The sequence below is a fragment of the Pimephales promelas genome, chromosome 10, assembly GCF_988280905.1.
Source record: "Pimephales promelas chromosome 10, fPimPro1.hap1.1, whole genome shotgun sequence".
Taxonomy (NCBI): Eukaryota; Metazoa; Chordata; class Actinopteri; order Cypriniformes; family Leuciscidae; genus Pimephales; species Pimephales promelas.
In genome coordinates, this window is record NC_142778.1 from 31,371,914 (window position 1) to 31,515,137 (window position 143,224).

General features: G+C 38.6%; 3 protein-coding genes and 1 long non-coding RNA gene across 7 annotated transcripts; 2 read left to right on the forward strand and 2 right to left on the reverse strand.

Moving 5' to 3' along the window:
* Nucleotides 1-1,782: 1,782 nt before the first annotated feature.
* Nucleotides 1,783-17,589, forward strand: st8sia2 (ST8 alpha-N-acetyl-neuraminide alpha-2,8-sialyltransferase 2). Its single transcript, XM_039684102.2, has 6 exons — nt 1,783-2,510; nt 5,943-5,999; nt 6,359-6,511; nt 6,643-6,900; nt 10,877-11,170; nt 16,283-17,589. Exons 1-6 carry the CDS (start codon nt 2,413-2,415, stop codon nt 16,566-16,568), a joined length of 1,146 nt encoding a protein of 381 aa, XP_039540036.1. The 5' UTR covers nt 1,783-2,412; the 3' UTR covers nt 16,569-17,589.
* Nucleotides 17,590-21,278: 3,689 nt separating this feature from the next.
* Nucleotides 21,279-25,666, reverse strand: fam174b (family with sequence similarity 174 member B). The gene is made up of 3 exons (XM_039684115.2): nt 25,037-25,666; nt 23,691-23,822; nt 21,279-22,944 (listed from the first exon to the last, which is right to left on the reverse strand). The coding sequence occupies exons 1-3, from the start codon at nt 25,309-25,311 to the stop codon at nt 22,941-22,943; spliced, it is 411 nt and encodes a 136-aa protein (XP_039540049.2). The 5' UTR covers nt 25,312-25,666; the 3' UTR covers nt 21,279-22,940.
* Nucleotides 25,667-38,759: 13,093 nt separating this feature from the next.
* On the forward strand, nt 38,760-67,682 carry chd2 (chromodomain helicase DNA binding protein 2). Of its 4 annotated transcripts, none has more exons than XM_039684073.2 (38): nt 38,760-39,805; nt 40,109-40,232; nt 44,384-44,618; nt 44,737-44,823; nt 45,139-45,200; nt 47,331-47,447; nt 47,844-48,020; nt 49,200-49,333; nt 49,439-49,664; nt 49,805-49,905; nt 50,642-50,683; nt 50,775-50,944; nt 51,041-51,165; nt 52,243-52,459; nt 52,546-52,635; nt 52,742-52,932; nt 54,476-54,664; nt 54,860-55,022; nt 55,104-55,256; nt 56,046-56,117; nt 57,401-57,550; nt 57,649-57,797; nt 57,913-58,102; nt 58,390-58,560; nt 60,101-60,270; nt 60,343-60,384; nt 60,466-60,605; nt 60,692-60,830; nt 61,588-61,738; nt 61,829-61,951; nt 62,141-62,257; nt 62,379-62,516; nt 62,842-62,958; nt 63,090-63,268; nt 63,359-63,458; nt 63,533-63,719; nt 63,924-64,170; nt 65,862-67,682. In XM_039684073.2, exons 2-38 carry the CDS (start codon nt 40,174-40,176, stop codon nt 66,160-66,162), a joined length of 5,421 nt encoding a protein of 1,806 aa, XP_039540007.2. In that variant the 5' UTR covers nt 38,760-39,805; nt 40,109-40,173; the 3' UTR covers nt 66,163-67,682. The 4 variants fall into 4 exon arrangements, with proteins under 4 accessions (XP_039540007.2, XP_039540008.2, XP_039540006.2 ...); XM_039684072.2 differs by having other exon boundaries at nt 38,761-39,805; nt 40,126-40,232; XM_039684075.2 differs by lacking the exon at nt 38,760-39,805 and adding an exon at nt 42,121-42,206.
* Nucleotides 67,683-70,662: 2,980 nt separating this feature from the next.
* LOC148977443 (uncharacterized) lies at nt 70,663-75,657 on the reverse strand. Its single transcript, XR_016145395.1, has 4 exons — nt 75,429-75,657; nt 75,098-75,344; nt 71,156-71,249; nt 70,663-71,071 (listed from the first exon to the last, which is right to left on the reverse strand). It is a non-coding gene; the product is annotated as an uncharacterized LOC148977443 (long non-coding RNA).
* Between the last annotated feature and the right edge of the window lie 67,567 nt (nt 75,658-143,224).

Genomic DNA, 143,224 nt, shown 5'->3' on the forward strand with positions numbered 1-143,224 from the left:
TCAGTTAATAGACTGAATACAGCCTTTTCAGTTTACTCTTCCATCATTATGTGTAAAAACGGTATTAGGTTCACCCTAAATATACATTGGATGACAGTGATGTATGATGCATTTTCGAATCATAAATGAATGCATATTTGAATCATGCATCATAATAAATAGAATATACATCCCACAGTGTCTCACTTTACTGTTATATCAGTATTACCTAATACTAACACTGGCCTACACAAGAAGCATATTTTCATAAGCATTGAGGGAGTTAGACCTGGCAGGAAACAGTGATACAAACATAAACCTTTCACAGTGCTAGAAGCTTCATTGTTTGTGGGTTTAGAAATGATGCGTCAGTGTATTCCTGAGAATGGAAGATGGTGAAAACTGTCATCCACGTTCTTCTCATAAGTAAACTTTAGTCCGTTTTTTTATATCTTCTGGGTGCACATTCAGTTTGAATACTTCCTGTAAAATCTTAGCTATAAAACAATTATGCTGCCTAATTGTGTTAGGGTTGTAGATCACTGAAATATCCAGCTGGCAAAAAAAAAAAAAAAAAATTACAACCTTCCAATTAAATCAGACGATCTAAATCTGGGATGAAAGGACTGTTGGCTGAAGCAGCAGGTGCTTTTGTCAGTGTGTGTGTGTGTGTGTGCTGTAGTCGGGGTTAAATGACCAAATGGCCTCACAATGAAAGCAAAACCGCATTAGCACAGTGACATTGTGACCTCCAGTAAGTAAATTAGTTTTCTAACCAGCTATGACAGGCGATGCTCAGATATTGCTCTTACTGTGTCCATATAAATATACAGCAAAATCCACCATATTTTTTTTAATGGATACGGTTAAAGAGGTCTCAGAGGCTTTATGCAAAACTGTTAGAATGTGGTCACATTAGCAAAAACGGTAGAATTTCGCTGGTCTATTTTCAATTGCGCGGTAGGCCTACCCGTAAATGTCGGTTACATGACGATCCCGGGCCGCCATGTAGGCTAATCACGATCCCGGGCCATACAACTGACGCTTTACCTTTAACGACGGTTAGGTTAGGTTTAGGGGTAGGTTTAGGTCTGGGGTAGGGTTAGGAATCCGATAACGTCATATAACCGACGTTTAAGGGTTCCCTAAAAAGGCGGATGTTGACGTATGGTCAAAAGACCATGTGTGTGCCGCTGTGCCGCTGGCCCACATGAAATTCTCATTGGACCAAATTACCGCTCTAGACAGCATGAAACAGAATAGTCTTTTGATAGACTTTTCTTCCCTATTTTGACATATATGAGAGTGGAATTATTTTCCATATAGGCTATGTCTCACAATAATTTGTGAGACAATAATTTTGGGCAGGACTTGGTTTTTGGATTGGATCGTTAGATCATTGTCGTTTTCTAGGCAATTGCTGTGATTGACAGGTTATTCCGCCATCACATCTGTAAACACATCAGTGAAGAAAAGAGATGTTTTTTTTTTTTGCAAGAAGGAGGGGAAGCTATTTTGATTGAACATTAAGAGGGCACATAAATTAAAAATAATAATATGATCTTCACAGATAGCCTACCGCAATATCCCATGCCTAAGATTTCATGGTGACTTTAAAACTCAAACACGAATAAGATAATTAGGCTGTTGAGAAATATTGTATATTATATTTGACAAAGTTCCAAAAAGTAAACCATAAAATGAAAGTCGTTGATGTTGTGCCGCGTGAGAGAGCGTTCAAACGGAGAGAACGTTTCTGATTGGCTGTGATTGTGATTGATTATGTCGCGTCGTGCAGCTGTATCGGGTTCATTGTGGACAGGCAAATACCTTAACCCTGTCGCGTCGCACCTGGTTAGGAGGACACGCTTGTAGTATTAGATGTTGTTATAATATAACCATAACCATTATAATACCAATGAGTCAATAGAAAGTCCTCACCGTAGAAAACCAAACGCGTGTCTTTGTCAAATAGAAACAAAGAGAGCAAGACAGAGAGCTGGATTCAAATTTCATATTCAATTTTAAATACACGCCTCTGCCTCTATAGCCTACCAAGAACGCAGTTGATCTGAATGCATAACATAATATGTGAGTTTATGCACCTTGCAGGCAAAGTTTCAAGGGAACTGCCACCAGCCAGATCTCCGAGTAGCGGTAGGAGTAGAAGAGAAGAAAGGACGTTCACGTTTGCCGTATTACTTTCGTAGGTGGAAGAATTTGATGGACGTGATAGCCGATTTAATGCAGACAACTGTTCGTTAACCTGCACGGACTATCAGAAATGGGTCCAGCTTTGTCGAGGACAGGAGACGGAGAGACGGAGGAACATTACATGTGTTGCCCTGCTTAAGAACCCAGTGTGGAAGAAGAACAGATTTCTATTGCGCCTTATAGTTCAACGCATTTGTAGAATCGCACGCCGGTCGAGTCATGTCTTTTGAATTCCGAATACTGATGTTTGGAATCGGGACAGCCCTGGTTATATTTGTTATTATATCTGATATATCGGAAGTGGAGGAAGAAATCGCGTAAGTAGCCTTAAATTTGATTAACCTACAATACAGTTAGCCTTAATATAACATTCTCTTTTTTCTGTCTTTCTACATTTTTTATAATGCACAGCTGTACTCTGTCTATGTTTACCCTATAATGTGATGTTTTTGTTTAGGACCCATGTCCACCGTGCTTTGATTCTCTCACGAGAGACTTTGTAGAAGCCCAAACAATGGACAGTCCATTTAGGACTTCGGGCTTGGCTTGGTCTATAAACGAGAAAATAGAAAATAACTGTGTATTTTATCTACCTAATTATTTTGCGTAGCCTATTTGTTTGGGAAAAATCAGGGTTTGTTTTTGTTTTTTGGAAAAGAATGGTTTAGTTGGTCATTAGGTAGTCTATGCCAGGTTTTCCCCTCCTCAAGGCTACTCGCTATATTGTCCTCATATTTGTGTGTATTTAAACAAACATTTGTATTTATTTTAATAATTTTGTATTTATTGAAATCACGTTTTTAATTTATTTTAATTCAAAAGAATTAATAAATATGTACTTTTTGTACTTGTACTTTTTCTATTATTTTTTTTTAACATATCCAAAGAACCCCTAGCTAGCACTGTCTTGTGTCCCCCGGAGGGTCCCTGGACCCCAGTTTGAAAACCCTAGTAATCTGACCAGCCACCGTATTCCAAAAACCAGCCATGACCACCCTACAAGAGCTGATTTGTTGCTAGTCTGAGATGATTTGCACATCGGGCCAACTTAATGACCACCTTGGACCTGCTAATGATTGGCTTGGACCAGTTAATAACCACTTTGGCCCAGCAAACAACCAGCTTAGACCAGCTGGAACGTTCCAAAACACAAACTATACATTTTAAACTGTATTTTCCAGCAGGATTGGCTTGGTCTTTCATCCAACAGTGTAATACTGTGTTTAAGTCAAAGGAGGGAGACAATGTGTTGTCCCGACGACTATTGTTTGCAAAGCCACAGTCTGCGCATGTGGGACTTTAATTTGAGGGAACACCTCACGTGTTTGATATCACATCGATTTGATAGAAGATTCTGCACATTCTGGAGGGAATGTTTGATATTTTAAAGCCTTTAAATGGTTAGTTCACCCAAAATAAGATGTTCAACCTCCCATTGTTGTTCCAAACTCATAAGATACGGGTGTCCAATCCTGCTCCTGGAAAACCACTGTCCTTCACACAACTGAAGTAGTTAATTAAGCTAGAAACTTTCAGGTGAGTTGGACCGTGGCCCTCCAGGACGGAGTTTGGACACAAGACGTTCGTTCATATTTGGAATGCAAATGAAGATATATTCTTGGCTGATCTCCAAAATGTGTCGTTCAGACTTTTGCTGAGTGTGAAAGCTTGTATGAGAGTCATAAGATAAATGCAGCTGACCCTGCTGCTCTGTGACGGATGGCTGTTGGTCTGTGGTTTTGTTCTACTCTTGAGTGTGTTCTGTTTGCACCCATTCATGCAAGTGAAAAGACGGTCTGATCTGTGGTTTGTGGCATCTAGAGGATTACTGTTTGATTTGTGCCTTTGAAGCTACAGTTTAGGTTTGGAGACAAAAATGAACAGTATGCCCTTCCTCCGCTGTGATTGAACCCTGTGGCAGAAATCCTCAGGCTTACATAATTGCAAATCTTGCTGTCTCGGGACATACACTTTAAAGCTCTTGAGTGAGAAGAATGTTTGTGCATTGATGGATTAATTACAAGAATAATTGCACGAGAAAACAAGAAGTGTGTGCTGCCAAGACATGCATTTAGTCATTCATTTTTAAATAGATACTTTGAGTTGCTATTTGGCGTTTTATGCAAAGCATTTGGCTCGTTTGCTCTGTATGATATTTTATTTCATGTTTCTGCCGCACTAATTACAGTTTATCCATTAAGCATGCAAAGGGTATATTTTCTCCCTCATATTTGCTAACCCACTATATCCCTGAGACAAATCCCAATTTGGAAATTTCACACCTCGTTTACTAGCTGTCAGATGGCATTAAATGACACGTATGATCTATTTTTTGCTTAAGTTATTGGTATTGATAATTTATGGAATTATATTCTGAATTGCAGTGTCATGCAAGGGATCTGAGGGCTATCTCTCAGAACAATTATAAGTGCTTTGATGCAACACCACCATTAAATCTGCATTTGAAGCTGCTCCCCAGAATTTTAAGAGATCGGTGCTCTGTCTGCTTAATAATGCACGTAGCCATGACTTTGGGGGAAAGATGGAGAACATTGCAGTGAATGGTAGACAAATCTGATTTGCTCAAAGATACAATGCAATCCTGCCCTAAATGTTTTCAATTGTCACCCAGTAGGTATGTGAATGGCTATTGTCCTTGCCGTTATGTTAATGTGATTTCTCCAAGAATGAGTTCACAATGACCAACATATTTGTTTACATGTATCTGACCACCTCAAACAGTTTCAAGAAATTCCTTTTGGTTGTAGTAAATCTTCCTTCTAAACATCCTCTGTGCCAGTAATGGCTGAAATAATTGTTGTAATGAGTTGATGAAATGATTAATAAATAATATGGGTTAAAGGAGTTGTTCACTTTTAAAAAAAACTTTTGCTGATAATTTACTCACCCCCATGTCATCCAAAATGTCCACGTCTTTCTTCAGTCGAAAAGAAATTAAAGTTTTTGATGAAAACATTCCAGGATTTTCTCCATATAATGGACTTCATTGGGAACCAAACGGTTCAAGGTCCAAATGAGAGTTTCAGTGCAGCTTCAAAGGGCTTTAAACGACACCAGACGATGAATCTTATCTAGGACCCTTCGTGTCATGACTCAAAAAAAGATTTGTTCATTTTGATGAACGAGTTTGAACAGGAAAGTCAGAACGCTCTCACAGAACAGAGCAAGGCAAGCATTTGTGCTTATAAAAGTTAAACTTTGTTATTTATTTTTTAAATGACGTCTCGTTTCGCTAGATAAGACCCTTATTCATCGTCTGGTGTCGTTTAAAGCCCTTTGAAGCTGCACTGAAACTCTCATTTGGACCTTGAACCATTTGGTTCCCATTGAAGTCCATTATATTGAGAAAATCCTGGAATGTTTTCATCGAAAACCTTAATTTCTTTTCGACTGAAGAAAGACAGACATGGACATCTTGGATGACATGGGGGTGAGTAAATTATCAGCAAAGGTTTTTTTTAAAGTGAACTACTCATTTAAAACATACTAGCCATGTCCTTGGATTTGCACCATGAAAATATTCTAAAGAGTTGATATAAGTGGAATGGCTCGCATAAAGGTGCTAAATAATAATGATCATCATCCCAATTGAATTTTGCGTATTTGTTCCAGTCTGATGTCTAATTGCCTCCATCTCAATTATCTACTCACTGATGTGATTTCAGAGCTTTATTAATGGTCATATTACTGGATAAAGAAGATGAATATTTTCTGCCTTCTGCTTTTAGGAACATTGAGGATTCACAGAGATTTCACTTAAAAAGCTTTGTCTTTCAGTCCGACAGGTTTGTAATCTGATTTGTTATATCGTTTATGATTTATGTTTCCAGAGAAAATGTCATTGTTGCTTCCAACCGAATATTTACGTCTGCTTTGTTTTAGCCCTCTAAAACTAATGCATGACATTTAAGACATTTCTGTTTCTTTAAATCTTACTTATGTCTACTATATTAAATTACTAAAACTATCAGTTCTCAAGATCTGTTTGTTTGTTCTGCATTACTGTTTCATCTTGGTTTTGAGAATTCATTTCATGGTTTACCAAAACACATCAGATGTTATATTTGTGGCCTTGTCTAAATTGCTAATTCTGATTTATGGTAAGTGCATGTAAACACACTGTTATGATCTTTCTTTTCTTCAGAAATTCAGTCCTGAGTGCTGTCCCTACTTCTCTAGTTACCTATAGAAAGAGCAAAGTCTCCTCTCCAATTCCACTGCCAGGAATAAAAAGCAAAACCCGCAATTCATCATCACCTGAATGGACTTTCAACAGAACCCTGTCTAACCTCATCAGGTAAGGCTCGATGTTTTTCAAATGCCCGGTATGGCGCTTCTGAAGAATGTATAAAGTGTTTCCATTAAAACTTCTATAGTCTTTTCCTCAGCACTCATAAAGCTTTATGATTTTTTTCACTTTCCCTCCAGGAAAAACATTTTGAGGTTCCTGGATGCTGAGAGGGACATCTCAATTCTTAAGAGCACCTTTAAACCGGGAGATGTAATTCACTATATATTTGACCGCCAGAGCACCACAAACATCTCTGAGAACCTCTACCAACTGTTGCCGACCGTGTCCCCCATGAAGAACCAGCATTACAAACAATGTGCCATCGTAGGGAACTCTGGGATATTACTGAATAGCAGCTGCGGCAGAGAGATTGATTCACATGACTTTGTCATTAGGTAAACATCTGTTTTCTGTCACATTCAACATCTGTTGACAACCTGTGATTTAACTTAGCTAGTTAGTAAGTGTTTTCATCCGGAATCAAACAACAAACCAACCTTAAACTAGCTGTAAAGAATAATTATGTCATAACTAGCATTAGCAATATAGAGCTTTTTTATAAAAGAAGTAATTACTCCATTTTGAGGCACACAACACACTGTGATCTTTCTTTATTATCTGTTGTACTGGTAAATCCGAGGGTGAGATATGCCTCATCATATTTTCTTGCCTTGGAGTACGTCAGAAATGGACCGAGGCAACCTTTTACTGTCGGAATTTCCAAATTCAGTGTAGACAGCAATACTGTTTATAATGGGTCTGGTGAAGATGTGTAGTTGTGATGTTTAAAGTAGATTCATCTAGAGCCCGACCGATAAAGGATTTTGAAGGCCGATACCGACAAATATTTGTTGGTTTTAAAATCCGATATTCCGATATATCGGCCGATATATATTTATTTATTTCAGAAACGCGCAACAAACATTAACAGATTTCCCTAACATTAGTTATTTGAAGCTATGTATGAGTTTTAACTAAAATAATATGATAATGCATTTTAAAAAGAAACTTGTTTCTTTTATTGTCACAACAGAACAGACTGATGATGAGCCATAATTTTGCAATGGATAACGTCATACTGCAAATTGTAAAACATATATTTTCAATAAAACAGGCCAGCGAGAGATGATGCGTCTCATTGCTATAACTGTCACGCCCTATTAAAGAAATACTTGAGTCACATTGTCAAAAGTTAAAAGGACAGTCAGTCAACTATACTGTAACAACGTAACGTAACTATTACTAGCTAATTCTGCTTCACTCTCGGCTTATTTAACAGCAGCAATACTGGACAGGATAGTCACAAATTTTGTCATGCTTATTTTAGTTAAGAGAACTGATGGGAATGTTCTTTTAATTGTTATTCAAGTAATGTATGTCTCGTGACCAATTCAACGAGTGTTGCCAACAGGGACGGTGTAGAGTGCCCTCTGGTGGACAAACTATACAACTCCAACACTCATGACATGGTTCAAGCGTGTTTCGTCCGTTTTATTTTATTTTTGAAAGATTTATCGGCCATTATAAGTGCCGATACCGATAGTTTGGAAAATGCCTAATATTGGCCGACAATATCGGCCTGCCGATATATCGGCCTGGCTCTAAGTAAATTTATCATTGCTTTACGTTTACCTGGCACTGGCAGTCCTTTCACAAACTTGAAATGAATCATTATTTTTTGCACGTCTCCCTGCAATAATCAATTCTGATTCTTCAATCGTGCCCTTTAGCGGTCTGTTATTCCACAACAACAACTGCTTCAAGCGGGTGTCTCAAGTAATCTTGAGGTAATAAAATGTCAAATTAATATTTTGCTCAATTATTTACTTGTTACAGGTAGCCACACAACATAATAAGCGGGATAATTTAGCAACGTGGTCTTCAATCACCTTGAAGAGGTTTCTTTTGCATAACAATGCTGCTGTGCTGACTGTACACTATCCCCCTCCACATTTGAGAACCAATGCTGTTTGGATTTAAAACAGCTTGTGGATCTGTATATAATTAAATGCACTTTTGAAATATCTTGATTCCAGGCTTGACTTACAATGTCTGAAGGCTTTCAGAACGGATGTGTGGTGCATACTGCAATTTGTGACCAGCTGAGCAAATATGACATTTCTACAAGTCATACTAAGCCATAGCCTTGGAAACGTAATTAGGCTGTCTTCTGAAAGTGACTAAAGTTCACTTGTCTGTAAAATGTTCTGCTTATGGCCAAAAGCTGCTTGCTTAAAATACCAGCAAGTGTGCTTCATGTGATGCCTACAGTAGTGTAATACTGTGACATTTTCAATCCTAAGTGAGTCTCATCAGCCCAGATGTGCTCGTATGACATTAATGTCATTCAGCCACAGTCCAGGCACATATAGAGCCTCGAAGATTAGGTAATGTAGGAACTTAAATCCTTCTTGTGTGGTTGGCATGGCTGTTCCACTGGGCAAGGACAAAGCTGTGTGGGAGTGTGACTGTGCAGCTAAGCCTCAGCAGTCGGCATGGTGCCAGTGCTGAAAGGTTTTTCCAGGTATTGTGGCAAGATGATAATGCCAGCACCCTGCTTGGTATTTGCTTTAAAGTCACCTCTGTGTGTTTTTGTTTTTTTTTTAAAGTTAAATGATAGGATGAGCTCTAAAAGGTGCTTGCTTGGTCTTTTGGAGGATTCTGCATGTATGACTAATGCAGAGTGTAATATAATGCTGTATTTTATAGTAAGATACTGTAAATTACTTGTTTTAAAATGAAGTAAGTCTGGAGTGAAGGTAATTTACTCTTGCTTAGATTTTTGCTCTTTATATGTCAATTTGTTAAGTGTCACTCTTGATACTGTGGCACATTGTTTTGCAGAGTTTGCTGCTTCACTTGTTGAGGTGATAATTCAAACTGTTTCTAGATTATTATTTCTACATTATAATCAGATGCATTATAAATAATTGCAAAAAGCTGTTTTTTGTTTTTTTACTTAATCACAAATTTTATTGTTTTTTTTTTTGTTCCTGGCAGAAAAATACTTGCTAACATCATTTCACTAATATCAACTGCACATGGGAAAAGTGTTTTTTGGCACTGGCACAAAATGACTCTCTATCATTTCACAAATCTCATCAGCACATGGGAAAGTGTGGAAAAAGTACTAATGAGGTGAAATCGCTGCATTGTTCTGATCAGCTGACTGCTTTCAGTCATTGTGTTCTTGTGGTTGCCTCCAAAGAAATACATGCAGTCGTCATCTCTGCATCAAAATGGCCTCACATGCAAGGGAATTGAATGTTGCACACAGCAAAAATAGCCATTTACCAGATCATCAAGAACTTCGAGGAGAGCTATGGTACCGTGTCACCACAAATGCAGGGCTGCTCAATGTCAGCTGCAGGTGTGTGTCATGCTTCTGCACACACAGAGAGGCCAAGACTTTTGGACAATGACCTGGTGTCAAGTCACTTTTTTTCCGTGAAAAACATCAAGGACAGACTGAAATTCTACTGTAGGTACATGGGTTAGAAAGCAGAAAATATAATGGTGCATCATGAAAATCAATGGTCCGGAGAAGACAAGGTGAATGCTACCACGAGACCTGTGTCGTGCATCCTGAGACCATCCACGTGTGGGTCTGCCCAATCACACTATCATGAATAAAGAATGGTATCAACTTCTAATGACCCAGGAGCCATTTGGTGATGATCCGTGCATTTTCCAGTATGATGGAGCACTGTGCCTCAGGGCAAGAGTGAAAATGAAGTGGTTCAGATAATTAACTAGAAATTTTCCTATAATTCCCAGATATGTGGGTGCACTGTGGATAATTATATATATATATATATATATATATATATATATATATATATATATATATATATATATATATATATATAATACATGCAATATATAATACATATATATACATGCTTGTATATATTTAAGAAATATTTTCATTATATACTGTATATAGATTTATATATAATTTATATTATAAATATAAATATTTTTTATATATAAATAATATTTTTTTTCGTAAATATACATGCATGTGTGTGTGTATATATACATATATATATATATATATACAGTGCACCCACATATATTATGTAAACACAAACTTTTATTTTGGATGCGATTAATCGTTTGACAGCCCTACTATAAACACTGAAGCAGCAAACACGATCTTTGTCACTGCCAAATTGCCAATAGATTCATACAGCCATGGGTGTTGATTCTTGTTATTTATTCTAATATGTTTGTAACATAACATGTTATACACTGTTTAAATATTGAACTTTTAGGGGTTGTAATGTGCAGGTCCATGCATGGTGACCAGCCTAACCTGAGATTGTGACTTAACCATATGTATACTGTATGTGTGTGTCCATTTCCAAGGTGCAACCTGGCTCCTGTGGAGGAGTATTCTGCTGATGTGGGCTTGCGCACCAGTCTGGTGACCATGAACCCTTCTGTGGTCCAGCGTGCCTTTCAGGACCTGAACAGTGAGGAGTGGGTGCAGCGCTTCGTCCACAGGCTGCAGAGCCTCAATGGGAGTGTGCTGTGGATCCCTGCCTTCATGGCTAAAGGAGGAGAGGAGCGAGTGCAGTGGGTCATCCGCCTCATTCTTCTGCACACCATGAACGTCCGCACCGCCTTCCCCTCCCTGCGCCTGCTCCATGCTGTCAGAGGGTACGTGCACTTGCATTTAAAGGGTTGGTTCATCCAGAAATTTAAATTCTGTCATTAATTTCTCACTCTAATGTCATTGAAAACCCATAAGATTGTGAAGATTTTTTTGATGAGATCTGAGAACTTTCTTTCCCTCGAAGGACAGCTGCACAACAACCAGTTTGATGCTTTAAAAAGTACATTAAGAGTTTTCAAAACTAATCTATATGCATAGATAGGTTGAGTCCAAATTTTCTGAAGAGACTCGATCACTTTATTGTAAACCGATTGAATTTAGCCTTTTATTCACAAATAAACATTGATAATTGTAACGTCAAGCAAACATGCTTGAACTTCCGTTTACCACAACTGATGTGTGAGTTGATGAATATTTATGTGAATAAAAGCCTAAATTAAATCTGTTCATCATATAAAGCGAACAAGACTCTTGAGAATATTTGGACTAAACCGCTCAATTCATATGGATTAGTTTTACACAATATTCAAAGCAGGAAGTTTAGATAGTATGTAGCAATTATCAGCCTATATCCATTTTGCCTGTTTTATCAAAAAGTACTTGAGAAAGTAGTAGCTACATAATTGATTGACTGCTTGGAAACCAATCAGCTGTTTGGTTTTAGACTAGGTTATTCAACCGAAATTGCAAACGGCTGTTTGATTGAAAATCTAAAACAGTCCATGGACAGGAGTCAGGTGGTAGGAGCTGTGTTTTTAGATCTAAAAAAGGCTTTCGAAACAGTCAATTATAGCCTACTACTATCCAAGATGACATCCTTTAACTTCTCTGTTGAGACAGTTAGCTGGTTTACATCTTATCTTCAGGACAGACAACAGTGTGTTAAAGCTGGTCAGGACAAGTCACCACTCTTATCCATTCAAAGGGGTATACCACAGGGCTCTATGCTGGGACCTTTGATGTTTAGTCTTTTTATGAATGATTTGCCACAAATATGTCCAGATATAAACTGCCAACTTTATGCGGATGATGCTGTTTTTATTCACCCGCTAAGTCAGCGGAGGTTTTGACCACTATGGCGGAGGTCAGTAAATGGTTCATTCAAAATCAGTTGGTACTAAATTCAACTAAAACTGTTGCAATGTATTTTTCTATTAAAAGACAAGATGTGGAACAAAATTTTTTACATTAGTGTCAAATAAATGAATAAATAAATCAACACTTTTTGAGAGGCCCAGTGGTAGTTGCGTGGGTGTCAATGGAGGAACAGAAATCTCTCAGATTTCATCAAAAAGATCTTCATTTGTGTTCTAAACATGAACTAAAGTCTTATGGGACTATTGAGAGAACTATCCCTTTAAGACTACTCCAATCCATGCTGGCTAAAGCAGGTGCATCAAGTCTCTCGCTATTTATAGTTCAGACATCAATACTTCACATCTTGCTCCACGACCACAGACTGTTTCTGTAAATGGATGAGGATGCACACTAAGTGCACACAGGCATCTATATATCTAACAGGCATCTATATATTACAGAAGGTCTTTTGTTAGTTCGCTCAACAAATTCTAGCCCCTCTGGGCTCAATTGTAGTCGGTTGTTTTTAAATAGCTCAACCTTTGCCTCCTCCATTGACCTCTGCATATTTCGAGACTGTCATTCAGCCCTCCCTGAGAGTAGTGTCTGAACCCACCATCGTGGCTACCACCGAGCCGAGGAGGTCTTCTTAGAGATCCATCTGTGGGCCAGATTAAAGGTCAAGTAAGAGACAGCTGTTAAGTGGGTGGTGTATTGAGGAAAACATGCCATAAACAATATGTTGTAGTTGTTCAAACGATTAAAAAAAGAAGTGTATTTGTAAAGGAATAGTTCTTCCAAAAACAAAAATTCCATCATTTACTCGCCCTCATGTCATTTTGAATTAGAATCTAGTTTATACGACCAAGTTTTCAGTGAAAGTTCTCAGGCTTTTTCAGCATGTTACTTTTTGATGGTGTCGATATTGTCCCCACCACTTTTTGAAACATCTCACGGCACGGATGTACCTAATACAAAGGAAACATCTTCTGTTGATTATAGCAGAGTGTTCATTTCATTCGTTTGGGGTAAATAAGAGCCGATCAGGTGCTGGAATTTTTTATTTTTTTTAAAATCATGTTTGTTGCCGCTGTTATCTGGAGTTATTGAATTGAAATTTAGTGTATGTTTACATGACAGTAATGTGTACAGTTTTACGTGTACAGATGACAATGTTGTGAAAATGATCATGCACATGACGTCACCATTTTCACACATTCGTGTTTTTGTAGCTCGCATGGAGATAACGGTATTGTTTTCAAAACTTGCGCAAGTTTGTTTCAAAAGTTTGTGTTTTTTCAGGCCCTCAAAATGCTGCTATGTAAATGAGTGGCCAAATCTCAAAGTTTTTCGTTTCTAGTCAAAAAATAGTGTTTTGTAAACTGCTCTTAAAGGGATACTCTTTTTTTAATATTAAACTGGTATTCCCTTAACTAAGACGAGTTGATGCATTCCTCTCTCGTCTCTGGCACGCGAGACACTTTGATAGCACTTAACTAGCCCAGTTCATTCAATATGGGCCAAGCAGAGAAGCGACCAAACACCTCCACGGGACGGGAGGTGCAAACGTAGCAAAAGGTCTCCCTTTTTTAAAGAGCCCCTATCATAGCATTTGAAATGTTCCTATTTTTGAGTTAACATGTTTAACGTGCATGCAAGGATAAAAAAACACTTTATTTGTCTTGTAATATGCATTTATTTTTAACTGATTTGCTCAACGACTCCCAAATGATTCATTCGACGATTCATTTTTCCAAACACCTCCTTTGAGTGACACGAATCTGTGGCGATTGGTCATATGAGCCAGTCAGTTGTTATTGGTAAACCGTAGGCAGAGACTATCGGCAACGGAACGCCCATAACCAGGATTATGGCTTGTCAAGTGTTGAAAATTGTATATAGAGTATGAACAAACGTGTCAGAAAAAAAGTGCACTTTCCACACGGTCCCTTACTCACGTCTCCGTCAAGAGCAAGCTTTCCCGGCAAATCTCACATTGCGGCGGCTTTTGAAGGGCAGTGCTTATTATATAGAGCGAAGTCGTTTTGGAGGTAATTGCCATTTTTCAATGAATGTCTGGGGAATATCAAAAACAAAACTAACTTTACCCCGCTTAGAAGCTGCGTGGAGTGTACACAGCACACACAACACAATATAACTATATTGTGCATGCTACAGAAAACATAACAGCAAACATTATTAATAATACTTACAGATTGTGATTCGACGAACCTGATCCATATACACTGGATACTGAGCCCTCCTTCAGGAACCAGCTTGCGAATCCACATTTGAATTCATTTAGGTTTTTGAATTTTGAATGATTCGTCATTACAATGATGAGAACACAAGGTTCGGGCGTTGCAAATATGAACTCTGACCACTGATTCTTCACATGCTCGTCCCTGGCCAATGGAAACAAGGGGCTGAACTGTCTTTGCAATGTCTTCTCGACATGATGCGATTCAGCTGAAGTATTTGAATGTGTTCTAGACGTCACTTCAAGTCTGCGCGCGCAGTTGTTGGGAGCGGCCAATGACCTCTCTACGTCACGACGTAACAGCTAATGACTCGTTTCAAAAACAATTCATTTCATAGACTCAGAGTCGACTCTCACATTTGAAAGACAGTAACTTTATATACGGTGCACTTTCAGATCTAAATCTTTGCAGGATGTTTTCATTCCCTTAGAGCTATATTCCACACTACATGAAGTCATTTTCAAAAATCCATGATAGGTGCTCTTTAAACGAAAACGCAGTAGTGTGGATGGGGCCTGAGAGGTATGCATCAACTCGTCTTAGTTAAGGGAATAACATTTAATATGAAAAAACGGTGGAGTATCCTTTCAAATCCAGATGAATGAAAACAAAGGCATTTGTACTCAGCCCTAAAGTACAAAGTCCGAAGGTAGCTTTAAAAAGGGGATCCCAAACCCCTTTGTTATTTGAAACTCCTTTTCTCCAGACTCCCCTTTTCTACAGCCGTCCTGAATGAATGGCACTTCACAGATGCACAGAGTGAGCCCTATTCAGGGTTATTCAGGGGTGAGTGGACTGGAGAGGGTTCAGTGCGTCTTAATGGACATTGTTCAATTGTCTGATCTCCTGCTTTTAAACGTGGAAGAGCTGCACCCTCAGGTTTGGATGTGGGTGGGGCATGAGTTTTTAAAAAAGGGGGATTTAGCTTAAATGCAGCTGAGGTGTTCCTGTTTTTTTTGCGGTACAAGTGACGTTTACACACACAATTTTCCATTTTTAGTTGAAAACAGTGTTGTTTTGGCTGCGACAACAGCGGTTTTGGGGCCTGAAAATGCAAACTTACGAAAACGATACTGTTATCGTCTCAGCGTAAACAACAAAAATGCGAATTTGTGAAAGCGGTGAAGTCATGCACATCATGCATATTAAATGTTCAGTCTGTTGGCGTGTAGTGCTTCTTTACAAAGTGGCACCAACCACCACTCGCCTGGCATCAGAATACAGCGTTTTTAGTCGTTTTCACGGATTCTTGTGAACGGGGATCGTTTTTACAACATTTGTATGTGGAAAAGGTTTTCTGTTTTTAGTACATCATTGTCATGTAAATGTACCCTCTTTTAAAACTACTGTAAAGTACTACTGTTCAAAAGTTTTAAATAATGATTATTCTCGCAGGACAAATTTAATTGATAGTGACAGGGAAGTCTCGAATAATATTAGCTCGAATAATATTTCAAATTTCGACAAAAATATTACACAACTGTTTTCAACATTGATAATAATAAATGTTTCTTGGACAGCTAAACAGCATATCAGAATGATTTCTGAAGGACCATGTGACACTGAAAACTGGAGTAATGCTAGAATTTCAACTTTGCCATCACAGGGATAAATTATATTCTAAAATATATTAAAATGTGTTTTTATTGAAATAATATTTCACACTATTACTGTATTAGCTGTATTTTTGATCAGTAGTGTCTGATTTTCTTGGTTTTCTGAAGATTTTAACAATGTAATTGATCTACGAGTATAACAGAGAATATTGTAAAAAAGAATAAACTTCATAAAGTTTATTATCCACTGACTTTCTTGCAGGTACTGGTTGACCAATCACGTCCAGATCAAAAGGCCCACCACCGGACTCCTGATGTACACCATGGCCACACGCTTTTGTGATGAGATCCACCTGTACGGCTTCTGGCCTTTCGCTCATGGCCCTGACGGCAAACCGGTCAAGTATCACTACTACGACACTCTAACTTACCACTACACATCTAGAGCCAGTCCGCACACAATGCCTTTGGAATTTCGAACCTTAAGTGCTCTTCACAGACAGGGGGCGCTGCGGCTGCACACGGGACCATGTGAACTGCCAACATGAGTTTTTACAGTCCCTGTCAAAATGGTTTTATACTCTGGACCTGCTTGGAGAAAGAAATGCTGTGAAAAAATCTGGATTACCTGAATACTCCAGGTAAATCTCTGACCAAATTTGAGAATGCAATATATGAACGGACTCGGAGCAAGGGTTTCTTGCGTGTTTAACCTTAAGAAGGTTTTTAATCCCCAAGTAAGGCTCTTTTATGTATGTTAAGGGTGTTTTATTTTTTCATATCCCATGTTTTTTTTTTTATTTACATAATTCATTTAGATTTCAGATTTAGTTGTATACCATATTTGGCCACAAGATGGGAGCATAGTTATAAAATGGGTCTACAGCCTTAGTCTTTTGGGACAATTTGTGTAAAAAAGGAAAGGAAATTCTAAATTAGGAATGTCATTTATTTGTTGCCTTTACAGTCTATGTGTCTGTTAAGCCCACAGACGGCGTGGCTGAATGTAGAAAGTTTTTGCAGTTTAGAGTTAGAATTAACATTTAAACCGTATAAAGGGGTTTTACCACTATGTTGCTACAGTACATACGTTCTTTTAGACAGTACTTTGGACAATAATTTAGTGCCTGAAGTAGGACAAAATGTTATGCTGATAAAGTTGCCTTAGAAAGACATAGCGAGTAGTGTTGTGACCTTCAGCGTTTGCATTAATGAGCTGTAATACTTGAGGAACATGTGCACTGCAAGCGCCTGAACATGTTTGCACAGTGAGGCAGCTATCAGAGCCTGTGGAGCCACACACTGAGATACTAGAGCCAAATCCAGCACACACCCAGCTGTTCACACACTCGTGTGTACTCAAGAACGTTCAGCCGTGAAGGGACGTTGAGTATGTAAACTTTTGAATTTGCTAAAGCCACATAGTATCTGTTTTAGGATCTCAAACAGTGTTTCTGTACAAAGGAGGGTTTTGAGAGGGTGTTTTGGATTTCTTTTGTATGTGACACATATTACATGTTTAAGTGAATGTATTTGTGATAACTTATAAGTAAAGAAAATACTGCTGTACTTATCTGGCCACTGTAATAATGACTGTGTGTGAGTACATTACCATTACCAAGTCACAAACAAACAAACAGTATTTATATCGTTTTTACCTTTTGTAACCACAGCCGCGGGCGCTTTGTGGCTAAAACGATAGGTAAAAACGATATAAATACAGTTCGTTTTCTCACACAAACCGCTCGTTTCGTGTCTTAGGCCATCAATGTGTACTTACATTTACGAGTCATTAAATCATGTTTAATTTGGACTTCTCTGTGCATGCTCTTTAAGGTGGTGACCATAGACCTCCATTATATGACTGATAGACATAAACGTAAACGGTTTGACCTAAAAATATCAAAATTGAAACTACTGCGGAAACAAAGACATGCCCTTTAGGTAAGCTGAAACATACCAAAAATTTATTTCAAAGTGAACTATCCCTTTAATAGAACATGGAAAACTTTTGTCCATCAAGTTGACAATTAATGTGGTGCAAAAACTTGTAGAAACGTACAAAAGAAAACAGGAAATGATGTCACAGGAAAAACTCCTGCAGCCCCTCATGATTATAAAGGTCAACAAGTCTCATAAAATTTCTAATTTGACCATTTTATGACAATGCAAGGTTAGTTACTTCCGGTTGTAAAATCTCATGTGATGCGAGATACTTTTAACTTTTTAATTAATGGTATCAAATGGCATTCGTTTAGACTTTTTAAATTAAATTAATACCTATTCCCCTGGTCTCACAGACAAGGATTGAGTCTAGTCCCAGACTAAAATACTTGTTTAAGCTGTTTTAACTGAAAGCAACTTGCACTAGCATATCTTAATATATATCAGTGCCATTGTTTCGTCTCAAGATGTAACATTTTTTAGGAATATATATGAAACGCACCTAAACTTAAGGCGTAATCCTGGCAAATTGTTCAAAAGTTGTTTCACAACTATATTAAACCAACATGAGAGAATTTTTAAAAGATTTTATTTTGGACACTTGTTTATTGACTCAAAAAAAAGAATTTTTCCAAAAACAAGCTGACAAATTGAATTAGGCTACATGTGCTTTGAGGCCTGATAAAGGCTGAGAGGACGGTTTCATAAAAGTAAACATTTTTTCATGAGGGAGTCAATTAAAATGAGTGAAATATTATATATCCCCCAACCCAGAGAGGGGCTTCTCGTGTCTTCTGAACCATGTGATCTGTCGTGTTTTTGACATGAAGCATTCACTGCACTACATGTTGCTCTTATTATGTCTCCATTTAAGTTAAAAATAGATAATTGTGTCACTGCGGACGTCAGCAGGTTATCCGGCATAATGAAGACATTTATCCGTAAAAGCACCCCTGTGTTTAAAAAAAAAGAGAGAGAGAAAGAGAAACGGTCTGTAACCAATATGACTAAACTTAATTACACTGCGACTGACTGCGGGCCACAGCTGGGAGGACGAGGGGAAGAGATGTCCATGTTTCCTGCTTTCATGTGTTAATGATTACCACAGTGTCTGGTTTTGAGGAAAAAGGGGGATCCTTTTGTTTCTGTTTTTATTGAATGACCTGTGTGGTTAAGGACCTTATTAACTCTACACCAAAAATAGCTCTGATGCTTACGGGGAGGAGAGCTGCTTTGTCTTCATTGGTAAAACCCAGACAGGTTGTGGTTGTGTAGTCAAATGCATATTAGGTTTGATGCTGGATCTCTGAGCCGAGGCTACTTACAAGAGAGTGATTCAGTTAATAAAGCGTCCTAGACTTAAAAGAAAAAGAAAGACAGGAACTGAGTTGAAAACAACTTTAGCACAGGATGCCACAAGATGAATTCGGTCTGGTAAAAATGAAACAATTTATGATCTGTGAGCCACATAACAGTATTTCAGCCAATATTTTATGAGAAATATGTGGAGTTATGTCTTGTTAGGCTTATTTCTGGAAATGTGGTGTGTTTAAGGTCTTGTGGGTAACCAACGCGCGAGGAGTAGCTGTACCCGTAGAATGATTCGTTTGTTTTTGCAAAAGTTTATCACGGGGAAAAGGCCCTTTTATGTCCGTCAAAAGGGGACTTTACAATATTCTGTTAAGTTAATTTAGAAGGGAACAGCCACAAAGGATGAAAGGCTCATTTACACTAAAGTTCCACATAAACCTTCAAATGAATTTTTAAAGCCAGAATTGTGTTGTGTGTGGAACAAAATGTGTTTGCCTCCTGGTTAGCCTTTTTATTTACGCATTTCTAATTACTGTAAACATTCTGACAAGTTGAATTGAATAATCCTTATATTATTCATAATATGAGTTTTAAAATGAGTAAAAAAAAAATCTTACTTAAATTTAAACAAACTTTTTTTAATTTATGAATACAAATCACATAAACTAAATGGTGGTCCATTCTCTTGTTCTATTATGATTTATTTATGTTTTTATTAAAATTCTTTTTTTAAATATTATGTTTTACTATGATTTGAAATGCATCTTGAAGTTTTTCTTTCTTGTGTGAATGAAGTGACAAAAACTAAGAGAGCTAGCTGCTAGGTATCAACATGTGTAAAGGGCCATTATTATAAAAATAGATGCAGACATCTTGTTTTATTATTAGAGTTAGGCTTGTTTACTTCATGACAACTATAACGATAACCGGTTACTGGTTATGGTGTATTACCTCGGTTCCCTCTCTGTCCACATCTTGTTTTACAGTCTATGGTCCACACCAGTTCTGTTTACTTCGTCTGTCGATTTAAATGCGCGAGCTCTTTAAAGCAGAATGGATTCTGATTGGCTGTCAATATTTTTATCGTTCATCCGCTGGAAAAATCGTTCTGACAGCTAATCCAGCGATTTGTGACTCTCCTGTTCGAACTCGTTCATCAAAATATACAAATCTTTTTCCGAGTCAAGTCGTTCGTTTCGTTCGTTGAATGAACCCAATGACACTATTATACCAACATGAAATGATTTTTAAAAGATTTTATTTTGGACACTTGTCTTGGTCTGGTCTGTTCTGTGAAAGCACGTTTGTGACTCTCCTGTTTGAACTCGTTCATCAAAATGAACAATTTTTTTTTCCGAGTTCGAACAGGAGAGTCACAAACGTGCGTCACAGAACAGAGCAAGGCAAGCATTTGAGCTTTTAAAACTTAAACTTTGTTATTTATTTATTAAATGAGCGATCGTTTCGCTTGATAAGACCCTTATTCATCGTCTGGAGTCGTTTAAAGCCCTTTGAACAGTTTGCAGTTTGTAGCCTACTGAAAGTGTCATTTGGACCTTGAACCGTTTGGTTCCCACTGAAGTGCAAAAATGCTGAAATGTTTTCATCAAAAACCTTCATTTCTTTTCGACTGAAGAAAGAATGACATCTTGGATGACATGGGGGTGAGTAAATTATCAGCAAATTTTTTTTTCAAAAGTGAACTACTTTAAATTTACTATACTAATACTTACTAGTCACTATCAAAATAAGTACTGGTTTCTAATGAACAAGTAATAGGTACTGGTATCTATTGAATAAGTACTAGGCTAATAATGAACAAGTAGCCTATCTAAAAAAAATTTGTATCGATATTGTCTTTTTAAAAAGGTACTAGCACTAGTAGCTTGTATAATGAATGAATGAATGAAAAAGTACTTTTACCTAATGGAGTATGTAGGTCTACTGGTACGTTTAAACGGCTTGCCATAAACCCACATTTTAAACAACACATTTGACAAACCTTGTTTTTAATTAGGATTTTTATTGCATTTTGGATTTATTTTACTCATGAATGAAAAAAAAGTACATTTATGATTTGATATTCTTCATAAACAAACATTTACAATTCAGCTTAGACATAAAAATTGTTTTGAAAAGATTGTTGATAAAACAACTTTTGTGTCCAGTGTTTAGACTAACAAACAAAACCAGGAGAATATTAAAGCATGTTTTTTAAGACGTGTTGAATTTATAATGAATGCTAAGGGGGAAAACACATTACACAGTGCAGAAAAAACACTTTATCTCAATTATTTTGCAGTCACTTCAGCAATTATTTAGGTTTAAAACTTTAAGCATCCTATTTCTTTCCTTCACTTCAAAGTATGAATATTCAGATTTGGATGAAATTGGGGCAATTGGAAACAATTTGAACAAACACAGAATAGAAAGCGAGAGAGAGAATCATATACTTGACTTTGGTTTTAGACAAGTCAGAAAAAAAAACCAGCTTCTTATTGGTCCTTAGATGCTGGACAATAGTCATTCACATTAACATCTTAATAGGAGCTTCAAAATAAGATAAAGTCACACTGAAGTTAAAGAAAAGTCACATAATACATCACTGTAGCCTTAAGATATTTTAAAGACATAAATCTGGCATAGTACTATAACAGCTTAATATGTTTAAACCCTTCGTGATGTGTGGCACTGCAGTGTTCCACTGTAAAAACCAGTTCAATAAAAAAAGTAGGTGTGCATGTGACTATAAAAAACACTCCTCAACCTCAGAGAGCAGCATCATGGAAACAGTATTCTCCCAACTCAACAAGACGCGTCCCCTCTCAGACATACATTCAACCCTTATACAGTAAATATGCACGATTAGTGGTTAGTACATTAATAAATCTCTAAATATAGGGATGTTTGAAACATGTTACTCTTATTAAATCAAAATATCTTTCTAAAAATAAACTATTTCAGATGAATACTTTGCATACAATATATACAGATATTAGTATACAATCTGTATTGGAGCATAAACAAACTATGACATCGCATTTCTTGTTTATTTCATTTAAAAACTTTGGGTTTATTCAAGCTCAGCTAAATCACTTAAAAGTAAACAACTTTAATTAACCTAACATTTGAGCTCCATGTGTAGGGTTTTTAAATTAATAATTGCAATTATTTATTATTATGTATATGATCACATTCCCCCCCGAAAAATGACTTAAAATAGCTTTAATGTGATATACTGTGATGGTAATGTTCAAGCTGCCTCATACTTTCAAGAGCAATTATGCATATTGAATTACAGACTTTCTACCAAACATGAATGTTTTTGGGGGGGTAAAGGAAAAATGTGCAATAATTAAGAGCAATAACTGATTTGTTGGGGATTAACTTTAGTGCCTCCTTCATTAGGAGCAAAGAAAACTTTCTTTATCAATCTATTGATTATCTTTATGTACTTCCAACAGAAAAGTTCCTTGCAAAAAACTTCATTTTTTGTTGGTTTGGAATGTCAGAACGGATACAAACACCAAGAAACATTTGATATAATTTGTCGCCATGTTCCATTGAAGTTTCAAGACTCTGAGGAAATTAAATCAAAGGTCCCTGTAGAGATGTGTTCACACGCAGGGGTATACGGGACTCTTCAACAGTGTGCACCTCTTCATTCACCTATAAGTAAGCAAAGAATTTAAATAAGAGGATTAGGTAAATTAAAAAGCATATTAAGTTTCAAGCATGAGAAATAAAAGTTGTCAAACTGGTTGGCCTCACACATTTGCCAATAAAAAGCTTATAAACAGGGAGCCATGCCCAGCAAAAAGGAAACATGTTCTCAGTCAAAGAACAATTGGACGGAAGGGAGAAGTCCACTCTTGATGCTCACTAACCCTCCAAATAACAAAACTGTTTCCATTGTGACCCGTGAGGTCACTCACCAAGACCATTCACAGTTAATAAACAACTATTGGGTTTTAAAACACTGGTCTTATTTAATGAGAATATAGGAGTGTGCCATGTTAGTTAAAGCACAGCTTATGAATACCTTTTCCGCTAATAGTCTACTTTATTCTAATAAGACAAAAGTCCTATTTTTCAGCACCATTCCCCTGTCGTTCTCACTGCAGACAGCATTGTCAGCCATCAGGAAAGAAACAGTCTTGTTTTCCTGGTAAGACTGATTGTAATTGATAGACAGACTTGAACAGAAATCCAATATAAGCCAGCCAAACCCACATTCCACTAGTTGAACTATTATTCCCCTTCCCTTGAATTTGTTTTTAAAAATGCCAATTTCATCAACAAGCAAGCAAAGGTAAGGCACTACAAATTAAATCACTAAAAGAGTACAAATGTTAAATACAAGAGACCTAATTTCATGTCATTGCACATAATGCAAGTTGTGGTAAAGCACTCGCCTGTATTTGACATCGAACAGGGTCGAGTCGTCGTCTTCGTCGTTTTCTTCATTTAAAGGTGCCATCTCCACGCGCTCGGCAGGAGTTGTGATAATGTCATACTTTCGTGTTTTTCTGATCTTCTTTGCCGATCTATTCAAACCAGGGTTAGAGAGAACATGGTGAGTGAGGTTATTAAATACATTCAATAGCTTATTTGAATTTTCCAGCAGCAATTCTGATTCATCTAAATTATTCTAATTCCTTAAAGTCACCATTATATCAATGTTTTATGGAATATTGCAGTATTTATTATAAATAATTTATCAGAGCTTATTTTTGTTTACTGGCACAAGGACGGGACAACCTGTCACTCACGTGAGATCACAACAATAGCAAACCACAACCATCCAATTAAATCAATTCCCAATGACTAATCGCACCACTCCCGCCCTAAATTGTTTTCTTGTTCGAGAAGCAGTCACTGGAAGTTTCATGCTGACTTTAACAGTTAATGGTGGAAATGGCCATTCTTTCCCCTCCAAAATCTGTTGCAAAAATGAGTTCATTTTCAAACCGATAGAATATAAATCAGAAAGTATACAATTGTTTTGGAAGGTGTGTTAAAAAGGGACAGACTTTTTAGAGGTGACAAAATGATCCTGGCTATAAATAAAAATACAACAACATGTAGGTCATTCATCATATCACAACAAAACTAATATATAGGATAAAGATATAAAAAATAATGTATAGGCTAACTTTAATTACATGTTGTGGTATTGAAATCAGTGACTGCACTGTTTTAAAGTCTAGCGAGCTTTTAGGTAGCCTACGTTGTACAATACACAAACGTTATGGTTAGTGTTTTGATTCGCTACAAAGAGAACCGACTCATAAGAGTCATTTGTTCGAAAGTCAGACTGCACTTTATTTGCTATATAAAAAAGCTGGAGACTGTCAGAGTATTTTAGTTTCATTCGCATTTGCAGTTTCGAAGTCCGACCAAACGTCGTGAAAATCATCAGATTTCGAATAAGATTCTGAATAAAAATCGGTTCGGTTTCCAACCAACAGGCAAACCATCTGCTTCCAAAGAGGATTAAGTCAGGGAAAACGAATCGGCGTCAACAGAAAATCCAGCATGTTCTGAAATTGACAAATTCTGCATAGCCTAAATGGTGTGTGTGTGTGTTCATTTCTATCTTTAAGCAAGCCAACCCGAAATCTAAAGAGACATTTAGCCTACCAATGAATCGAAAAGGACTCCATTTTCAATTAAAAGTAAAGTGGCATTTTCTTAAAACCAACAGATTAACTGTAATACACAATAATACACCAGTTAAATATATAGCAACTTATATTACCTGAATATTTTTATGACAAGGCACGTAATAAGCAAGGTTGTTAACACGCAGATAAAAATCGAAATATTTTTGATGGTAGGAAGATCCCTTAAAATGGTAGAAATGCGAGATCCAACTGCTGCATCTGTTGTATTATGTGATAAAGAATCTTCTTGCGGCGGTAATGTTGAATTCAACTGCATCGCTGAGGGACGCGTATCGTGTGGTTCTCCGTTCAGCTCCTGGGCAATGGTGACAATAAGAGCAAAAACAAAATAAGATGGCATTGGCCACATTTTGTTTCCCGATTTAATCCGTTTACTTGATGTTTTGTATATTGAAAAGAGTCAATATAAAGAAGCTCGGCGCTCTATAACTCGAAATACGAACAACAGCTGTCTGACGGATGATGGGAAATGATGCTCTGAGTCTGACATCTCAAATATTCCACAGTTCTCACAATCGCTCTTCAAACACAATCTTGCGAGTATCTGTTCATAATCTGTCTTCAATCTCAAGTGCCCTGTCTCATTCGTTGGTTTGCACTGTCTTGCACGCAGCTCGGTCCGTTCAGGATGTTTTCTTGGGAATGCGTGTCGGCAGGAGGAAATGTGTATTATCCACACCCGGAAGAGCTCCGGGAGGGTCCAGACGGACGAGGAACCAATGTGCATCACGGTTTGGCACCAACGTGCTTTAATAAAACAAGAGCGCCTGTTGATAGTTGTTGGCGAAATATTGTTTTTTTTTTTTTTTTTTCACGAGAGTATACAAATCAGACAATCAACCATTTTTAATTTGAATTGACAAATGCAGGCTATGTGTTATGTTATTGCATATTAGCCTACAATATTGCATTTATCCCTAAAAAAGGAACTAATTGATTTCGTTACTTACGTTAGGCCTACTTTTCCCCATCTGGGCTGGGCTTTCCTGTTTGTTTTTCAAATGTAGGGCCCTTTCACACCAAAAGTAAAACTAATAGCATCAGGCTTAATGAAATGCACATTCAGACCTGTAGGCTGCAGCTCAAACAAAAAGTAACTCAGATATTTTCTTGTAGGTAAAATTTAGTATGCATTACTTAAAACTTGTAATCTAATTACGTACCTCGTGACACACTTGTAATGTGTTGCCCCCAACAGTCTGTCTGTCTGTCTGTCTGTCTGTCTGTCTATCTATCTATCTATCTATCTATCTATCTATCTATCTATCTATCTATCTATCTATCTATCTATCTATCTATCGATCTATCGATCTATCGATCTATCTATCTAAGTACACCTAAGACACGAAACGAGCGGTTTGTGTGAGAAAATGAACAGTATTTGTTTATACCTCTTGTAACCACAGCCAAGTCCAAGTGATCTGAGGGCGCGGTTGCTTTGTGGCTGTGGTTACAAAAGGTAAAAATGATATAAATACTGTTTGTTTTCTCACACAAACCGCTCGTTTCGTGTCTTAGGCCGTCAATGTGTACTTACGAGTCAGTTTAATCTGGACTTCTCTGTGCATGCTCTTTAAGGTGGACCACATATTCCTGCATTATATGACTGACAGACAAGAACGGTTTGACCTAAAAATATCAAAATTGAAAATACTGTGGAAACAAAGACACCTACATCTTGGATGCCCTCGAGTTAAGCTAAAACATATCAAAAATTAATTTCAAAATGAACTATCCCTTTAAGAAGGAACCAATGAAGTTGGAAATAGCCTAATGTTTATGTGGTGTGTGGTACTTTTCTACATGATGGGTATAGTGCTTTGCAAGAGGCTGTTGTTGAAGAAAATCTCAAAAGGGCCATTAAAAAACCTTTACTAACCATAGTGGATCTCAGCAGAATACATGCATGATTTGATCTCTTCAGGTCATAAGAGAAGGAAATGGGTTATTGTTGGATTAGGCTTGGCTTCCCTGTGCTTCATCCTGTTATTTAACACTATTTAACAGAGGATTCCCAGTCCATATTCTCCTGGATAGAAATGCATATATTATTACATTAATAATACACATTAAAACCAAACATGTATAATGCATTGTTTGTTGTTAATAATAATAATAATACATGCATAACCTAAACGAAGATAAAGCTTTGAAATATTTTAATAACTGTAAAAGTTATAAGCAGACGCAGTCCTTGGTGTTTCAGACTGCTAAATTGTAGTTATGGGACCATGGTTATGATTTTTGGGGGAGTTATTCAATTATTCTCAAAGTGGAGAAACGTATAAACAGTAAAATAAATACATTGTTCATATTAGCCACATGGTGGCGCAATCTACACAGATGCAGTCAGTTGACCTTTCTGTCAGTGCATGCAGGAAAATAAGGGGCAGTTGCAGAAAGACTAGTAAGTCATCACATTTATTTTCCTTAAGACCGTTCATAACTGCTTTAAGTCAGTAACATAAAAACATAGACTGGTCTAATTTGAAGGCAAAAAGTAAGACTGATTGCCCTTTGGCTTGTCTCCATTATTTTAAGACAGTGTCTATGACCAAGTTAGTCAAGGAGTAGTCAGTATTTCTTTTCGGTATCAAATTAGGCCTGATTGAAAAAAGTTATTAACAGTCTTAAATTGATGACTAACTTGTAAGACTAGTCATAGCGGTTTATGCAACCGGCCCCAGATTGTTATTGTAAAAAGCTCATTTTAAAGTCAAACTTTTCTATTTGCATGATGGCCCTCAAACCAAAAATTCATTGGGCGCTGCTGATTGCTCCACAGTCCAAACAACCCCAAAAAAAGTCATACAAGACCACAAGAGGGCTCTTACATTGTTTTATTTTTCAGTCCAAATTAATTTCACATCTTTGTTTTATTATACTACACAAAAACATTTCCATTTCCATTTGTGTGCAGATATAAAGGGTCAATATATGGTGTCATTTATTATACAGTATTTTTAGTATTAAAGGAAAATATAATTTAGTCTGGTTTTGGCATCTGGTTTTAACACCTCTTTCTATCTGTATTTTAATTTTTGTTTTTGAAATGCCATAGCTTGTACACAAATAATTGATAGAGTTTAGCTCGCTTCCTTAGCGAACCTAACCATGGTAGGTTTAGCTATCTAAACCTAAAGGTTTAGCTACCTTGCATGAAAAGTCCACCTGCTGCATTTTCCATTGCCTACGTGGCATGACTGTAGAGGAGAGGGGGAGGGAGCCGAGGCTCATACAATTACAGTTGCTAAGAAACCAACTGAGGTATGCAGAGTGCAGACTAGCTGTTGGAGAGAAATGAGCCATTGACAAGAGCTGAGGTTCTGGTGCACCATTCGCAAAAAAGAACTGTCATATTCATAGTGGTTATAAATATTTATACAAACTTCATATGAGTTTTCGATCATTATATTATTTATATTGCAAAAGTGTTTTATATAAACCATGGAGGTTTGACTTGGGCTGTTGCAACCTGTAGGCTACCTTTTGTCATACCAACACTGTAAATTCAATCGCTCAATTAGGTTTAAATATCAAAGATGTCTGAATGACTTGATAATGACCCCATGAATTACAATAAGTAGCCTTTTAAATAAATAAACAAATAAATATTAACACTGGTAACATTTCACTCGGCGGCTGCACCTGGTTCAAAATAAAAACTAACTATATTCTTAATCCACAAATATAAAACATTAATGTCTCCACAAACCCCTCGTAAACAAATAACTTTGATATTCAACAATGTCACAGATTACTTTTTTAGAAGTAACAACTTTCAATTTTTTAACAACTTTCTTTTTTTCCAATTTATTTTTTCTTTAAAATTAACTTGAGGTCAATATGTGTCATTTTTCTGTAATAAAAGTTGATTTATATAGGCCTAGCTAATTCCCTTGGTTTTAGGATTATAATCTGAACAGATTTGTTGCTTTGTTATATAAAGTTATGGCTTTATACAGTACCAGTCAAAAGCTTGGAAAAAATCACATTTTTTTTTTAAAGAAGTTCCTCCTAATCAAACCACCATTTATTTGATAAAAAAAATACAGAAAGAATATTTATATAGTGAAATATTATTACAATGTAAAATAACGGTTTTCTGCTTATATATACTAAAATGTAATTTATTTCTGTGATGCGAAGATGAATTTTCAGCATAATTTCTCCAGACTTCAGTGCTGATCTGCTTTTATTCAGCAAGGGAAAATGTGTTAAAAAATGACAAGTAAAGATTTATATTGTGCATAAATGCTGCTCTTTTTAACTATGTATTCATCAATGAATTCATGAAAAAAGTATCACAGCTTCCAAAAAAAAATAAAAATTAAGCAGCACAACTGTGTCTAACTTTGATAAAAATTTTGAGAATAAATTATAATTATTTCTGAAAGGATCGTGTGCCACTGAAGACTGTAATAATAATGCTGAAAATCAGCTTTGCATCACACAGGCTAAATAAATTATATTTTAAAGCATATTAATAGAAAACCATTATTTTCAATTATAATGATATTTCACAATTTTACTGTTTTTTTTTCTGTACTAGTGATCAAATAAATGCAGGCTTGATGACTCTAACCTTCTTTAAACATAAAAAGTTCTGAAAATAATTGAAAAGTAATGTTTACAAACTTTTGACCGGTAATCTACTGTAAGAATGTACTTTACATCATGTAAGTCAACAACACAATAGCAGGCTAAGCGAAGTGGTTATTTTATCAGTTTTTTAATTATTATTATTGAAATAGGAATGCTTTGCTGTCGTATGGATATTTGTCGTTAAATTGCAGCGTTGTCAGAATGCCAGTGTAAAAGAATGAGCTTTTATTCGGTCGCTGAATTCCAAAGTTAGTTTCCATACACCATCATGGATGCTGCGTTTCTTCTACCCAGAATGCTGCAGTGAGAGGAAGTTGTCTGTGCTTACGCTGAAGCTCAGGGCTGTCCGTCCACTTGATCAGTATAACAGCACCGAGAGGACGAGGAGCGCGCGCACACGGAGAGAAGACACAGCTGTGACGGGTGAAGATGGCGATGCGGCGCGGTCTGAGAGAGAAGAACTCGTTAAAAGCAAGAATACCAACGAAGAGAATGGCGTCGACCTGTTCAGTTAAAAGAGCAGATCGCAACGGTGGGAACATGGTAAGATTTCATTACAAATTTAACTTCTAAACGTGTTTGAGCGAGTGGTAAAGACGCACCAATATGGTGGAAAAGGAGAGGGTTCGACGAGGTGTTGTAAAATGGCCATGATGGGGCCATTGCCAAGTACTGAAAAAGGGCATTCCGTCGATTTAATCGACAATTTTAAGGTAAAAACATCGTGAAATTGTTAGGAAAACAATGCATGGATATGATGCAGGAAGACCGTGAAGATTTCAACTGGCAGCAACGAAGAGAAACAAGGATTTAACTGTCTACGCATTTTAAATTCGCTTTGTCCTTGAGAGGACAAAATGTCCTTGTAACATTCGAGAACGGAAAAAAATAATTTATATTGAAATATTGTTGTAATAATGCAATAGGGGACGTATCGTTTCCTGTGTCAACATTTTAAATGTCTTTTTTGTTGATTTCAACTGTTTTCATTGAATAAACAATTTTATTGAACATTTTAATGCATTTATTGTGTTAATTACTGAAAAAAATAATATCTTCCCTTCCAGATGTATATGGTTTTGAACTTGGTCAAAGAACATTGTGGATGTCAACTTGCCTTTGGATTTAGTACATTTTGATGTTTTACTTTATTTTAAGATTGAATTGTTTTTTGTATAAAATGTAACAGTTAAACATTTCATTTTATGGTTCTTTTCCACTTGAGAATGAACTTAAATAAACGTATTCACTTTTATTTCTTGTGCTTTGAAAACATTTATGCTGTATTTTCGACGTTAAATAATAGGGTGTTGGCTTTTAACCCATTGTAGTCCACAAGAAAAAAAATATGTTCTTTAAAAAAAATGTAGAAACATGTTTCTTTATTTCAGTTTTTCAATTTTTGAACAGAGATGAATGTAAAGTACATTTTCACCTGATTAGTACTGTTTTAGAGTTTTAAATGCCCTACATTTATACAACAATTATTAATAAATATAAAAAAAGTCAAATTAAATCTGTAAAATCTTTTTATTGCTCTAGTTGCCACAATGTCATAGAAACATATAACCTAGAAAGTAATACTGTTAAAGTTGTCTTTATTTCAAGTGTAAAATGTTAGCTTTAATATATTATGAGGTCTATCCTGTAAAATAATGAACACTTCACTGCTGTTTAGAAACAAATGTTACTACTAATGTTGGATGTAAGAGAATAAATTAAAAATAAAACATGAGCCTTAAGTGATGATTCTATATCAAAGGTTGCTTATTTATGTATAATCTTCAGCGTTTGAAGTATTGTCAAATTACGTACTTTAAGAATTTATCAACAATAGGACTTGCAGATTACCTCAACGTTAACTAAAGAATTTGTATTTCATGTATAGAAACCGCATGACGGAAATAGTTTCTTTTGAACATTTTGACTCCGAAGTGAGCATTACTATGTAAGATATACAACATAACACTAATTGTCCGAAATGTTTTTTTTGTGTACAGGAATCGAAACAACTGGATAAAAGATGATGGAGTTTTGTTCAGTCTCATGGCATATAAATGTAAGTGCCATTAATGTATTTCCTAACTGAACTATACACTATACATTTGCGCAATCCGTTATAACCTTATCAACCACCACTAGGTGTGCTCTAACTCAAATCGTAGGATGTATCCTCAATCTAACGAAAACTCTTTTTTTTGTCGTTAAGGGTTCCTGATCTCCTAAATGTCAAAAGAAAGACGAGGAAACGGATTTTTGACGTAAGTATTGCAATTTAAGGAATCCTGTATGACGTACATTATTTTAGCTTCCATATAGTTAAGTAACCACTAAGTGGTTCATTCACTAATGTTTTTAAAACACTAACTTGATGAAGTATAGTTAACAATGCAATTTTTATACAAATTGAGCAAATGCATAATAATAATACAAATTATTGTTTTTAATAAATCCAGAACATTTTCTTAATTCTAAAAAATTTCAACAAATTCTGCACTGCCCAAGATATTTAAACGGTTGTAGAATATAACAAATAAAAAAATAACATTAATCTTGGTACTAGCTATGAACTCTTCACTCGCATCGATGTTTAGCGAAATATAACCTAAATAATGTTACAAACATCAATTTTAATAAATAAAAAAAAAAATCCAATTTTGTCTCAGACTATACCTAAAATTCGGGTTATGATGACGATAGTATTGTATATCGATGGTAGTCATTTTGGCAATGGCTGATGCCTTTGACGTTATCAAGGCGATTATTGGCTCGCTTCCCATTAATGTATGAAATTTTCAATTCTATTATTGAGCTGGTATTATCAAGTATATTGGGTCCTACCTGTCCACTTGCCTTCCCTAATTTCATAATGACATCACCACATGACCACTCTTGCAACACATGTACAGTTGTTGTTTAAGGTGACATCGTTTTTCGTAAGCCTTTACATAGCACATAAATAAAACATTTAATGACACTAGTAATACCAATAACAACACAATTACACATTATTAGTTATTATTATTAATAACAATATTATTACTAAATTATATAGGCTTAATAACAGGCTTTAGGCCTGAACACGGCACAATAATCTTAAAACAACAAAAGAAGAAATATTGATTCTTCTGAGTTTTTTCACCCTCATTAATGTATGTTCCACAAGAGGAAAATATTAAGCTAATAAATTCTATTGTATATACCGTTATCAGCATTGAGGTAGATTCAGCTCTCTGAAAGAAATAATTCGCCGTGCAGCATCGGACGCCGAATGCTCGGTCAGTTTTTGCTTTCACTTTCATGGATTAACTTGAGACTCCTTAACCAGCATAACTCTCATGCAAAGTTTGCATAGTGCTTGTGTGATATCCACAGGCTCGCCTTTTGGGTGAAATATCTCATTGCAAGTGACATTTTTCTACATCACCAATTCCATCTTTGCATGCAAAATGATAGAAAAAGACTCTCATTTCAAGTAAATTATTGATCAAATAAGTAAACTATTGCATCCCCGCCAACGATAATACTTCGTATCAGCGGCTGACTTTAAGCGATATGACTATTCTGCATTTCCGCAACTCCACTTAAAGGCCAACGCAACCCCTGGTCAAAGCCTGACCTCACCCAATGGCAATATCTGAAAAATGCTGGAAAAGTGGGCAGAGCCCAGTGGAGGGAGGCGTGCACCTGAGGGTGTGGTGAGCTGGTACATGTTTATGTAACGCAGTACCACAACATCCAATAGGAAAATTCAACTGCAGTAGCCACCGTTCAACCTGAAGAGGGCAGCATTTTTACACTTTATACCCAAATGTCAAAAAAATTTACTCGAAACAATGAACAGCAGTCTTACTGATAATTAACTAAAAAAAAGTTGTTTAGGGTTTAGTTACACAAAAAAATTTTTTTTTATTATTATTGCATAACCATTAAGAGCATTTAGATTTTTCTAACTGAATTTACTAACTATCCATTCATTTAAAACAATTTTCTCTTATTTCAACCCTGATAACATGTCGGTGTCCCTAGTGTGACAGTGATAGTACAAACTTCATTCACTTTTTTTATGCAGTAAATAAACAAAATCAATAAAGTACATTCACCCTGCAACAATTTTTAATCCGCAATAAAAGTTCACTAAATAATAATCTCTCGTCTAAAGAGTTTTTCGCTCAAGTTGGATTTGGGTTTAGTGTTGTTACACATGCCAACACTATTTCATTTTATCCAGCATGCCTCGATTCCTGCTCACTGTGGTGTCCACTACTACGGCCACGTCCACACTACTGCGTTTTCGTTAAAAAACGGAGAATTAAAACGAATACGATCTCCATCCACACCTGCGTTTTATCTGCGTATTAGAAATGATCTCCGTCCACATTAAAACGACTGGGCATGCGCGTGCCGGTGTAAACAGTGATTGACGAATCATGGAAGGATGCGTCATGACTGATAACACCCAATCATGGAGCCAAGCGTGAGCCCCTGCATCAGCGTTTCTGAAGTCCTACGTTTTGTCTCGTCCACACAAAAACGCCCTCCAGAGATTCAAAACGGAGCTGCAGCGTTTCTAAACTTCTCCGTTTTAGGTCTTCGTTTTTCCCGTTTTAGTCTGGACGGGAGGTGCAAACATAGCAAAGGGTCTCAGTTTTTAAACTAAAATGCGGTAGTGTGGACGGGGCCTAAGTTAGTCACCTCATTGCCCCCAAAGTTATAGTTATAGAGCCTAATTAGTGATAACTTTTTTGTCTGATTGCCAAATCAAGCATCTCTACAGTTATGGCTCATATTGAGTATTACATTTCAGTGAGTAACTCGCACTGTAATGTTCATCATATGAAGCAAGGGTAACTGTAATTACCTTCTAAATGATCAGACTTATTTTCACTTGGACAAATTTAAAACACAAAAGATTGATGCATATACATAGATGCCTCGTCTGTTTCCTTGGGCTGCTATATGTAAGCTGTCCACCATATTGTAACGGTCAAAACCAGTCTGCGAACACTCGAGGGCAAGTTGACTCCGTGTCTGCAACTGTAGTTAGACGCATGTCTAAGCCTGAATATCTATATCTGCTGATGATTTTGCTAAACACAATACAAGACGGCGTCAGCTTACACGACATTAAAAAGTTACCATAGTAAAAACCTGTAATATAGAGTTAATAATAATAATAATAATTCATTTTTTTAATTTTATATAGCTTTTCCCAAGACTCAAAGCGCTTTACATGGAAGGGGGAATCTCCTTAACCACAATTTAAATAGCCACCACAGTAGCACCTGTTTTAAAACTACTTGTTTAACTTTCATTAAAGAAGAAAAACTTCCAAAAAAGAAATCATGGTCAGTGGACGAAGTGCGGATGTTCTGATTCTGATGTGCAGATAAACTATAACGATCAGTCTATAATCCCACCCCCTTTAAAGCGGTACTAACTGCAGTCGAAAAGCGAACCGAGCTGTGCTGAGTTGTACCACGCAGTGGAAAAGTGAAGCGAGCCGATGCAGTGGAAAAGCGTCATTGGTGGAGAGGAGATGGAGTGATGAAGCCAATGAGTATATATAGGGATAAGGAGGCCATGATGAACAGCGGCCACTGGGCAAATTTGGCCAGGATGCATGGGTTACACCCCTACTCCTTTCAAAAGACATCCTGGGATTTTTATGACCACAGAGAGTCAGGACCTTGGTTTAGCTTCTCATCTGAAGGATGGTGCTCAACACGTTCTCACCTCTGAAAGGCTATCACATTGCTATCACAGTTCCAAGATGGCACGTCGACATATACACAAAAAGTTAACAACTGCATAGCTATACTAACAACCACTCAAACACCATAGAATCATGGTAGGGACTTTAACTTAAACGTAGACGCTATTTGGAAGATAAATTAAAATAGAAAATCTTTTGAAGGCAATGTAGGGTTCAGGCTTAATTATTTACACTACTAAATGGATGACAATGTCTTGCTTGAATTAATCATAGGGCAATGTGACACTTCCTCGAGCAGCTAATGTAGTTCTCAACTGACCGTGTTTGGTTTTCTACCTCTGATCTCACGATTGTCCTTCTCCCTGCAGATGACGTTTGCCTGAAGAGGGAACTGCGGCAAAATCAAGGAAATGAAGACTACTCTGTAAGTCCTTAGTGTTATTTGTATTGTTAAGGTATTACTCCATATGTCTGTCATTTAGCTGAATCTAGGCTCTCAGCTCTAGGAAAGCATTTTTGCCAAGGTAAATGTAGAAGGATAAAGGACAGAAAATGGATGTTTCATCAAATGTATTTACAATTGCAGCAGTCTATATAAAAGGTAAAGAAAAAATTCAAAGCTCAAATGAATGGTACCAAGGATGTTTTTTTTGGGGGGGTGAAGGGCTTCCTGTCACAGTTAGGAAAATTTTTTATTTTTTTTTTCCTCACTTTTCTTTGACAGTACACATCATTTCCTTGTCTTCAGTACCTGAGCATGCTTGGGTGCTCTCTTCACTTGATCTTGTTTTCAGTGGAAAACTTTCTTGAGTTCATCGGCTATGTTTTCATTCGACGTTTAATCCATTTTGTCCACAAAATTGGAGTATCGCTTGCATTTGCCAATAAAGCAGCGATTCCATCCCATGTGTCCGAGAACAAAAATAGTCACTTCCTGGGCAATTGGTGCAATCGGGGAAGCCACTGTGGCTCTTTTATCCTATGTCATAAATGACTTGCGAGAGAAGTCATGATATCTTGCGTTCAGATTCCTGATGTTTGGGAACACAGTCATGTGAGGACATTCTGGAGGTCATTATACCAAATGATTCAGATGACGGACTTTGGCTCGGGCATTTCAAAATGACCAAACCAACTTTTGAGATGTGCGATGAAACTGATCTCCTGGTTATTTCAGTTATCCAATCACATCATCTATTAATTTATTTATTTTTGCATAGAGGGATTTATTTGTTAAATATGTTTCCATTGAAGTTAATGCGCATGTCGTCTTAACGAATAAAAAAAAATCCTCAAATTTTATTCATTTTTTTCCATTCAGCGTGACTCTTTTCTTGTGGAGTCTATTCTGCTTTTGTGTAACTTGTTTTACACATCTTTCTTCATTCTGTTCTACATTTGGCCTCCTTTTTCACTGGCTGTACTTGTGCCACATAAATACTGGAATACACTACAACATTTCCATTTTACTTGTGACATTTAGAATGATGGATGGATAAAACATTTTCTGCTTTTGATTTTGGGATGGGTATCCAGACAGGACTGACTAAACATGCACATTAAGTGTGCATTGGCCCATGTCCTTTACATTTAAATCTCGTTTAATTTAATAGTATAAGGAAACAATTCTCAACTTGTGGATAAGGCTACTGACATTTTCAGTAAGCAAATGCCATACGTCCGTTGAGAAGGAAGCTTGTGACTACAAATCTTTTTCATAATTTTTCTAAAGCCTGACTTTTATTAAATGTACTTCATACCTTCTCTTTTTTTTTTTTTTTTTTTTTTTTTTGAAATTTGGGATTTTCTTTCTTTATAACATTTGGGACAACTCGTGTCCTTTTTGTTAAAATTCTCTTATTTCGACTTATACATATCAGTATCCGTATGCAAATTTCACCTTTTGTTGTGAACAGACAATTTGCAGTGTTGCTTCTCATTTTGGTGGTTAAGCCACACTTTTCATAGTACTTTCATTTTAAATTATTACATTTATTCTAGAAAAAAAAACCCGTCTCCGCAGCCTAAACATCCTTAATGACTGGAACAACTTTTCAGTTCGATTAGTCCCTCTAATACACTTACTTTATTGAACACACTTGAATAAGTTCTCACATGTTTTTCACCTATTCATTTAAATGGTTTTCAGCTTCGTAGTCTCATTACTTGGATACAACTTTGTTCTTGTATCGTTTAACGATAATGGTCATAGTTAAAACTATTAAACAAAAACATGATTATTGGAAGAAATTTACCTTTTGTAAAGCACATCCACATAAATGATAGCTAATGACAGACATATGTTGTGTAATATATGTTGTGATTTTTAAACTGTTGGTCTATCGTAAAGCTACTGTCTGAGTATCAATGCAATTGGTGAACTGATACGTGAGCCAAATCCAGATACTAGTCAAGCCACATTTATTTATATAGCGCTTTTTGCAATACAGATTGTATCAAAGCAGCTTCACAGTGATATTAGCCTATAGATTTTCTGATAGTTGAAAGTAAAGGTTTTTGTAGTGTTTTGTGATTAACACTTGCCGAATTTTGTGTGAAATAGTTTCTTGCACTTGTACATTACATTTGTAGATGAATATAAAGAAATCATACAAACGCATATGTGGCAAGGCAACTACATAGCAGTCTTCTGTTAGCATTTTATCATCAATAAATGAATAACAATGCATTTTGTTGTTGTTATGCTGCTATTATTATATGGACAAGTTGTGCATGTTCATGTTGAGGTTGTCCTAATTGACCATTTGAAGCTACCTTGTTGAGATTGACCATTGTCGCTAGTTAGAGAACCATTTAAAACAGGATTCTGATTTCATGTTCATAGCTACACCATAGCTGTACGTTACCGTTTTTATGAAAAGCTGTCATCGCTTTAAAAAAAAACATTTGGGGTTTACATTTTTTTCCTTCTCCTTTTTTATTTTATTAAGAACCAATTCTGGACAGTCAAGTGGAGACTACAGCTTAATGAAGATGGCGGCTCATATTTTGCTTTTGGATTTGGAAAAAAAGAGACATTTTGTTTTGTGATTTGCTATGTTTTAATTAATTCGCAAATGTGCTTTACAAATGTATGTATTATGTCATTTTACTGCATTGTTGTTTTGATGAAATGCTTGTATTTCAAAATTTAATTATGCTTTTTTTTTTTGCCTTTTTACAATATAAATAAAAAAGTTTCGTGATTGAACAGTATCGAGTTGCTCTTATTGGATGGAAAATAAGAATGACGTTTCGCAAAATATTTGTTTTGTGGTTTACGTCCAAGCGTCCAACACAGCTTTTTCAGGTTCAACTTTTCTTAAAAAAAAAGAAAAGAAAAGAAAAATGTTATTTACTTACGAACTATGATTTGTTTACTAACAAGCTAGGTGATCTCTTCAATTTTTAAAGAGTTATGTCTTTAACTGCCCTCAATTTTTTTTGGGGCTTGTTTTTTATTTTTTTTATTTTTTGCTACATTAATTTAGTTGCATTCCATAATTTTCGCAAATAATTTTCAAGTTTTATCTATTCCATTCAAGGATACACCCTCAAATTTCCTGTTGAATTAAAATCACGCACTTGCCAGCCTGCGAGCTTGATTCACGCAACCACCCTCTTACAAATATCACTTTTGCAAAGTACATTACAAATACACAGCAGGTGTAAAAGGGTTAAAATGAAATTGTCTAAAATGGTGTCCAGTGTAGTCCAGCACTCACTGCAAAATGGCAGTCTCTTGTCTCATTTCCTGTCTATGCAGGAAGTGAAGCCTTACAGAAATAAAACTATTAACATCAAGATATGTCCTGCCATTTGTAACAACTGATAAGTCGTTCCACTACTGTACTTTTAGGTTAGCACTAACTTGAGGTTTTAATTAATCTGTAAAACAGATAGTTTTTATTTAAAATAAAAAGGGGTGGGTCTTTCGTGCATCACCTGAGCCCTGTGTAAATGGAGAGAACGTCAATCAAAGGCTAAGCTCTCAGAGCTGGGAAGGAGCGTTAGATGGCGGATGAACCTTGGGAAGGGGAGAGCGTTGAGCCTCGTAGGGCTCTCGATAGCACTTGTATCTCAACTTTGGTGAACTTTGAGTGCCTCTAGGGGCACCGCAATCGCTCGAATTCCTTCGTTTTAGTACGTTTTGGACCTTAAAGACGTTAAGGCGTACGTTTTGTGACTTTGTTTCGTCGAAAAACGCTGTGGTGTGTGCGTAGAGTGGCCAGTCGTTGTTTTCCCTGCCTTGCACTGGCAGCCATGGCGGTCCTCCATTTTTAGTGCGCTCTGCTGGGCTCTTCTCATACTCTCTCTCTCCCTCTCTCTCTCTCTCTCCATTCAAATAGCCATCGGTGGATTACTGCTATTATTTTTCTTTTCGAATATCTTTCCGATTATTTTAATCTCAATCCTGGACTCTTTTTGATTTTTTTTTTTATTGTTATGGCCGAAGTAACAAATCGGATATTTTGTCAGATGTGAATGTACTACTACAATCCTCCTCCTGTCAATGCAATAGGTATGTTTACATCGTTTCTTTTCTATTAATGAATTTATTTGCTTTCATCGCTGTTTTAATCGTCCTTTGTCTGATGACGCAGTAAGAATTTATGCATGTGGCTCTGTGAATGTATTGCCTTGAAATGCCATCGACACATGGATATTTGACATCGAATAGAGTCGAGCAGGTGTCATTTCAATTCCGATGCCTTTTAACTTTAGAAATAGTATAAATATTTATTTATTTTCAATTTCCCGAGTCCAACTTTTTCCATGTATCGCAACAGACTTTTTTTTTTTTTCCGTTTGATGGTTCATCCAGCTTTAAACTTTTGACAGTTAATACCTGGACAAAAGATCATCATTAACAAATCCCAAGACAAAATCATGATGAAGAGTAAGAGTAAAAAGCAGGATGAAGGCTCAACTCAAAGCAATGCTTCCAGGTACGATCTTTTCATATTTTTCCTCTCTTTTCTTAACATGTCTTGATTGTTTACCTTTACAAGCATGGTTGATCACCTGTGCAAAAGTCTAAACCACAATGTATGTAGATTTAAATGTGTTTCATATCATTGACCTTGGGATAGATGTATTGCCACACCCTGATTTTGCTAGTATTTCTAAAAGTGAATTCAAGGCCTATGGGCCTTTAGCAAAATTTATACTCAAGATGCAGTGTTTTGTACAGTCTTGAGCAGTGATTAAAGTGATAATGTTTTCATTTTTAAAGTGATATTGTTAAATGACCTTGTCTGATTTGTAGTACGTGCTGCATTGCACCATTATGTAAGGTTAATGACATTTTAAAACATTTTTAACTTAACATTACATGGCAGTTTAGGATTTGATTTGATAGATGCAAATTGATGTTGCAGTTATTGTATGCAGAACCTGTTCAATCGGATTTCCTGAAATATTTTAATGAAATTAATTTCACACAAATACATTGTTTGAAGCAATTTAATTTTGTTCAAAGGGAAGAGTATTATTTTACATTTGTATGTTCATAATTTGAATTATTGTCTTTGTTTCATTATTAATAGCAACACAACTATTGTTTTTGTTTATTTAATGTACAAGTGTTTTTTGTTGCTTAATACAGAAATTTATAATCACTTTAATGTGTTTAAATGTTTTATTAAAGAAAATAGTGGTTTCTGATTTTAAATGAGACGTATTTGGGGGTCAGACGTGTGAATTAAAATCTGTGTCCTATGCTTTAAGGGTCTTAATTGTTTGACAAACATTTATAATTTCCTAATGACATGGGGTATATTACCTCAATACAGTATATATTAATACAGTATTGGCTCAGCACTCAATTATGTATTTCAAAACTCACACTTCTTGAAAATGTATTTCATTTTTATATATTTTTTTAACTTGTGTTTTCCACATGTTCCATTTAGTGCTGTCAAATCAATTAATCACATCTAAAATAAGTTTTTGTTTACATAATGTGTGTGTGTATAGTGTGTGTGTATATATATATATATATATATATATATATATATATGTATTATTAATAAAATGTATACACACATATATTATTTAATGTTAGAATTGTATACACGTGTACAAATGTATACACACATATATTATTTAATGTTTCTGCATTTAATTATTTAACTAAATGCAGAAATTTTAATGTTAGATGCAATTAGTCGATTTGACCGCACTAGTTCCATTATAACATCTATCCAACAAACCAAGATTGGAAAATGCAAAGCAAATTATTATGGTTATTTAATTCACTCAGTTACTTCTATTTCCATATGAAAACTGGAACTAATGAGTTGCAAATGTTATTGGGTTCATATCCGTATATTCGTTCATATTCGTTTATTTTTATTTTTTCAAAAGTGTACCTATTGTATAATTTCGGCTAACAATTCCTTAAAATATTACAAAATGATTGGGGGACATTGAAAGGACATAGCCATTTTTCAAATGTTCATGGTTTGTTTATCCAGGGAAATATCAAGGAAAACAATTGAACACAACATGGAAGATTTAATGATCACTATTCAGTTTCAAAGCCTCACAAAATGTGTAGACATTGTAATCAATATTTGACATTCACATTGCTTTAATATCAATTGTCATTAAAAGTATATTGTTGAACATGGCCCACACAGCTTTAATGTAGTTTTAAAGTACCCTATATATTTTCACTTTTAGCAGGACATCAACAGTGGGGCTTTTACCCTGTTAAAAAGTGGTCATCATATCAGCCTTAAAAAACAAACAAATCAATAGCACATGATGTGTTGATGTTGTGTTTAGTGTTTATGACTGGGTCTGTCATTATTTTCGTGGTTGTTTGTCAAGAATTTCCCTCTGAATTGATGAGACGGCTTTGAAGCCCCTGCATATGTTCCAGACACCAGTGTCTAAATCGAAAACCCCTCTCAAATGTATGTTATCATTTTACAATTACACACAGCAGTTTCATGTAATATTGTATATGTGATCATGAATTTGCAAATGAACATGTATGCTAACTTTTACAGGTTACAAATAATTTCAGATGCTCGTGAGAGACTAAATCGAGTCATTATCTTCAATAACATGTCTTCACTGTTGTTTAGCTGTGGCAGCCATTTTCTAAATATTGCTAAAGAAGCAAGAGCTGAAAAGGATACCAATTGTGATATTTTTTCCTATATTATAGTCAATATACTTTATTTGAGGTGTTCATATGGCTCAGTGCCGCATAAAAAGCACTGTTTTGTTTCATCACAGTATGAGACAGGTTTCATTAAATGGCTGAAAGCCCTCAAAGTCACAAAATGGCTCTTGCTTTGTGCTGCATAGCTTGTATTAGTTGCTGCATTACATAAAAGCGTCTGGGAACTACAGGAAGCGGAAGCAGGAAGTCTTGTGGAGGTCGTGATTTCATGCTGAGTTTTCATTGGTCCTTCACTTGGCTAGCAATAGGCAACCAATGAGAATTCAGTTGAGAGGTTAGGTCCGCCCAGATATGACGTCATTAGCCATATAAGGACAGTCTGGCTGGTAAGGCTGCTTGTCAGCAGCTGTTTCGCTCCTCGAGCACATGACATGATGGGGGTTGTTGTTTCTAGCAGCGCATTCCATCAAAGCACTCAATGTAGTGCTCGCGTTCAGATCTGCATTATAGTTTCCCATAAAAGCCATCGTGGCAAATTAAATAAGTATTATTGTGACACTTTCACATGAGGTTTCACTTTGTTAAGGCAGAATAAAGTAGATTTCACATTATAGTGTCTTTAGATGATATTTAACCTTGTAAGGAAGATGTAAATGCTCTATTTTGAGAAGTACTTTCATAGTAAGAGGGGATGGGCTTATTTCAGGCAGAACTCGTTGCGTTTAATTTTAGACTCAAAGGAGAGCAGAAGTGGTCAGACACAAAATGACCTGCAAGATGATGCAATATATACTTTCACATTTCATAAAGGTTATTTTGAAATGGCGATTTTAATTTATTTAAAATTTAGTATACCCGTTTGTATGCAAATGCCTCATCACACTTGAAAAATTAAACGAATCTTTAAATTCTACAGGTGTTGTCTGCTCTGTTTGTCATTAAAAAAGCTTCTATGGTAAAACTTTACAATAAGGTTTCATTAGTTACCATTAACCATGAACAATATTTCTACAGTATTAACATTTACCAATACAATTTTAAAATCAAAAGTCGGATTGGTAAACATTAATGCATGAACAAATAATTTAACAACAAACATTAACAGAATAAACTGACAAATATATTGGTCATTGTTAATTCATGCTCTAATGCTAATGTGTAAAATGATAACTTTTTTGTAAAGTGTTGCTGCATACATATATTTTAAAAAACAAGTGATGTTAATTCCAGCTAATTACAGAAATGGTTCCCATGCTTCTTTTCCCCAGTTTCCAAATCCAATTCCAAAAAACATTATTTACAAAGACAGATGGTTTAAGATGTTTCAGTTAGGCCTACAGGACTTGGCTTTTCGTTGTTGGACTGAAATAATTGGATTACACTTCAATTTTTTTTTTTGTGAAAAGCCAGATGTTTAAGTAAGATAATTAAGCGATTTAGAAATAGGAAATAAGTTGAAATGAGGTTAAAATAAAAACTAGAAAAGGTTTGTCGAGACAAACTTTAATTGACTTAAAGTTTGTAGAAGTTTAAATTAGTTTGAAATTTAAAATAGTTTAAATTAGTTTGAATTTTAAAGTAATTTGAAGTTTAAATTAGTTTGTATTTTAAAGTAGTTTTAAGTTTAAATTAGCTTGAGGTAGTTTAAAGTTTGAATTAGTCTAAAGTTTAAATTAGTTTGAAATTTAAAGTAGTTTAAATTAGTCTAAAGTTTAAATTACTTTGAATTTTAAAGTGGTTTGAAGTTTAAATTAGTTTGAAGTAGTGTAAAGTTCAAATTAGTCACAAGCCAACTTAACTATTTGCAAACTTATTGACAATTCATGAAATGAGATTTTGTTGTTGCAATAATTATGTTTTGAGATTCCAGATTAAATCTATGAATATGATTTCTGCTGTACTGTTCAGAACCACTTGATATGTTTTCATTGTTTCTCAACATGAACATCTTTAATGTTATAGCAATTCAGCATCAGAGGAATCTAACCGCTCTGGATCAGAGTCTGGGAGTCAGTCGGAGAGCGAGCAGGGAAGCGATAGAGCTCGTTCCCGGCGTTCCGAGTCCAACAGCACCTCCGATTCCGAGAGCCACTTTGAGTCAGGGAGTGAATCCACTGGGTCCAAATCCCGCCAGAACTCAACACAGGTCAAAGACAAACCAGTCAGGAAAAAAGACAACCTGGCCGACGTGAAGAAGGTACAAAAATAGGCCAGTCTGAACATTAAGGAATCCTGAATTATTCCCATTTGATTTAATTTAGCTGGTGATTAATTACTTAATCATTTAAAATGAACTGTATTCCTAATTATCATAGATGTGGGAGGAACATCCAGATATTTACGGTGTTAGAAGATCCAGTCGCAGCAGACAAGAGCCTGCGCGCCTCAACATTGGAGCTGAGGTAGGCTGGCTGTGCACGAAAAACTAATTCAACACTGACCCCTAGTGGTCACATGCATTCTGTCACATTCTCAGTTGACATTTGCAACGTGTTCTGCTTCTTGGACCAAAGTAATCATCGACATAGATACTTACTAAAGCATAAATATTTATGTCTGGCCTTGGACTCAGAACTGATCAGGCTTGGCAGCCCAAGTAGTGTAAACATGCCCTGTGTGTTGAAAGGTTTGTTACCTTGATGAATCTGAAACATGACATTTTCATGCTTTTTTAATCTAGTGTCATATATTCAAAGTGGATTTTCATGGGTTTCTAGGGCAGCAGTGATTCAGAGGGGGAAAGTCCCAAAAGAAAAAGCCCACGGCAGAAAAAGAAAGAGTAAGTGTACTAAAAGTATTAAATTAGGTCTCCCATTCACCTTTTTCCATAATTTACTTAAAAATATATGATTTGCTGTTTTTTTCTGTTCTCATATTTGTTTCCATATTAAGCATACAGTATGCAGCATTTAGATTCATCCATAGTTATGCATGTAAATGTATTTTAAGCTCAATGTTTATATTCATTTTGCGTTGTTCATATTCGAAAGCATTTGAGATTATTATTAAGAGATTTTGTTATATAGTGCAATGCCACTCATACATTTTAAGCTTGGCTAATAACAAGTATATAAATTACAAAAGACCTGTAAATATAAACTTTTAATAATAATAAAAAGTTTATTAAAAAATGCAACACATTAGTTCTGAGTACGGTACCATTCAAAATAGTTTTTTTTACTTTAATACTTTCATTCATGCATTAAATTGATCAGAAATGACAGTGAAGATGTTGTAATGTTACAAAATTTATATTTCAAATAAATTCATTATATGCATCAAAGAATCATGAGAGCGAAAAAAAGCACACCTGTTTTCAACTTTAATACTAAAGCACCAAAGCAGCTTATTAAAATAATTGATAAAGTATCATGTAACACTGAATTAATACAGTAATACAGGTTTTTCATCACCGAAATTACAATTAAAAAAAGATTAAAATAAAAAAGTTATTTTAAATTGTAATATTTTTCACAATTTTGCTGTATTTTTGACCAAACAAATGCAGTATTGGTTAGGGCTGTCAAACAATTAATCGCGATTAATCGCATCCAAAATAAAAGTTTGTGTTTACATAATGTATGTGGGTGCACTGTGTATAATTATTTTGTATATATGAATACACACATATGTTTGTATATATTTAAGAAATATTTTCAAGAATATACTGTATAGATTTATATATAAATATTTTATATATAAATAATATTTTTTCTTAAATATACATGCATGTGTGTGCATATATATATATATATACACACACACGTACAAAATAATTATACACAGTGCATCCACATATATTATGAAAACACAAACTTTTATTTTGGATACGATTACATTGATAGCCCTAGTATTGGTGAGCATTGGAGATTTCAAAAGCATAACCAAATCTTTTAAATGCTAGTGTATATGGACTGAAGAATCCCTCCTAGCATGTTAACTTGCCTGTGCGGTGGGTTATCAGTGGAACTAATAGAGGGTTTTCACCAACGTCACGTTCTGGGCGGTAACCCGGATGCACGGCCATTATGGAGGCACTCGGATGTAAACAACAGCATGGATTGCACTGTTTATGTACTACTGAAAAAAAAAAAACAGAAAAACATGTGGTAGGTGTGAAATCATATAGAGAAGGACTTAGTAAGCAGGAGAGAGCGCAAAATTTTGACTAAATAAAGTTAATATGTGGTTAATGTCCGAACGAGCTTGCTTCTCTAGCCCGTACTACAATTCTTCCTTCTATTTCTTATCCCGACATAGGCTACATTCAGATTGTCAGTCCAAAAAAGCACATTTCAAGCCACATCCATATGTGTTTTGAAATCCTATTCACATATCAGGACATCGGATTCAGTCTGAATGATCGTATTTTGGGTGGTATGTGACTCTCACGCCATGTAAAATGTAAACGCCAGATGTTGTAAGAGGAAACATGCTGTAATTCGCTACCGAAACAATGCTGTTGTTGCAAAGTGCCAGACGAGCATAAAAGTATTATTTCTGAAACATATTTTGAAATCAGATTCCAATCGGATACAAAGAAAATTGGATTTGGACTGACAGTGTGAATGTAGCCATAGTTAATACCACAAACATTTATTTCATTGTTTTTTTGCCCTCCTCTCTTAAAATTTTGTCAGTCTATAGAACAGGAAACGTTTTTTTCCCGATGTGACCGCTTAGTACAGACCAAAACTCAATCATTTTTCAGCAGAAATAATCAGCCAAATTTGCGAGTCCGTTCAGTTGAATGGCATTGTTTATCTTCAGTGCCTCCAAAATGGTCGACTTCCGGATTGATGACGCGTCGCGAAAACCCTCTATAAGTGGCTTGCAGCTTTACATTCGGGTAGCAGTTGAAGCTATTAGAGGTCCGATAGATGAACCTGTGGTATTTCTGTGTTGAAAGAAATACCTGGAAAGATGATGACTCAAATGACGAAGAGGATGTTGAGGAAGAGGCCAGCAGTTCAGAGAGTGAGCAGGAAGAGAAAAAAGTTAGATCCAGACGACTCCCTGCTAGAAGGTAAGAGTGTAGCGAAGCCTGGCCTTCAGACAGCGCATCGTGAATTATCAACTGAGCTGTCTTTATTAAATAAAAATGATGATACATGGGCTCATTTATAACTATGTTTGCACTGATATGATTGTTGCTCTAACAATTTAGGATACTTAAAGCTTGTATCCTATGCCTGGGATGAGGAGTAATATAATTGATTAATGCGTATAATATATGAGCCTTAAGAACTGCTTATATTGTCGGACAGCTGTCTCAAGGCTATTGGCTCATGAGTCAGGCTGGTAGGCGTGAAAATGAATCGCTACACTAGCAAACACACCAGGGATGCAGAACGAAAGGCAAAAAGCCTAGTAATGCTGAATGTTTATGTAAGTGTGTGTGTGTGTGCTCTTCCCTTCCCAGACCACAGACCAAATCATCTTCTGGCAAGCAACAGTCGCAAAAGGGACGGAAACAGAGGAAGCAGGAATCCTCAGAGGAGGATGATGATGATGACGACGATGATGACGATGATGATGATGACGAAGAGGAGGATACCCCAAAAAGACAAACAAGGCGGCGAGCAGCAACTAAAGTCAGGTATGGAGTGTTCTTGTCAAGGAGCATATGTCAGTCCCTCCAGGATTTCACGATTTTTTTGTGTGATTTTTGCGATCAAAATGACTGATTTTGTGGCGGTAATTTCCCAAAATTTGTGAAAAAATTTGCGATTTATATATAACATTTACCATAATAATATCGCATGGATGGGAGATGCCATCATTTTGTCAGATTTAATAAAAAATACATTTAAAACGCATATACAGTATATTTGTATTTTTTGAGGTAGTGGGGGTAAAAATACTTTTCCATATTTTTTCCCCTTTATAAATATTTTTGAAAATAATAATTAAGATGTAAGCACTCATGTAAAGCCTTCTGTATCATATTTCTAAGGCCGTCAAATTTTTACTGATTTTTACACAGTAAATGTAAGAATATATTTTTAGCCACATTTAAAGATGAACAGGCACTGGACTGAAGCAACATGGATTTACCCGATTATACATGCATACATTGTTTTTTTTTTTTTGGGAAAAGTCATGTCAAAATGAATCAAATATGATTCATCAGGCTTTTGAGGAACTTTTATGTTTACATCTCTCAATCATCACACAATAAAAACTTCAGAGCTTTGATCAGAAAACTAGTTTTTAAATATCAGCTTTCTAACACAGAGTGAAATGCATTTTATTTATGAAATATTTTGAATAAAATTGAGTAATATTGAATAAATTTGAATAAAATTTTTTTGAGTATGAGCTCCATATTCTCCCGTATCATATACTAAATAGAGCATAAAAGCCTGATGTATTAAATATGATATTTAACAGAAACCTAACTTTTACCTCACAAAATATTTTGAATAAAATGTAGCTTTTTTTTCTTGAGTATGAGCTCCATATTCTCCTGTATCATATACTAAATGGAGCATAAAAGCCTGATGTATTAAATATGATTTTTAACAGAAACCTAACTTTTACCTCACATTACCTCAGTTCCTCATCAAGTGGAAAGGCTGGTCCTACATCCACAACAATTACAAATAGGAATATCAAGGGGAAAAATTCATGGTAGTTTAAAAAAAAAAATTCAACTACCATGAATTTTTCCCCTTGATATTCATATTTGTAATTGTCATTATCAATTACGTTTTAATTTCGAATAACTTGTTTAAAATGACGTAGTCAAATACTAATGATGAAGCATATGTCGCAGTTACAAGGAGGACCAGAATGATTTCGAGACGGACTCTGATGACCTTATCGAAATGGATGGAGCCGAGGAGCAACAGGATGACGACAGTGAGACCATCGAGAAGGTCCTTGAAACCAGGATTGGCAAGAAAGGAGGTAAAGACCTTAGGGTTTTCTCTTCCCACTTAATATTCAGTGATATGCACAGCAGTTGTGCTTATTTATTAAAGCCCTTTACTCTTTTCTCATCCTCGGTAACAGCCACTGGAGCTTGCACAACCCTCTATGCCATTGAGGAAAATGGGAACCCTGGAGCAGACTTTGACCCTGAGAAAGAGGAAGGGGAAACTCAGTTCCTCATCAAGTGGAAAGGCTGGTCCTACATCCACAACACCTGGGAGAGCGTGGACTCCCTCACTCAGCAGAAAGTCAAAGGGATCAAGAAGCTGGAAAACTTCAAGAAGAAAAACGATGAGCTTAACGCTTGGTTAGTTCTCACACAGATGACATCTTTCCATTTTTATATCATCTCTAGAAGAAACTGGCATTTTAAAGCATGAGTGCCATTTTTACACACAAGATTCTGACAGCAAATGTGTATATTACAATATTATGTTTTTTTTTTAGGTTGAACAAAGCATCACTGGAAGATTTAGAATATTACAATTGCCAGCAAGAGCTAACCAATGACCTGAGCAAGCAATTCCAGATATTAGAGAGAGTGATCGGTAAGTCAAAATGGCCAATTCTGTGGAATATTGCATAATAGTGTTTCTTATTAATAATTTATCTATGCACATGTGGTCATTATTATTTTTAAATTCATGTGCCCCCATAATATTAAATAAAAATAACTTGATGAAAAATGGTTTACAAAAAATGTTTACTGGTGGAAAGGCTGTCAATCACATGAAATCACAGCAGTAATAAACCACCATCCAATCAATTCACAATGGACACAATCAAGTCCTGTCCTATATTTTTTTTTCTTCTTCGTTTTACTCGGATGTGTCAAAATAGGGAAGAAAAAAACATTGCAACTTCTGTCAATGCCAACTATAATGAGACAAGTCTCTGATTCTCACCATGGATGTATTTAGTTGATTAAAAATGCAGTTAAAACTGTATGTTTAGCAAATTTATTCAAATTTTATTAATTTTAAAAACGTAATTTATTCCTGTGATCAAAGCTGAATTTTCAGCTTCATTACTCCAGTCTTCAGTGTCACGTGATTCTTCAGAAATCATTCTAATATGCTGATTTGCTGCTCAAGAAACATTATAATTATTTTATTTGATATATTTTAGGATTCTTTGAATAGAAAGTTTAAAAGAATAGCAAAATCTGTAACATTAATTTATTTAATATTGCTTTTGATCATTTTAATGTAAGTTTTGACTGATAGTGGTTGCTTTTTGCCTGTTATGATCTCTGACTCATTTTCTTTTTCTCTTTTTAATCAGCAACAAGAACAGGGAAATCACAAGCTCATTCAGATTTACCTTGTAAGTTCACTGCTTTTGTGTGCACTATTTCTTATTTACTTGGCCAAAGGAGATGTTTACTACTCATATAATTTCTTATATTTTGCAACAGCCCATAAAACCTCTTCCACTGAGCCAGAGTACCTGTGTAAGTGGATGGGGCTGCCGTATGCAGAGTGCACATGGGAGGATGGCGGATTAATCAAAAAGAAATTCGAAGCCTGTGTTGATAGTTTCCTACACAGAAATGCTTGCAAGACAATCCCTTCCAAAGACTGCAAGGTGAGAATGAGAGTGTGTTTAGGAAAAAGGGTGATGCATCGCCACGCTGTGTTATAGTTATGTGAACCCTGTCATCTTTGTTTGCTCAAATGGAAGGTGTTGAAACAGAGGCCAAGATTTCAGCCCTTGAAGAAGCAGCCTTCTTATATTGGAAATGAGACCCTTGAACTCAGAGATTACCAGTTAGATGGAGTGAACTGGCTCGCCCACTCCTGGTGCAGGTATGTAACATACATGTGGAGTTTTTAGACTGGAGCATTTAATACTTTGCATTAGGGATGTCAAAGTACAGCTGGTTGCTTTATATTTGTGTCACAATGATATTTTTAGTATAAACCAGTGGTTCTTAAATGGTTGGGCCATGGTCATTAAGCTGCGATCCAAATGTTTAGGATTTCTGAAAAATGCTTGACGGACACAAGTACCATCCCACTTAACACACACATAAATTGTAAGAATATCACTAACACTGATGAATACCAGTATAAAGCCCTATTCAGATGGGACAGTTTTTTTTTGTTGTTGTTTCTTTGACCACACACTCAGTGACTCACTTTTGGTTCGCAACCTATCAGTTGAGAAACATTACTGTAAATGAATCCTAATAAATGTTGTGTTTTATTAATTATTAATTAAACAACAGTGTTGACGAGAAGTGCTTTTTTATGACTGTTTACTCATTGAAATAACAAGTTATATTAACACTGTAGAAATACTTGAAGCTAACCGTAATGTTTTTGTGGTTCATTTAATTAAAATGTAATTGGTTAATATTGATATTTGTATTAATTGATTAAAGAAATGAATTGTTGAAAAGAGAATAATCGTGACAACCCTACTGGTTATTATCACTGTTTTTAGGACTATTGATATGTTTATAATTTAGATATTAGTATACTATAATGTATTTATTTATACTATTATAGTGCTTATTTTTAATTGGCTTTTATTTTTTTTATATTTTCTGTTTTACTTTTACTTAAATATTTAGTAATTATTATTATATATTTTTTTCTAAATATTTCCCTTTAGCTTCATTGATTTTTAGTTCAGTGTTGGCAATTATAGTACTTAGTTACAACATTTCCAATTTGTTTAACGTTTTCATCTGATATTTTATTTTATTTGAGCTTTATTTCAATTAAAATTTCAATTTTTAATTTATAGTTCAAGTTTAGTTTAAAATAACAAGAGTACATGGTTCTCTTGCTTTCATTTTAGTTTGTGATCATTTAAGGATAGTTGAGTCCTTGTACATTTGTGTTGTCTTCATCTCTGGTTTCTGTTTTGTTTTGTAGGTGTAACAGTGTTATCTTGGCTGATGAAATGGGCCTGGGAAAGACCATTCAGACTATCTCCTTCCTGTCCTACCTATTTCATCAGCACCAGCTTTATGGTCCCTTCATCGTGGTGGTGCCTCTGTCAACCCTTACCTCCTGGCAGAGGGAGTTTGAGACTTGGGCTCCAGATATGAACGTAGTGGTGTACTTAGGAGACGTTACAAGTAGAAAGACGGTAAGCTAGCACACATGCTGAGACAATTCAAGTGCACGGAGAAAAAAAAGAACTATTTTGACGTGTAACGCTCTGTTTTTGACCAGATCCGGGACTACGAATGGATCCACCAGCAGACAAAAAGGATCAAGTTCAATGCACTTTTGACCACATATGAAATTCTACTGAAGGACAAGGTATAGGAATCTTTGATTTAATCTTTTGAACCGACTCTGTCTCATGGAAATGAGTTGTTCTTCATTATTTACACGTTACTGAGTCAAGGATTGTTTGTGTGTGCAGGGAGTGCTGGGGAATATAAACTGGGCTTTCCTCGGAGTTGATGAAGCTCACCGGCTTAAGAATGACGACTCGCTGCTATATAAAACTCTGATCGACTTTCGGTCCAATCACAGGCTGCTCATTACTGGGACCCCACTTCAGAACTCACTCAAAGAGCTGTGGTCCCTTCTGCACTTTCTTATGCCTGACAAGTAGGTACTCACAGTCAGGGTTTGAAAATACAAAGTCATTTTTGCCATTTGAAGTCCACCAGAAAATAATTACATAGATAAATATATTAGAGCTGTCAAACGATTAATCGCGATTAATCACATCCAAAATAAAGTTTGTGCTTACATAATATGTGGGTGCACTGTGTATAATATAAATACACACACATGCTTGTATATATTTAAGAAATATTTTCATGTGTATATACTGTATAGAGATTTATATACAATATATATTATATATAAATATGAATATTTTATATTTAAATAATTTTCCTAAATATACATGTGTAATTATACACAGTGCACCCAGATATATATGTAAACACAAACTCTTATTTTGGATGTGATTAATCACGATATATATGTAACGGCTATCAAAAAGTTAAAATATTAACTTAAAAGTTTTTAAAATATTAATATTAATTCTTTTTAACACAATGCTTTAGAATGAATTTTTATTGTGAAAGCACTGTACAAATATATGTGTATTTATTTAGATATTAGGGTTGAAAAAATGATATAAGAATATTAAATTGACTAAAAATATTTTCTAAAAATACACTACAGTACTGAAAAACATAATTTTTTTATGGCCATCAAAATGTTCATTTTTTTTTTTAAAATAAATTTATTAGTCTTTTTTAACATATTGTTTTAGAATTATATTTGTTGAGAGAGCGCTAAAATAAAAGATAAAAGAAAAATATTTTTACAAAAATGTATGTACCGAAAAAAATTTTTTGTCGTCAGTGTTAAAATGTTCATCTAACATTTTATTTTTTATAAATATATTTGTCTTTTTAACCCGTTTTAAAAGGATATTGTGAAAGCGCAGTACAAATAAATTTGACTTTGAATACGTTTCTGTTTACTTAGCTTAGACATGTAAAATTAATATTCGGTAGAAAAAAACAAACGAAAAAATATTTTCAGTATTTTATATATAATATAATATTAACTAAATTTAATATTAACACTACCATTCAAAAGTCTGGGGACTGTATGCTTTTCAAGAAATTAATTATTTCAGTGTTCTGTTCAGCAAGGATGCATTTAATTGATCAAAAGTGACAAAAGATTTCTTTTTCAAATAAATGCAGTTCTTTTAAACTTTGTCATACATTTTCCCCTCTTCTTTTATGAACATTTTCCTCATCTGCATATTAGAATGATTTCTGAAGGATCATGCGACACGTCTGCATGATGCTGAAAATGTTGAGGGATAAATTATATTTTTTAGAGATTTTAAATCATCAGTAATCATTTCAAAATATTACTGTTTTTACTATATTAATGATCAAAGAAATATAGCCTTAGTGAGCATAAGAGACTTCTTTAAAAAAAAACATGAAAAAATCTTACTTTAAGAATTCAAGAATTCATTCTTCAATTTAAGAAGCTCACAGAGTATAAATTGCTTATTAAATATATACTTATGTAGCTGTCTTTATATTTAAGGAAGGGGGTCATAATATTTGGCATCAACTTTAAAACCCTTGATTTTGACTTTGCCTCCACTTAGGTTTGAGTCCTGGGAGGATTTTGAGGATGAGCATGGTAAAGGCAGGGATAATGGTTATCAGAGCCTACATAAAGTTCTGGAACCTTTCCTACTGCGTCGTGTCAAGAAAGACGTGGAGAAATCCTTGCCGGCTAAAGTGGAGCAAATCCTCAGAGTCGACATGTCTGCCCAGCAAAAACAGTACTACAAGTAAGCGCTGTTTTATCCCATTTAATGCCTCTTTCCAAGGCTGTGCGCTTTCTCTAAATCGAGTAACTCTTTGATTGAGCCAAAGTTTGGTTCCAGTCTCAGACGGCACGCAGTTGGAATGCAAGTGTTTAGAGAACGTCTGCTCATCTCATCATTGTTCACTTGTAGTCTTAATGTAATGTTTGACTTTTTTAGATGGATACTAACAAGAAACTTCAAAGCCTTGTCCAAAGGCACCAGAGGCAGCTCTTCTGGCTTTCTCAACATCGTCATGGAGCTGAAGAAGTGTTGTAATCATGGTTTCCTCATCAAACAACCAGAGGATGGTGAGAATGATAAAGTAGAAGAGCACCTACAGGTATGACTGTCCTAGATTGGAATTCAATGGGATTTTTCATAGGAGAATGTCATTTTCAGGATGTTTTTGATATTTGTTCAGTCCTTGGTGCGTGGCAGCGGGAAACTGGTTCTCCTGGACAAGCTTCTCACACGACTGAGGGAGAGAGGCAACCGCGTGCTCATCTTCTCTCAGATGGTCCGCATGTTGGACATCCTTGCTGATTACCTGGCTATGAAACGATATCCGTTCCAGGTATGAACTGAATGAAAGTGTTTATCTGTTACAGCTTCAAAGTAAAGACGTGGACCCTTATTAGAAGGATGTGTACTAGTAAAAAGCTGTGTGCAAATTGGTGTCTGAAAAAATTATTTTCCATATCAACCCACGTGCCTAAATCTTGTTCTGATTGCAAATCTGTGCCAATGAGGTGATAAGAGACCGTTTTGGTTTCAAACCATTTTCAGTGGTTTCAAATTTCACATACGCATTTAATTTTACTTTTACTTTTTTAAATAAAATGTGCCTAAAAAACACAGATGCGACTTATCTGGGTTATTGTTTTTCTCTCAACAATGCAATTTTTGTGGGGAAAGTATGGTACCTGTTTTTGTGCGTTACAGAGTACTCAATTACATTGAATAATACGAATACCCTTCCCTAGTGTCCTTATTCAGATGAGAATGTGCAGGTTTCCATCTAATGTTTTTGTAAACTATGAAGACGATTGACATTCAGTGTTGTGTGTATGGCCCTGGTGACTTTAGGAATCATGTGTCAGGGTTGCAGTATGTTTGCCTTGACAGCAAGTTCCCCAAGCCTATTTTTACCCCCCAGTTATTTTTTGATCGGTGCAGCTTTGAGCATTAGCACAGCTTGCACCTCAATGTTGTTTTGGTCTTGCAAATCTGTCGTCATAATTTCGTGGTGACTCGGGGCGTTTTTAGGATTTTATGGGAACTTATCTAGCTGAGGTGCCCAAGTTTGGTCAAAGTGCCATGCTTGACATTCATTAAGCGTATCTTTGTTTTCTCTAATGTTCAGCGTTTGGACGGCTCCATCAAGGGAGAAATCCGAAAACAAGCACTGGACCACTTTAATGCAGAAGGCTCTGAGGTAAGAATATAAAATGTGGCATGCCTGTTTGTTATGTTTGGGCAGAGCTTCACTGTCTGGATACATTTGCTAGGGTTGTGATGTTCCAGTCAGAGCTCACTTGACATTGCACTTTTCTTGTTCTGGGAATGCTTGATCCATGGGAAGTACTGGCCTTATGTGATTATTAGGGCTGTCAATTTACGTTCGAAAACCGATTGCACAATCGATCGGACCAACCAACACACATTTCGAAAACTAAAATAGGGAATTGATTTTAACAGCCTTCACTAGGTGTGCGTCCAGCTCGTCACGATACGCCAGCAGCGAACTCGCGTCACACAGCAACTGCTGACTCGGATTTTCGAATGGGATGAGTCGGATTTTCGAATAGTCGAACTGCGTTCGAAATTTGATCATAAAATTGCTTTTTCAAATGTCGTATATTTTCGCAGAATTCCAATGTAACATAATTGACGGCGTGCCTACTGTGACAGATCGTGCAGCAGTGTATTTTTCTGTATTTTCCTGAGACACAAGGTCTCTAACATGAATGAAACCCCCTACTGCGCGATCTAAGACAAACAACAAAAAAAGTGCATTGTTGTGACCACTAACAGAGGTGGGTAGTAACCTTTTTTGTCTATGGTTGTAACCATCTATAGTAGTAACAAAGTAGGCTACATTTACTTTCTTACGTAGGGCGACGTTCTTCTCGTTACTTTATTTTAATGCAATACATGCAACTCTATCTTTTTATGGGCATGAACGATGCTCGGTTTACAAATGAATCACTCTTTTGAGTCGATTCTGTTCAAAGACTTATTAAAAAAGTTGGCAGATCTGTCTAAATCGGTTCGTAAATCAGTTTGAATGATCAGAGAACAATGAACAATGTTCTCTTTCTTTGTGTTATCTGCACCTAGATACAGTATATCCCTTTTATTAGTCTACAAAAGACTTTTGACTGCTTGAAACTACTTGTTCTTTTGCTTTTTTGTATCCCTGCTTATTGACAGTCGGATCAAGCGCAGTGCGTTATGGGTGTAGAAGTTTTTCTATATTTTTGGCAAAAGAGAACACCACTGTTTTTTTTTTTTTTTTGGATGTTTTCTCTAGTCATGGAGCACTGATTTTAAAAAAAGAAAAGAAAAATCACCTTTCTACTGCATAGACAGCCAAAGGTTGTTTAGATGCCCATCAGTGAATTCCCCCTACTTAGAATAGGAGGTATATATACGTATTAAATATAAAGAGACAAGCATTTGGCACTTGTTCTCACTGCCCATCTGTGTCGTCTTCAGGACTTTTGTTTCCTGCTGTCCACCCGAGCTGGAGGGCTTGGGATTAACCTGGCCTCTGCCGACACAGTGGTTATCTTTGACTCGGACTGGAACCCACAGAATGATCTTCAAGCCCAGGCCAGAGCCCACAGGATTGGCCAGAAAAAGCAAGTAAGTAGAGCTCAAACCTTTGACTTAATGTGTAACTTCCCTTATTGCTGAATGAGCGAAGTAGCAGTAATTGAAATGTATTTGGCTTTTTTGCATAGGTAAATATCTATCGTCTGGTCACAAAAGGCACTGTGGAGGAAGACATTATTGAAAGAGCGAAAAAGAAGATGGTTCTAGACCATCTTGTCATTCAGAGAATGGACACAACTGGGCGAACCGTACTGGATAACAACTCTGCAAATTCAAAGTGAGAACCGCAAAAATTAAATCTAATTTCTCTGGTCAAAATGTTTTAAGCATTCCTTGAAATGACTAAACATTTATTACATAATAATTAATACCTGTTTGTTGGCCATTTTCAGTTCAAACCCCTTCAATAAAGAAGAACTGACAGCAATCTTGAAGTTTGGAGCAGAGGATCTGTTCAAGGAACCTGAGGGAGAGGAATCAGAACCACAGGAAATGGACATTGATGAGATCCTGCGGCTTGCTGAAACCAGAGAGAGTGATCAGGGATCTAGTGCCACCGATGAGCTTCTGTCACAGTTTAAGGTACTCGGGAGTCTATTAAATCTTTTAATCTTAATAGGGTTTCTTGAGGGTTTTTGAAAGTCTTAATCGTCCTTTCACCCACAAATTAAGGCCTTAAAGTGTCCATTTAAAAAGAAGAAACAATTTTACATATTATGATTGCATGGATTACAACATGAATAGTTATAACAAAAAAAAATATGTTGCTTATTTTTTCTCTAACAGTGTAGAGGTAGTGATTTATTTTGAAAGTCAGTTGCCCCTTTTGACACAGCCCAGCATGAACTGTGTGCTTTATTTTCTGGCAGGTGGCTAACTTTACCATGGATGAAAGCGCACCAGATCTTGAGGAGAGGGCTGTGCGTGACTGGGATGATATAATTCCAGAGGATCAGCGGAAAAAGGTGGAGGAAGAACAGAAGCAGAAGGAGATGGAAGACATCTACATGCTGCCCAGAAGCAGAAGCTCCAACAAGAGGGTGAGGAGGTGCTTCTAGGTTACCTGAGCTGGTTATTGTCTGTTTTGGGTAATGTTGGTTGAACACTGTAATCTGCTGTCATTGGAGCTCTTCTGTTGGGAGAAATCACATATCAATAGTAGAGGCTTGAATGTCCATGGCTCACATCATGTGAGAGGAATTACGAGCTGAGCCAAACACCTCCCGAGCTCCCGATAATTTTTAATCATTTAAAGAGATTTGTGGTTCGGCCTGAATTTGACCAGTGTATAGACTCCCTTATTCCCAAATCATACAACATACATACATAGGTACATCATACACAACCACATCACGCTACTAGCAACTGTGTACACAGCAATAGAGGTGCAGGGATGATGTCAGAAACCAGAAGACTAATTTGTCCCTAGTTCCTTTGAGATTTTCCTTTGGGATTTTTCAAATTATGAGTAAAAAAAGCCCAAGATACTTGGACATTTTGTTCTACAACATAAATTACACACACCCATACCAAAAACTCAAAAAAAGCATTTTTAAAATGCACTTTTTTTGAAAACGGTACCGTTATCGTCTCTGTGTAAACTACAAAATGCGAATTTGTGAAAAGGTGACCTCATGCGTATTACATGTTCAGTCTATAGGCGCGCAGGTCTGCGTGAATGGGGATTGTTTTACCGCTGTCATCTTAACGTGAAAAAACATTTACATTGTTGTGTTGTAAACTTGCCCTTGGATACTGAAAGCGCTCTGTTTATTGCTGTTTCGTTGTTCCTCTTTATTATTTAGGATTTGCTTGTATGTTTTGAAACTATATTTGAAAATTCATAACATACAATGTTTTAATTTTCAATTTGTAATTTTTAAAACATAGCTACTTATACTTACATGAGTAATTACACATTTGTTTTTGTTTTTTTTTACAAATAAATGTAAGATTTAAAGTCAGAAAACTAATTAATTAATAAGAAAAAAAATGTAAGAATCTAATCAATATTCTATTTGGAATCAGATCATATCTCCCAGAATCGATATTGAATCAGATCATGAGGTGACTAAAGATTATCACCCGTTATTTCTGCATTTTACATGTGTGTGTGAGTGAACATTCTAAATGTATGTACATAGCAGACAGTTGTGTGAAGTGCTCCCTGTGGCTTTTCCGTGCTTTTATCCTCTCCTGTGAGCCGGATCTGTAATATCTTGCCCAGACTGTAATGACTCATTAGATTTTATAGCCACGCGCTGCATTCCCATGTGGTGGCAGCATATGTTGAAGTATGCGGTGTCGTAGCTTTTGGAAATGAGTCATTAAGTTTTACAGCGCAGTGGACTCCCCGGCGATAAGGCCGTGTGTATTTGCAGCCACATGCTCATTACTCTACGCCAGAGATGATTTAATCCAGAGCAGATCAAGAGGCGTCCACAAAAAAATTCACGTGAAACCACTTTTTCAATATTCCTAACACTTTTTTTGTTTTTCTATGCAGAGAGGACGGATAAACACAGTCTGCATTGATACGTCATGGCACATTGAGTAAAAGCAGTATTATTATGTTTTTAGGCGCAGGCTAATGACAGCGACAGTGACGTGGGATCTAAACTGAAGCACAGGTCCTCGGGTTCAGATAGTGAAACGGATGACAGCGAGGATGACAAACGACCAAAGCGGAGAGGCAGGCCGAGAGCTCGCAAAAACAACGTGGAGGGATTTACTGACGCAGAGATCCGCAGGTAATATAACAGAACAATCAAATGAGTCTTTGCTGTAAACATTGCAATTACTTAATGGTCTATTTATTATAGGTTCATTAAGGCATACAAGAAGTTTGGAGCTCCGCTTGAGAGGTAAGAAATGCACCGCTATGAATAAAATATGTAGTCCATTTAGAAGCAGTAGTGCTGAAATGGTTATGGCGTTTTCTACAGGTTGGAGGCGATTGCCCGTGACTCTGAGCTGGTGGATAAGTCCATCGCAGACCTGAAGCGACTGGGGGAACTGGTACACAACAGCTGTGTGACTGCAGTGCAGGAGCATGAGGAGCACTTGAAAGAAAACCCTGTGGAAGGTTTGTATGTGAATGCTAATATGCTGAGTAAAAATACTGATTTAATTATGTTTGGTCTTTTAATTTGTTTCATTTCTTTGTTGCAGCTAAAGGGCCGGGAAAAAGACGAGGCATTAACATAAAGATCTCTGGGGTTCAGGTCAATGCGAAGTCCATTATCCAGCACGAAGAGGAGTTTGAACCGCTGCATAAATCTGTGCCTCCAAATCCTGCTGAAAGGAACAAGTGAGTCAAGATTTGAAACACAATTTTTTTTTCATAGTAAAGTACATAGTGTTTGCAACGCACGGTTAGACACACTGCACTCAGTAACTCTGTAAGTGGAGACTTAATTAAACCACTTGAATTTGATTTGATAAGTTTCAGAGTCGGAATAAAGATCCATTCCAGAGTCAAAATTTATTTGAGAATGCCTTTTATATAACAATTCAATTAAGGCTATTAATGTAGCAAAGCGAATCTAGAATACTTTTGTTTTCAGGATTATAATTATCTGACTCATTTAGTGTAAAATACATACAACATATAGGATGATTTTTATAATGTTTGAATTACCACCACTTTATTTTACAGAATTATTAAAGTTACTAAAAATATTATTTAATCAATAGATTGCCTCTAAAGTTATATTTGTCTGCTAGAATTTATAAAAATTATAGAAAGTTGTCTGGACACAATGTAGTATATTTTGACTGTATTAAACTAATTTTGGAAAAAGATATATTTCCAAACAGTCCAAATAGCCTTAATTAGTCAAAATTAACTAATGATAACGTATGGACTAATGGAATTCCTCTGTGTGACTAGATTTTATTGTGCAATTTTAATTTTATTTTTTTTCTCGGTGCATGGCCAATTCAATTCTAATTCCAGCTAATGAAGGGTTTGTTTCAGATTTTTTGTACACCCTGATCCATTCCCTTAAGAATGAATAGAATGCAACCGAAGAGAGTGAGTAACGTTTTCTTTCTTTGTTGGCCAGATTTCAGCTGACCTGTCGGGTCAAGACTCCACACTTTGACGTAGACTGGGATATTCATGATGACACACAGCTGTTATTGGGTATCTATGAGCATGGCTACGGCAACTGGGACCTGATCAAGACCGACCCTGATCTCAAACTTTCTGAGAAGGTACATTGAGTCAAATGAATGCTTCCTCGCAGTCAAAAGACTGACAATAACCTAACCTGACCTCAAATGCCTTGTTGTCTTCATTTGTAGATTCTCCTAGATGACCCTGATAAGAAGCCTCAAGGAAAGCAGTTGCAGATGCGAGCAGACTACTTGCTTAAGATGCTGAAGAAGGAGCAAGAAAGCCAAGATGCTGTTAAAGCAGGAGATGAGGTAGAGATCATAGGCATCTAGGCCATTTTAAACTACTAAATTTGCACTTTTGTTTGACATGCAGGTTTTTATTCTTAGGATTGGGGTAAGAGTTAGATTGCCACATGGCCAAAAAAGTAATCTAGTAGAGTTCAGTTTCATGTTCATGTTTTATGACATTTTCATTCTTTGTATCTTCCCACTTCCCAGATCAAAACCAAAAAGAGGAAACCTCGAAAGAAGAACAAGGCCCCTAACAATGATCTGGTCAATGAAAACGCCTCTCCTCGTCTCTCCGACAACCCATCAGAAGAGGGAGAGGTGAAGGTAAATGCATCTTTTCACCTATATAACAAACTCTACTTGTTAATATAGGGATTTACCGACGCATAATCCACAGCACTAACCAGTTAGGCGGCTTTTTTTTTGTAATTCTCTGATTTTCCAGGATGATGGAGCTGAAAAATCACCCACAAAGAAGAAACAGAAAAAGGATAACAAAGAAAACAAAGAAAAAACAGGAACTACTAAAAAAGAAAAGGAGGCGGACAAAGACAAAAAGCGCTCCAAGTCCAAAAAAGAGAAGGTACTTTATATGTTGGCAGTCAGTGGTGTTGCGTTTCATCATGAGAACGTTTCGTTTAGTAGCCTGAACTTAGGTATGATGTTTCACTGTCCTGTGCATAGTGGTTGTTAGTTTCTTAGACAACAAGTTGACTCAAACTTAGATTTAAACTATACTGGTATTAGAATGAAATTCTCTGTTTTATAAATATATTATTTTCTTTTTTTTTGAAGCTCCAGATAGTTTTATTTTTTATATACATCCAGGTTTGGTCAGTCTAAATCTGTGCTTAAGTTATATCTTGTGTGAATATGTCTCTCATCAGCTCACCTTGTCCATTTTTTAGGCCAAACCAGGAGGAAAAGGAAAGAAAGCTCAGGGCCCCGTGCACATTACTGCAGGAAGTGATCCTGTACCAATTGGAGAGGAAGATGATGAGCTGGACCAGGAAACATTTAGCATTGTGAGTGTTAAAATTCCCCTTTCTTCACGTCATTCATTACTTTAGCAGGCAATGATCTCTGATGGGAATGTATGAAGTACTTGCAATGTCCTGAGTTGAAAATTGATTCGTGGTGTAATGTGTGTGCGCAGTGCAAAGAGAGAATGAGGCCGGTAAAGAAGGCTCTGAAGCAGTTGGATAAGCCAGACGAAGGGCTGTCTGTACAGGAGCAGTTACAGCACACTCGTACCTGCCTATTGAAGATCGGAGACCGCATCACAGAGTGCCTTAAAACGTACAATGACCCTGAGCACGTCAAGATCTGGCGCAGGTATCTCAAATGGGCATTATACATCCAATTCCAGGGGTTCTAGTTATATTTAGATATAATATTCAACCCCAGTTTTGTTTAATTTTTCAGAAACCTCTGGATTTTTGTGTCCAAATTTACTGAGTTTGGCGCCCGGAAACTGCACAAGCTGTATAAGATGGCTCAGAAGAAGCGCTCGCAGGAGGAAGAGGTAAATCCATCGTTCTCAATGTCTTTCTTCTCCTCGTGTACAACTTACTCACCTGCTCCTCGTATTTCACACAGAAAGAGCAAAAGAAGAAGGATGATCCTTCCAGGAAAAAACCCTTCAGACCTGAACCGTCTGGATCTAGTCGAGACTCTACAGGTGCCCAGCCCACAACAAAACCCCATCCTCAGCCTGGACCTCCCCCTCACTCCCACCACAGAGATCAATACAACCATCCCAATAAAAGGCACTTTCCTAATGATGGTGAGAGATGCAACATCTGCTTGTTTGACGTCCGATGTTACTGTTCTTCGGGTCCGAATGCTCTATCAGATCTAAAAATCAAACAATAAGTGTAGCAGGTTGTGCTGTAGTACTGTGCTTTTTGAACAGCCATAAATTATGTAATTTATGATTCCAGTTGTCATTTTTATGATCTCATTTGGTACCTTGTTCATCTATTAACAGATAGGGGAGATTGGCAAAGAGACCGTAAATACAACTACCCAGGGAACAGCAGTCAGCCCTGGCAAGGGGATCGGCATCACCCATATGAGAGTCACAGGTACAAGGACCACCACTATGGCGACCGTCGCCCTCATGGTGACTACCGCAGCTCAGGAGGTTACCGTAACAGCAGTTCCCCTCGCAAACGAGCCTACGACCAGTATGGCAACGATAGAGATCATCGCGGCCATCGAGACTATTATGACAGGTAAGAAAGGGGGGCTTTTTATTAAAGCTACATTATGTAACTTTTTTTTTAATAACAAAATTTAATAAGGAGCGATTATATGATAAAACCTTTCTCCAAACGTGTTTTTGCCTTAACCTAAATGACTATGGTAAGCCTATAATAATTTATTTATATTTTATTACACTTTATACTTTCATCGTTCATCCGCAGTTTACCTGTACAAGTGATGCTACAATTTTGCGTTACTCCCTAAAAAGTAACTAATTGCGTTACTTGGTTACTTAATCGAAAATAATGCATCGTTACTTCTTTCTTACCTAGGCTAGGCTTGCTTATTGTAAAAATAGTTCTATTTTTTGCATATATTAAAGGAGTAGTTCACTTTTGAAAAACTTTTGCTGATAATTTACTCACCCCCATGTCATCCAAGATGTCCATGTCGTTCTTTCTTCGGTGGAAAAGAAATTAAGGTTTTTGATGAAAACATTCCAGCATTTTTCTTCATATAATGGACTTCAGTGGGAACCAAACAGTTCAAAGGTCCAAAAGACACTTTCATTACAAACTGCAAACTGTTCAAAGGGCTTTAAACGATTCCAGACGATGAATAAGGGTCTTATCAAGTCAAACGATCTCTCATTTAATAAAAAAATAACAAAGTTTAAGTTTTATAAGCTCAAATTGCTCGTCTTGCTCTGTTCTGTGACGCACGTTTGTGACTCTCCTGTTCAAACTCGTTCATCAAACTGAACAAATCTTTTTCCGATTCATTTGGTTCATTCAACTAACTAAACGAACGAATTGACTTGGAAAAATTTTTGTTCATTTTGATGAACGAGTTCGAACAGGAGAGTCACAAACGTGCATCACAGAACAGAGCAAGACGACCATTTGAGCTTATACAACTTTAAAAAAAAAGCGATCGTTTCGTTTGATAAGACCCTTATTCATCGTCTAGAATCGTTTAAAGCCCTTTGAACAGTTTGCAGTTTGTACTGAAAGTGTCATTTGGACCTTGAACCGTTTGGTTCCCACTGAAGTGCATTATATGGAGAAAAATGCTGGAATGTTTTCATCAAAAACCTTAATTTCTTTTCGACTAAAGAAAGAAAGACATGGACATTTTGGATGACATGGGGGTGAGTAAATTATCAGCAAAAGTTTTTGGAAAAGTGAACTTCTCCTTTAAGGCCCTTTCACACCAAAAGTGAAATGAATAAGCCTCAGGCTGAAGGAAATGCAAAATCAGTCCTGTACAGTAGAGGGCAAACAAACCTTTCAGATGTGCTGCCTTTCTGAATTGCAGGAGAAGAAACACTTTTACTTCGGGAATAAAAAAAATGTAAAGTCACTTTTGCTTATTAGTGTGGTTGACTTGGTTTACTCATTACTTGGAAAAAGTAATCTTATTACCCCAATGTTTTCATCAAGTCAAAACAAGCTACTTCCTCACAAGATTATATTTTTTAGGAATCTGTCTTTTGGAGGAGTTTGGATGTTGTTAGTGAAATTCACTCTGAAAAGGCGTTCACCACCACTCACATAATGACCAAAACATTGCAACTGTAGCTGTGCTTCAACCAAAGGCCAAAAGTTACATCGTGTAGCTATATATTTGTTAACGGCAACATGACAAATGTCTGTTCTCATGTACAAAACTGTTTTGTTGCATGTAGAGCTGTAGCATCAAAATGTATCTTTGTTTTCAGACATCCTGACCCTAAGAGGAGGCGTTCGGATGAGTACCGCTCCCCGAACTACCACCAAGGGGGGGGAGGGCATCCACAGGACTTCAGAAGGATGCCTGACCACAGAAGCCCCCCTGGAAACCATGGCCCCATGGGGCCTGATCACTACCGCCCCTTCCACCCAGACAAACCCCCACCCCTGATTGACCCCCGTTCCCCTCAGTCTCAGAAATCCCCCCTTGAGCCGATCTCGCCTGCTTTGGAAAGAACTGCAGAGCAGAAACCTGTGACGGACTTTAATTGGAACAACAGGAAGACGTGAAGTGAATATGTAGTGCAGAGATGGTCTGTACTGCCAAAGGAAGTGGCAGAAAGGCAATAAGTGGAGGAGACGTAACCAGCCACCACCAAACTCCTCTTAATCGCCACTGTGTCCTCCGCTCTCTTCTAGGTTTCATGACGAGGTTAAGTCTGGCATTTTGGACTGAGGAGAAAGAACAAGGCATGGTTAGTCCTGTGGACTATGCTGTTGAAGCACGCCTGAGTTAGAAAGTGCCTCATGTATTTGGTCTTTGTTGAGAGTCATTAGGAGAAAGGGACTATCTGCAAAGCAAACTTTACTTTGACGTTCATGTCTTTTTGTTATTTTGGTTTGTGCAAAAAAGGATTATTTCATGAAAGTAGCCTTTGCGGGAGGAATCATTTTAATTGCACCTTCAATGTTCTGTTGAGCTATTCGGTTTGGTTTTGCTCTCTACAATGCAGACCCCTGTGAATGTACGTCATTTTGAGGGGGAATTACATGTAGGCCTACGTTTTTTTTGTCTTTTGATATTTCTTATTATCATATAGGAGTATTTGTGATGAGCAACAACTGCAGCAATTATTCAAATAGTTTTTCTCCAAATTATTGAATCAGCTAAATGTGTTTTCGCTATCGCAGACCCGCCTTTTGTTAATATTGTAATGCATAGATGCTCTGGTGGAGGATAGTAGCCTTGTTTAAAAAAAAAAGAAAAAAGAAGGAAATCAGGCTGAACAGTATTCAGGGTCTATGTAGACCTTGTCAGAACACTAGATAATCATAACACGTAAGCTATCTTTGTCTTTATTTTCTTACGACTGTAACACTTGGCGCCACTCAAGTCCACTTTATGGTCAGTGCTTGTACTGTTGCAACTTTTTATTGCACTAAAAGAACAGTACTTGCTTGTTTTTGACTATGTAGTGATGGTAGACAATTACCTGAATTTGATTTTCATGTTTTGTTGAGTTTTCTCCGTATGAGTGTGCTGAAACACTGATACCGTTGACCTTTAAGTGGAAATGTGAGTACTGTATGAGTGGGCGGGTGTCGAAAGCTATTTTTGGTGAACCAGATTTTGTGCCAAAACTGACAAGACTGGCATGCTGGTAAATACCATTCATTGTTTATTTGATGTGTTTCTCCATCTGTGCCTTATTCTTGTGTAGATTCAAACACCGGATTGATATGAGGAAGACTAGCAGTATTATGCTATGTACAATTTCAAAACATTTGCCAGGATGGATTTTTAACTAGGTGCATGTTAAGCCAGCTCTGGTGAGTGGGGAACAAAGCTCAATTCCAAAAGATGATGGTAGGAGAACAAGCTGGTGAAATGTGGACAGGTTTGCTATGAAATACTTGATGTGTTCAATTTTTCCCACCCAAGCTCCTGCTCACACTCCACAGACATGTTAAGCTTTGAAACAAGCCAATTTAAAGTAATTTATAATTGTGAAAAGCCACTGTTCAGATTAATTGTACTGTACATATGTTTATAGACCTATATGTATTAAACTTTCCTACATCATGGACAATCTTTGTTGTTATTGTTCTTCAGATAAAACTAGTTTGATGGAACCTACAATGTCAATTATGGTGGTTTTTTAATGATTATTATTTAGGACAATCTCCTAAATGGTTAAAGTAAATAAAAAAATGACGTTTTTGCCTAAAACTGTACCTATATTGCGCTTTTTACAATACAGATTGATTCAAAGCAACTTTACAGTGACGACAGGAAAACAATACAACGAAGTTTGTCAAGGGATATTTAGAAGTTCAGTGATGGTTAATTTCTGTTGTTTAACAGTTATTCATTTTGTTAATTTATCTAAACAGCCGTTATGGGCAGTCATGGGCAGATCGCAGATCAATGAGATTTGTCTCGGCTGTTCGCGCGCTTCACTCAAGCTGCACGAGACGAGTATGGATAGCTACTCAGAGGAATAGCGGGGATTGCTGAGGTGAGAGACATACTTCACTACAACATTTTGTCGTTTTTCAGCACTTTTTCTTCTTGAAAATCCAGAGTTTCAAGAAGATCAGAGAAACTCGACCCGAAAAAAACGACAGGGAGGGATACCTGTCTCCAAGTTTCTCTAAGTTTCTCCAATCTTCTCAAAACTCTGGATTCTGATAGAGGGCCATGAGACTTAGACCTGAGTGCAAAAATGGAGGCTCTAGACCCTTCCAGAGCTGAGATATTTATAATGGCATAAATGCTACGTGGGATCTTATGCCGCGTTCCAGGCAACCTGTAACTCGTGTTTTTCCAACCTTATACCCGTGAAAGTGCACTGGAACGGTAGTCAAACCTGTGACTTCCCACCCGTGAACTCGTACTAGACCGATGTACTCCCAGTTACGAGTTCTGACGTCACATAGCCCGCGAGCCTATACAAAACTACAATGACAGCCCCTACCTATGCAGGGTTTCTGCAGGCAGTACACGGTGAGAATAAACTTTAGAACAATATAACGTTAACTAGTTTTCAGTCCATTGAGTGCAAGGATAAATTAATACCAAACACATTTCCAAATATACAAATAAAGTAAAATAAAAGGTATAACAGCTTATCTTGACTCATGCGCTATTTTTCCTCCCCAGTTTCCCACAAATAAACAAGGAGTAACGCCTTTGGCGTTAGAAATTATTACAAATGTGCGTGAGCGCCGTAAGGTCCGCCATGCTGGTTTGTTTACATCTAGGTAGTTTGGCGTGAATGACCTGGAATGCTACAAAACCGTAAGTCGTGGTTTGAAGTCGTGATATACGTGCTCAAAAACCTGCCTGGAACGCAGCATTAATATCTCAGCTCAGGAAGGGTCTAGACTCTAGAGCCTCCATTTTTGCAGTCAGTTCTAAGTCTCATGGCCCTCTATCAGAATCTAGAATCTATCAGTTTCTAGAAGATTGGGTACCACTGTCGTTTTTTTTTTCGGGTTGAAATTTTGAGTTTCTCTGATCTTCTTGAAACTCTGGATTCTGATAGAGGGCCATGGGACTTAGACCTGAGTGCAAAAATGGAGGCTCTAGACCCTTCCAGAGCTGAGATATTGAGATCCCACATAGCATTTATGCCATTATAAATATCTCAACATCTCAGCTCTGGAAGGGTCTAGAGCCTCCATTTTTTCACTCAGGTCTAAGTCCCATGGCCCTCTATCAGAATCCAGAGTTTCAAGAAGATTGGAGAAACTTATTTTTTCGCCCAAAAACGAAAAAAAAAAACGAAAGGGGTAACACTGTCGTTTTTTTAGCAGGTCGAAATTTTGAGTTGTTCTGATCTTCTTGAAACTCTGGATTCTGATAGAGGGCCATGGGACTTAGACCTGAGTGCAAAAATGGAGGCTCTAGACTCTTCCAGAGCTGAGATGGGCTGCGTTTCAAACTGCATACTTCATGAGTAGGTACTTAATTTCGATAAGTACTTACTCAACGAGCGCTAAAAGAGTAGGTACTTTATAACCAAATCTCGTTGAGTATGAATGAGAACCGGACATCTGCCATGTTGACTTCATCATGTGACCTACTAAGCGTTATCACAAGCGCAACAACTTAAAATATATGGATAATGGATATAAATCTATAGATATATCTATCTATAAATATCTTGATATTGATGAAACTTGCTCATTTTGTTGTGGTATTGTTGAAGAAACCGCTTCGCATTTATTTTTTGAATACATTTAGGGTTGATTTAAGTTGTTATATTTTAAACCCTACTGTTGTGACCCACAGTGTTATTCTTATAGCGATATTTTTTTAATTAAGAAACCCCAAAATCGTAATCTCTTGAATATGTTGTTAATTTCTTTATTTTATACCAAAAAAAGTTTCTCCTTAAAGTTTTCCTCTTTTTCTTGATGATATACCTCGTTTCATCCCTCAGACTTATAACACATTTTTTTTAATGTATGAAGAACTATTATAAAGATATTTAGCCTTGTTATTGTTTTTTCCTGTGTCTAAATATAATTTTATGATGTCACATTATGATGTACACAAACCAATGATCCTCATATTTTCTGTTTTGTCATTATGATTGTTACATACAACTATGGTATCTTTCCATGGTCTTGTATGTAATAAGTTTAAAATATATATGCAACAGGTGCACTAACACTTCATAACATCAGTAACTCGACAGCACAACCTAGAACAGTTTTCCTCTGCGTTTGTAATGTCTCCACAAATGAGACGGGCAGCTGCTCGAAGATCTCTTTTGGAGAAAACTGTTGATTTTATACTCAAAAAAATGTAAGTATCACTCCTTAAAAATTAATATTACCTCGAATTGAATTGCATTGTTAGCCCACCCCAAAACTTAAACACAACAATATATTAAATGCTGACCAATACTTAATTATAAAACTTTTTACATACTAAACAAATATAATTTAATAAAACAAGCAAAATGAAACTTGTTTTGTCATATGACAGTTATGCATGAATACAATTATATTGCTAAATGCAGTGAAACTCAATTGTCAGTCAATCGATGAAATAATGCATACATTAATTAAATAATTATATTTTAGAATACTGACAACAATAAGAAACATGAATAAATGAGTAAAAGAACAAATAAAAATAACCATCACAATAAACAAATGCATATACAAGTCAACAAAACATGAAACAAAGCTTTATTCAAACTACAAGCATGTATTTACAGCTGCTGAACACCACATCCTACTGCCGACTCAACACAGCGGTGTCCATTCTGCAGCTTTATTCTGATGAATTCACCAGAGGGGACTGTGCCTTCGTCCCAGAGCTTGTTGCTGTACTGCGCTTCACAATCTGAGGCAATAAGGGCAGCTGGAGAGATGGAGGGTCTCATCCATGGGACCACTTCCAGGATTCAGCTCTGGGCTCCTCATCCTCAGTGCTCACACCAGTCTGCAGACATTTCAGATCCTGCAAAAATGCACAAACATTACGCAAAAGCAGTCATTTTAACAGCACAATGTCATTTGATTTATGTATTACAAATAACCTTACTTTATATTGTATAGTAAAATCCCCAAAACTTTTTTTCCCCCAAACAAATACTGCCATCATCTTTCCTTGCAGGTCCTGCTCCACCAAAAAAGCTCTGCAGCAAATGCACAGAAATCAAGACTCAGAAAAATGTTGTATTTTAACAACAGTTAACAACAAATGTTGTAATGTAATAACAGAATCCAGAGTTTCAAGAAGATTAGTGCAACTAAAAAAATTTTGAGTTTCTCTGATCTTCTTGAAACTCTGGATTCTGATAAAGGGCCATGGGACTTAGACCTGAGTGCAAAAATGGAGGCTCTAGACCCTTCCAGAGCTGAGATGTTGAGATATTTAGAATGGTTAAATGCTATGTGGGATCTCAATATCTCAGCTCTGGAAGGGTCTAAAGCCTCCATTGTTGCACTCAGGTCTAAGTCCCATGGCCCTCTATCAGAATCCAGAGTTTTGAGAAGATTGGAGAAACTTAATTTTTCGCCCAAAAAAAAAACGTAAGGGGTAACACTGTCGTTTTTTTTTCGGGTCGAAATTTTGAGTTTCGATTTCTCAGCTCTGGAAGGGTCTAAAGCGTCCATTTTTGCACTCAGGTCTAAGTCTCTTGGCCCTCTATCAGAATCCAGAGTTTTGAGAAGATTGCGAATACTTAATTTTTCGCCCCCCCAAAAAAACGTAAGGGGTAACACTGTCGTTTTTTTTTTTGGGTCGAAATTTTGAATTTCGAAATCTCAGCTCTGGAAGGGTCTAGAGCCTCAATTGTTGCACTCAGGTCTAAGTCTCATGGCCCTCTATCAGAATCCAGAGTTTTGAGAAGATAAGGGATACTTAATTTTTCGCCGCCCCAAAAAAACGTAAGGGGTAACACTGTCGTTTTTTTTTTCTGGTCGAAATTTTGAGTTTCGATATCTCAGCTCTGGAAGGGTCTAGAGCCTCCATTGTTGCACTCAGGTCTAAGTCTCATGGCCCTCTACCAGAATCCAGAGTTTTGAGAAGATTGGGGATACTTAATTTTTCGCCCAAAAAAAAAAAACGTAAGGGGTAACACTGTCGTTTTTTTTTCGAGTCGAAATGTTTAGTTTCGAAATCTCAGCTCTGGAAGGGTCTAGAGCCTCAATTGTTGCACTCAGGTCTAAGTCTCATGGCCCTCTATCAGAATCCAGAGTTTTGAGAAGATAAGGGATACTTAATTTTTCGCCCCCCCCCCCACCCCCCCCAAAAAAAACGTAAGGGGTAACACTGTCGTTTTTTTTTTCGGGTCGAAATTTTGAGTTTCGATATCTTAGCTCTGGAAGGGTCTAGAGCCTCCATTGTTGCACTCAGGTCTAAGTCTCATGGGCCTCTATCAGAATCCAGAGTTTTGAGAAGATTGGAGAAACTAAATTTTTCGCCCCCCAAAAAAAACGTAAGGGGTAACACTGTCGTTTTTTTTTCGGGTCGAAATTTTGAGTTTCGATTTCTCAGCTCTGGAAGGGTCTAAAGCGTCCATTTTTGCACTCAGGTCTAAGTCTCATGGCCCTCTATCAGAATCCAGAGTTTTGAGAAGATAAGGGATACTTAATTTTTCGCCCCCCCAAAAAAACGTAAGGGGTAACACTGTCGTTTTTTTTTCTGGTAGAAATTTTGAGTTTCGATATCTCAGCTCTGGAAGGGTCTAGAGCCTCCATTGTTGCACTCAGGTCTAAGTCTCATGGCCCTCTATCAGAATCCAGAGTTTTGAGAAGATTGGGGATACTTAATTTTTCGCCCAAAAAAAAAACCATAAGGGGTAACACTGTCGTTTTTTTTTTCGAGTCGAAATTTTGAGTTTTGATATCTCAGCTCTGGAAGGGTCTAGAGCCTCCATTGTTGCACTCAGGTCTAAGTCTCATGGCCCTCTATCAGAATCCAGAGTTTTGAGAAGATTGGGGATACTTAATTTTTCGCCCAAAAAAAAAAACATAAGGGGTAACACTGTCGTTTTTTTTTTCGAGTCGAAATTTTTAGTTTCGATATCTCAGCTCTGGAAGAGTCTAGAGCCTCAATTGTTGCACTCAGGTCTAAGTCTCATGGCCCTCTATCAGAATCCAGAGTTTTGAGAAGATAAGGGATACTTAATTTTTTGCCCTTCCCCCCCCCCAAAAAAAAAATGTAAGGGGCAACACTGTGGGTTTTTTTTCGGGTCGAAATTTTGAGTTTCGATATCTCAGCTCTGGAAGGGTCTAGAGCCTCCATTGTTGCACTCAGGTCTAAGTCTCATGGCCCTCTATCAGAATCCAGAGTTTTGAGAAGATTGGGGATACTTAATTTTTCGCCCAAAAAAAAAAAAACGTAAGGGGTAACACTGTCGTTTTTTTTTTTTCGGGTCGAAATTTTGAGTTTCGATATCTCAGCTCTGGAAGGGTCTAGAGCCTCCATTGTTGCACTCAGGTCTAAGTCTCATGGCCCTCTATCAGAATCCAGAGTTTTGAGAAGATTGGAGAAACTTAATTTTTCGCCCCCCCAAAAAAAACGTAAGGGGTAACACTGTCGGTTTTTTTTTTTTTTTGCTGGTTGATATTTTGAGTTTCTCTGATCTTCTTGAAACTCTGGATTCTGGTAGAGGGCCATGGGACTTAGACCTGAGTGCAAAAATGGAGGCTCTAGACCCTTCCAGAGCTGAGATGGGCTGCGTTTCAAACTGCATACTTCATGAGTAGGTACTTAATTTCGATAAGTACTTACTCAACGAGCGCTAAAAGAGTAGGTACTTTATAACCAAATCTCGTTGAGTATGAATGAGAACCGGACATCTGCCATGTTGACGTTATCATGTGACCTACTAAGCGTTATCACAAGCGCAACAACTTAAAATATATGGATAATGGATATAAAGATACGTTTAATTCATCTATCTATAAATATCTTGATATTGATGAAACTTGCTCATTTTGTTGTGGTATTGTTGAAGAAACCGCTTCCCATTTATTTTTTGAATACATTTAGGGTTGATTTAAGTTGTTATATTTTAAACCCTACTGTTGTGACCCACAGTGTTATTCTTATAGCGATATTTTTTTAATTAAGAAACCCCAAAATCAAACCCCAGTCATCTCTTGAATATGTTGTTAATTTCTTTATTTTATACCAAAAAAAGTTTCTCCTTAAAGTTTTCCTCTTTTTCTTGATGAATTTACCTCGTTTCATCCCTCAGACTTATAACACATTTTTTCAATGTATGAAGAACTATTATAAAGATATTTAGCCTTGTTATTGTTTTTTCCTGTGTCTAAATATAATTTTATGATGTCACATTATGATGTACACAAACCAATGATCATTATGTTTTGTCATTATGATTGTTACATACAACTATGGTATCTTTCCATGGTCTTGTATGTAATAAGTTTAAAATATATATGCAACAGGTGCACTAACACTTCATAACATCAGTAACTCGACAGCACAACCTAGAACAGTTTTCCTCTGCGTTTGTAATGTCTCCACAAATGAGACGGGCAGCTGCTCGAAGATCTCTTTTGGAGAAAACTGTTGATTTTATACTCAAAAAAATGTAAGTATCACTCCTTAAAAATTAATATTACCTCGAATTGAATTGCATTGTTAGCCCACCCCAAAACTTAAACACAACAATATATTAAATGCTGACCAATACTTAATTATAAAACTTTTTACATACTAAACAAATATAATTTAATAAAACAAGCAAAATGAAACTTGTTTTGTCATATGACAGTTATGCATGAATACAATTATATTGCTAAATGCAGTGAAACTCAATTGTCAGTCAATCGATGAAATAATGCATACATTAATTAAATAATTATATTTTAGAATACTGACAACAATAAGAAACATGAATAAATGAGTAAAAGAACAAATAAAAATAACCATCACAATAAACAAATGCATATACAAGTCAACAAAACATGAAACAAAGCTTTATTCAAACTACAAGCATGTATTTACAGCTGCTGAACACCACATCCTACTGCCGACTCAACACAGCGGTGTCCATTCTGCAGCTTTATTCTGATGAATTCACCAGAGGGGACTGTGCCTTCGTCCCAGAGCTTGTTGCTGTACTGCGCTTCACAATCTGAGGCAATAAGGGCAGCTGGAGAGATGGAGGGTCTCATCCATGGGACCACTTCCAGGATTCAGCTCTGGGCTCCTCATCCTCAGTGCTCACACCAGTCTGCAGACATTTCAGATCCTGCAAAAATGCACAAACATTACACAAAAGCAGTCAATTTAACAGCACAATGTCATTTGATTTATGTATTAAAAATAACCTTACTTTATATTGTATAGTAAAATCCCCCAAACTTTTTTTTTCCCCAAACAAATACTGCCATCATCTTTCCTTGCAGGTCCTGCTCCACCAAAAAAGCTCTGCAGCAAATGCACAGAAATCAAGACTCAGAAAAATGTTGTATTTTAACAACAGTTAACAACAAATGTTGTAATGTAATAACAGAATCCATAGTTTCAAGAAGATCAGTGCAACTAAAAATTTCGACCCGAAAAAAACGACAGTGGTACCCCTTTCGTTTTTTTTGGGGGGGGGTCGAAATTTTGAGTTTCTCTGATCTTCTTGAAACTCTGGATTCTGATAGAGGGCCATGGGACTTAGACCTGAGTGCAAAAATGGAGGCTCTAGACCCTTCCAGAGCTGAGATGTTGAGATATTTATAATGGCTAAATGCTATGTGGGATCTCAATATCTCAGCTCTGGAAGGGTCTAGAGCTTCCATTTTTGCACTCAGGTCTAAGCCTCATGGCCCTCTATCAGAATCCAGAGTTTTGAGAAGATTGGGGATACTTAATTGTTCACCCCCCCAAAAAAAACGTAAGGGGTAACACTGTCGTTTTTTTTTCGGGTCGAAATTTTGAGTTTCGATATCTCAGCCCTGGAAGGGTCTAGAGCCTCCATTTTTGCACTCAGGTGTAAGTCTCAGTGCCCTCTATCAGAATCCAGAGTTTCGAGAAGATTGGGGATACTTAATTTTTCGCCCAAAAAAAAAAACCGTAAGGGGTAACACTGTCGTTTTTTTTTCGGGTCGAAATTTTGAGTTTCGATATCTCAGCTCTGGAAGGGTCTAGAGCCTCCATTTTTGCACTCAGGTGTAAGTCTCAGTGCCCTCTATCAGAATCCAGAGTTTCGAGAAGATTGGGGATACTTAATTTTTCGCCCAAAAAAAAAAAACGTAAGGGGTAACACTGTCGTTTTTTTTTCGGGTCGAAATTTTGAGTTTCGATATCTCAGCTCTGGAAGGGTCTAGAGCCTCCATTTTTGCACTCAGGTGTAAGTCTCAGTGCCCTCTATCAGAATCCAGAGTTTCGAGAAGATTGGGGATACTTAATTTTTCGCCCAAAAAAAAAAACATAAGGGGTAACACTGTCGTTTTTTTTTCGGGTCGAAAATTTGAGTTTCGATATCTCAGCTCTGGAAGGGTCTAGAGCCTCCATTTTTGCACTCAGGTGTAAGTCTCAGTGCCCTCTATCAGAATCCAGAGTTTCGAGAAGATTGGGGATACTTAATTTTTCGCCCAAAAAAAAAAAAACATAAGGGGTAACACTGTCGTTTTTTTTTCGGGTAGAAATTTTGAGTTTCGATATTTCAGCTCTGGAAGGGTCTAGAGCCTCCAATTTTGCACTCATGTGTAAGTCTCAGTGCCCTCTATCAGAATCCAGAGTTTCGAGAAGATTGGGGATACTTAATTTTTCGCCCAAAAAAAAAAACGTAAGGGGTAACACTGTCGTTTTTTTTCGGGTCGAAATTTTGAGTTTCGATATCTCAGCTCTGGAAGGGTCTAGAGCCTCCATTTTTGCACTCAGGTGTAAGTCTCAGTGCCCTCTATCAGAATCCAGAGTTTCGAGAAGATTGGGGATACTTAATTTTTCGCCCAAAAAAAAAAAACGTAAGGGGTAACACTGTCGTTTTTTTTTCGGGTCGAAAATTTGAGTTTCGATATCTCAGCTCTGGAAGGGTCTAGAGCCTCCATTTTTGCACTCAGGTGTAAGTCTCAGTGCCCTCTATCAGAATCCAGAGTTTCGAGAAGATTGGGGATACTTAATTTTTCGCCCAAAAAAAAAACGTAAGGGGTAACACTGTCGTTTTTTTTTCGGGTCGAAATTTTGAGTTTCGATATCTCAGCTCTGGAAGGGTCTAGAGCCTCCATTTTTGCACTCAGGTGTAAGTCTCAGTGCCCTCTATCAGAATCCAGAGTTTCGAGAAGATTGGGGATACTTAATTTTTCGCCCAAAAAAAAAAACCGTAAGGGGTAACACTGTCGTTTTTTTTTCGGGTCGAAATTTTGAGTTTCGATATCTCAGCTCTGGAAGGGTCTAGAACCTCCATTTTTGCACTCAGGTGTAAGTCTCAGTGCCCTCTATCAGAATCCAGAGTTTCGAGAAGATTGGGGATACTAAATTTTTCGCCCCAAAAAAAAAAACGTAAGGGGTAACACTGTCGTTTTTTTTTCAGGTCGAAATTTTGAGTTTCGATATCTCAGACCTGGAAGGTTCTAGAGCCTCCATTTTTGCACTCAGGTGTAAGTCTCAGTGCCCTCTATCAGAATCCAGAGTTTCGAGAAGATTGGGGATACTTATTTTTTCGCTCAAAAAAAAAAACGTAAGGGGTAACACTGTCGTTTTTTTTTCGGGTCGAAATTTTGAGTTTCGATATCTCAGCTCTGGAAGGGTCTAGAGCCTCCATTTTTGCACTCAGGTGTAAGTCTCAGTGCCCTCTATCAGAATCCAGAGTTTCGAGAAGATTGGGGATACTTAATTTTTCGCCCAAAAAAAAAAAACGTAAGGGGTAACACTGTCGTTTTTTTTTTCGGGTCGAAATTTTGAGTTTCGATATCTCAGCTCTGGAAGGGTCTAGAGCCTCCATTTTTGCACTCAGGTGTAAGTCTCATTGCCCTCTATCAGAATGCAGAGTTTCGAGAAGATTGGGGATACTTAATTTTTCGCCCAAAAAAAAAAAACATAAGGGGTAACACTGTCGTTTTTTTTTTCGGGTAGAAATTTTGAGTTTCGATATTTCAGCTCTGGAAGGGTCTAGAGCCTCCATTTTTGCACTCAGGTGTAAGTCTCAGTGCCCTCTATCAGAATCCAGAGTTTCGAGAAGATTGGGGATACTTAATTTTTCGCCCAAAAAAAAAAAACATAAGGGGTAACACTGTCGTTTTTTTTTCGGGTAGAAATTTTGAGTTTCGATATTTCAGCTCTGGAAGGGTCTAGAGCCTCCAATTTTGCACTCATGTGTAAGTCTCAGTGCCCTCTATCAGAATCCAGAGTTTCGAGAAGATTGGCGATACTTAATTTTTCGCCCAAAAAAAAAACGTAAGGGGTAACACTGTCGTTTTTTTTTCGGGTCGAAATTTTGAGTTTCGATATCTCAGCTCTGGAAGGGTCTAGAGCCTCCATTTTTGCACTCAGGTGTAAGTCTCAGTGCCCTCTATCAGAATGCAGAGTTTCGAGAAGATTGGGGATACTTAATTTTTCGCCCAAAAAAAAAAAACATAAGGGGTAACACTGTCGTTTTTTTTTTCGGGTCGAAATTTTGAGTTTCGATATCTCAGCTCTGGAAGGGTCTAGAGCCTCCATTTTTGCACTCAGGTGTAAGTCTCAGTGCCCTCTATCAGAATCCAGAGTTTCGAGAAGATTGGGGATACTTAATTTTTCGCCCAAAAAAAAAAAACGTAAGGGGTAACACTGTCGTTTTTTTTTCGGGTCGAAAATTTGAGTTTCGATATCTCAGCCCTGGAAGGGTCTAGAGCCTCCATTTTTGCACTCAGGTGTAAGTCTCAGTGCCCTCTATCAGAATCCAGAGTTTCGAGAAGATTGGGGATACTTAATTTTTCGCCCAAAAAAAAAAAACGTAAGGGGTAACACTGTCGTTTTTTTTTCGGGTCGAAATTTTGGGTTTCGATATCTCAGCTCTGGAAGGGTCTAGAGCCTCCATTTTTGCACTCAGGTGTAAGTCTCAGTGCCCTCTATCAGAATCCAGAGTTTCGAGAAGATTGGGGATACTTAATTTTTCGCCCAAAAAAAAAAAACATAAGGGGTAACACTGTCGTTTTTTTTTTCGGGTAGAAATTTTGAGTTTCGATATTTCAGCTCTGGAAGGGTCTAGAGCCTCCATTTTTGCACTCAGGTGTAAGTCTCAGTGCCCTCTATCAGAATCCAGAGTTTCGAGAAGATTGGGGATACTTAATTTTTCGCCCAAAAAAAAAACGTAAGGGGTAACACTGTCGTTTTTTTTTCGGGTCGAAATTTTGAGTTTCGATATCTCAGCTCTGGAAGGGTCTAGAGCCTCCATTTTTGCACTCAGGTGTAAGTCTCAGTGCCCTCTATCAGAATCCAGAGTTTCAAGAAGATTGGGGATACTTAATTTTTCTCCCCAAAAAAAAAAACGTAAGGGGTAACACTGTCGTTTTTTTTTTCGGGTCGAAATTTTGAGTTTCGATATCTCAGCTCTGGAAGGGTCTAGAGCCTCCATTTTTGCACTCAGGTGTAAGTCTCAGTGCCCTCTATCAGAATCCAGAGTTTCGGGAAGATTGGGGATACTTAATTTTTCGCCCAAAAAAAAAAAACGTTAGGGGTAACACTGTCGTTTTTTTTTCGGGTCGAAATTTTGAGTTTCGATATCTCAGCTCTGGAAGGGTCTAGAGCCTCCATTTTTGCACTCAGGTGTAAGTCTCAGTGCCCTCTATCAGAATCCAGAGTTTCGAGAAGATTGGGGATACTTAATTTTTCGCCCAAAAAAAAAAAACGTAAGGGGTAACACTGTCGTTTTTTTTTCGGGTCGAAATTTTGAGTTTCGATATCTCAGCTCTGGAAGGGTCTAGAGCCTCCATTTTTGCACTCAGGTGTAAGTCTCATTGCCCTCTATCAGAATGCAGAGTTTCGAGAAGATTGGGGATACTTAATTTTTCGCCCAAAAAAAAAAAACATAAGGGGTAACACTGTCGTTTTTTTTTTCGGGTCGAAATTTTGAGTTTCGATATTTCAGCTCTGGAAGGGTCTAGAGCCTCCATTTTTGCACTCAGGTGTAAGTCTCAGTGCCCTCTATCAGAATCCAGAGTTTCGAGAAGATTGGGGATACTTAATTTTTCGCCCAAAAAAAAAAACCGTAAGGGGTAACACTGTCGTTTTTTTTTCGGGTCGAAATTTTGAGTTTCGATATCTCAGCCCTGGAAGGGTCTAGAGCCTCCATTTTTGCACTCAGGTGTAAGTCTCAGTGCCCTCTATCAGAATCCAGAGTTTCGAGAAGATTGGGGATACTTAATTTTTCGCCCAAAAAAAAAAAACGTAAGGGGTAACACTGTCGTTTTTTTTTCGGGTCGAAATTTTGGGTTTCGATATCTCAGCTCTGGAAGGGTCTAGAGCCTCCATTTTTGCACTCAGGTGTAAGTCTCAGTGCCCTCTATCAGAATCCAGAGTTTCGAGAAGATTGGGGATACTTAATTTTTCGCCCAAAAAAAAAAAACATAAGGGGTAACACTGTCGTTTTTTTTTTCGGGTAGAAATTTTGAGTTTCGATATTTCAGCTCTGGAAGGGTCTAGAGCCTCCATTTTTGCACTCAGGTGTAAGTCTCAGTGCCCTCTATCAGAATCCAGAGTTTCGAGAAGATTGGGGATACTTAATTTTTCGCCCAAAAAAAAAAACGTAAGGGGTAACACTGTCGTTTTTTTTTCGGGTCGAAATTTTGAGTTTCGATATCTCAGCTCTGGAAGGGTCTAGAGCCTCCATTTTTGCACTCAGGTGTAAGTCTCAGTGCCCTCTATCAGAATCCAGAGTTTCAAGAAGATTGGGGATACTTAATTTTTCGCCCCAAAAAAAAAAACGTAAGGGGTAACACTGTCGTTTTTTTTTTCGGGTCGAAATTTTGAGTTTCGATATCTCAGCTCTGGAAGGGTCTAGAGCCTCCATTTTTGCACTCAGGTGTAAGTCTCAGTGCCCTCTATCAGAATCCAGAGTTTCGGGAAGATTGGGGATACTTAATTTTTCGCCCAAAAAAAAAAAACGTTAGGGGTAACACTGTCGTTTTTTTTTCGGGTCGAAATTTTGAGTTTCGATATCTCAGCTCTGGAAGGGTCTAGAGCCTCCATTTTTGCACTCAGGTGTAAGTCTCAGTGCCCTCTATCAGAATCCAGAGTTTCGAGAAGATTGGGGATACTTAATTTTTCGCCCAAAAAAAAAAAACGTAAGGGGTAACACTGTCGTTTTTTTTTTTCGGGTCGAAAATTTGAGTTTCGATATCTCAGCTCTGGAAGGGTCTAGAGCCTCCATTTTTGCACTCAGGTGTAAGTCTCAGTGCCCTCTATCAGAATCCAGAGTTTCGAGAAGATTGGGGATACTTAATTTTTCGCCCAAAAAAAAAAAACATAAGGGGTAACACTGTCGTTTTTTTTTCGGGTCGAAATTTTGAGTTTCGATATCTCAGCTCTGGAAGGGTCTAGAGCCTCCATTTTTGCACTCAGGTGTAAGTCTCAGTGCCCTCTATCAGAATCCAGAGTTTCGAGAAGATTGGGGATACTTAATTTTTCGCCCAAAAAAAAAAACGTAAGGGGTAACACTGTCGTTTTTTTTTCGGGTCGAAATTTTGAGTTTCGATATCTCAGCTCTGGAAGGGTCTAGAGCCTCCATTTTTGCACTCAGGTGTAAGTCTCAGTCCCCTCTATCAGAATCCAGAGTTTCGAGAAGATTGGGGATACTTAATTTTTCGCCCAAAAAAAAAAAACGTAAGGGGTAACACTGTCGTTTTTTTTTCGGGTCGAAATTTTGAGTTTCGATATCTCAGCTCTGGAAGGGTCTAGAGCCTCCATTTTTGCACTCAGGTGTAAGTCTCAGTGCCCTCTATCAGAATGCAGAGTTTCGAGAAGATTGGGGATACTTCATTTTTCGCCCAAAAAAAAAAAACATAAGGGGTAACACTGTCGTTTTTTTTTTCGGGTAGAAATTTTGAGTTTCGATATTTCAGCTCTGGAAGGGTCTAGAGCCTCCATTTTTGCACTCAGGTGTAAGTCTCAGTGCCCTCTATCAGAATCCAGAGTTTCGAGAAGATTGGGGATACTTAATTTTTCGCCCAAAAAAAAAAACATAAGGGGTAACACTGTCGTTTTTTTTCGGGTCGAAATTTTGAGTTTCGATATCTCAGCTCTGGAAGGGTCTAGAGCCTCCATTTTTGCACTCAGGTGTAAGTCTCAGTGCCCTCTATCAGAATCCAGAGTTTCGAGAAGATTGGGGATACTTAATTTTTCGCCCAAAAAAAAAAAACATAAGGGGTAACACTGTCGTTTTTTTTTCGGGTCGAAAATTTGAGTTTCGATATCTCAGCTCTGGAAGGGTCTAGAGCCTCCATTTTTGCACTCAGGTGTAAGTCTCAGTGCCCTCTATCAGAATCCAGAGTTTCGAGAAGATTGGGGATACTTAATTTTTCGCCCAAAAAAAAAAAAACATAAGGGGTAACACTGTCGTTTTTTTTTCGGGTAGAAATTTTGAGTTTCGATATTTCAGCTCTGGAAGGGTCTAGAGCCTCCAATTTTGCACTCATGTGTAAGTCTCAGTGCCCTCTATCAGAATCCAGAGTTTCGAGAAGATTGGGGATACTTAATTTTTCGCCCAAAAAAAAAACGTAAGGGGTAACACTGTCGTTTTTTTTTCGGGTCGAAATTTTGAGTTTCGATATCTCAGCTCTGGAAGGGTCTAGAGCCTCCATTTTTGCACTCAGGTGTAAGTCTCAGTGCCCTCTATCAGAATCCAGAGTTTCGAGAAGATTGGGGATACTTAATTTTTCGCCCAAAAAAAAAAACGTAAGGGGTAACACTGTCGTTTTTTTTTTGGGTCGAAATTTTGAGTTTCGATATCTCAGCTCTGGAAGGGTCTAGAGCCTCCATTTTTGCACTCAGGTGTAAGTCTCAGTGCCCTCTATCAGAATCCAGAGTTTCGAGAAGATTGGGGATACTTAATTTTTCGCCCAAAAAAAAAAAACGTAAGGGGTAACACTGTCGTTTTTTTTTCGGGTCGAAATTTTGAGTTTCGATATCTCAGCTCTGGAAGGGTCTAGAGCCTCCATTTTTGCACTCAGGTGTAAGTCTCAGTGCCCTCTATCAGAATCCAGAGTTTCGAGAAGATTGGGGATACTTAATTTTTCGCCCAAAAAAAAAAAACGTAAGGGGTAACACTGTCGTTTTTTTTTCGGGTCGAAATTTTGAGTTTCGATATCTCAGCTCTGGAAGGGTCTAGAGCCTCCATTTTTGCACTCAGGTGTAAGTCTCAGTGCCCTCTATCAGAATGCAGAGTTTCGAGAAGATTGGGGATACTTCATTTTTCGCCCAAAAAAAAAAAACATAAGGGGTAACACTGTCGTTTTTTTTTTCGGGTAGATATTTTGAGTTTCGATATTTCAGCTCTGGAAGGGTCTAGAGCCTCCATTTTTGCACTCAGGTGTAAGTCTCAGTGCCCTCTATCAGAATCCAGAGTTTCGAGAAGATTGGGGATACTTAATTTTTCGCCCCAAAAAAAAAACGTAAGGGGTAACACTGTCGTTTTTTTTTTCGGGTCGAAATTTTGAGTTTCGATATCTCAGCTCTGGAAGGGTCTAGAGCCTCCATTTTTGCACTCAGGTGTAAGTCTCAGTGCCCTCTATCAGAATCCAGAGTTTCGAGAAGATTGGGGATACTTAATTTTTCGCCCAAAAAAAAAAAACATAAGGGGTAACACTGTCGTTTTTTTTTCGGGTCGAAAATTTGAGTTTCGATATCTCAGCTCTAGAAGGGTCTAGAGCCTCCATTTTTGCACTCAGGTGTAAGTCTCAGTGCCCTCTATCAGAATCCAGAGTTTCGAGAAGATTGGGGATACTAAATTTTTCGCCCCAAAAAAAAAAAACGTAAGGGGTAACACTGTCGTTTTTTTTTCGGGTCGAAATTTTGAGTTTCGATATCTCAGCTCTGGAAGGGTCTAGAGCCTCCATTTTTGCACTCAGGTGTAAGTCTCAGTGCCCTCTATCAGAATCCAGAGTTTCGAGAAGATTGGGGATACTTAATTTTTCGCCCCCCAAAAAAAACGTAAGGGGTAACACTGTCGTTTTTTTTTCGGGTCGAAATTTTGAGTTTCGATATCTCAGCTCTGGAAGGGTCTAGAGCCTCCATTTTTGCACTCAGGTGTAAGTCTCAGTGCCCTCTATCAGAATCCAGAGTTTCGAGAAGATTGGGGATACTTAATTTTTCGCCCAAAAAAAAAAACGTAAGGGGTAACACTGTCGTTTTTTTTTCGGGTCGAAATTTTGAGTTTCGATATCTCAGCTCTGGAAGGGTCTAGAGCCTCCATTTTTGCACTCAGGTGTAAGTCTCAGTGCCCTCTATCAGAATCCAGAGTTTCGAGAAGATTGGGGATACTTAATTTTTCGCCCAAAAAAAAAAAAACGTAAGGGGTAACACTGTCGTTTTTTTTTCGGGTCGAAATTTTGAGTTTCGATATCTCAGCTCTGGAAGGGTCTAGAGCCTCCATTTTTGCACTCAGGTGTAAGTCTCAGTGCCCTCTATCAGAATCCAGAGTTTCGAGAAGATTGGGGATACTTAATTTTTCGCCCAAAAAAAAAAAACGTAAGGGGTAACACTGTCGTTTTTTTTTCGGGTCGAAAATTTGAGTTTCGATATCTCAGCTCTGGAAGGGTCTAGAGCCTCCATTTTTGCACTCAGGTGTAAGTCTCAGTGCCCTCTATCAGAATCCAGAGTTTCGAGAAGATTGGGGATACTTAATTTTTCGCCCAAAAAAAAAACGTAAGGGGTAACACTGTCGTTTTTTTTTCGGGTCGAAATTTTGAGTTTCGATATCTCAGCTCTGGAAGGGTCTAGAGCCTCCATTTTTGCACTCAGGTGTAAGTCTCAGTGCCCTCTATCAGAATCCAGAGTTTCGAGAAGATTGGGGATACTTAATTTTTCACCCAAAAAAAAAAAACCGTAAGGGGTAACACTGTCGTTTTTTTTTCGGGTCGAAATTTTGAGTTTCGATATCTCAGCTCTGGAAGGGTCTAGAACCTCCATTTTTGCACTCAGGTGTAAGTCTCAGTGCCCTCTATCAGAATCCAGAGTTTCGAGAAGATTGGGGATACTAAATTTTTCGCCCCCAAAAAAAAAACGTAAGGGGTAACACTGTCGTTTTTTTTTTCAGGTCGAAATTTTGAGTTTCGATATCTCAGACCTGGAAGGTTCTAGAGCCTCCATTTTTGCACTCAGGTGTAAGTCTCAGTGCCCTCTATCAGAATCCAGAGTTTCGAGAAGATTGGGGATACTTAATTTTTCGCCCAAAAAAAAAAAACGTAAGGGGTAACACTGTCGTTTTTTTTTTTCGGGTCGAAATTTTGAGTTTCGATATCTCAGCTCTGGAAGGGTCTAGAGCCTCCATTTTTGCACTCAGGTGTAAGTCTCAGTGCCCTCTATCAGAATCCAGAGTTTCGAGAAGATTGGGGATACTTAATTTTTCGCCCAAAAAAAAAAAAACGTAAGGGGTAACACTGTCGTTTTTTTTTTCGGGTCGAAATTTTGAGTTTCGATATCTCAGCTCTGGAAGGGTCTAGAGCCTCCATTTTTGCACTCAGGTGTAAGTCTCATTGCCCTCTATCAGAATGCAGAGTTTCGAGAAGATTGGGGATACTTAATTTTTCGCCCAAAAAAAAAAAACATAAGGGGTAACACTGTCGTTTTTTTTTTCGGGTAGAAATTTTGAGTTTCTATATTTCAGCTCTGGAAGGGTCTAGAGCCTCCATTTTTGCACTCAGGTGTAAGTCTCAGTGCCCTCTATCAGAATCCAGAGTTTCGAGAAGATTGGGGATACTTAATTTTTCGCCCAAAAAAAAAAAAACATAAGGGGTAACACTGTCGTTTTTTTTTCGGGTAGAAATTTTGAGTTTCGATATTTCAGCTCTGGAAGGGTCTAGAGCCTCCAATTTTGCACTCATGTGTAAGTCTCAGTGCCCTCTATCAGAATCCAGAGTTTCGAGAAGATTGGGGATACTTAATTTTTCGCCCAAAAAAAAAAACGTAAGGGGTAACACTGTCGTTTTTTTTTCGGGTCGAAATTTTGAGTTTCGATATCTCAGCTCTGGAAGGGTCTAGAGCCTCCATTTTTGCACTCAGGTGTAAGTCTCAGTGCCCTCTATCAGAATCCAGAGTTTCGAGAAGATTGGGGATACTTAATTTTTCGCCCAAAAAAAAAAACGTAAGGGGTAACACTGTCGTTTTTTTTTTTGGGTCGAAATTTTGAGTTTCGATATCTCAGCTCTGGAAGGGTCTAGAGCCTCCATTTTTGCACTCAGGTGTAAGTCTCAGTGCCCTCTATCAGAATCCAGAGTTTCGAGAAGATTGGGGATACTTAATTTTTCGCCCAAAAAAAAAAAACATAAGGGGTAACACTGTCGTTTTTTTTTCGGGTCGAAATTTTGAGTTTCGATATCTCAGCTCTGGAAGGGTCTAGAGCCTCCATTTTTGCACTCAGGTGTAAGTCTCAGTGCCCTCTATCAGAATCCAGAGTTTCGAGAAGATTGGGGATACTTAATTTTTCGCCCAAAAAAAAAAACGTAAGGGGTAACACTGTCGTTTTTTTTTTCGGGTCGAAAATTTGAGTTTCGATATCTCAGCTCTGGAAGGGTCTAGAGCCTCCATTTTTGCACTCAGGTGTAAGTCTCAGTGCCCTCTATCAGAATCCAGAGTTTCGAGAAGATTGGGGATACTTAATTTTTCGCCCCAAAAAAAAAACGTAAGGGGTAACACTGTCGTTTTTTTTTCGGGTCGAAATTTTGAGTTTCGATATCTCAGCTCTGGAAGGGTCTAGAGCCTCCATTTTTGCACTCAGGTGTAAGTCTCAGTGCCCTCTATCAGAATGCAGAGTTTCGAGAAGATTGGGGATACTTCATTTTTCGCCCAAAAAAAAAAAACATAAGGGGTAACACTGTCGTTTTTTTTTCGGGTAGAAATTTTGAGTTTCGATATTTCAGCTCTGGAAGGGTCTAGAGCCTCCAATTTTGCACTCATGTGTAAGTCTCAGTGCCCTCTATCAGAATCCAGAGTTTCGAGAAGATTGGGGATACTTAATTTTTCGCCCAAAAAAAAAACGTAAGGGGTAACACTGTCGTTTTTTTTTCGGGTCGAAATTTTGAGTTTCGATATCTCAGCTCTGGAAGGGTCTAGAGCCTCCATTTTTGCACTCAGGTGTAAGTCTCAGTGCCCTCTATCAGAATCCAGAGTTTCGAGAAGATTGGGGATACTTAATTTTTCGCCCAAAAAAAAAAACGTAAGGGGTAACACTGTCGTTTTTTTTTTGGGTCGAAATTTTGAGTTTCGATATCTCAGCTCTGGAAGGGTCTAGAGCCTCCATTTTTGCACTCAGGTGTAAGTCTCAGTGCCCTCTATCAGAATCCAGAGTTTCGAGAAGATTGGGGATACTTAATTTTTCGCCCAAAAAAAAAAAACGTAAGGGGTAACACTGTCGTTTTTTTTTCGGGTCGAAATTTTGAGTTTCGATATCTCAGCTCTGGAAGGGTCTAGAGCCTCCATTTTTGCACTCATGTGTAAGTCTCAGTGCCCTCTATCAGAATCCAGAGTTTCGAGAAGATTGGGGATACTTAATTTTTCGCCCAAAAAAAAAAAACGTAAGGGGTAACACTGTCGTTTTTTTTTCGGGTCGAAATTTTGAGTTTCGATATCTCAGCTCTGGAAGGGTCTAGAGCCTCCATTTTTGCACTCAGGTGTAAGTCTCAGTGCCCTCTATCAGAATGCAGAGTTTCGAGAAGATTGGGGATACTTCATTTTTCGCCCAAAAAAAAAAAACATAAGGGGTAACACTGTCGTTTTTTTTTTCGGGTAGATATTTTGAGTTTCGATATTTCAGCTCTGGAAGGGTCTAGAGCCTCCATTTTTGCACTCAGGTGTAAGTCTCAGTGCCCTCTATCAGAATCCAGAGTTTCGAGAAGATTGGGGATACTTAATTTTTCGCCCCAAAAAAAAAACGTAAGGGGTAACACTGTCGTTTTTTTTTTCGGGTCGAAATTTTGAGTTTCGATATCTCAGCTCTGGAAGGGTCTAGAGCCTCCATTTTTGCACTCAGGTGTAAGTCTCAGTGCCCTCTATCAGAATCCAGAGTTTCGAGAAGATTGGGGATACTTAATTTTTCGCCCAAAAAAAAAAAACATAAGGGGTAACACTGTCGTTTTTTTTTCGGGTCGAAAATTTGAGTTTCGATATCTCAGCTCTAGAAGGGTCTAGAGCCTCCATTTTTGCACTCAGGTGTAAGTCTCAGTGCCCTCTATCAGAATCCAGAGTTTCGAGAAGATTGGGGATACTAAATTTTTCGCCCCAAAAAAAAAAAACGTAAGGGGTAACACTGTCGTTTTTTTTTCGGGTCGAAATTTTGAGTTTCGATATCTCAGCTCTGGAAGGGTCTAGAGCCTCCATTTTTGCACTCAGGTGTAAGTCTCAGTGCCCTCTATCAGAATCCAGAGTTTCGAGAAGATTGGGGATACTTAATTTTTCGCCCCCCAAAAAAAACGTAAGGGGTAACACTGTCGTTTTTTTTTCGGGTCGAAATTTTGAGTTTCGATATCTCAGCTCTGGAAGGGTCTAGAGCCTCCATTTTTGCACTCAGGTGTAAGTCTCAGTGCCCTCTATCAGAATCCAGAGTTTCGAGAAGATTGGGGATACTTAATTTTTCGCCCAAAAAAAAAAACGTAAGGGGTAACACTGTCGTTTTTTTTTCGGGTCGAAATTTTGAGTTTCGATATCTCAGCTCTGGAAGGGTCTAGAGCCTCCATTTTTGCACTCAGGTGTAAGTCTCAGTGCCCTCTATCAGAATCCAGAGTTTCGAGAAGATTGGGGATACTTAATTTTTCGCCCAAAAAAAAAAAACGTAAGGGGTAACACTGTCGTTTTTTTTTCGGGTCGAAATTTTGAGTTTCGATATCTCAGCTCTGGAAGGGTCTAGAGCCTCCATTTTTGCACTCAGGTGTAAGTCTCAGTGCCCTCTATCAGAATCCAGAGTTTCGAGAAGATTGGGGATACTTAATTTTTCGCCCAAAAAAAAAAAACGTAAGGGGTAACACTGTCGTTTTTTTTTCGGGTCGAAATTTTGAGTTTCGATATCTCAGCTCTGGAAGGGTCTAGAGCCTCCATTTTTGCACTCAGGTGTAAGTCTCAGTGCCCTCTATCAGAATCCAGAGTTTCGAGAAGATTGGGGATACTTAATTTTTCGCCCAAAAAAAAAAAACGTAAGGGGTAACACTGTCGTTTTTTTTTTCGGGTCGAAATTTTGAGTTTCGATATCTCAGCTCTGGAAGGGTCTAGAGCCTCCATTTTTGCACTCAGGTGTAAGTCTCATTGCCCTCTATCAGAATGCAGAGTTTCGAGAAGATTGGGGATACTTAATTTTTCGCCCAAAAAAAAAAAAACATAAGGGGTAACACTGTCGTTTTTTTTTTCGGGTAGAAATTTTGAGTTTCTATATTTCAGCTCTGGAAGGGTCTAGAGCCTCCATTTTTGCACTCAGGTGTAAGTCTCAGTGCCCTCTATCAGAATCCAGAGTTTCGAGAAGATTGGGGATACTTAATTTTTCGCCCAAAAAAAAAAAAACATAAGGGGTAACACTGTCGTTTTTTTTTCGGGTAGAAATTTTGAGTTTCGATATTTCAGCTCTGGAAGGGTCTAGAGCCTCCAATTTTGCACTCATGTGTAAGTCTCAGTGCCCTCTATCAGAATCCAGAGTTTCGAGAAGATTGGGGATACTTAATTTTTCGCCCAAAAAAAAAAACGTAAGGGGTAACACTGTCGTTTTTTTTTCGGGTCGAAATTTTGAGTTTCGATATCTCAGCTCTGGAAGGGTCTAGAGCCTCCATTTTTGCACTCAGGTGTAAGTCTCAGTGCCCTCTATCAGAATCCAGAGTTTCGAGAAGATTGGGGATACTTAATTTTTCGCCCAAAAAAAAAAAACGTAAGGGGTAACACTGTCGTTTTTTTTTTTGGGTCGAAATTTTGAGTTTCGATATCTCAGCTCTGGAAGGGTCTAGAGCCTCCATTTTTGCACTCAGGTGTAAGTCTCAGTGCCCTCTATCAGAATCCAGAGTTTCGAGAAGATTGGGGATACTTAATTTTTCGCCCAAAAAAAAAAAACATAAGGGGTAACACTGTCGTTTTTTTTTCGGGTCGAAATTTTGAGTTTCGATATCTCAGCTCTGGAAGGGTCTAGAGCCTCCATTTTTGCACTCAGGTGTAAGTCTCAGTGCCCTCTATCAGAATCCAGAGTTTCGAGAAGATTGGGGATACTTAATTTTTCGCCCAAAAAAAAAAACGTAAGGGGTAACACTGTCGTTTTTTTTTTTCGGGTCGAAAATTTGAGTTTCGATATCTCAGCTCTGGAAGGGTCTAGAGCCTCCATTTTTGCACTCAGGTGTAAGTCTCAGTGCCCTCTATCAGAATCCAGAGTTTCGAGAAGATTGGGGATACTTAATTTTTCGCCCCAAAAAAAAAACGTAAGGGGTAACACTGTCGTTTTTTTTTCGGGTCGAAATTTTGAGTTTCGATATCTCAGCTCTGGAAGGGTCTAGAGCCTCCATTTTTGCACTCAGGTGTAAGTCTCAGTCCCCTCTATCAGAATCCAGAGTTTCGAGAAGATTGGGGATACTTAATTTTTCGCCCAAAAAAAAAAAACGTAAGGGGTAACACTGTCGTTTTTTTTTCGGGTCGAAATTTTGAGTTTCGATATCTCAGCTCTGGAAGGGTCTAGAGCCTCCATTTTTGCACTCAGGTGTAAGTCTCAGTGCCCTCTATCAGAATGCAGAGTTTCGAGAAGATTGGGGATACTTAATTTTTCGCCCAAAAAAAAAAACGTAAGGGGTAACACTGTCGTTTTTTTTTTCGGGTCGAAATTTTGAGTTTCGATATCTCAGCTCTGGAAGGGTCTAGAGCCTCCATTTTTGCACTCAGGTGTAAGTTTCATTGCCCTCTATCAGAATGCAGAGTTTCGAGAAGATTGGGGATACTTAATTTTTCGCCCAAAAAAAAAAAAACATAAGGGGTAACACTGTCGTTTTTTTTTTCGGGTAGAAATTTTGAGTTTCTATATTTCAGCTCTGGAAGGGTCTAGAGCCTCCATTTTTGCACTCAGGTGTAAGTCTCAGTGCCCTCTATCAGAATCCAGAGTTTCGAGAAGATTGGGGATACTTAATTTTTCGCCCAAAAAAAAAAAAACATAAGGGGTAACACTGTCGTTTTTTTTTCGGGTAGAAATTTTGAGTTTCGATATTTCAGCTCTGGAAGGGTCTAGAGCCTCCAATTTTGCACTCATGTGTAAGTCTCAGTGCCCTCTATCAGAATCCAGAGTTTCGAGAAGATTGGGGATACTTAATTTTTCGCCCAAAAAAAAACACGTAAGGGGTAACACTGTCGTTTTTTTTTCGGGTCGACATTTTGAGTTTCGATATCTCAGCTCTGGAAGGGTCTAGAGCCTCCATTTTTGCACTCAGGTGTAAGTCTCAGTGCCCTCTATCAGAATCCAGAGTTTCGAGAAGATTGGGGATACTTAATTTTTCGCCCAAAAAAAAAAACGTAAGGGGTAACACTGTCGTTTTTTTTTTGGGTCGAAATTTTGAGTTTCGATATCTCAGCTCTGGAAGGGTCTAGAGCCTCCATTTTTGCACTCAGGTGTAAGTCTCAGTGCCCTCTATCAGAATCCAGAGTTTCGAGAAGATTGGGGATACTTAATTTTTCGCCCAAAAAAAAAAAACATAAGGGGTAACACTGTCGTTTTTTTTTCGGGTCGAAATTTTGAGTTTCGATATCTCAGCTCTGGAAGGGTCTAGAGCCTCCATTTTTGCACTCAGGTGTAAGTCTCAGTGCCCTCTATCAGAATCCAGAGTTTCGAGAAGATTGGGGATACTTAATTTTTCGCCCAAAAAAAAAAACGTAAGGGGTAACACTGTCGTTTTTTTTTTTCGGGTCGAAAATTTGAGTTTCGATATCTCAGCTCTGGAAGGGTCTAGAGCCTCCATTTTTGCACTCAGGTGTAAGTCTCAGTGCCCTCTATCAGAATCCAGAGTTTCGAGAAGATTGGGGATACTTAATTTTTCGCCCCAAAAAAAAAACGTAAGGGGTAACACTGTCGTTTTTTTTTCGGGTCGAAAATTTGAGTTTCGATATCTCAGCTCTGGAAGGGTCTAGAGCCTCCATTTTTGCACTCAGGTGTAAGTCTCAGTGCCCTCTATCAGAATCCAGAGTTTCGAGAAGATTGGGGATACTTCATTTTTCGCCCAAAAAAAAAAAACATAAGGGGTAACACTGTCGTTTTTTTTTCGGGTCGAAATTTTGAGTTTCGATATCTCAGCTCTGGAAGGGTCTAGAGCCTCCATTTTTGCACTCAGGTGTAAGTCTCAGTGCCCTCTATCAGAATCCAGAGTTTCGAGAAGATTGGGGATACTTAATTTTTCGCCCAAAAAAAAAAAACGTAAGGGGTAACACTGTCGTTTTTTTTTCGGGTCGAAATTTTGAGTTTCGATATCTCAGCTCTGGAAGGGTCTAGAGCCTCCATTTTTGCACTCAGGTGTAAGTCTCAGTGCCCTCTATCAGAATCCAGAGTTTCGAGAAGATTGGGGATACTTAATTTTTCGCCCAAAAAAAAAACGTAAGGGGTAACACTGTCGTTTTTTTTTCGGGTCGAAATTTTGAGTTTCGATATCTCAGCTCTGGAAGGGTCTAGAGCCTCCATTTTTGCACTCAGGTGTAAGTCTCAGTGCCCTCTATCAGAATCCAGAGTTTCGAGAAGATTGGGGATACTTAATTTTTCGCCCAAAAAAAAAAACCGTAAGGGGTAACACTGTCGTTTTTTTTTCGGGTCGAAATTTTGAGTTTCGATATCTCAGCTCTGGAAGGGTCTAGAACCTCCATTTTTGCACTCAGGTGTAAGTCTCAGTGCCCTCTATCAGAATCCAGAGTTTCGAGAAGATTGGGGATACTAAATTTTTCGCCCCAAAAAAAAAAACGTAAGGGGTAACACTGTCGTTTTTTTTTCAGGTCGAAATTTTGAGTTTCGATATCTCAGACCTGGAAGGTTCTAGAGCCTCCATTTTTGCACTCAGGTGTAAGTCTCAGTGCCCTCTATCAGAATCCAGAGTTTCGAGAAGATTGGGGATACTTAATTTTTCGCCCAAAAAAAAAAAACGTAAGGGGTAACACTGTCGTTTTTTTTTCGGGTCGAAATTTTGAGTTTCGATATCTCAGCTCTGGAAGGGTCTAGAGCCTCCATTTTTGCACTCAGGTGTAAGTCTCAGTGCCCTCTATCAGAATCCAGAGTTTCGAGAAGATTGGGGATACTTAATTTTTCGCCCAAAAAAAAAAAACGTAAGGGGTAACACTGTCGTTTTTTTTTTCGGGTCGAAATTTTGAGTTTCGATATCTCAGCTCTGGAAGGGTCTAGAGCCTCCATTTTTGCACTCAGGTGTAAGTCTCATTGCCCTCTATCAGAATGCAGAGTTTCGAGAAGATTGGGGATACTTAATTTTTCGCCCAAAAAAAAAAACATAAGGGGTAACACTGTCGTTTTTTTTTTCGGGTAGAAATTTTGAGTTTTGATATTTCAGCTCTGGAAGGGTCTAGAGCCTCCATTTTTGCACTCAGGTGTAAGTCTCAGTGCCTTCTATCAGAATCCAGAGTTTCGAGAAGATTGGGGATACTTAATTTTTCGCCCAAAAAAAAAAAACATAAGGGGTAACACTGTCGTTTTTTTTTCGGGTAGAAATTTTGAGTTTCGATATTTCAGCTCTGGAAGGGTCTAGAGCCTCCAATTTTGCACTCATGTGTAAGTCTCAGTGCCCTCTATCAGAATCCAGAGTTTCGAGAAGATTGGCGATACTTAATTTTTCGCCCAAAAAAAAAAACGTAAGGGGTAACACTGTCGTTTTTTTTTCGGGTCGAAATTTTGAGTTTCGATATCTCAGCTCTGGAAGGGTCTAGAGCCTCCATTTTTGCACTCAGGTGTAAGTCTCAGTGCCCTCTATCAGAATCCAGAGTTTCGAGAAGATTGGGGATACTTAATTTTTCGCCCAAAAAAAAAAACGTAAGGGGTAACACTGTCGTTTTTTTTTTGGGTCGAAATTTTGAGTTTCGATATCTCAGCTCTGGAAGGGTCTAGAGCCTCCATTTTTGCACTCAGGTGTAAGTCTCAGTGCCCTCTATCAGAATCCAGAGTTTCGAGAAGATTGGGGATACTTAATTTTTCGCCCAAAAAAAAAAAACATAAGGGGTAACACTGTCGTTTTTTTTTTCGGGTCGAAATTTTGAGTTTCGATATCTCAGCTCTGGAAGGGTCTAGAGCCTCCATTTTTGCACTCAGGTGTAAGTCTCAGTGCCCTCTATCAGAATCCAGAGTTTCGAGAAGATTGGGGATACTTAATTTTTCGCCCAAAAAAAAAAAACGTAAGGGGTAACACTGTCGTTTTTTTTTTCGGGTCGAAAATTTGAGTTTCGATATCTCAGCTCTGGAAGGGTCTAGAGCCTCCATTTTTGCACTCAGGTGTAAGTCTCAGTGCCCTCTATCAGAATCCAGAGTTTCGAGAAGATTGGGGATACTTAATTTTTCGCCCCAAAAAAAAAACGTAAGGGTTAACACTGTCGTTTTTTTTTCGGGTCGAAATTTTGAGTTTCGATATCTCAGCTCTGGAAGGGTCTAGAGCCTCCATTTTTGCACTCAGGTGTAAGTCTCAGTGCCCTCTATCAGAATGCAGAGTTTCGAGAAGATTGGGGATACTTAATTTTTCGCCCAAAAAAAAAAAACATAAGGGGTAACACTGTCGTTTTTTTTTCGGGTCGAAATTTTGAGTTTCGATATCTCAGCTCTGGAAGGGTCTAGATTCTACATTTTTGCACTCAGGTGTAAGTCTCAGTGCCCTCTATCAGAATCCAGAGTTTCGAGAAGATTGGGGATACTTAATTTTTCGCCCAAAAAAAAAAAACGTAAGGGGTAACACTGTCGTTTTTTTTTCGAGTCGAAATTTTGAGTTTCGATATCTCAGCTCTGGAAGGGTCTAGAGCCTCCATTTTTGCACTCAGGTGTAAGTCTCAGTGCCCTCTATCAGAATCCAGAGTTTCGAGAAAATTGGGGATACTTAATTTTTCGCCCCCAAAAAAAACGTAAGGGGTAACACTGTCGTTTTTTTTTCGGGTCGAAATTTTGAGTTTCGATATCTCAGCTCTGGAAGGATCTAGAGCCTCCATTTTTGCACTCAGGTGTAAGTCTCAGTGCCCTCTATCAGAATCCAGAGTTTCGAGAAGATTGGGGATACTTAATTTTTCGCCCAAAAAAAAAAAACGTAAGGGGTAACACTGTCGTTTTTTTCGGGTCGAAATTTTAAGTTTCGATATCTCAGCTCTGGAAGGGTCTAGAGCCTCCATTTTTGCACTCAGGTGTAAGTCTCAGTGCCCTCTATCAGAATCCAGAGTTTCGAGAAGATTGGGGATACTTAATTTTTCGCCCAAAAAAAAAAACGTAAGGGGTAACACTGTCGTTTTTTTTTCGGGTCGAAAATTTGAGTTTCGATATCTCAGCTCTGGAAGGGTCTAGAGCCTCCATTTTTGCACTCAGGTGTAAGTCTCAGTGCCCTCTATCAGAATCCAGAGTTTCGAGAAGATTGGGGATACTTAATTTTTCGCCCAAAAAAAAAAAACGTAAGGGGTAACACTGTCGTTTTTTTTTCGGGTCGAAATTTTGAGTTTCGATATCTCAGCTCTGGAAGGGTCTAGAGCCTCCATTTTTGCACTCAGGTGTAAGTCTCAGTGCCCTCTATCAGAATGCAGAGTTTCGAGAAGATTGGGGATACTTCATTTTTCGCCCAAAAAAAAAAAACATAAGGGGTAACACTGTCGTTTTTTTTTTTCCGGGTAGAAATTTTGAGTTTCGATATTTCAGCTCTGGAAGGGTCTAGAGCCTCCATTTTTGCACTCAGGTGTAAGTCTCAGTGCCCTCTATCAGAATCCAGAGTTTCGAGAAGATTGGGGATACTTAATTTTTCGCCCAAAAAAAAAACGTAAGGGGTAACACTGTCGTTTTTTTTTCGGGTCGAAATTTTGAGTTTCGATATCTCAGCTCTGGAAGGGTCTAGAGCCTCCATTTTTGCACTCAGGTGTAAGTCTCAGTGCCCTCTATCAGAATCCAGAGTTTCGAGAAGATTGGGGATACTTAATTTTTCGCCCAAAAAAAAAAAACATAAGGGGTAACACTGTCGTTTTTTTTTCGGGTCGAAAATTTGAGTTTCGATATCTCAGCTCTGGAAGGGTCTAGAGCCTCCATTTTTGCACTCAGGTGTAAGTCTCAGTGCCCTCTATCAGAATCCAGAGTTTCGAGAAGATTGGGGATACTTAATTTTTCGCCCAAAAAAAAAAAACATAAGGGGTAACACTGTCGTTTTTTTTTCGGGTAGAAATTTTGAGTTTCGATATTTCAGCTCTGGAAGGGTCTAGAGCCTCCAATTTTGCACTCATGTGTAAGTCTCAGTGCCCTCTATCAGAATCCAGAGTTTCGAGAAGATTGGGGATACTTAATTTTTCGCCCAAAAAAAAAAACGTAAGGGGTAACACTGTCGTTTTTTTTCGGGTCGAAATTTTGAGTTTCGATATCTCAGCTCTGGAAGGGTCTAGAGCCTCCATTTTTGCACTCAGGTGTAAGTCTCAGTGCCCTCTATCAGAATCCAGAGTTTCGAGAAGATTGGGGATACTTAATTTTTCGCCCAAAAAAAAAAAACGTAAGGGGTAACACTGTCGTTTTTTTTTCGGGTCGAAAATTTGAGTTTCGATATCTCAGCTCTGGAAGGGTCTAGAGCCTCCATTTTTGCACTCAGGTGTAAGTCTCAGTGCCCTCTATCAGAATCCAGAGTTTCGAGAAGATTGGGGATACTTAATTTTTCGCCCAAAAAAAAACGTAAGGGGTAACACTGTCGTTTTTTTTTCGGGTCGAAATTTTGAGTTTCGATATCTCAGCTCTGGAAGGGTCTAGAGCCTCCATTTTTGCACTCAGGTGTAAGTCTCAGTGCCCTCTATCAGAATCCAGAGTTTCGAGAAGATTGGGGATACTTAATTTTTCGCCCAAAAAAAAAAACCGTAAGGGGTAACACTGTCGTTTTTTTTTCGGGTCGAAATTTTGAGTTTCGATATCTCAGCTCTGGAAGGGTCTAGAACCTCCATTTTTGCACTCAGGTGTAAGTCTCAGTGCCCTCTATCAGAATCCAGAGTTTCGAGAAGATTGGGGATACTTAATTTTTCGCCCAAAAAAAAAAAACGTAAGGGGTAACACTGTCGTTTTTTTTTCGAGTCGAAATTTTGAGTTTCGATATCTCAGCTCTGGAAGGGTCTAGAGCCTCCATTTTTGCACTCAGGTGTAAGTCTCAGTGCCCTCTATCAGAATCCAGAGTTTCGAGAAAATTGGGGATACTTAATTTTTCGCCCCCAAAAAAAACGTAAGGGGTAACACTGTCGTTTTTTTTTCGGGTCGAAATTTTGAGTTTCGATATCTCAGCTCTGGAAGGATCTAGAGCCTCCATTTTTGCACTCAGGTGTAAGTCTCAGTGCCCTCTATCAGAATCCAGAGTTTCGAGAAGATTGGGGATACTTAATTTTTCGCCCAAAAAAAAAAACGTAAGGGGTAACACTGTCGTTTTTTTCGGGTCGAAATTTTAAGTTTCGATATCTCAGCTCTGGAAGGGTCTAGAGCCTCCATTTTTGCACTCAGGTGTAAGTCTCAGTGCCCTCTATCAGAATCCAGAGTTTCGAGAAGATTGGGGATACTTAATTTTTCGCCCAAAAAAAAAAAACGTAAGGGGTAACACTGTCGTTTTTTTTTCGGGTCGAAAATTTGAGTTTCGATATCTCAGCTCTGGAAGGGTCTAGAGCCTCCATTTTTGCACTCAGGTGTAAGTCTCAGTGCCCTCTATCAGAATCCAGAGTTTCGAGAAGATTGGGGATACTTAATTTTTCGCCCAAAAAAAAAAAACGTAAGGGGTAACACTGTCGTTTTTTTTTCGGGTCGAAATTTTGAGTTTCGATATCTCAGCTCTGGAAGGGTCTAGAGCCTCCATTTTTGCACTCAGGTGTAAGTCTCAGTGCCCTCTATCAGAATGCAGAGTTTCGAGAAGATTGGGGATACTTCATTTTTCGCCCAAAAAAAAAAAACATAAGGGGTAACACTGTCGTTTTTTTTTTTCCGGGTAGAAATTTTGAGTTTCGATATTTCAGCTCTGGAAGGGTCTAGAGCCTCCATTTTTGCACTCAGGTGTAAGTCTCAGTGCCCTCTATCAGAATCCAGAGTTTCGAGAAGATTGGGGATACTTAATTTTTCGCCCAAAAAAAAAACGTAAGGGGTAACACTGTCGTTTTTTTTTCGGGTCGAAATTTTGAGTTTCGATATCTCAGCTCTGGAAGGGTCTAGAGCCTCCATTTTTGCACTCAGGTGTAAGTCTCAGTGCCCTCTATCAGAATCCAGAGTTTCGAGAAGATTGGGGATACTTAATTTTTCGCCCAAAAAAAAAAAACATAAGGGGTAACACTGTCGTTTTTTTTTCGGGTCGAAAATTTGAGTTTCGATATCTCAGCTCTGGAAGGGTCTAGAGCCTCCATTTTTGCACTCAGGTGTAAGTCTCAGTGCCCTCTATCAGAATCCAGAGTTTCGAGAAGATTGGGGATACTTAATTTTTCGCCCAAAAAAAAAAAACATAAGGGGTAACACTGTCGTTTTTTTTTCGGGTAGAAATTTTGAGTTTCGATATTTCAGCTCTGGAAGGGTCTAGAGCCTCCAATTTTGCACTCATGTGTAAGTCTCAGTGCCCTCTATCAGAATCCAGAGTTTCGAGAAGATTGGGGATACTTAATTTTTCGCCCAAAAAAAAAAACGTAAGGGGTAACACTGTCGTTTTTTTTCGGGTCGAAATTTTGAGTTTCGATATCTCAGCTCTGGAAGGGTCTAGAGCCTCCATTTTTGCACTCAGGTGTAAGTCTCAGTGCCCTCTATCAGAATCCAGAGTTTCGAGAAGATTGGGGATACTTAATTTTTCGCCCAAAAAAAAAAAACGTAAGGGGTAACACTGTCGTTTTTTTTTCGGGTCGAAAATTTGAGTTTCGATATCTCAGCTCTGGAAGGGTCTAGAGCCTCCATTTTTGCACTCAGGTGTAAGTCTCAGTGCCCTCTATCAGAATCCAGAGTTTCGAGAAGATTGGGGATACTTAATTTTTCGCCCAAAAAAAAACGTAAGGGGTAACACTGTCGTTTTTTTTTCGGGTCGAAATTTTGAGTTTCGATATCTCAGCTCTGGAAGGGTCTAGAGCCTCCATTTTTGCACTCAGGTGTAAGTCTCAGTGCCCTCTATCAGAATCCAGAGTTTCGAGAAGATTGGGGATACTTAATTTTTCGCCCAAAAAAAAAAACCGTAAGGGGTAACACTGTCGTTTTTTTTTCGGGTCGAAATTTTGAGTTTCGATATCTCAGCTCTGGAAGGGTCTAGAACCTCCATTTTTGCACTCAGGTGTAAGTCTCAGTGCCCTCTATCAGAATCCAGAGTTTCGAGAAGATTGGGGATACTAAATTTTTCGCCCCAAAAAAAAAAACGTAAGGGGTAACACTGTCGTTTTTTTTTCAGGTCGAAATTTTGAGTTTCGATATCTCAGACCTGGAAGGTTCTAGAGCCTCCATTTTTGCACTCAGGTGTAAGTCTCAGTGCCCTCTATCAGAATCCAGAGTTTCGAGAAGATTGGGGATACTTAATTTTTCGCCCAAAAAAAAAAAACGTAAGGGGTAACACTGTCGTTTTTTTTTCGGGTCGAAATTTTGAGTTTCGATATCTCAGCTCTGGAAGGGTCTAGAGCCTCCATTTTTGCACTCAGGTGTAAGTCTCAGTGCCCTCTATCAGAATCCAGAGTTTCGAGAAGATTGGGGATACTTAATTTTTCGCCCAAAAAAAAAAAAACGTAAGGGGTAACACTGTCGTTTTTTTTTTCGGGTCGAAATTTTGAGTTTCGATATCTCAGCTCTGGAAGGGTCTAGAGCCTCCATTTTTGCACTCAGGTGTAAGTCTCATTGCCCTCTATCAGAATGCAGAGTTTCGAGAAGATTGGGGATACTTAATTTTTCGCCCAAAAAAAAAAACATAAGGGGTAACACTGTCGTTTTTTTTTTCGGGTAGAAATTTTGAGTTTTGATATTTCAGCTCTGGAAGGGTCTAGAGCCTCCATTTTTGCACTCAGGTGTAAGTCTCAGTGCCTTCTATCAGAATCCAGAGTTTCGAGAAGATTGGGGATACTTAATTTTTCGCCCAAAAAAAAAAAACGTAAGGGGTAACACTGTCGTTTTTTTTTCGGGTCGAAATTTTGAGTTTCGATATCTCAGCTCTGGAAGGGTCTAGAGCCTCCATTTTTGCACTCAGGTGTAAGTCTCAGTGCCCTCTATCAGAATCCAGAGTTTCGAGAAGATTGGGGATACTTAATTTTTCGCCCAAAAAAAAAAAACGTAAGGGGTAACACTGTCGTTTTTTTTTTCGGGTCGAAATTTTGAGTTTCGATATCTCAGCTCTGGAAGGGTCTAGAGCCTCCATTTTTGCACTCAGGTGTAAGTCTCATTGCCCTCTATCAGAATGCAGAGTTTCGAGAAGATTGGGGATACTTAATTTTTCGCCCAAAAAAAAAAACATAAGGGGTAACACTGTCGTTTTTTTTTTCGGGTAGAAATTTTGAGTTTTGATATTTCAGCTCTGGAAGGGTCTAGAGCCTCCATTTTTGCACTCAGGTGTAAGTCTCAGTGCCTTCTATCAGAATCCAGAGTTTCGAGAAGATTGGGGATACTTAATTTTTCGCCCAAAAAAAAAAAACATAAGGGGTAACACTGTCGTTTTTTTTTCGGGTAGAAATTTTGAGTTTCGATATTTCAGCTCTGGAAGGGTCTAGAGCCTCCAATTTTGCACTCATGTGTAAGTCTCAGTGCCCTCTATCAGAATCCAGAGTTTCGAGAAGATTGGCGATACTTAATTTTTCGCCCAAAAAAAAAAACGTAAGGGGTAACACTGTCGTTTTTTTTTCGGGTCGAAATTTTGAGTTTCGATATCTCAGCTCTGGAAGGGTCTAGAGCCTCCATTTTTGCACTCAGGTGTAAGTCTCAGTGCCCTCTATCAGAATCCAGAGTTTCGAGAAGATTGGGGATACTTAATTTTTCGCCCAAAAAAAAAACGTAAGGGGTAACACTGTCGTTTTTTTTTTGGGTCGAAATTTTGAGTTTCGATATCTCAGCTCTGGAAGGGTCTAGAGCCTCCATTTTTGCACTCAGGTGTAAGTCTCAGTGCCCTCTATCAGAATCCAGAGTTTCGAGAAGATTGGGGATACTTAATTTTTCGCCCAAAAAAAAAAAACATAAGGGGTAACACTGTCGTTTTTTTTTTCGGGTCGAAATTTTGAGTTTCGATATCTCAGCTCTGGAAGGGTCTAGAGCCTCCATTTTTGCACTCAGGTGTAAGTCTCAGTGCCCTCTATCAGAATCCAGAGTTTCGAGAAGATTGGGGATACTTAATTTTTCGCCCAAAAAAAAAAAACGTAAGGGGTAACACTGTCGTTTTTTTTTTTCGGGTCGAAAATTTGAGTTTCGATATCTCAGCTCTGGAAGGGTCTAGAGCCTCCATTTTTGCACTCAGGTGTAAGTCTCAGTGCCCTCTATCAGAATCCAGAGTTTCGAGAAGATTGGGGATACTTAATTTTTCGCCCCAAAAAAAAACCGTAAGGGTTAACACTGTCGTTTTTTTTTCGGGTCGAAATTTTGAGTTTCGATATCTCAGCTCTGGAAGGGTCTAGAGCCTCCATTTTTGCACTCAGGTGTAAGTCTCAGTGCCCTCTATCAGAATGCAGAGTTTCGAGAAGATTGGGGATACTTACTTTTTCGCCCAAAAAAAAAAACATAAGGGGTAACACTGTCGGTTTTTTTTCGGGTCGAAATTTTGAGTTTCGATATCTCAGCTCTGGAAGGGTCTAGATTCTACATTTTTGCACTCAGGTGTAAGTCTCAGTGCCCTCTATCAGAATCCAGAGTTTCGAGAAGATTGGGGATACTTAATTTTTCGCCCAAAAAAAAAAAACGTAAGGGGTAACACTGTCGTTTTTTTTTCGAGTCGAAATTTTGAGTTTCGATATCTCAGCTCTGGAAGGGTCTAGAGCCTCCATTTTTGCACTCAGGTGTAAGTCTCAGTGCCCTCTATCAGAATCCAGAGTTTCGAGAAAATTGGGGATACTTAATTTTTCGCCCCCAAAAAAAACGTAAGGGGTAACACTGTCGTTTTTTTTTCGGGTCGAAATTTTGAGTTTCGATATCTCAGCTCTGGAAGGGTCTAGAGCCTCCATTTTTGCACTCAGGTGTAAGTCTCAGTGCCCTCTATCAGAATCCAGAGTTTCGAGAAGATTGGGGATACTTAATTTTTCGCCCAAAAAAAAAAAAACGTAAGGGGTAACACTGTCGTTTTTTTCGGGTCGAAATTTTAAGTTTCGATATCTCAGCTCTGGAAGGGTCTAGAGCCTCCATTTTTGCACTCAGGTGTAAGTCTCAGTGCCCTCTATCAGAATCCAGAGTTTCGAGAAGATTGGGGATACTTAATTTTTCGCCCAAAAAAAAAAAACGTAAGGGGTAACACTGTCGTTTTTTTTTCGGGTCGAAAATTTGAGTTTCGATATCTCAGCTCTGGAAGGGTCTAGAGCCTCCATTTTTGCACTCAGGTGTAAGTCTCAGTGCCCTCTATCAGAATCCAGAGTTTCGAGAAGATTGGGGATACTTAATTTTTCGCCCAAAAAAAAAAACGTAAGGGGTAACACTGTCGTTTTTTTTTCGGGTCGAAATTTTGAGTTTCGATATCTCAGCTCTGGAAGGGTCTAGAGCCTCCATTTTTGCACTCAGGTGTAAGTCTCAGTGCCCTCTATCAGAATCCAGAGTTTCGAGAAGATTGGGGATACTTAATTTTTCGCCCAAAAAAAAAAACGTAAGGGGTAACACTGTCGTTTTTTTTTCGGGTCGAAATTTTGAGTTTCGATATCTCAGCTCTGGAAGGGTCTAGAGCCTCCATTTTTGCACTCAGGTGTAAGTCTCAGTTCCCTCTATCAGAATCCAGAGTTTCGAGAAGATTGGGGATACTTAATTTTTCGCCCAAAAAAAAAAACGTAAGGGGTAACACTGTCGTTTTTTTTTCGGGTCGAAATTTTGAGTTTCGATATCTCAGCTCTGGAAGGGTCTAGAGCCTCCATTTTTGCACTCAGGTGTAAGTCTCAGTGCCCTCTATCAGAATCCAGAGTTTCGAGAAGATTGGGGATACTTAATTTTTCGCCCAAAAAAAAAAACATAAGGGGTAACACTGTCGTTTTTTTTTCGGGTCGAAATTTTGAGTTTCGATATCTCAGCTCTGGAAGGGTCTAGAGCCTCCATTTTTGCACTCAGGTGTAAGTCTCAGTGCCCTCTATCAGAATCCAGAGTTTCGAGAAAATTGGGGATACTAAATTTTTCGCCCCCAAAAAAAACGTAAGGGGTAACACTGTCGTTTTTTTTTCGGGTCGAAATTTTGAGTTTCGATATCTCAGACCTGGAAGGTTCTAGAGCCTCCATTTTTGCACTCAGGTGTAAGTCTCAGTGCCCTCTATCAGAATCCAGAGTTTCGAGAAGATTGGGGATACTTAATTTTTCGCCCAAAAAAAAAAAACGTAAGGGGTAACACTGTCGTTTTTTTTTCGGGTCGAAATTTTGAGTTTCGATATCTCAGACCTGGAAGGTTCTAGAGCCTCCATTTTTGCACTCAGGTGTAAGTCTCAGTGCCCTCTATCAGAATCCAGAGTTTCGAGAAGATTGGGGATACTTAATTTTTCGCCCAAAAAAAAAAAACGTAAGGGGTAACACTGTCGTTTTTTTTTCGGGTCGAAAATTTGAGTTTCGATATCTCAGCTCTGGAAGGGTCTAGAGCCTCCATTTTTGCACTCAGGTGTAAGTCTCAGTGCCCTCTATCAGAATCCAGAGTTTCGAGAAGATTGGGGATACTTAATTTTTCGCCCAAAAAAAAAAAACATAAGGGGTAACACTGTCGTTTTTTTTTCGGGTCGAAATTTTGAGTTTCGATATCTCAGCTCTGGAAGGGTCTAGAGCCTCCATTTTTGCACTCAGGTGTAAGTCTCAGTGCCCTCTATCAGAATCCAGAGTTTCGAGAAGATTGGGGATACTAAATTTTTCGCCCCAAAAAAAAAAACGTAAGGGGTAACACTGTCGTTTTTTTTTCGGGTCGAAATTTTGAGTTTCGATATATCAGACCTGGAAGGTTCTAGAGCCTCCATTTTTGCACTCAGGTGTAAGTCTCAGTGCCCTCTATCAGAATCCAGAGTTTCGAGAAGATTGGGGATACTAAATTTTTCGCCCCAAAAAAAAAAACGTAAGGGGTAACACTGTCGTTTTTTTTTCAGGTCGAAATTTTGAGTTTCGATATCTCAGACCTGGAAGGTTCTAGAGCCTCCATTTTTGCACTCAGGTGTAAGTCTCAGTGCCCTCTATCAGAATCCAGAGTTTCGAGAAGATTGGGGATACTTAATTTTTCGCCCAAAAAAAAAAAACGTAAGGGGTAACACTGTCGTTTTTTTTTCGGGTCGAAATTTTGAGTTTCGATATCTCAGCTCTGGAAGGGTCTAGAGCCTCCATTTTTGCACTCAGGTGTAAGTCTCAGTGCCCTCTATCAGAATCCAGAGTTTCGAGAAGATTGGGGATACTTAATTTTTCGCCAAAAAAAAAAAAAAAACGTAAGGGGTAACACTGTCGTTTTTTTTTTCGGGTCGAAATTTTGAGTTTCGATATCTCAGCTCTGGAAGGGTCTAGAGCCTCCATTTTTGCACTCAGGTGTAAGTCTCAGTGCCCTCTATCAGAATGCAGAGTTTCGAGAAGATTGGGGATACTTAATTTTTCGCCCAAAAAAAAAAACGTAAGGGGTAACACTGTCGTTTTTTTTTCGGGTAGAAATTTTGAGTTTCGATATTTCAGCTCTGGAAGGGTCTAGAGCCTCCATTTTTGCACTCAGGTGTAAGTCTCAGTCCCCTCTATCAGAATCCAGAGTTTCGAGAAGATTGGGGATATTTAATTTTTGCCCAAAAAAAAAAAACCTAAGGGGTAACACTGTCGTTTTTTTTTCGGGTCGAAATTTTGAGTTTCGATATCTCAGCTCTGGAAGGGTCTAGAGCCTCCATTTTTGCACTCAGGTGTAAGTCTCAGTGCCCTCTATCAGAATGCAGAGTTTCGAGAAGATTGGGGATACTTACTTTTTCGCCCAAAAAAAAAAAACATAAGGGGTAACACTGTCGGTTTTTTTTCGGGTCGAAATTTTGAGTTTCGATATCTCAGCTCTGGAAGGGTCTAGATTCTACATTTTTGCACTCAGGTGTAAGTCTCAGTGCCCTCTATCAGAATCCAGAGTTTCGAGAAGATTGGGGATACTTAATTTTTCGCCCAAAAAAAAAAAACGTAAGGGGTAACACTGTCGTTTTTTTTTCGAGTCGAAATTTTGAGTTTCGATATCTCAGCTCTGGAAGGGTCTAGAGCCTCCATTTTTGCACTCAGGTGTAAGTCTCAGTGCCCTCTATCAGAATCCAGAGTTTCGAGAAAATTGGGGATACTTAATTTTTCGCCCCCAAAAAAAACGTAAGGGGTAACACTGTCGTTTTTTTTTCGGGTCGAAATTTTGAGTTTCGATATCTCAGCTCTGGAAGGGTCTAGAGCCTCCATTTTTGCACTCAGGTGTAAGTCTCAGTGCCCTCTATCAGAATCCAGAGTTTCGAGAAGATTGGGGATACTTAATTTTTCGCCCAAAAAAAAAAAAACGTAAGGGGTAACACTGTCGTTTTTTTCGGGTCGAAATTTTAAGTTTCGATATCTCAGCTCTGGAAGGGTCTAGAGCCTCCATTTTTGCACTCAGGTGTAAGTCTCAGTGCCCTCTATCAGAATCCAGAGTTTCGAGAAGATTGGGGATACTTAATTTTTCGCCCAAAAAAAAAAAACGTAAGGGGTAACACTGTCGTTTTTTTTTCGGGTCGAAAATTTGAGTTTCGATATCTCAGCTCTGGAAGGGTCTAGAGCCTCCATTTTTGCACTCAGGTGTAAGTCTCAGTGCCCTCTATCAGAATCCAGAGTTTCGAGAAGATTGGGGATACTTAATTTTTCGCCCAAAAAAAAAAACGTAAGGGGTAACACTGTCGTTTTTTTTTCGGGTCGAAATTTTGAGTTTCGATATCTCAGCTCTGGAAGGGTCTAGAGCCTCCATTTTTGCACTCAGGTGTAAGTCTCAGTGCCCTCTATCAGAATCCAGAGTTTCGAGAAGATTGGGGATACTTAATTTTTCGCCCAAAAAAAAAAACGTAAGGGGTAACACTGTCGTTTTTTTTTCGGGTCGAAATTTTGAGTTTCGATATCTCAGCTCTGGAAGGGTCTAGAGCCTCCATTTTTGCACTCAGGTGTAAGTCTCAGTTCCCTCTATCAGAATCCAGAGTTTCGAGAAGATTGGGGATACTTAATTTTTCGCCCAAAAAAAAAAACGTAAGGGGTAACACTGTCGTTTTTTTTTCGGGTCGAAATTTTGAGTTTCGATATCTCAGCTCTGGAAGGGTCTAGAGCCTCCATTTTTGCACTCAGGTGTAAGTCTCAGTGCCCTCTATCAGAATCCAGAGTTTCGAGAAGATTGGGGATACTTAATTTTTCGCCCAAAAAAAAAAAACATAAGGGGTAACACTGTCGTTTTTTTTTCGGGTCGAAATTTTGAGTTTCGATATCTCAGCTCTGGAAGGGTCTAGAGCCTCCATTTTTGCACTCAGGTGTAAGTCTCAGTGCCCTCTATCAGAATCCAGAGTTTCGAGAAAATTGGGGATACTAAATTTTTCGCCCCAAAAAAAAACGTAAGGGGTAACACTGTCGTTTTTTTTTCGGGTCGAAATTTTGAGTTTCGATATCTCAGACCTGGAAGGTTCTAGAGCCTCCATTTTTGCACTCAGGTGTAAGTCTCAGTGCCCTCTATCAGAATCCAGAGTTTCGAGAAGATTGGGGATACTTAATTTTTCGCCCAAAAAAAAAAAAACGTAAGGGGTAACACTGTCGTTTTTTTTTCGGGTCGAAATTTTGAGTTTCGATATCTCAGACCTGGAAGGTTCTAGAGCCTCCATTTTTGCACTCAGGTGTAAGTCTCAGTGCCCTCTATCAGAATCCAGAGTTTCGAGAAGATTGGGGATACTTAATTTTTCGCCCAAAAAAAAAAAACGTAAGGGGTAACACTGTCGTTTTTTTTTCGGGTCGAAAATTTGAGTTTCGATATCTCAGCTCTGGAAGGGTCTAGAGCCTCCATTTTTGCACTCAGGTGTAAGTCTCAGTGCCCTCTATCAGAATCCAGAGTTTCGAGAAGATTGGGGATACTTAATTTTTCGCCCAAAAAAAAAAAACATAAGGGGTAACACTGTCGTTTTTTTTTCGGGTCGAAATTTTGAGTTTCGATATCTCAGCTCTGGAAGGGTCTAGAGCCTCCATTTTTGCACTCAGGTGTAAGTCTCAGTGCCCTCTATCAGAATCCAGAGTTTCGAGAAGATTGGGGATACTAAATTTTTCGCCCCAAAAAAAAAAACGTAAGGGGTAACACTGTCGTTTTTTTTTCGGGTCGAAATTTTGAGTTTCGATATATCAGACCTGGAAGGTTCTAGAGCCTCCATTTTTGCACTCAGGTGTAAGTCTCAGTGCCCTCTATCAGAATCCAGAGTTTCGAGAAGATTGGGGATACTAAATTTTTCGCCCCCAAAAAAAACGTAAGGGGTAACACTGTCGTTTTTTTTTCGGGTCGAAATTTTGAGTTTCGATATCTCAGCTCTGGAAGGGTCTAGAGCCTCCATTTTTGCACTCAGGTGTAAGTCTCAGTGCCCTCTATCAGAATCCAGAGTTTCGAGAAGATTGGGGATACTTAATTTTTCGCCCAAAAAAAAAAAACATAAGGGGTAACACTGTCGTTTTTTTTTCGGGTCGAAATTTTGAGTTTCGATATCTCAGCTCTGGAAGGGTCTAGAGCCTCCATTTTTGCACTCAGGTGTAAGTCTCAGTGCCCTCTATCAGAATCCAGAGTTTCGAGAAAATTGGGGATACTAAATTTTTCGCCCCCAAAAAAAACGTAAGGGGTAACACTGTCGTTTTTTTTTCGGGTCGAAATTTTGAGTTTCGATATCTCAGACCTGGAAGGTTCTAGAGCCTCCATTTTTGCACTCAGGTGTAAGTCTCAGTGCCCTCTATCAGAATCCAGAGTTTCGAGAAGATTGGGGATACTTAATTTTTCGCCCAAAAAAAAAAAACGTAAGGGGTAACACTGTCGTTTTTTTTTCGGGTCGAAATTTTGAGTTTCGATATCTCAGACCTGGAAGGTTCTAGAGCCTCCATTTTTGCACTCAGGTGTAAGTCTCAGTGCCCTCTATCAGAATCCAGAGTTTCGAGAAGATTGGGGATACTTAATTTTTCGCCCAAAAAAAAAAAACGTAAGGGGTAACACTGTCGTTTTTTTTTCGGGTCGAAAATTTGAGTTTCGATATCTCAGCTCTGGAAGGGTCTAGAGCCTCCATTTTTGCACTCAGGTGTAAGTCTCAGTGCCCTCTATCAGAATCCAGAGTTTCGAGAAGATTGGGGATACTTAATTTTTCGCCCAAAAAAAAAAAACATAAGGGGTAACACTGTCGTTTTTTTTTCGGGTCGAAATTTTGAGTTTCGATATCTCAGCTCTGGAAGGGTCTAGAGCCTCCATTTTTGCACTCAGGTGTAAGTCTCAGTGCCCTCTATCAGAATCCAGAGTTTCGAGAAGATTGGGGATACTAAATTTTTCGCCCCAAAAAAAAAAACGTAAGGGGTAACACTGTCGTTTTTTTTTCGGGTCGAAATTTTGAGTTTCGATATATCAGACCTGGAAGGTTCTAGAGCCTCCATTTTTGCACTCAGGTGTAAGTCTCAGTGCCCTCTATCAGAATCCAGAGTTTCGAGAAGATTGGGGATACTAAATTTTTCGCCCCAAAAAAAAAAACGTAAGGGGTAACACTGTCGTTTTTTTTTCAGGTCGAAATTTTGAGTTTCGATATCTCAGACCTGGAAGGTTCTAGAGCCTCCATTTTTGCACTCAGGTGTAAGTCTCAGTGCCCTCTATCAGAATCCAGAGTTTCGAGAAGATTGGGGATACTTAATTTTTCGCCCAAAAAAAAAAAACGTAAGGGGTAACACTGTCGTTTTTTTTTCGGGTCGAAATTTTGAGTTTCGATATCTCAGCTCTGGAAGGGTCTAGAGCCTCCATTTTTGCACTCAGGTGTAAGTCTCAGTGCCCTCTATCAGAATCCAGAGTTTCGAGAAGATTGGGGATACTTAATTTTTCGCCAAAAAAAAAAAAAAAACGTAAGGGGTAACACTGTCGTTTTTTTTTTCGGGTCGAAATTTTGAGTTTCGATATCTCAGCTCTGGAAGGGTCTAGAGCCTCCATTTTTGCACTCAGGTGTAAGTCTCAGTGCCCTCTATCAGAATGCAGAGTTTCGAGAAGATTGGGGATACTTAATTTTTCGCCCAAAAAAAAAAACGTAAGGGGTAACACTGTCGTTTTTTTTTCGGGTAGAAATTTTGAGTTTCGATATTTCAGCTCTGGAAGGGTCTAGAGCCTCCATTTTTGCACTCAGGTGTAAGTCTCAGTCCCCTCTATCAGAATCCAGAGTTTCGAGAAGATTGGGGATATTTAATTTTTGCCCAAAAAAAAAAAACCTAAGGGGTAACACTGTCGTTTTTTTTTCGGGTCGAAATTTTGAGTTTCGATATCTCAGCTCTGGAAGGGTCTAGAGCCTCCATTTTTGCACTCAGGTGTAAGTCTCAGTGCCCTCTATCAGAATGCAGAGTTTCGAGAAGATTGGGGATACTTACTTTTTCGCCCAAAAAAAAAAAACATAAGGGGTAACACTGTCGGTTTTTTTTCGGGTCGAAATTTTGAGTTTCGATATCTCAGCTCTGGAAGGGTCTAGATTCTACATTTTTGCACTCAGGTGTAAGTCTCAGTGCCCTCTATCAGAATCCAGAGTTTCGAGAAGATTGGGGATACTTAATTTTTCGCCCAAAAAAAAAAAACGTAAGGGGTAACACTGTCGTTTTTTTTTCGAGTCGAAATTTTGAGTTTCGATATCTCAGCTCTGGAAGGGTCTAGAGCCTCCATTTTTGCACTCAGGTGTAAGTCTCAGTGCCCTCTATCAGAATCCAGAGTTTCGAGAAAATTGGGGATACTTAATTTTTCGCCCCCAAAAAAAACGTAAGGGGTAACACTGTCGTTTTTTTTTCGGGTCGAAATTTTGAGTTTCGATATCTCAGCTCTGGAAGGGTCTAGAGCCTCCATTTTTGCACTCAGGTGTAAGTCTCAGTGCCCTCTATCAGAATCCAGAGTTTCGAGAAGATTGGGGATACTTAATTTTTCGCCCAAAAAAAAAAAAACGTAAGGGGTAACACTGTCGTTTTTTTCGGGTCGAAATTTTAAGTTTCGATATCTCAGCTCTGGAAGGGTCTAGAGCCTCCATTTTTGCACTCAGGTGTAAGTCTCAGTGCCCTCTATCAGAATCCAGAGTTTCGAGAAGATTGGGGATACTTAATTTTTCGCCCAAAAAAAAAAAACGTAAGGGGTAACACTGTCGTTTTTTTTTCGGGTCGAAAATTTGAGTTTCGATATCTCAGCTCTGGAAGGGTCTAGAGCCTCCATTTTTGCACTCAGGTGTAAGTCTCAGTGCCCTCTATCAGAATCCAGAGTTTCGAGAAGATTGGGGATACTTAATTTTTCGCCCAAAAAAAAAAACGTAAGGGGTAACACTGTCGTTTTTTTTTCGGGTCGAAATTTTGAGTTTCGATATCTCAGCTCTGGAAGGGTCTAGAGCCTCCATTTTTGCACTCAGGTGTAAGTCTCAGTGCCCTCTATCAGAATCCAGAGTTTCGAGAAGATTGGGGATACTTAATTTTTCGCCCAAAAAAAAAAACGTAAGGGGTAACACTGTCGTTTTTTTTTCGGGTCGAAATTTTGAGTTTCGATATCTCAGCTCTGGAAGGGTCTAGAGCCTCCATTTTTGCACTCAGGTGTAAGTCTCAGTTCCCTCTATCAGAATCCAGAGTTTCGAGAAGATTGGGGATACTTAATTTTTCGCCCAAAAAAAAAAACGTAAGGGGTAACACTGTCGTTTTTTTTTCGGGTCGAAATTTTGAGTTTCGATATCTCAGCTCTGGAAGGGTCTAGAGCCTCCATTTTTGCACTCAGGTGTAAGTCTCAGTGCCCTCTATCAGAATCCAGAGTTTCGAGAAGATTGGGGATACTTAATTTTTCGCCCAAAAAAAAAAAACATAAGGGGTAACACTGTCGTTTTTTTTTCGGGTCGAAATTTTGAGTTTCGATATCTCAGCTCTGGAAGGGTCTAGAGCCTCCATTTTTGCACTCAGGTGTAAGTCTCAGTGCCCTCTATCAGAATCCAGAGTTTCGAGAAAATTGGGGATACTAAATTTTTCGCCCCAAAAAAAAACGTAAGGGGTAACACTGTCGTTTTTTTTTCGGGTCGAAATTTTGAGTTTCGATATCTCAGACCTGGAAGGTTCTAGAGCCTCCATTTTTGCACTCAGGTGTAAGTCTCAGTGCCCTCTATCAGAATCCAGAGTTTCGAGAAGATTGGGGATACTTAATTTTTCGCCCAAAAAAAAAAAAACGTAAGGGGTAACACTGTCGTTTTTTTTTCGGGTCGAAATTTTGAGTTTCGATATCTCAGACCTGGAAGGTTCTAGAGCCTCCATTTTTGCACTCAGGTGTAAGTCTCAGTGCCCTCTATCAGAATCCAGAGTTTCGAGAAGATTGGGGATACTTAATTTTTCGCCCAAAAAAAAAAACGTAAGGGGTAACACTGTCGTTTTTTTTTCGGGTCGAAAATTTGAGTTTCGATATCTCAGCTCTGGAAGGGTCTAGAGCCTCCATTTTTGCACTCAGGTGTAAGTCTCAGTGCCCTCTATCAGAATCCAGAGTTTCGAGAAGATTGGGGATACTTAATTTTTCGCCCAAAAAAAAAAAACATAAGGGGTAACACTGTCGTTTTTTTTTCGGGTCGAAATTTTGAGTTTCGATATCTCAGCTCTGGAAGGGTCTAGAGCCTCCATTTTTGCACTCAGGTGTAAGTCTCAGTGCCCTCTATCAGAATCCAGAGTTTCGAGAAGATTGGGGATACTAAATTTTTCGCCCCAAAAAAAAAAACGTAAGGGGTAACACTGTCGTTTTTTTTTCGGGTCGAAATTTTGAGTTTCGATATATCAGACCTGGAAGGTTCTAGAGCCTCCATTTTTGCACTCAGGTGTAAGTCTCAGTGCCCTCTATCAGAATCCAGAGTTTCGAGAAGATTGGGGATACTAAATTTTTCGCCCCAAAAAAAAAAACGTAAGGGGTAACACTGTCGTTTTTTTTTCAGGTCGAAATTTTGAGTTTCGATATCTCAGACCTGGAAGGTTCTAGAGCCTCCATTTTTGCACTCAGGTGTAAGTCTCAGTGCCCTCTATCAGAATCCAGAGTTTCGAGAAGATTGGGGATACTTAATTTTTCGCCCAAAAAAAAAAAACGTAAGGGGTAACACTGTCGTTTTTTTTTCGGGTCGAAATTTTGAGTTTCGATATCTCAGCTCTGGAAGGGTCTAGAGCCTCCATTTTTGCACTCAGGTGTAAGTCTCAGTGCCCTCTATCAGAATCCAGAGTTTCGAGAAGATTGGGGATACTTAATTTTTCGCCAAAAAAAAAAAAAAACGTAAGGGGTAACACTGTCGTTTTTTTTTTCGGGTCGAAATTTTGAGTTTCGATATCTCAGCTCTGGAAGGGTCTAGAGCCTCCATTTTTGCACTCAGGTGTAAGTCTCATTGCCCTCTATCAGAATGCAGAGTTTCGAGAAGATTGGGGATACTTAATTTTTCGCCCAAAAAAAAAAAAACATAAGGGGTAACACTGTCGTTTTTTTTTTCGGGTAGAAATTTTGAGTTTCGATATTTCAGCTCTGGAAGGGTCTAGAGCCTCCATTTTTGCACTCAGGTGTAAGTCTCAGTGCCCTCTATCAGAATCCAGAGTTTCGAGAAGATTGGGGATACTTAATTTTTCGCCCAAAAAAAAAAAACATAAGGGGTAACACTGTCGTTTTTTTTTCGGGTAGAAATTTTGAGTTTCGATATTTCAGCTCTGGAAGGGTCTAGAGCCTCCATTTTTGCACTCAGGTGTAAGTCTCAGTGCCCTCTATCAGAATCCAGAGTTTCGAGAAGATTGGGGATACTTAATTTTTCGCCCAAAAAAAAAAACGTAAGGGGTAACACTGTCGTTTTTTTTTCGGGTCGAAATTTTGAGTTTCGATATCTCAGCTCTGGAAGGGTCTAGAGCCTCCATTTTTGCACTCAGGTGTAAGTCTCAGTGCCCTCTATCAGAATCCAGAGTTTCGAGAAGATTGGGGATACTTAATTTTTCGCCCAAAAAAAAAAACGTAAGGGGTAACACTGTCGTTTTTTTTTCGGGTCGAAATTTTGAGTTTCGATATCTCAGACCTGGAAGGTTCTAGAGCCTCCATTTTTGCACTCAGGTGTAAGTCTCAGTGCCCTCTATCAGAATCCAGAGTTTCGAGAAGATTGGGGATACTTAATTTTTCGCCCAAAAAAAAAAAACGTAAGGGGTAACACTGTCGTTTTTTTTTCGGGTCGAAAATTTGAGTTTCGATATCTCAGCTCTGGAAGGGTCTAGAGCCTCCATTTTTGCACTCAGGTGTAAGTCTCAGTGCCCTCTATCAGAATCCAGAGTTTCGAGAAGATTGGGGATACTTAATTTTTCGCCCAAAAAAAAAAACATAAGGGGTAACACTGTCGTTTTTTTTTCGGGTCGAAATTTTGAGTTTCGATATCTCAGCTCTGGAAGGGTCTAGAGCCTCCATTTTTGCACTCAGGTGTAAGTCTCAGTGCCCTCTATCAGAATCCAGAGTTTCGAGAAGATTGGGGATACTAAATTTTTCGCCCCAAAAAAAAAAACGTAAGGGGTAACACTGTCGTTTTTTTTTCGGGTCGAAATTTTGAGTTTCGATATATCAGACCTGGAAGGTTCTAGAGCCTCCATTTTTGCACTCAGGTGTAAGTCTCAGTGCCCTCTATCAGAATCCAGAGTTTCGAGAAGATTGGGGATACTAAATTTTTCGCCCCAAAAAAAAAAACGTAAGGGGTAACACTGTCGTTTTTTTTTCAGGTCGAAATTTTGAGTTTCGATATCTCAGACCTGGAAGGTTCTAGAGCCTCCATTTTTGCACTCAGGTGTAAGTCTCAGTGCCCTCTATCAGAATCCAGAGTTTCGAGAAGATTGGGGATACTTAATTTTTCGCCCAAAAAAAAAAAACGTAAGGGGTAACACTGTCGTTTTTTTTTCGGGTCGAAATTTTGAGTTTCGATATCTCAGCTCTGGAAGGGTCTAGAGCCTCCATTTTTGCACTCAGGTGTAAGTCTCAGTGCCCTCTATCAGAATCCAGAGTTTCGAGAAGATTGGGGATACTTAATTTTTCGCCAAAAAAAAAAAAAAAACGTAAGGGGTAACACTGTCGTTTTTTTTTTCGGGTCGAAATTTTGAGTTTCGATATCTCAGCTCTGGAAGGGTCTAGAGCCTCCATTTTTGCACTCAGGTGTAAGTCTCAGTGCCCTCTATCAGAATGCAGAGTTTCGAGAAGATTGGGGATACTTAATTTTTCGCCCAAAAAAAAAAACGTAAGGGGTAACACTGTCGTTTTTTTTTCGGGTAGAAATTTTGAGTTTCGATATTTCAGCTCTGGAAGGGTCTAGAGCCTCCATTTTTGCACTCAGGTGTAAGTCTCAGTCCCCTCTATCAGAATCCAGAGTTTCGAGAAGATTGGGGATATTTAATTTTTGCCCAAAAAAAAAAAACCTAAGGGGTAACACTGTCGTTTTTTTTTCGGGTCGAAATTTTGAGTTTCGATATCTCAGCTCTGGAAGGGTCTAGAGCCTCCATTTTTGCACTCAGGTGTAAGTCTCAGTGCCCTCTATCAGAATGCAGAGTTTCGAGAAGATTGGGGATACTTACTTTTTCGCCCAAAAAAAAAAAACATAAGGGGTAACACTGTCGGTTTTTTTTCGGGTCGAAATTTTGAGTTTCGATATCTCAGCTCTGGAAGGGTCTAGATTCTACATTTTTGCACTCAGGTGTAAGTCTCAGTGCCCTCTATCAGAATCCAGAGTTTCGAGAAGATTGGGGATACTTAATTTTTCGCCCAAAAAAAAAAAACGTAAGGGGTAACACTGTCGTTTTTTTTTCGAGTCGAAATTTTGAGTTTCGATATCTCAGCTCTGGAAGGGTCTAGAGCCTCCATTTTTGCACTCAGGTGTAAGTCTCAGTGCCCTCTATCAGAATCCAGAGTTTCGAGAAAATTGGGGATACTTAATTTTTCGCCCCCAAAAAAAACGTAAGGGGTAACACTGTCGTTTTTTTTTCGGGTCGAAATTTTGAGTTTCGATATCTCAGCTCTGGAAGGGTCTAGAGCCTCCATTTTTGCACTCAGGTGTAAGTCTCAGTGCCCTCTATCAGAATCCAGAGTTTCGAGAAGATTGGGGATACTTAATTTTTCGCCCAAAAAAAAAAAAACGTAAGGGGTAACACTGTCGTTTTTTTCGGGTCGAAATTTTAAGTTTCGATATCTCAGCTCTGGAAGGGTCTAGAGCCTCCATTTTTGCACTCAGGTGTAAGTCTCAGTGCCCTCTATCAGAATCCAGAGTTTCGAGAAGATTGGGGATACTTAATTTTTCGCCCAAAAAAAAAAAACGTAAGGGGTAACACTGTCGTTTTTTTTTCGGGTCGAAAATTTGAGTTTCGATATCTCAGCTCTGGAAGGGTCTAGAGCCTCCATTTTTGCACTCAGGTGTAAGTCTCAGTGCCCTCTATCAGAATCCAGAGTTTCGAGAAGATTGGGGATACTTAATTTTTCGCCCAAAAAAAAAAACGTAAGGGGTAACACTGTCGTTTTTTTTTCGGGTCGAAATTTTGAGTTTCGATATCTCAGCTCTGGAAGGGTCTAGAGCCTCCATTTTTGCACTCAGGTGTAAGTCTCAGTGCCCTCTATCAGAATCCAGAGTTTCGAGAAGATTGGGGATACTTAATTTTTCGCCCAAAAAAAAAAACGTAAGGGGTAACACTGTCGTTTTTTTTTCGGGTCGAAATTTTGAGTTTCGATATCTCAGCTCTGGAAGGGTCTAGAGCCTCCATTTTTGCACTCAGGTGTAAGTCTCAGTTCCCTCTATCAGAATCCAGAGTTTCGAGAAGATTGGGGATACTTAATTTTTCGCCCAAAAAAAAAAACGTAAGGGGTAACACTGTCGTTTTTTTTTCGGGTCGAAATTTTGAGTTTCGATATCTCAGCTCTGGAAGGGTCTAGAGCCTCCATTTTTGCACTCAGGTGTAAGTCTCAGTGCCCTCTATCAGAATCCAGAGTTTCGAGAAGATTGGGGATACTTAATTTTTCGCCCAAAAAAAAAAAACATAAGGGGTAACACTGTCGTTTTTTTTTCGGGTCGAAATTTTGAGTTTCGATATCTCAGCTCTGGAAGGGTCTAGAGCCTCCATTTTTGCACTCAGGTGTAAGTCTCAGTGCCCTCTATCAGAATCCAGAGTTTCGAGAAAATTGGGGATACTAAATTTTTCGCCCCAAAAAAAAACGTAAGGGGTAACACTGTCGTTTTTTTTTCGGGTCGAAATTTTGAGTTTCGATATCTCAGACCTGGAAGGTTCTAGAGCCTCCATTTTTGCACTCAGGTGTAAGTCTCAGTGCCCTCTATCAGAATCCAGAGTTTCGAGAAGATTGGGGATACTTAATTTTTCGCCCAAAAAAAAAAAAACGTAAGGGGTAACACTGTCGTTTTTTTTTCGGGTCGAAATTTTGAGTTTCGATATCTCAGACCTGGAAGGTTCTAGAGCCTCCATTTTTGCACTCAGGTGTAAGTCTCAGTGCCCTCTATCAGAATCCAGAGTTTCGAGAAGATTGGGGATACTTAATTTTTCGCCCAAAAAAAAAAAACGTAAGGGGTAACACTGTCGTTTTTTTTTCGGGTCGAAAATTTGAGTTTCGATATCTCAGCTCTGGAAGGGTCTAGAGCCTCCATTTTTGCACTCAGGTGTAAGTCTCAGTGCCCTCTATCAGAATCCAGAGTTTCGAGAAGATTGGGGATACTTAATTTTTCGCCCAAAAAAAAAAAACATAAGGGGTAACACTGTCGTTTTTTTTTCGGGTCGAAATTTTGAGTTTCGATATCTCAGCTCTGGAAGGGTCTAGAGCCTCCATTTTTGCACTCAGGTGTAAGTCTCAGTGCCCTCTATCAGAATCCAGAGTTTCGAGAAGATTGGGGATACTAAATTTTTCGCCCCAAAAAAAAAAACGTAAGGGGTAACACTGTCGTTTTTTTTTCGGGTCGAAATTTTGAGTTTCGATATATCAGACCTGGAAGGTTCTAGAGCCTCCATTTTTGCACTCAGGTGTAAGTCTCAGTGCCCTCTATCAGAATCCAGAGTTTCGAGAAGATTGGGGATACTAAATTTTTCGCCCCAAAAAAAAAAACGTAAGGGGTAACACTGTCGTTTTTTTTTCAGGTCGAAATTTTGAGTTTCGATATCTCAGACCTGGAAGGTTCTAGAGCCTCCATTTTTGCACTCAGGTGTAAGTCTCAGTGCCCTCTATCAGAATCCAGAGTTTCGAGAAGATTGGGGATACTTAATTTTTCGCCCAAAAAAAAAAAACGTAAGGGGTAACACTGTCGTTTTTTTTTCGGGTCGAAATTTTGAGTTTCGATATCTCAGCTCTGGAAGGGTCTAGAGCCTCCATTTTTGCACTCAGGTGTAAGTCTCAGTGCCCTCTATCAGAATCCAGAGTTTCGAGAAGATTGGGGATACTTAATTTTTCGCCAAAAAAAAAAAAAAACGTAAGGGGTAACACTGTCGTTTTTTTTTTCGGGTCGAAATTTTGAGTTTCGATATCTCAGCTCTGGAAGGGTCTAGAGCCTCCATTTTTGCACTCAGGTGTAAGTCTCATTGCCCTCTATCAGAATGCAGAGTTTCGAGAAGATTGGGGATACTTAATTTTTCGCCCAAAAAAAAAAAACATAAGGGGTAACACTGTCGTTTTTTTTTTCGGGTAGAAATTTTGAGTTTCGATATTTCAGCTCTGGAAGGGTCTAGAGCCTCCATTTTTGCACTCAGGTGTAAGTCTCAGTGCCCTCTATCAGAATCCAGAGTTTCGAGAAGATTGGGGATACTTAATTTTTCGCCCAAAAAAAAAAAACATAAGGGGTAACACTGTCGTTTTTTTTTCGGGTAGAAATTTTGAGTTTCGATATTTCAGCTCTGGAAGGGTCTAGAGCCTCCATTTTTGCACTCAGGTGTAAGTCTCAGTGCCCTCTATCAGAATCCAGAGTTTCGAGAAGATTGGGGATACTTAATTTTTCGCCCAAAAAAAAAAACGTAAGGGGTAACACTGTCGTTTTTTTTTCGGGTCGAAATTTTGAGTTTCGATATCTCAGCTCTGGAAGGGTCTAGAGCCTCCATTTTTGCACTCAGGTGTAAGTCTCAGTGCCCTCTATCAGAATCCAGAGTTTCGAGAAGATTGGGGATACTTAATTTTTCGCCCAAAAAAAAAAACGTAAGGGGTAACACTGTCGTTTTTTTTTCGGGTCGAAATTTTGAGTTTCGATATCTCAGACCTGGAAGGTTCTAGAGCCTCCATTTTTGCACTCAGGTGTAAGTCTCAGTGCCCTCTATCAGAATCCAGAGTTTCGAGAAGATTGGGGATACTTAATTTTTCGCCCAAAAAAAAAAACGTAAGGGGTAACACTGTCGTTTTTTTTTCGGGTCGAAAATTTGAGTTTCGATATCTCAGCTCTGGAAGGGTCTAGAGCCTCCATTTTTGCACTCAGGTGTAAGTCTCAGTGCCCTCTATCAGAATCCAGAGTTTCGAGAAGATTGGGGATACTTAATTTTTCGCCCAAAAAAAAAAAACATAAGGGGTAACACTGTCGTTTTTTTTTCGGGTCGAAATTTTGAGTTTCGATATCTCAGCTCTGGAAGGGTCTAGAGCCTCCATTTTTGCACTCAGGTGTAAGTCTCAGTGCCCTCTATCAGAATCCAGAGTTTCGAGAAGATTGGGGATACTAAATTTTTCGCCCCAAAAAAAAAAACGTAAGGGGTAACACTGTCGTTTTTTTTTCGGGTCGAAATTTTGAGTTTCGATATATCAGACCTGGAAGGTTCTAGAGCCTCCATTTTTGCACTCAGGTGTAAGTCTCAGTGCCCTCTATCAGAATCCAGAGTTTCGAGAAGATTGGGGATACTAAATTTTTCGCCCCAAAAAAAAAAACGTAAGGGGTAACACTGTCGTTTTTTTTTCAGGTCGAAATTTTGAGTTTCGATATCTCAGACCTGGAAGGTTCTAGAGCCTCCATTTTTGCACTCAGGTGTAAGTCTCAGTGCCCTCTATCAGAATCCAGAGTTTCGAGAAGATTGGGGATACTTAATTTTTCGCCCAAAAAAAAAAAACGTAAGGGGTAACACTGTCGTTTTTTTTTCGGGTCGAAATTTTGAGTTTCGATATCTCAGCTCTGGAAGGGTCTAGAGCCTCCATTTTTGCACTCAGGTGTAAGTCTCAGTGCCCTCTATCAGAATCCAGAGTTTCGAGAAGATTGGGGATACTTAATTTTTCGCCAAAAAAAAAAAAAAACGTAAGGGGTAACACTGTCGTTTTTTTTTTCGGGTCGAAATTTTGAGTTTCGATATCTCAGCTCTGGAAGGGTCTAGAGCCTCCATTTTTGCACTCAGGTGTAAGTCTCATTGCCCTCTATCAGAATGCAGAGTTTCGAGAAGATTGGGGATACTTAATTTTTCGCCCAAAAAAAAAAAACATAAGGGGTAACACTGTCGTTTTTTTTTTCGGGTAGAAATTTTGAGTTTCGATATTTCAGCTCTGGAAGGGTCTAGAGCCTCCATTTTTGCACTCAGGTGTAAGTCTCAGTGCCCTCTATCAGAATCCAGAGTTTCGAGAAGATTGGGGATACTTAATTTTTCGCCCAAAAAAAAAAAACATAAGGGGTAACACTGTCGTTTTTTTTTCGGGTAGAAATTTTGAGTTTCGATATTTCAGCTCTGGAAGGGTCTAGAGCCTCCATTTTTGCACTCAGGTGTAAGTCTCAGTGCCCTCTATCAGAATCCAGAGTTTCGAGAAGATTGGGGATACTTAATTTTTCGCCCAAAAAAAAAAACGTAAGGGGTAACACTGTCGTTTTTTTTTCGGGTCGAAATTTTGAGTTTCGATATCTCAGCTCTGGAAGGGTCTAGAGCCTCCATTTTTGCACTCAGGTGTAAGTCTCAGTGCCCTCTATCAGAATCCAGAGTTTCGAGAAGATTGGGGATACTTAATTTTTCGCCCAAAAAAAAAAACGTAAGGGGTAACACTGTCGTTTTTTTTTGGGTCGAAATTTTGAGTTTCGATATCTCAGCTCTGGAAGGGTCTAGAGCCTCCATTTTTGCACTCAGGTGTAAGTCTCAGTGCCCTCTATCAGAATCCAGAGTTTCGAGAAGATTGGGGATACTTAATTTTTCGCCCAAAAAAAAAAAAACATAAGGGGTAACACTGTCGTTTTTTTTTCGGGTCGAAATTTTGAGTTTCGATATCTCAGCTCTGGAAGGGTCTAGAGCCTCCATTTTTGCACTCAGGTGTAAGTCTCAGTGCCCTCTATCAGAATCCAGAGTTTCGAGAAGATTGGGGATACTTAATTTTTCGCCCAAAAAAAAAAAACGTAAGGGGTAACACTGTCGTTTTTTTTTTCGGGTCGAAAATTTGAGTTTCGATATCTCAGCTCTGGAAGGGTCTAGAGCCTCCATTTTTGCACTCAGGTGTAAGTCTCAGTGCCCTCTATCAGAATGCAGAGTTTCGAGAAGATTGGGGATACTTAATTTTTCGCCCCAAAAAAAAACGTAAGGGGTAACACTGTCGTTTTTTTTTCGGGTCGAAATTTTGAGTTTCGATATCTCAGCTCTGGAAGGGTCTAGAGCCTCCATTTTTGCACTCAGGTGTAAGTCTCAGTCCCCTCTATCAGAATCCAGAGTTTCGAGAAGATTGGGGATACTTAATTTTTCGCCCCAAAAAAAAAAAAATGAAGGGGTAACACTGTCGTTTTTTTTTCGGGTCGAAATTTTGAGTTTCGATATCTCAGCTCTGGAAGGGTCTAGATTCTACATTTTTGCACTCAGGTGTAAGTCTCAGTGCCCTCTATCAGAATGCAGAGTTTCGAGAAGATTGGGGATACTTAATTTTTCGCCCAAAAAAAAAACCGTAAGGGGTAACACTGTCGTTTTTTTTTTCGGGTAGAAATTTTGAGTTTCGATATTTCAGCTCTGGAAGGGTCTAGAGCCTCCATTTTTGCACTCAGGTGTAAGTCTCAGTCCCCTCTATCAGAATCCAGAGTTTCGAGAAGATTGGGGATATTTAATTTTTGCCCAAAAAAAAAAAACCTAAGGGGTAACACTGTCGTTTTTTTTTCGGGTCGAAATTTTGAGTTTCGATATCTCAGCTCTGGAAGGGTCTAGAGCCTCCATTTTTGCACTCAGGTGTAAGTCTCAGTGCCCTCTATCAGAATGCAGAGTTTCGAGAAGATTGGGGATACTTACTTTTTCGCCCAAAAAAAAAAAACATAAGGGGTAACACTGTCGTTTTTTTTTCGGGTCGAAATTTTGAGTTTCGATATCTCAGCTCTGGAAGGGTCTAGATTCTACATTTTTGCACTCAGGTGTAAGTCTCAGTGCCCTCTATCAGAATCCAGAGTTTCGAGAAGATTGGGGATACTTAATTTTTCGCCCAAAAAAAAAAAACGTAAGGGGTAACACTGTCGTTTTTTTTTCGGGTCGAAAATTTGAGTTTCGATATCTCAGCTCTGGAAGGGTCTAGAGCCTCCATTTTTGCACTCAGGTGTAAGTCTCAGTGCCCTCTATCAGAATCCAGAGTTTCGAGAAGATTGGGGATACTTAATTTTTCGCCCAAAAAAAAAAACGTAAGGGGTAACACTGTCGGTTTTTTTTCGGGTCGAAATTTTGAGTTTCGATATCTCAGCTCTGGAAGGGTCTAGAGCCTCCATTTTTGCACTCAGGTGTAAGTCTCAGTGCCCTCTATCAGAATCCAGAGTTTCGAGAAGATTGGGGATACTTAATTTTTCGCCCAAAAAAAAAAACATAAGGGGTAACACTGTCGTTTTTTTTTCGGGTCGAAATTTTGAGTTTCGATATCTCAGCTCTGGAAGGGTCTAGAGCCTCCATTTTTGCACTCAGGTGTAAGTCTCAGTGCCCTCTATCAGAATCCAGAGTTTCGAGAAGATTGGGGATACTAAATTTTTCGCCCCAAAAAAAAAAACGTAAGGGGTAACACTGTCGTTTTTTTTTCGGGTCGAAATTTTGAGTTTCGATATATCAGACCTGGAAGGTTCTAGAGCGTCCATTTTTGCACTCAGGTGTAAGTCTCAGTGCCCTCTATCAGAATCCAGAGTTTCGAGAAGATTGGGGATACTTAATTTTTCGCCCAAAAAAAAAAAACGTAAGGGGTAACACTGTCGTTTTTTTTTCGGGTCGAAATTTTGAGTTTCGATATCTCAGCTCTGGAAGGGTCTAGAGCCTCCATTTTTGCACTCAGGTGTAAGTCTCAGTGCCCTCTATCAGAATCCAGAGTTTCGAGAAGATTGGGGATACTTAATTTTTCGCCCAAAAAAAAAAACGTAAGGGGTAACACTGTCGTTTTTTTTTTCGTGTAGAAATTTTGAGTTTCGATATTTCAGCTCTGGAAGGGTCTAGAGCCTCCATTTTTGCACTCAGGTGTAAGTCTCAGTGCCCTCTATCAGAATCCAGAGTTTAGAGAAGATTGGGGATACTTAATTTTTCGCCCAAAACAAAAAAAACGTAAGGGGTAACACTGTCGTTTTTTTTTCGGGTCGAAATTTTGAGTTTCGATATCTCAGCTCTGGAAGGGTCTAGAGCCTCCATTTTTGCGCTCAGGTGTAAGTCTCAGTGCCCTCTATCAGAATCCAGAGTTTCGAGAAGATTGGGGATACTTAATTTTTCGCCCCCAAAAAAAACGTAAGGGGTAACACTGTCGTTTTTTTTTCGGGTCGAAATTTTGAGTTTCGATATCTCAGCTCTGGAAGGGTCTAGAGCCTCCATTTTTGCACTCAGGTGTAAGTCTCAGTGCCCTCTATCAGAATCCAGAGTTTCGAGAAGATTGGGGATACTTAATTTTTCGCCCAAAAAAAAAAAACGTAAGGGGTAACACTGTCGTTTTTTTCGGGTCGAAATTTTAAGTTTCGATATCTCAGCTCTGGAAGGGTCTAGAGCCTCCATTTTTGCACTCAGGTGTAAGTCTCAGTGCCCTCTATCAGAATCCAGAGTTTCGAGAAGATTGGGGATACTTAATTTTTCGCCCAAAAAAAAAAACGTAAGGGGTAACACTGTCGTTTTTTTTTCGGGTCGAAATTTTGAGTTTCGATATCTCAGCTCTGGAAGGGTCTAGAGCCTCCATTTTTGCACTCAGGTGTAAGTCTCAGTGCCCTCTATCAGAATCCAGAGTTTCGAGAAGATTGGGGATACTTAATTTTTCGCCCAAAAAAAAAAACGTAAGGGGTAACACTGTCGTTTTTTTTTCGGGTCGAAATTTTGAGTTTCGATATCTCAGCTCTGGAAGGGTCTAGAGCCTCCATTTTTGCACTCAGGTGTAAGTCTCAGTTCCCTCTATCAGAATCCAGAGTTTCGAGAAGATTGGGGATACTTAATTTTTCGCCCAAAAAAAAAAACGTAAGGGGTAACACTGTCGTTTTTTTTTCGGGTCGAAATTTTGAGTTTCGATATCTCAGCTCTGGAAGGGTCTAGAGCCTCCATTTTTGCACTCAGGTGTAAGTCTCAGTGCCCTCTATCAGAATCCAGAGTTTCGAGAAAATTGGGGATACTAAATTTTTCGCCTCAAAAAAAAACGTAAGGGGTAACACTGTCGTTTTTTTTTCGGGTCGAAATTTTGAGTTTCGATATCTCAGACCTGGAAGGTTCTAGAGCCTCCATTTTTGCACTCAGGTGTAAGTCTCAGTGCCCTCTATCAGAATCCAGAGTTTCGAGAAGATTGGGGATACTTAATTTTTCGCCCAAAAAAAAAAAACGTAAGGGGTAACACTGTCGTTTTTTTTTCGGGTCGAAAATTTGAGTTTCGATATCTCAGCTCTGGAAGGGTCTAGAGCCTCCATTTTTGCACTCAGGTGTAAGTCTCAGTACCCTCTATCAGAATCCAGAGTTTCGAGAAGATTGGGGATACTTAATTTTTCGCCCAAAAAAAAAAACGTAAGGGGTAACACTGTCGGTTTTTTTTCGGGTCGAAATTTTGAGTTTCGATATCTCAGCTCTGGAAGGGTCTAGAGCCTCCATTTTTGCACTCAGGTGTAAGTCTCAGTGCCCTCTATCAGAATCCAGAGTTTCGAGAAGATTGGGGATACTTAATTTTTCGCCCAAAAAAAAAAAACATAAGGGGTAACACTGTCGTTTTTTTTTCGGGTCGAAATTTTGAGTTTCGATATCTCAGCTCTGGAAGGGTCTAGAGCCTCCATTTTTGCACTCAGGTGTAAGTCTCAGTGCCCTCTATCAGAATCCAGAGTTTCGAGAAGATTGGGGATACTAAATTTTTCGCCCCAAAAAAAAAAACGTAAGGGGTAACACTGTCGTTTTTTTTTCGGGTCGAAATTTTGAGTTTCGATATATCAGACCTGGAAGGTTCTAGAGCGTCCATTTTTGCACTCAGGTGTAAGTCTCAGTGCCCTCTATCAGAATCCAGAGTTTCGAGAAGATTGGGGATACTTAATTTTTCGCCCAAAAAAAAAAAACGTAAGGGGTAACACTGTCGTTTTTTTTTCGGGTCGAAATTTTGAGTTTCGATATCTCAGCTCTGGAAGGGTCTAGAGCCTCCATTTTTGCACTCAGGTGTAAGTCTCAGTGCCCTCTATCAGAATCCAGAGTTTCGAGAAGATTGGGGATACTTAATTTTTCGCCCAAAAAAAAAAACGTAAGGGGTAACACTGTCGTTTTTTTTTTCGTGTAGAAATTTTGAGTTTCGATATTTCAGCTCTGGAAGGGTCTAGAGCCTCCATTTTTGCACTCAGGTGTAAGTCTCAGTGCCCTCTATCAGAATCCAGAGTTTAGAGAAGATTGGGGATACTTAATTTTTCGCCCAAAACAAAAAAAACGTAAGGGGTAACACTGTCGTTTTTTTTTCGGGTCGAAATTTTGAGTTTCGATATCTCAGCTCTGGAAGGGTCTAGAGCCTCCATTTTTGCGCTCAGGTGTAAGTCTCAGTGCCCTCTATCAGAATCCAGAGTTTCGAGAAGATTGGGGATACTTTATTTTTCGCCCAAAAAAAAAAACGTAAGGGGTAACACTGTCGTTTTTTTTTCGGGTCGAAATTTTGAGTTTCGATATCTCAGCTCTGGAAGGGTCTAGAGCCTCCATTTTTGCACTCAGGTGTAAGTCTCAGTGCCCTCTATCAGAATGCAAAGTTTCGAGAAGATTGGGGATACTTACTTTTTCGCCCAAAAAAAAAAAACATAAGGGGTAACACTGTCGTTTTTTTTTTCGGGTCGAAATTTTGAGTTTCGATATCTCAGCTCTGGAAGGGTCTAGAGCCTCCATTTTTGCACTCAGGTGTAAGTCTCAGTGCCCTCTATCAGAATGCAGAGTTTCGAGAAGATTGGGGATACTTAATTTTTCGCCCAAAAAAAAAAAACGTAAGGGGTAACACTGTCGTTTTTTTTTCGGGTCGAAATTTTGAGTTTCGATATCTCAGCTCTGGAAGGGTCTAGAGCCTCCATTTTTGCACTCAGGTGTAAGTCTCAGTGCCCTCTATCAGAATCCAGAGTTTCGAGAAGATTGGGGATACTTAATTTTTCTCCCAAAAAAAAAAACGTAAGGGGTAACACTGTCGTTTTTTTTTTCGGGTCGAAATTTTGAGTTTCGATATCTCAGCTCTGGAAGGGTCTAGATTCTACATTTTTGCACTCAGGTGTAAGTCTCATGGCCCTCTATCAGAATCCAGAGTTTCGAGAAGATTGGGGATACTTAATTTTTCGCCCGAAAAAAAAAAACGTAAGGGGTAACACTGTCGTTTTTTTTTCGGGTCGAAATTTTGAGTTTCGATATCTCAGCTCTGGAAGGGTCTAGAGCCTCCATTTTTGCACTCAGGTGTAAGTCTCAGTGCCCTCTATCAGAATCCAGAGTTTCCAGAAGATTGGGGATACTTTATTTTTCGCCCAAAAAAAAAAAACGTAAGGGGTAACACTGTCGTTTTTTTTTCGGGTCGAAATTTTGAGTTTCGATATCTCAGCTCTGGAAGGGTCTAGAGCCTCCATTTTTGCACTCAGGTGTAAGTCTCAGTGCCCTCTATCAGAATCCAGAGTTTCCAGAAGATTGGGGATACTTTATTTTTCGCCCAAAAAAAAAAAACGTAAGGGGTAACACTGTCGTTTTTTTTTCGGGTCGAAATTTTGAGTTTCGATATCTCAGCTCTGGAAGGGTCTAGAGCCTCCATTTTTGCACTCAGGTGTAAGTCTCAGTGCCCTCTATCAGAATGCAGAGTTTCGAGAAGATTGGGGATACTTAATTTTTCGCCCCAAAAAAAAAACATAAGGGGTAACACTGTCGTTTTTTTTTCGGGTAGAAATTTTGAGTTTCGATATTTCAGCTCTGGAAGGGTCTAGAGCCTCCATTTTTGCACTCAGGTGTAAGTCTCAGTGCCCTCTATCAGAATCCAGAGTTTAGAGAAGATTGGGGATACTTAATTTTTCGCCCAAAACAAAAAAAACGTAAGGGGTAACACTGTCGTTTTTTTTTCGGGTCGAAATTTTGAGTTTCGATATCTCAGCTCTGGAAGGGTCTAGAGCCTCCATTTTTGCACTCAGGTGTAAGTCGCAGTGCCCTCTATCAGAATCCAGAGTTTCGAGAAGATTGGGGATACTTAATTTTTCTCCCAAAAAAAAAAAAACGTAAGGGGTAACACTGTCGTTTTTTTTTCGGGTCGAAATTTTGAGTTTCGATATCTCAGCTCTGGAAGGGTCTAGAGCCTCCATTTTTGCACTCAGGTGTAAGTCTCAGTGCCCTCTATCAGAATGCAAAGTTTCGAGAAGATTGGGGATACTTAATTTTTCGCCCAAAAAAAAAAAACGTAAGGGGTACTGTGGTTTTTTTTTCGGGTCGAAATTTTGAGTTTCGATATCTCAGCTCTGGAAGGGTCTAGAGCCTCCATTTTTGCACTCAGGTGTAAGTCTCAGTGCCCTCTATCAGAATGCAGAGTTTCGAGAAGATTGGGGATACTTAATTTTTCGCCCCAAAAAAAAAAACATAAGGGGTAACACTGTCGTTTTTTTTTCGGGTAGAAATTTTGAGTTTCGATATTTCAGCTCTGGAAGGGTCTAGAGCCTCCATTTTTGCACTCAGGTGTAAGTCTCAGTGCCCTCTATCAGAATCCAGAGTTTCGAGAAGATTGGGGATACTTAATTTTTCGCCCAAAAAAAAAAAACGTAAGGGGTAACACTGTCGTTTTTTTTTCGGGTCGAAATTTTGAGTTTCGATATCTCAGCTCTGGAAGGGTCTAGAGCCTCCATTTTTGCACTCAGGTGTAAGTCTCAGTGCCCTCTATCAGAATCCAGAGTTTCGAGAAGATTGGGGATACTTAATTTTTCTCCCAAAAAAAAAAAACGTAAGGGGTAACACTGTCGTTTTTTTTTTCGGGTCGAAATTTTGAGTTTCGATATCTCAGCTCTGGAAGGGTCTAGATTCTACATTTTTGCACTCAGGTGTAAGTCTCATGGCCCTCTATCAGAATCCAGAGTTTCGGGAAGATTGGGGATACTTAATTTTTCGCCCGAAAAAAAAAACGTAAGGGGTAACACTGTCGTTTTTTTTTCGGGTCGAAATTTTGAGTTTCGATATCTCAGCTCTGGAAGGGTCTAGAGCCTCCATTTTTGCACTCAGGTGTAAGTCTCAGTGCCCTCTATCAGAATGCAAAGTTTCGAGAAGATTGGGGATACTTAATTTTTCGCCCAAAAAAAAAAAACATAAGGGGTAACACTGTCGTTTTTTTTTTCGGGTCGAAATTTTGAGTTTCGATATCTCAGCTCTGGAAGGGTCTAGAGCCTCCATTTTTGCACTCAGGTGTAAGTCTCAGTGCCCTCTATCAGAATGCAGAGTTTCGAGAAGATTGGGGATACTTAATTTTTCGCCCAAAAAAAAAAAACGTAAGGGGTAACACTGTCGTTTTTTTTTCGGGTCGAAATTTTGAGTTTCGATATCTCAGCTCTGGAAGGGTCTAGAGCCTCCATTTTTGCACTCAGGTGTAAGTCTCAGTGCCCTCTATCAGAATCCAGAGTTTCGAGAAGATTGGGGATACTTAATTTTTCTCCCAAAAAAAAAAAAACGTAAGGGGTAACACTGTCGTTTTTTTTTTCGGGTCGAAATTTTGAGTTTCGAAATCTCAGCTCTGGAAGGGTCTAGATTCTACATTTTTGCACTCAGGTGTAAGTCTCATGGCCCTTCTATCAGAATCCAGAGTTTCGAGAAGATTGGGGATACTTAATTTTTCGCCCGAAAAAAAAAAAACGTAAGGGGTAACACTGTCGTTTTTTTTTTCGGGTCGAAATTTTGAGTTTCGATATCTCAGCTCTGGAAGGGTCTAGATTCTACATTTTTGCACTCAGGTGTAAGTCTCATGGCCCTCTATCAGAATCCAGAGTTTCGAGAAGATTGGGGATACTTTATTTTTCGCCCAAAAAAAAAAAACGTAAGGGGTAACACTGTCGTTTTTTTTTCGGGTCGAAATTTTGAGTTTCGATATCTCAGCTCTGGAAGGGTCTAGAGCCTCCATTTTTGCACTCAGGTGTAAGTCTCAGTGCCCTCTATCAGAATGCAGAGTTTCGAGAAGATTGGGGATACTTAATTTTTCGCCCCAAAAAAAAAACATAAGGGGTAACACTGTCGTTTTTTTTTTCGGGTAGAAATTTTGAGTTTCGATATTTCAGCTCTGGAAGGGTCTAGAGCCTCCATTTTTGCACTCAGGTGTAAGTCTCAGTGCCCTCTATCAGAATCCAGAGTTTAGAGAAGATTGGGGATACTTAATTTTTCGCCCAAAACAAAAAAAACGTGAGGGGTAACACTGTCGTTTTTTTTTCGGGTCGAAATTTTGAGTTTCGATATCTCAGCTCTGGAAGGGTCTAGAGCCTCCATTTTTGCACTCAGGTGTAAGTTTCAGTGCCCTCTATCAGAATCCAGAGTTTCGAGAAGATTGGGGATACTTAATTTTTCTCCCAAAAAAAAAAAAAAACGTAAGGGGTAACACTGTCGTTTTTTTTTCGGGTCGAAATTTTGAGTTTCGATATCTCAGCTCTGGAAGGGTCTAGAGCCTCCATTTTTGCGCTCAGGTGTAAGTCTCAGTGCCCTCTATCAGAATCCAGAGTTTCGAGAAGATTGGGGATACTTTATTTTTCGCCCAAAAAAAAAAACGTAAGGGGTAACACTGTCGTTTTTTTTTCGGGTCGAAATTTTGAGTTTCGATATCTCAGCTCTGGAAGGGTCTAGAGCCTCCATTTTTGCACTCAGGTGTAAGTCTCAGTGCCCTCTATCAGAATGCAAAGTTTCGAGAAGATTGGGGATACTTAATTTTTCGCCCAAAAAAAAAAAACATAAGGGGTAACACTGTCGTTTTTTTTTTCGGGTCGAAATTTTGAGTTTCGATATCTCAGCTCTGGAAGGGTCTAGAGCCTCCATTTTTGCACTCAGGTGTAAGTCTCAGTGCCCTCTATCAGAATGCAGAGTTTCGAGAAGATTGGGGATACTTAATTTTTCGCCCAAAAAAAAAAAACGTAAGGGGTAACACTGTCGTTTTTTTTTCGGGTCGAAATTTTGAGTTTCGATATCTCAGCTCTGGAAGGGTCTAGAGCCTCCATTTTTGCACTCAGGTGTAAGTCTCAGTGCCCTCTATCAGAATCCAGAGTTTCGAGAAGATTGGGGATACTTAATTTTTCTCCCAAAAAAAAAAAAACGTAAGGGGTAACACTGTCGTTTTTTTTTTCGGGTCGAAATTTTGAGTTTCGATATCTCAGCTCTGGAAGGGTCTAGATTCTACATTTTTGCACTCAGGTGTAAGTCTCATGGCCCTCTATCAGAATCCAGAGTTTCGAGAAGATTGGGGATACTTAATTTTTCGCCCGAAAAAAAAAAACGTAAGGGGTAACACTGTCGTTTTTTTTTCGGGTCGAAATTTTGAGTTTCGATATCTCAGCTCTGGAAGGGTCTAGAGCCTCCATTTTTGCACTCAGGTGTAAGTCTCAGTGCCCTCTATCAGAATGCAGAGTTTCGAGAAGATTGGGGATACTTAATTTTTCGCCCCAAAAAAAAAACATAAGGGGTAACACTGTCGTTTTTTTTTTCGTGTAGAAATTTTGAGTTTCGATATTTCAGCTCTGGAAGGGTCTAGAGCCTCCATTTTTGCACTCAGGTGTAAGTCTCAGTGCCCTCTATCAGAATCCAGAGTTTAGAGAAGATTGGGGATACTTAATTTTTCGCCCAAAACAAAAAAAACGTAAGGGGTAACACTGTCGTTTTTTTTTCGGGTCGACATTTTGAGTTTCGATATCTCAGCTCTGGAAGGGTCTAGAGCCTCCATTTTTGCGCTCAGGTGTAAGTCTCAGTGCCCTCTATCAGAATCCAGAGTTTCGAGAAGATTGGGGATACTTTATTTTTCGCCCAAAAAAAAAAACGTAAGGGGTAACACTGTCGTTTTTTTTTCGGGTCGAAATTTTGAGTTTCGATATCTCAGCTCTGGAAGGGTCTAGAGCCTCCATTTTTGCACTCAGGTGTAAGTCTCAGTGCCCTCTATCAGAATGCAAAGTTTCGAGAAGATTGGGGATACTTAATTTTTCGCCCAAAAAAAAAAAACATAAGGGGTAACACTGTCGTTTTTTTTTTCGGGTCGAAATTTTGAGTTTCGATATCTCAGCTCTGGAAGGGTCTAGAGCCTCCATTTTTGCACTCAGGTGTAAGTCTCAGTGCCCTCTATCAGAATGCAGAGTTTCGAGAAGATTGGGGATACTTAATTTTTCGCCCAAAAAAAAAAACGTAAGGGGTAACACTGTCGTTTTTTTTTCGGGTCGAAATTTTGAGTTTCGATATCTCAGCTCTGGAAGGGTCTAGAGCCTCCATTTTTGCACTCAGGTGTAAGTCTCAGTGCCCTCTATCAGAATCCAGAGTTTCGAGAAGATTGGGGATACTTAATTTTTCTCCCAAAAAAAAAAACGTAAGGGGTAACACTGTCGTTTTTTTTTTCGGGTCGAAATTTTGAGTTTCGATATCTCAGCTCTGGAAGGGTCTAGATTCTACATTTTTGCACTCAGGTGTAAGTCTCATGGCCCTCTATCAGAATCCAGAGTTTCGAGAAGATTGGGGATACTTAATTTTTCGCCCGAAAAAAAAAAACGTAAGGGGTAACACTGTCGTTTTTTTTTCGGGTCGAAATTTTGAGTTTCGATATCTCAGCTCTGGAAGGGTCTAGAGCCTCCATTTTTGCACTCAGGTGTAAGTCTCAGTGCCCTCTATCAGAATCCAGAGTTTCCAGAAGATTGGGGATACTTTATTTTTCGCCCAAAAAAAAAAAACGTAAGGGGTAACACTGTCGTTTTTTTTTCGGGTCGAAATTTTGAGTTTCGATATCTCAGCTCTGGAAGGGTCTAGAGCCTCCATTTTTGCACTCAGGTGTAAGTCTCAGTGCCCTCTATCAGAATCCAGAGTTTCCAGAAGATTGGGGATACTTTATTTTTCGCCCAAAAAAAAAAAACGTAAGGGGTAACACTGTCGTTTTTTTTTCGGGTCGAAATTTTGAGTTTCGATATCTCAGCTCTGGAAGGGTCTAGAGCCTCCATTTTTGCACTCAGGTGTAAGTCTCAGTGCCCTCTATCAGAATGCAGAGTTTCGAGAAGATTGGGGATACTTAATTTTTCGCCCCAAAAAAAAAAACATAAGGGGTAACACTGTCGTTTTTTTTTCGGGTAGAAATTTTGAGTTTCGATATTTCAGCTCTGGAAGGGTCTAGAGCCTCCATTTTTGCACTCAGGTGTAAGTCTCAGTGCCCTCTATCAGAATCCAGAGTTTAGAGAAGATTGGGGATACTTAATTTTTCGCCCAAAACAAAAAAAACGTAAGGGGTAACACTGTCGTTTTTTTTTCGGGTCGAAATTTTGAGTTTCGATATCTCAGCTCTGGAAGGGTCTAGAGCCTCCATTTTTGCACTCAGGTGTAAGTCGCAGTGCCCTCTATCAGAATCCAGAGTTTCGAGAAGATTGGGGATACTTAATTTTTCTCCCAAAAAAAAAAAAACGTAAGGGGTAACACTGTCGTTTTTTTTTCGGGTCGAAATTTTGAGTTTCGATATCTCAGCTCTGGAAGGGTCTAGAGCCTCCATTTTTGCACTCAGGTGTAAGTCTCAGTGCCCTCTATCAGAATGCAAAGTTTCGAGAAGATTGGGGATACTTAATTTTTCGCCCAAAAAAAAAAAACGTAAGGGGTACTGTGGTTTTTTTTTCGGGTCGAAATTTTGAGTTTCGATATCTCAGCTCTGGAAGGGTCTAGAGCCTCCATTTTTGCACTCAGGTGTAAGTCTCAGTGCCCTCTATCAGAATGCAGAGTTTCGAGAAGATTGGGGATACTTAATTTTTCGCCCCAAAAAAAAAAACATAAGGGGTAACACTGTCGTTTTTTTTTCGGGTAGAAATTTTGAGTTTCGATATTTCAGCTCTGGAAGGGTCTAGAGCCTCCATTTTTGCACTCAGGTGTAAGTCTCAGTGCCCTCTATCAGAATCCAGAGTTTCGAGAAGATTGGGGATACTTAATTTTTCGCCCAAAAAAAAAAAACGTAAGGGGTAACACTGTCGTTTTTTTTTCGGGTCGAAATTTTGAGTTTCGATATCTCAGCTCTGGAAGGGTCTAGAGCCTCCATTTTTGCACTCAGGTGTAAGTCTCAGTGCCCTCTATCAGAATCCAGAGTTTCGAGAAGATTGGGGATACTTAATTTTTCTCCCAAAAAAAAAAAACGTAAGGGGTAACACTGTCGTTTTTTTTTTCGGGTCGAAATTTTGAGTTTCGATATCTCAGCTCTGGAAGGGTCTAGATTCTACATTTTTGCACTCAGGTGTAAGTCTCATGGCCCTCTATCAGAATCCAGAGTTTCGGGAAGATTGGGGATACTTAATTTTTCGCCCGAAAAAAAAAACGTAAGGGGTAACACTGTCGTTTTTTTTTCGGGTCGAAATTTTGAGTTTCGATATCTCAGCTCTGGAAGGGTCTAGAGCCTCCATTTTTGCACTCAGGTGTAAGTCTCAGTGCCCTCTATCAGAATGCAAAGTTTCGAGAAGATTGGGGATACTTAATTTTTCGCCCAAAAAAAAAAACATAAGGGGTAACACTGTCGTTTTTTTTTTCGGGTCGAAATTTTGAGTTTCGATATCTCAGCTCTGGAAGGGTCTAGAGCCTCCATTTTTGCACTCAGGTGTAAGTCTCAGTGCCCTCTATCAGAATGCAGAGTTTCGAGAAGATTGGGGATACTTAATTTTTCGCCCAAAAAAAAAAAACGTAAGGGGTAACACTGTCGTTTTTTTTTCGGGTCGAAATTTTGAGTTTCGATATCTCAGCTCTGGAAGGGTCTAGAGCCTCCATTTTTGCACTCAGGTGTAAGTCTCAGTGCCCTCTATCAGAATCCAGAGTTTCGAGAAGATTGGGGATACTTAATTTTTCTCCCAAAAAAAAAAAAACGTAAGGGGTAACACTGTCGTTTTTTTTTTCGGGTCGAAATTTTGAGTTTCGAAATCTCAGCTCTGGAAGGGTCTAGATTCTACATTTTTGCACTCAGGTGTAAGTCTCATGGCCCTTCTATCAGAATCCAGAGTTTCGAGAAGATTGGGGATACTTAATTTTTCGCCCGAAAAAAAAAAAACGTAAGGGGTAACACTGTCGTTTTTTTTTTCGGGTCGAAATTTTGAGTTTCGATATCTCAGCTCTGGAAGGGTCTAGATTCTACATTTTTGCACTCAGGTGTAAGTCTCATGGCCCTCTATCAGAATCCAGAGTTTCGAGAAGATTGGGGATACTTAATTTTTCGCCCGAAAAAAAAAAACGTAAGGGGTAACACTGTCGTTTTTTTTTTCGGGTCGAAATTTTGAGTTTCGATATCTCAGCTCTGGAAGGGTCTAGAGCCTCCATTTTTGCACTCAGGTGTAAGTCTCAGTGCCCTCTATCAGAATCCAGAGTTTCGAGAAGATTGGGGATACTTTATTTTTCGCCCAAAAAAAAAAAACGTAAGGGGTAACACTGTCGTTTTTTTTTCGGGTCGAAATTTTGAGTTTCGATATCTCAGCTCTGGAAGGGTCTAGAGCCTCCATTTTTGCACTCAGGTGTAAGTCTCAGTGCCCTCTATCAGAATGCAGAGTTTCGAGAAGATTGGGGATACTTAATTTTTCGCCCCAAAAAAAAAACATAAGGGGTAACACTGTCGTTTTTTTTTTCGGGTTGAAATTTTGAGTTTCGATATTTCAGCTCTGGAAGGGTCTAGAGCCTCAATTTTTGCACTCAGGTGTAAGTCTCAGTGCCCTCTATCAGAATCCAGAGTTTAGAGAAGATTGGGGATACTTAATTTTTCGCCCAAAACAAAAAAAACGTGAGGGGTAACACTGTCGTTTTTTTTTCGGGTCGAAATTTTGAGTTTCGATATCTCAGCTCTGGAAGGGTCTAGAGCCTCCATTTTTGCGCTCAGGTGTAAGTCTCAGTGCCCTCTATCAGAATCCAGAGTTTCGAGAAGATTGGGGATACTTTATTTTTCGCCCAAAAAAAAAAACGTAAGGGGTAACACTGTCGTTTTTTTTTCGGGTCGAAATTTTGAGTTTCGATATCTCAGCTCTGGAAGGGTCTAGAGCCTCCATTTTTGCACTCAGGTGTAAGTCTCAGTGCCCTCTATCAGAATGCAAAGTTTCGAGAAGATTGGGGATACTAAATTTTTCGCCCAAAAAAAAAAAACATAAGGGGTAACACTGTCGTTTTTTTTTTCGGGTCGAAATTTTGAGTTTCGATATCTCAGCTCTGGAAGGGTCTAGAGCCTCCATTTTTGCACTCAGGTGTAAGTCTCAGTGCCCTCTATCAGAATGCAGAGTTTCGAGAAGATTGGGGATACTTAATTTTTCGCCCAAAAAAAAAAAACGTAAGGGGTAACACTGTCGTTTTTTTTTCGGGTCGAAATTTTGAGTTTCGATATCTCAGCTCTGGAAGGGTCTAGAGCCTCCATTTTTGCACTCAGGTGTAAGTCTCAGTGCCCTCTATCAGAATCCAGAGTTTCGAGAAGATTGGGGATACTTAATTTTTCTCCCAAAAAAAAAAAAACGTAAGGGGTAACACTGTCGTTTTTTTTTTCGGGTCGAAATTTTGAGTTTCGATATCTCAGCTCTGGAAGGGTCTAGATTCTACATTTTTGCACTCAGGTGTAAGTCTCATGGCCCTCTATCAGAATCCAGAGTTTCGAGAAGATTGGGGATACTTAATTTTTCGCCCGAAAAAAAAAAACGTAAGGGGTAACACTGTCGTTTTTTTTTCGGGTCGAAATTTTGAGTTTCGATATCTCAGCTCTGGAAGGGTCTAGAGCCTCCATTTTTGCACTCAGGTGTAAGTCTCAGTGCCCTCTATCAGAATGCAGAGTTTCGAGAAGATTGGGGATACTTAATTTTTCGGCCCAAAAAAAAACATAAGGGGTAACACTGTCGTTTTTTTTTTCGGGTAGAAATTTTGAGTTTCGATATTTCAGCTCTGGAAGGGTCTAGAGCCTCCATTTTTGCACTCAGGTGTAAGTCTCAGTGCCCTCTATCAGAATCCAGAGTTTAGAGAAGATTGGGGATACTTAATTTTTCGCCCAAAACAAAAAAAACGTAAGGGGTAACACTGTCGTTTTTTTTTCGGGTCGAAATTTTGAGTTTCGATATCTCAGCTCTGGAAGGGTCTAGAGCCTCCATTTTTGCACTCAGGTGTAAGTCTCAGTGCCCTCTATCAGAATCCAGAGTTTCGAGAAGATTGGGGATACTTAATTTTTCTCCCAAAAAAAAAAAAACGTAAGGGGTAACACTGTCGGTTTTTTTTCGGGTCGAAATTTTGAGTTTCGATATCTCAGCTCTGGAAGGGTCTAGAGCCTCCATTTTTGCACTCAGGTGTAAGTCTCAGTGCCCTCCATCAGAATCCAGAGTTTCGAGAAGATTGGGGATACTTAATTTTTCGCCCAAAAAAAAAAAACGTAAGGGGTAACACTGTCGTTTTTTTTTTTCGGGTCGAAATTTTGAGTTTCGATATCTCAGCCCTGGAAGGGTCTAGAGCCTCCATTTTTGCACTCAGGTGTAAGTCTCAGTGCCCTCTATCAGAATCCAGAGTTTCGAGAAGATTGGGGATACTTAATTTTTCGCCCAAAAAAAAAACGTAAGGAGTAACACTGTCGTTTTTTTTCGGGTCGAAATTTTGAGTTTCGATATCTCAGCTCTGGAAGGGTCTAGAGCCTCCATTTTTGCACTCAGGTGTAAGTCTCAGTGCCCTCTATCAGAATCCAGAGTTTCGAAAAGATTGGGGATACTTAATTTTTCGCCCAAAAAAAAAAAACGTAAGGGGTAACACTGTCGTTTTTTTTTCGGGTCGAAATTTTGAGTTTCGATATCTCAGCTCTGGAAGGGTCTAGATTCTACATTTTTGCACTCAGGTGTAAGTCTCATGGCCCTCTATCAGAATCCAGAGTTTCGAGAAGATTGGGGATACTTAATTTTTTGCACAAAAAAAAAAAAAACGTAAGGGGTAACACTGTCGTTTTTTTTTTCGGGTCGAAATTTTGAGTTTCGATATCTCAGCTCTGGAAGGGTCTAGAGCCTCCATTGTTTCACTCAGGTCTAAGTCTCATGGCCCTCTATCAGAATCCAGAGTTTCGAGAAGATTGGGGATACTTAATTTTTCGCCCAAAAAAAAAAAAACCGTAAGGGGTAACACTGTCGTTTTTTTTTCGGGTCGAAATTTTGAGTTTCGATATCTCAGCTCTGGAAGGGTCTAGAGCCTCCATTTTTGCACTCAGGTGTAAGTCTCAGTGCCCTCTATCAGAATCCAGAGTTTCGAGAAGATTGGGGATACTTAATTTTTCGCCCAAAAAAAAAACAAACATAAGGGGTAACACTGTCGTTTTTTTTTCGGGTCGAAATTTTGAGTTTCGATATCTCAGCTCTGGAAGGGTCTAGAGCCTCCATTTTTGCACTCAGGTGTAATTCTCAGTGCCCTCTATCAGAATCCAGAGTTTCGAGAAGATTGGGGATACTTAATTTTTCACCCCAAAAAAAAAAACATAAGGGGTAACACTGTCGTTTTTTTTTCGGGTCGAAATTTTGAGTTTCGATATCTCAGCTCTGGAAGGGTCTAGAGCCTCCATTTTTGCACTCAGGTGTAAGTCTCAGTGCCCTCTATCAGAATCCAGAGTTTCGAGAAGATTGGGGATACTCAATTTTTCGCCCAAAAAAAAAAAACGTAAGGAGTAACACTGTCGTTTTTTTTTTCGGGTCGAAATTTTGAGTTTCAATATCTCAGCTCTGGAAGGGTCTAGAGCCTCCATTTTTGCACTCAGGTGTAAGTCTCAGTGCCCTCTACCAGAATCCAGAGTTTCGAAAAGATTGGGGATACTTAATTTTTCGCCCCCAAAAAAAAAACGTTAGGGGTAACACTGTCGTTTTTTTTTTCGGGTCGAAATTTTGAGTTTCGATATCTCAGCTCTGGAAGGGTCTAGATTCTACATTTTTGCACTCAGGTGTAAGTCTCATGGCCCTCTATCAGAATCCAGAGTTTCGAGAAGATTGGGGATACTTAATTTTTCGCCCAAAAAAAAAAAAAACGTAAGGGGTAACACTGTCGGTTTTTTTTCGGGTCGAAATTTTGAGTTTCGATATCTCAGCTCTGGAAGGGTCTAGAGCCTCCATTTTTGCACTCAGGTGTAAGTCTCGGTGCCCTCTATCAGAATCCAGAGTTTCGAGAAGATTGGGGATACTTTATTTTTCGCCCAAAAAAAAAACGTAAGGGGTAACACTGTCGTTTTTTTTTCGGGTCGAAATTTTGAGTTTCGATATCTCAGCTCTGGAAGGGTCTAGAGCCTCCATTTTTGCACTCAGGTGTAAGTCTCAGTGCCCTCTATCAGAATGCAGAGTTTCGAGAAGATTGGGGGTACTTAATTTTTCGCCCAAAAAAAAAAACATAAGGGGTAACACTGTCGTTTTTTTTTTTCGGGTAGAAATTTTGAGTTTCGATATTTCAGCTCTGGAAGGGTCTAGAGCCTCCATTTTTGCACTGAGGTGTAAGTCTCAGTGCCCTCTATCAGAATCCAGAGTTTCGAGAAGATTGGGGATACTTAATTTTTCGCCCAAAAAAAAAAAAACGTAAGGGGTAACACTGTCGTTTTTTTTTTCGGGTCGAAATTTTGAGTTTCGATATCTCAGCTCTGGAAGGGTCTAGAGCCTCCATTTTTGCACTCAGGTGTAAGTCTCAGTGCCCTCTATCAGAATCCAGAGTTTCGAGAAGATTGGGGATACTCAATTTTTCGCCCAAAAAAAAAAAAACGTAAGGAGTAACACTGTCGTTTTTTTTTTCGGGTCGAAATTTTGAGTTTCAATATCTCAGCTCTGGAAGGGTCTAGAGCCTCCATTTTTGCACTCAGGTGTAAGTCTCAGTGCCCTCTACCAGAATCCAGAGTTTCGAAAAGATTGGGGATACTTAATTTTTTGCCCCCAAAAAAAAAACGTTAGGGGTAACACTGTCGTTTTTTTTTTCGGGTCGAAATTTTGAGTTTCGATATCTCAGCTCTGGAAGGGTCTAGATTCTACATTTTTGCACTCAGGTGTAAGTCTCATGGCCCTCTATCAGAATCCAGAGTTTCGAGAAGATTGGGGATACTTAATTTTTCGCCCAAAAAAAAAAAAAAACGTAAGGGGTAACACTGTCGTTTTTTTTTCGGGTCGAAATTTTGAGTTTCGATATCTCAGCTCTGGAAGGGTCTAGAGCCTCCATTGTTGCACTCAGGTCTAAGTCTCATGGCCCTCTATCAGAATCCAGAGTTTTGAGAAGATTGGGGATACTTAATTTTTCGCCCCCAAAAAAAAAAACGTAAGGGGTAACACTGTCATTTTTTTTTCGGGTCGAAATTTTGAGTTTTGATATCTCAGCTCTGGAAGGGTCTAGAGCCTCCATTGTTGCACTCAGGTCTAAGTCTCATGGCCCTCTATCAGAATCCAGAGTTTTGAGAAGATTATGGATAATTTTTCGCCCAAAAAAAAAAAAAAACGTAAGGGGTAACACTGTCGTTTTTTTTCGAGTCGAAATTTGGAGTTTTGATATCTCAGCTCTGGAAGGGTCTACAGCCTCCATTGTTTCACTCAGGTCTAAGTCTCATGGCCCTCTATCAGAATCCAGAGTTTTGAGAAGATTGGGGATACTTAATTTTTCGCCCAAAAAAAAAAAAAAAAAAACGTAAGGGGTAACATTGTCGTTTTTTTTTCTGGTCGAAATTTTAAGTTTCGATATCTGAGCTCTGGAAGGGTCTAGAGCCTCCATTGTTTCACTCAGGTCTAAGTCTCATGGCCCTCTATCAGAATCCAGAGTTTCGAGAAGATTGGGGATACTTAATTTTTCGCCCAAAAAAAAAAAACCGTAAGGGGTAACACTGTCGTTTTTTTTTCGGGTCGAAATTTTGAGTTTCGATATCTCAGCTCTGGAAGGGTCTAGAGCCTCCATTTTTGCACTCAGGTGTAAGTCTCAGTGCCCTCTATCAGAATCCAGAGTTTCGAGAAGATTGGGGATACTTAATTTTTCACCCCAAAAAAACAAACATAAGGGGTAACACTGTCGTTTTTTTTTCGGGTCGAAATTTTGAGTTTCGATATCTCAGCTCTGGAAGGGTCTAGAGCCTCCATTTTTGCACTCAGGTGTAATTCTCAGTGCCCTCTATCAGAATCCAGAGTTTCGAGAAGATTGGGGATACTTAATTTTTCACCCCAAAAAAAAAAACATAAGGGGTAACACTTTCGTTTTTTTTTCGGGTCGAAATTTTGAGTTTCGATATCTCAGCTCTGGAAGGGTCTAGAGCCTCCATTTTTGCACTCAGGTGTAAGTCTCAGTGCCCTCTATCAGAATCCAGAGTTTCGAGAAGATTGGGGATACTCAATTTTTCGCCCAAAAAAAAAAAACGTAAGGAGTAACACTGTCGTTTTTTTTTTCGGGTCGAAATTTTGAGTTTCGATATCTCAGCTCTGGAAGGGTCTAGAGCCTCCATTTTTGCACTCAGGTGTAAGTCTCAGTGCCCTCTATCAGAATCCAGAGTTTCGAAAAGATTGGGGATACTTAATTTTTCGCCCCCCAAAAAAAAACGTTAGGGGTAACACTGTCGTTTTTTTTTTCGGGTCGAAATTTTGAGTTTCGATATCTCAGCTCTGGAAGGGTCTAGATTCTACATTTTTGCACTCAGGTGTAAGTCTCATGGCCCTCTATCAGAATCCAGAGTTTCGAGAAGATTGGGGATACTTAATTTTTCGCCCAAAAAAAAAAAAACGTAAGGGGTAACACTGTCGTTTTTTTTTCGGGTCGAAATTTTGAGTTTCGATATCTCAGCTCTGGAAGGGTCTAGAGCCTCCATTTTTGCACTCAGGTGTAAGTCTCAGTGCCCTCTATCAGAATCCAGAGTTTCGAGAAGATTGGGGATACTTTATTTTTCGCCCAAAAAAAAAAACGTAAGGGGTAACACTGTCGTTTTTTTTTCGGGTCGAAATTTTGAGTTTCGATATCTCAGCTCTGGAAGGGTCTAGAGCCTCCATTTTTGCACTCAGGTGTAAGTCTCAGTGCCCTCTATCAGAATCCAGAGTTTCGAGAAGATTGGGGATACTTAATTTTTCGCCCCAAAAAAAAAAAACATAAGGGGTAACAATGTCGTTTTTTTTTTCGGGTAGAAATTTTGAGTTTCGATATTTCAGCTCTGGAAGGGTCTAGAGCCTCCATTTTTGCACTCAGGTGTAAGTCTCAGTGCCCTCTATCAGAATCCAGAGTTTCGAGAAGATTGGGGATACTTAATTTTTCGCCCAAAAAAAAACAAACGTAAGGGGTAACACTGTCGTTTTTTTTTCGGGTCGAAATTTTGAGTTTCGATATCTCAGCTCTGGAAGGGTCTAGAGCCTCCATTTTTGCACTCAGGTGCAAGTCTCAGTGCCCTCTATCAGAATCCAGAGTTTCGAGAAGATTGGGGATACTTAATTTTTCGCCCCAAAAAAAAAAACGTAAGGGGTAACACTGTCGTTTTTTTTCGGGTCGAAATTTTGAGTTTCGATATCTCAGCTCTGGAAGGGTCTAGAGCCTCCATTTTTGCACTCAGGTGTAAGTCTCAGTCTCCTCTATCAGAATCCAGAGTTTCGAGAAGATTGGGGATACTTAATTTTTCGCCCAAAAAAAAAAACGTAAGGGGTAACACTGTCGTTTTTTTTTTCGGGTCGAAATTTTGAGTTTCGATATCTCAGCTCTGGAAGGGTCTAGAGCCTCCATTTTTGCACTCAGGTGTAAGTCTCAGTGCCCTCTATCAGAATCCAGAGTTTCGAGAAGATTGGGGATACTTAATTTTTCGCCCAAAAAAAAAAAACGTAAGGGGTAACACTGTGGTTTTTTTTTCGGGTCGAAATTTTGAGTTTCGATATCTCAGCTCTGGAAGGGTCTAGAGCCTCCATTTTTGCACTCAGGTCGAAGTCTCATGGCCCTCTATCAGAATCCAGAGTTTTGAGAAGATTGGCGATATTTAATTTTTCGCCCCAAAAAAAACGTAAGGGGTAACACTGTCGTTTTTTTTCTGGTCGAAATTTTGAGTTTCGATATCTCAGCTCTGGAAGGGTCTAGAGCCTCCATTGTTGCACTCAGGTCTAAGTCTCATGGCCCTCTATCAGAATCCAGAGTTTTGAGAAGATTGGGGATACTTAATTTTTCGCCCCCCAAAAAAAAAACTTAAGGGGTAACACTGTCGTTTTTTTTTCGGGTCGAAATTTTGAGTTTTGATATCTCAGCTCTGGAAGGGTCTAGAGCCTCCATTGTTGCACTCAGGTCTAAGTCTCATGGCCCTCTATCAGAATCCAGAGTTTTGAGAAGATTATGGATACTTAATTTTTCGCCCAAAAAAAAAAAAAAAAACGTAAGGGGTAACACTGTCGTTTTTTTTTCGAGTCGAAATTTGGAGTTTTGATATCTCAGCTCTGGAAGGGTCTAGAGCCTCCATTGTTTCACTCAGGTCTAAGTCTCATGGCCCTCTATCAGAATCCAGAGTTTTGAGAAGATTGGGGATACTTAATTTTTCGCCCAAAAAAAAAACAAAAAAAAACGTAAGGGGTAACATTGTCGTTTTTTTTTCTGGTCGAAATTTTAAGTTTCGATATCTGAGCTCTGGAAGGGTCTAGAGCCTCCATTGTTGCACTCAGGTCTAAGTCTCATGGCCCTCTATCAGAATCCAGAGTTTTGAGAAGATTAGGGATACTTAATTTTTCGCCCCAAAAAAAAAAAAAAAAACGTAAGGGGTAACACTGTCGTTTTTTTTTCGGGTCGAAATTTGGAGTTTTGATATCTCAGCTCTGGAAGGGTCTAGAGCCTCCATTTTTGCACTCAGGTCTAAGTCTCATGGCCCTCTATCAGAATCCAGAGTTTTGAGAAGATTGGGGATACTTAATTTTTCGCCCAAAAAAAAAAACGTAAGGGGTAACACTGTCGTTTTTTTTTCTGGTCGAAATTTTGAGTTTCGATATCTCAGCTCTGGAAGAGTCTAGAGCCTCCATTGTTGCACTCAGGTCTAAGTCTCA

Coding starts and splice junctions, on each gene's coding strand:
- st8sia2 (XM_039684102.2), top strand. CDS start 2,413: ATGTCTTTTGAATTCCGAATACTGATGTTTGGAATCGGGACAGCCCTG. Junction 6,000..6,358: donor TTTGTCTTTCAGTCCGACAG/GTTTGTAATCTG, acceptor TCTTTTCTTCAG/AAATTCAGTCCTGAGTGCTG. Junction 11,171..16,282: donor CTGCTCCATGCTGTCAGAGG/GTACGTGCACTT, acceptor ACTTTCTTGCAG/GTACTGGTTGACCAATCACG.
- fam174b (XM_039684115.2), bottom strand. CDS start 25,311: ATGTGGCCAATGCCATCTTATTTTGTTTTTGCTCTTATTGTCACCATT. Junction 23,823..25,036: donor CTTGTCATAAAAATATTCAG/GTAATATAAGTT, acceptor TGGTTTGAATAG/ATCGGCAAAGAAGATCAGAA.
- chd2 (XM_039684073.2), top strand. CDS start 40,174: ATGATGAAGAGTAAGAGTAAAAAGCAGGATGAAGGCTCAACTCAAAGC. Junction 50,684..50,774: donor AGCTCATTCAGATTTACCTT/GTAAGTTCACTG, acceptor ATTTTGCAACAG/CCCATAAAACCTCTTCCACT. Junction 55,023..55,103: donor AAGTAGAAGAGCACCTACAG/GTATGACTGTCC, acceptor ATATTTGTTCAG/TCCTTGGTGCGTGGCAGCGG.